At 43.2% G+C, this 142,229-nt stretch overlaps 9 protein-coding genes across 19 annotated transcripts in view; 3 read left to right on the top strand and 6 right to left on the bottom strand.

Annotated features, from left to right (window-relative positions):
• The window catches only part of psmc3ip (PSMC3 interacting protein), a 7,185-nt gene extending 2,085 nt beyond the window's left edge, over positions 1–5,100 (bottom strand). The window contains exon 1 of the mRNA XM_085783913.1: positions 4,977–5,100. Within this exon, the coding sequence (XP_085640039.1) occupies positions 4,977–4,995 (19 nt within the window). The 5' untranslated portion in view covers positions 4,996–5,100. The remainder of the gene's footprint in view (positions 1–4,976) is intronic.
• Positions 5,101–5,796: 696 nt separating this feature from the next.
• retreg3 (reticulophagy regulator family member 3) lies at positions 5,797–13,478 on the bottom strand. 2 transcript variants are annotated; one of them, XM_085783910.1, is made up of 10 exons: positions 13,397–13,478; positions 12,849–13,099; positions 11,024–11,130; positions 10,552–10,582; positions 10,315–10,441; positions 10,000–10,084; positions 9,296–9,433; positions 9,027–9,109; positions 8,149–8,281; positions 5,797–8,063 (listed from the first exon to the last, which is right to left on the bottom strand). In XM_085783910.1, exons 2-10 carry the CDS (start codon positions 13,097–13,099, stop codon positions 7,519–7,521), a joined length of 1,500 nt encoding a protein of 499 aa, XP_085640036.1. In that variant the 5' UTR covers positions 13,397–13,478; the 3' UTR covers positions 5,797–7,518. The 2 variants fall into 2 exon arrangements, with proteins under 2 accessions (XP_085640036.1, XP_085640034.1); XM_085783908.1 differs by having other exon boundaries at positions 12,849–13,129; positions 13,401–13,478.
• A 1,846-nt stretch (positions 13,479–15,324) lies between these two features.
• tubg1 (tubulin, gamma 1) lies at positions 15,325–24,782 on the top strand. The gene is made up of 11 exons (XM_085783905.1): positions 15,325–15,514; positions 15,898–16,010; positions 17,935–18,102; positions 18,197–18,265; positions 19,473–19,552; positions 19,654–19,780; positions 21,105–21,191; positions 22,070–22,219; positions 22,691–22,843; positions 22,933–23,094; positions 23,663–24,782. The coding sequence occupies exons 1-11, from the start codon at positions 15,466–15,468 to the stop codon at positions 23,858–23,860; spliced, it is 1,356 nt and encodes a 451-aa protein (XP_085640031.1). The 5' UTR covers positions 15,325–15,465; the 3' UTR covers positions 23,861–24,782.
• A 383-nt stretch (positions 24,783–25,165) lies between these two features.
• Positions 25,166–57,554, bottom strand: plekhh3 (pleckstrin homology, MyTH4 and FERM domain containing H3). Of its 2 annotated transcripts, none has more exons than XM_085783903.1 (13): positions 56,831–57,554; positions 51,112–51,167; positions 43,436–43,530; positions 39,136–39,318; positions 37,722–37,879; positions 34,833–34,956; positions 33,921–34,218; positions 31,580–31,787; positions 31,234–31,370; positions 30,448–30,568; positions 29,466–29,954; positions 29,144–29,335; positions 25,166–27,857 (listed from the first exon to the last, which is right to left on the bottom strand). In XM_085783903.1, the coding sequence occupies exons 1-13, from the start codon at positions 56,963–56,965 to the stop codon at positions 27,687–27,689; spliced, it is 2,367 nt and encodes a 788-aa protein (XP_085640029.1). In that variant the 5' UTR covers positions 56,966–57,554; the 3' UTR covers positions 25,166–27,686. The 2 variants fall into 2 exon arrangements, with proteins under 2 accessions (XP_085640029.1, XP_085640030.1); XM_085783904.1 differs by having other exon boundaries at positions 31,243–31,370.
• Positions 57,555–69,902: 12,348 nt separating this feature from the next.
• On the top strand, positions 69,903–88,161 carry cntnap1 (contactin associated protein 1). 2 transcript variants are annotated; one of them, XM_085783893.1, is made up of 24 exons: positions 69,903–70,285; positions 74,799–74,900; positions 75,626–75,819; positions 76,118–76,271; positions 76,641–76,844; positions 77,124–77,308; positions 77,417–77,566; positions 77,689–77,950; positions 78,203–78,352; positions 78,443–78,617; positions 79,032–79,138; positions 79,244–79,366; positions 79,731–79,934; positions 80,045–80,201; positions 80,285–80,412; positions 80,511–80,684; positions 80,810–81,028; positions 81,144–81,383; positions 81,488–81,727; positions 81,830–81,957; positions 82,176–82,269; positions 82,371–82,601; positions 82,684–82,728; positions 85,230–88,161. In XM_085783893.1, exons 1-24 carry the CDS (start codon positions 70,225–70,227, stop codon positions 85,427–85,429), a joined length of 3,927 nt encoding a protein of 1,308 aa, XP_085640019.1. In that variant the 5' UTR covers positions 69,903–70,224; the 3' UTR covers positions 85,430–88,161. The 2 variants fall into 2 exon arrangements, with proteins under 2 accessions (XP_085640019.1, XP_085640020.1); XM_085783894.1 differs by having other exon boundaries at positions 70,038–70,285; positions 74,799–74,904; positions 75,630–75,819.
• Positions 88,162–88,958: 797 nt separating this feature from the next.
• On the bottom strand, positions 88,959–109,982 carry ezh1 (enhancer of zeste 1 polycomb repressive complex 2 subunit). Of its 7 annotated transcripts, XM_085783900.1 has the most exons (21): positions 109,087–109,526; positions 107,855–108,044; positions 107,596–107,721; positions 106,973–107,095; positions 106,235–106,352; positions 105,935–106,086; positions 105,787–105,892; positions 105,004–105,109; positions 104,562–104,725; positions 104,339–104,430; positions 104,089–104,248; positions 102,785–102,969; positions 100,949–101,040; positions 100,552–100,580; positions 93,289–93,414; positions 91,897–92,075; positions 91,087–91,182; positions 90,884–90,965; positions 90,689–90,772; positions 90,493–90,577; positions 88,959–90,350 (listed from the first exon to the last, which is right to left on the bottom strand). In XM_085783900.1, the coding sequence occupies exons 2-21, from the start codon at positions 108,032–108,034 to the stop codon at positions 90,290–90,292; spliced, it is 2,346 nt and encodes a 781-aa protein (XP_085640026.1). In that variant the 5' UTR covers positions 108,035–108,044; positions 109,087–109,526; the 3' UTR covers positions 88,959–90,289. The 7 variants fall into 7 exon arrangements, with proteins under 7 accessions (XP_085640026.1, XP_085640024.1, XP_085640022.1 ...); XM_085783898.1 differs by lacking the exon at positions 109,087–109,526 and adding an exon at positions 109,765–109,982 and having other exon boundaries at positions 105,787–106,086; XM_085783896.1 differs by having other exon boundaries at positions 105,787–106,086.
• A 2,904-nt stretch (positions 109,983–112,886) lies between these two features.
• ramp2 (receptor (G protein-coupled) activity modifying protein 2) lies at positions 112,887–117,619 on the top strand. 2 transcript variants are annotated; one of them, XM_085783907.1, is made up of 6 exons: positions 112,887–113,035; positions 113,616–113,678; positions 113,755–113,784; positions 115,648–115,680; positions 115,848–116,022; positions 116,126–117,619. In XM_085783907.1, the coding sequence occupies exons 1-6, from the start codon at positions 112,972–112,974 to the stop codon at positions 116,373–116,375; spliced, it is 615 nt and encodes a 204-aa protein (XP_085640033.1). In that variant the 5' UTR covers positions 112,887–112,971; the 3' UTR covers positions 116,376–117,619. The 2 variants fall into 2 exon arrangements, with proteins under 2 accessions (XP_085640033.1, XP_085640032.1); XM_085783906.1 differs by having other exon boundaries at positions 113,613–113,678.
• Positions 117,620–126,086: 8,467 nt separating this feature from the next.
• Positions 126,087–127,706, bottom strand: apnl (actinoporin-like protein). The gene is made up of 3 exons (XM_085783891.1): positions 127,620–127,706; positions 127,048–127,173; positions 126,087–126,938 (listed from the first exon to the last, which is right to left on the bottom strand). Exons 2-3 carry the CDS (start codon positions 127,149–127,151, stop codon positions 126,482–126,484), a joined length of 561 nt encoding a protein of 186 aa, XP_085640017.1. The 5' UTR covers positions 127,152–127,173; positions 127,620–127,706; the 3' UTR covers positions 126,087–126,481.
• Positions 127,707–128,326: 620 nt separating this feature from the next.
• Positions 128,327–130,688, bottom strand: LOC146982752 (uncharacterized). Its single transcript, XM_085783892.1, has 3 exons — positions 130,582–130,688; positions 130,061–130,172; positions 128,327–129,016 (listed from the first exon to the last, which is right to left on the bottom strand). Exons 2-3 carry the CDS (start codon positions 130,162–130,164, stop codon positions 128,587–128,589), a joined length of 534 nt encoding a protein of 177 aa, XP_085640018.1. The 5' UTR covers positions 130,165–130,172; positions 130,582–130,688; the 3' UTR covers positions 128,327–128,586.
• Between the last annotated feature and the right edge of the window lie 11,541 nt (positions 130,689–142,229).

Genomic DNA, 142,229 nt, shown 5'->3' with positions numbered 1-142,229 from the left:
TGGAACCTCTAAAATAGAGATTTGGGTGATCCCCGGAACAAAACCTGTCCAAAATGTGTTTTTTGCAATGTTTTAGTACCCTTATGATACCTGTGGAATTGTTGCCAGGAATGCCAGTCAGACTGTCTTTCAAAGACTGTAGCACGCTCAAATTTCGAGCGAGCCCAAAGATAGAGATATCAATGTATTCGGGACAACCTCAGGTTTCCAGTGTGACCAAGTTTGTTAAGCTACCTTGTCAGAAAGGGAGCTAAAAACCTAATGATTTAAAGTCAGATGAAAATTTTGTGAGGGAAAAACAGCCATCTACATGTTTTCAAATGGTCCCTTGACCTGTCACCTAGATGTATGTGAATGGAAATGGGTTATATGGGTACCCACAGGCCTCCCCTATCCAGACATACCTAATTTGTGTCAATCTAATGCAGTTTTGGGGGAGAACCATGCAGTAATTTGCATGCAGTAGCCTACAAATATGTCATTTTCGCCTATATACAAATTGGTGTATTTGACTATTTCTGCACACTGGGGGTTCATAAAACAGTCACAGAATTGCATGAACTTGGGTATATCACTGGATAGCTGAGATGCTTGTGCATCCAATTCAGCCTATTCAATTGTGATTTTAGTCCATTAAAAGTAGTGTATTGGCACAAATGGTGCTTAATGCTTATCCTGAGCAATAAAGTCGATAAGAACAAGTTGGGATTACATGTTTAAAACAACAACCCTAGGCAAGTGTGGGAAGGCCCTAAAATACATATTATCAGGGGGCAACATGGCTGGGTCCTGTAAGGTCATTTTTAACAGAGGAGCTAAACCACTCTTCTTTACCCGCTTTGAGAAAACCAAACCCAAAGCATCCCAGCTGCCCATAGTTTCCTCTGATCCTATCCACGGACACACTCTCCCTCAAAGACAATGAGGTTCACAAGTGTGTTTAAGTCAGTGAATCAGAAGACAGCTGCTGATCCTGACGGTAGTTCCTGGCAAAAGTATTATAAAGTGTGTGCTGATCAGCAGTCTACTGTATTTACAAAAAAGATATGCAAAGCCTCTCACTGACAGCCACCATAAGCACTGTACCCTTCACTGAACAGAAAGGAGAAGACTGAATAATCAGCCACCGATAATCCTGTTCCCAAATCCAGACCACCATCAGCGGCCTCATTGATTAAAAAAAAAAAACATCAGACCCCATCACCCTAACACCCGTGGTCACCAAAGTGCTTTGAGAGGCTGTGGTCCCTAAGGCACATCAAGGAACGCTTCCCATCAGTTTGCCAACAAGACAAGCAGGTCCACCGAGGACGCTACCTGGAACATCCTTGGACTTCTGTTACAAATACGAATACAAATTACTTTACAAATTAATTTGTCTGTGATTGACCATTCGCAGAAGAGTCTTCTGACAAATTTGCAGAAGAGAAGACTCTTTGTAGCTACCTTCAGCCTGATGGCTTTCTTCGTCCTGCAGTGAAGACAGAGGAGCCGTCCACCACCACTGCTTTCCTGGTCCATCAAGGTGTCATGAAGAGGATGATCCAAGTTATTCAGAATGGCCTCCTCCATCTTCAGTGTGGAACTTCAGGGAAACGTCATTGAGGTCAGTGCCTCAGGATGTTTGGCCTGTATCCTAGCAACGACTGCATGGAAAACTTTGCATTGAACTTGAGCAGCAGCCGTTGGTGGGATGTACACAATTGTTATGATTTTGAAACAATCTACTTTCTGAGTCCTCATCACTCTTGATGGGCAGGGAGTTGACATTTCCCTTGATAATTGACGGCAGAAAGGACCCAGTTCATCTCCACTTCCAGGCCTTTAACCTTTACTCCACTAGCATGGCAACCACGAAAGCACATTCTTCATCTCAGCTGGAATAAGGTGGCATCTTCCACACTTACTCAATTTTCAGGGAAAGTTAGGATGCTTTTTGACTACAGCTCGGCATTCAATACCATCATACCAGACAAGCTGGTCACACTAAACCTCCCTCCTACCACCTGTGCTTGGATTAAGAATTTTCTTTCTAACCATCGACAGTCGTTAAAGTTGGTGACAAGAGGCCTATTCCATCCTGACTTTTGGAGGCACAAGACTGACCCCCAAAAACAAAACATAGAATAACCCCCCCCCCCCCCTCTCCTGACCTTGCGGAAAGGGTTTCCACCTTTATGTTTGTAGGGAATCCATATCTCAGAGGATCTATCGTGGTCAGCTGGAACATAACTGTCCTTGTCCAGAAAGCCCAGCAAACGTCTCCCCCCTCCGAGGGTCTTGAGATGGAACAAACTGCAGGAAGACCTTCTCATCTCATTGAGAGTTTTGCTGGTGTAATGCCATGCCATCTGTATGGTATGCTGGCTGCACTGTGACTGACAGGAAGAGACTGCAGAGAGTGATAAGGTCTGCAGAAGAAGTGATCAGCTGTCCACCTCCCGCCTGGACTATATTGCTAGCTCTGTTGCCTCTCCAGAGCTACAGCAATTCTCAGTGGGGGGGTGGATCACTTCTATCCAAACCATCACCTGTTCAGCATGCTGCCCTCTGGGAGCAGGTACAGGTCCATCAGGTCCAGGACAAATCATGAACAGTTCCTTCCCCTGAACAGTCATTACTCTATACACACAGTAACTTTAACCACAATAATATCCTCAAGAGCGCTCATGTATGAAATGCAATTAACTAATGGTATAGGAGGAAGAAAAATTGCAAACATAACCTACTGTAGGAACCAGGGACATGTCCCATACATAATTCCTCTTGCAGAGGGAAGCTTGATTTTAGTATTCCTCTTTATCATCAAAAGTCTCTGCTTCAATGGTCTCATCTTGTTGTTCTTCCTCTTCTTCGCTAATCTGCCTCCTGTGTGAATATGTCAACCAGAGATGGGAGGCATTAATCGGTCCAGCAGTCAAAGGTAGCTGCCCGCTTGTAATGTAACCTGCAACTCTATGGTTGCAGCGATCAATGTGGGTGGAGAGACAGCACTGTGGTGGATGGCGACAGCATTGTGATGGTGGGAGGTGTCTAAGGTCCACTTCAGACTTAGCTGAGAGGGACTCATCCTCTCTGACCATCTTGTGTATCTTCTTCACATGCACTGCATTAACTTTTCTTTTGGAGTGGCAGGTTACAAACAGGCAGCTACGCCGCCATCTCTGAGCAGCCTAAATGACCTACATCTGGTAAATAATATTATTGTTAACTGTGTTTGCTTTTTTTATGTATAACAAGAACATATATTACAAAATGATTTTCACCAGGGATGAGAGAAGAATGAAGATGGAGTACTGTGGTAGTACTATGGAGTTACTGTGGAGTAGTGTGGACTGCTAGAACCCATAATGCCTCCATCTCTGGTTACAATTACTCACACAGGAGGGCAGATAGTGAAGAAGAGGAAGAAGAGCAAGATGAGACCATTGAAGCAAAAAATTTATGATGATGAAGAGAACTACTGAAATCAAGTTCATCTAGAGGAATTCCTATAGGGGACATGTCCTGGTTCCTACAGTAGTAGTTTTGCAATATTTCTTGCTCTTATGACCATAAGTTATTGCATTTCATACATAGTTACTAAATGGCTACATTTGGTGAAATTACTGTTTAGCACACGTGAAATAAATCCCTCCAATGTTCATTTCAAAGAGTGATTGAATTATTGCTCAATTTTAAATACTGCAATAAGCACCATTTGTGCCAATGCACTACTTAATGGACTAAAAATCACAATTGAATAGGCTGATTGGATGCACAAGCATCTCAGCTATCCAGTCATGCCCAATTCATGCAATTCTGTGACTGTTATGAACCCCCAGTGTGCAGAAATAGTCAAATACACCATTTTAGTATATAGGCGAAAAAATGACATATTAGTAGCTACTGCATGCAAATTACTGCATGGGTTCTCCCCCCAAAATCTGCATTAGATTCACACAAATTAGGTATGTCTGGATAGGGGAGGCCTGTGGAGGTACCCATATAACCCATTTCCATTCACATACATCTAGGTGACAGTCAAGGGACCATTTGAAAACATGTAGGATGGCTGTTTTTCCCTCACAAAATTTTCATCTGACTTTAAATCAATTAGGTTTTTAAGCTCCCTTTCTGGGACAAGGTAGCTTAACAAACTTGGTCACACTGGAAACCTGAGGTTGTCCCAGAGATACATTGATATCTTATCTTTGGGCTCGCTCGAAATTTGAGCGTGCTACAGTCTTTGAAAGACAGTCTGGAGACTGGCATTCCTGGCAACAATTCCACACAGGTATCCTATAGGGGTACTAAAACATTGCAAAAAACACATTTTGGACAGGTTTTGTTCCGGGGATCACCCAAATCTCTATTTTAGAGGTTCCAAGGATGCAAAAAATCCAGACTAGAAAAAAAAATAAGGGGGGTGCACGTGAACCCCTCCTGGGGCTCCTACTACCTGTTCTGGACATAATAATAGAAACACATGTTGGATTAACATATTCTACTCAAACAGAAAAATGCAACCAAGCTAACTGAACACCATTTAAATACTACTTCCATGAAGGTTGTTTTATTGCTGAGCTGGTACCATAGACTGTAAGGCTGGTACATTAGTTGGTGTTGATTTCACCATAGTCCCGACTGAGTGAACATATCGTTTATATTGTGCGTTTTTTTCACCAGTTTCCGCTCTCGAACATTAAAGTTGCCCTATACGTGATGTGTAAAACATATATTTCATCGTCTGATATTTAAAAGAAAGGTGTCATGTGTTAAAGTTGCGTATTTGCAGTTGAATCACGCATTGTTTTGAGAGCTACGGTCAGTTTAGTGCGTAGGCTACGTAGCTAACATTAGCCGATAGCTTCTTGGCTAACACGTCAAACAAATAAATAACTACGTGACATCTGACAGACACCTTCCTCTCGACACGAGAGTCGGACACAGACAGCAGCCACAGTCCTCGTATAACGTTATAACTTTTGACTCACCGTTATCCTTTTTACTCATTTTTCGCGAGTCCACTTTCCCTTTAGCTTTTCCAAACCGAGTTTCGCGGGAAATGTGCGTCACGACAAAGATCGTTTATCCGACAAGATGCATCATACAAGTTGAAATCACAACTATGGTTCATGAGCTACCCCGACATTTAATATTTAGTGGATATTATTAGACTCTCACATATTTACAAGACTATATTTGAGCAATGTTAATGCGGCCCTAGTATTTCTTACAGCTGTAGATGACTTGATGGCTCCTAGTTTCTCTGGAGGGTTACGATATCTGGAAAAAAAGATCAGAGTGAGAGCTCTGTGATTTCGGCTGCTCTGCGCCAGTAAATTCAGGGTGGTTGTCTACAATGTTTATTGTATGTATTGTATTGCATGTTTTGTTTAATAGCATATTTGTAAACAACATCTAAAAACGCTAAATTCGGTTCCGGTATGTAATTAAAATTACAAACAAATACAATCTTTTTAGTAATAAAATAATATTTCATACTGTGTTGCATTGGGGGAATAAAAAGGCAGATACTATAAACGGGTCTTGCATGTTGGACCACAGGGGTCAGTGTGCCTTAAGAATATGAATTACCAATTCAAAGAAGAAATTATCTGGGCCAGTCATACCCACTGTGTGCTTGACTTGGTCCATTCAATTTGCTCAGTAGGCTTCAAAATCTACAGCTGTGGTGTATTCAAGACAGAAATGAAGCCAAAAAGACTTTGTGATTTTAGTCTTGAATCAGACACTTTGAAATAATCTAACAAAAAGCTTCTTATTCTAGTACACATTTCACCAAAGACGGACTTAATGGCAAACATTTTATTCAATACGATTTGCACATCAAAACATATCAAAACCAGTTACAGAGAAGAAAATACACCTCTATGCACATTACATTATCAAACTGACTACAGATCACTCGTACTGAGGAACTGACTCTTCGTGAAGCAGCAATCAGCAACTTTTTAGTTGACTGAGGTGGTCAGACACAGAAGTTAACCTCTCCTCCTGTTCTTCATCTGTAGCTCTAAAATCCCAGCATTTTCCTTTAAGTGCACACTTTTTCTGTCACCTCCATGAGTCACTCTGTATCCAGCAGTTTTGTTTTTTTAAACTATTGTGCTACATCTCTCGCAGCTATGATTTTCTTCTCAAACATAACACAATGAATGCGAACAATATGTTTTTCCTCTATCTAAAACCCAGCATGTTTAAGACTCTTTGATATATGATCTCAATAAATCTCAACTCTGGCTTTATTTATTTTTGAAGTGCCATTTCCACTGTAAAACTCCAACATACTGCCATGGTGTGTCCATCGAGAGGAAATCAGGCTGACCAGCACACAAAGCCATTAACACTTTAAAAAAGGACACAAGGAACAACTAACTTTTTTTTAAACCAATTTTGATGTAAACATGTTTCCCCTTGAAAAAAGTAAAATATCTATAAACTGAAGACCTGATTTTTCTCTTATAATGTTCAGCATGACTGTCGATTACATGAAATACAAAGATGTTGGACCTTTTCTTAAAATACTATTTCTGAAAAAGAATACACACAAAGCTGAGGGCTCATTCAAGGTATTAAACATGGACACAATATGTTATTGAGCTGTATTAAAGGGCAGGGACATGGAAAATATTAAAAGCAAATCTCACCCTTGGGCACAAGTTCATAAATACAATGAACAACACACATAATATTAAATGCTCCGCTGGGTCAGATGTCTTCAGACTGCAATGTGACATTGTTTTAGGAAAATAAAATAAGCTCCTACTAACGTATGAACATGTTAGTCAGCAGGAAAGGAAAAAAGTTAAGAAAATAAAATCACACAGGAAAGTAATTGAAACTTTTGTCAAAATATTATTCATCTTCATGACTGAAGAGATTCGCTGTTCAAATCCTGTAACATCAGATGGAGGACCAACAGTGACAAAAGCTGCGGTTTCTTTGACAACGTGCGATGGAAAGTGGAGGCCGGTTTGACCACTCCAACTATTCCACCCACTAAAAGAAACTTAAGACATGAAATGCTTTTTCATAACGGCATTATCAAAGCAACATGGCTCAGCTCAACCAACAGGAATGTGATATTTGGTCCCATGTTAAATAGCCCTGTGTGTCTAGACTTCCTAGTAGAAAAGATTTTATGGGCACTGTTGTTGTTCATTTTATAGTCACTAACAGGTACCCTTGTAGCTGATGGGTGCATGAAGTTACACGATGGCAACAAGGCTCAATAATGCTGGTTTAGTCAATGTCTGAATGCGTTTTTATTTTTGTTGCTGCATTTTTTCTATTGCTCAGCCTACAAAGTAAAAAGTCTTGTGGATGACTGGGGTTTAAAAGTAAGGGGGAAAGAGAGAGTTTTAAAAGATAGAAAAAATAAAATACTTCACAGTGATAAACTGATGCCGATCAGAAGCAGGGCTGCTGGAACCTAAAATCGTCTTTCACACAACACACATTCACAGCTCATCCATATTCACACACACACGCGCCTATAGACACATACACACCTTACTGCGGTTTACCCAGCAGGCTAGATAAGAAGTTAGACCCCTGGCTCTCTCCTCGTCTAGGACCTCCTCCTCCGAGGGGATCCATCTGGTTCAGTTCAGACTGATCCAGCATTTCAAAGTCCTCTCCGTCCAAGTCTGTGTCCAGCTCGGAGCTGGACTGTTTGCGGTAGCTTCGGGGGGCTCTGGCCCTGGAAGGTGCTTCTCTGTGGCGGGTGGCAGGAGGTCGAGGCTGCAGCGCCCCGGCCAGCGCCGCCTGGATCATGTTGCTGGCGATGACTCCGGCCAAGTCTCCTGTGAAATCAGTGACAGGTGGAAGGCCGCTAAGAGAAAGTTCTGTGTCCAGATCGTCCTGGTCAGAATCCAGATGACCGTCCACGTCCAGCACTGAGGCTCGGTGGCTGGCGAGTCCGGCTGGACCCAGACTAGGCAGCCCGATGCTTGTGTCGTCGTCATCGTCCATCAGGGTGGCATCGGGGTTTATAGAGGGGAAGTCTGGGAGGTCCTGAGCAAAGGACTCTTCAGCATCACTGTGTCTGTCAAAGTCTGAGCAACACGCAGACAAGAACAAAATCAGACTCAAGAACAAACGATAAGATAATGAGAGAAAAGAATACGCCCCCGTACTTACCCTCAGAGCCCTCGGTGAGCGGGGTCTGGCCTCGCGACAGGTTAAAAGTTCCATTGTCAGTGTAAGACACCTCAGCATCTGAGTGCTCAGAGTCTGTCAGTGCAAGCTCCTTTGCAACAACAGCATCGTCAAACTGAAAGACAGCAGATATAAAAAGGTAGATATTTTTAAGTTGTGTGCTTTTTTTTTTTTAGATCAAATTGTATGCAAAAACTTTCTCTCTGTTGCTCAGCCACAAAACATTTGCAAACTATGTTCCACCATTACTTTCACTTTCCATATGGGCTCATACTCTGTACAGGCTTCACCGCACATGTACACATTTAGGCAAAACAAAACACAGCACAGCACTCATGTGAAGTTCCTGACCTCAACAGGAAGTAACTTAGATCTGCTACTGTAAATAACACTGATGAAATACAGAGCTACAGGTATGTGGTGAATGAGTCTTTTCCAAGTTCCCAACAGCCTATTTTCTCATTGAATAAACAATGTGACACAGGTGTTGACACTCACACACACTCCATAAACACAACAGAGACGTTTACCATCATGATATTTTCAGTAGACAAGCTTAGACATGTACTAACATCATAATAGAACTACTAAAACAAATGTTCATGTTAAAGTCAGTACATATTAGATTCAGGAAGCCAAAAGGGCAGCATGTTAATGGAACAACAAACTTTTTCAATTCTCAATGGAAAATAAAACCCCTATAAATTTTACTACTTTTAGTACGAAATATATAAAACCTATGCAAGGAAGGCTCAATGACTGGTTCATTTTAGTAACAGTGCAGGAAATAAGAGGACGATGCTCACTAACATCAGTGAAAAATGAGTTTACGACGGCTTCAATCATTTAAACAGACTTACTGTTGGGCAGAAAGCAGCCAACTCCTCCTCCTCACTATCACTGGCTTCACCTGAGGATGCACCACGGATGGACTTCCGCAGAACTGCAGAGCAGAACACAACAGATTACCACTCGGTGCAGTGTCAGTTATTTAATTTGTCTGACTATGTTTGTGAACAAATAAGGTTTAACCTTAAACCTTATTTGTTCATTAAAGGTTCATTTGTGGCTTCCTAATTTAATATCAAGATCAGCATGCAGAAAGAATAAAATTGGATGTACTACTTACACTGATTATCAATTGGATTTGCCATCATGTATCCACGAACGCTGAAGTCCAGCCGCTGCAGGACTGGCTCCAGCTTCACGCAGACATGCTGAAAAACCCTCTTATAGGCTGCCAGAGGGGCCAGGAGAGTGGCTAACACTAGAGGACAAAGGGAGAAAACACTAGTCATTGTGAAGAAAGACTCATTCTGTGGTGTTGTTTGCTGTACGTGATAAGAAAATGATCTGTACACACACACTGTATCTAACGCTCTGCTAACTGCAGACAGACCCTCACAGGGCTGAGTCATCTCCAGCACAGAGATACAGACAGAGGGAGCAGCAGGGAGTTAACGTGTCGAGTACAAGCTGCTGTGGATCGGTTTAGACGTCAGATTGGAGGGGCCTTGGCAGGGCTTGTCTCTCCCAGCTCTGCAGCCTACACTGGTTGGAGGTGAGGAGATTAGCCCGGTCACAGACTGACCTCCTTAGCTTTCTTGCCTGGCTCCCTTCCCACCTTCATTCCTGCCCCTTGTGTCTCATCCTGGCTTTAATCACCTCACTGGGCTAGGGCCCCCTCTCTATTGGGGCACCGCAGATCTGGTTTCACCACCCATGCATTTTTAATAGAACCAGTCAGGCTGAGTTTCCTTGTCACCATGGTCTTGTGAAGAGGAGCAGATAAAAGTAGTGAAGGCTGCTGAAAGTTTAACTGTCGCGACTCACCAGCGGAGTAGGAGAGCACCAGGCCAGGAACGTAGCGTCCAACCACAGCCAAGCAGGTGAACACTCCACAGGTCATGATGCAAAACTGCAAGGGAGCAACAAAACAAAAGTCAGCACATATAATACAGGTGGACTATGGTGCATTTCCGTTGTTTACTCATTAAACTTGGTTAATTATTCATTTGCAGGATTGTGCTATGACAATGACAGCAGGCAATCATAATAGGGGAACAGGGTCATCATTTAAAAAGGTAACTTTTCACTTTGTTATATATATAGATGGATGTTTTTTGTGGTATGTATGCTCCTCCTCACCTTTCCAGGGTTTTGTCTTTTGTACTGCACCATACTGAATGTGAGAACTTTGGCGCTGACCCAGGCCTCAGCGATGTGGTGGCACAGTTCAGGCACACTGAGGACGCCAGGCTGCACCAGACCCCAGCTAGACAGACAGACAGTGTTATCAATACTTTTTATCTGACATGTTATTGTATCATCAACACTGTGGCTGGTGGTCACAGTCAACACAAAGCTGTGGCTTTTGTCACAAACCTCTCGTTTTCTGATTCATCCTTGTTTCTGACTGTGGAGGAGAGAGAGAAAAAAGAGAAGAGATTAATTGAGGAAACATCACATATCACAGAGTGCATTATATATTTACATAGGCTGTAGTGTACTCGTTACTGTGCACTGTAAAGTATAGAGTGTAGAATAAGTAGCTCGAGGTCTCTTCCATCTAAAGTCTCCTCAGGACTCTGTACATAACTCAAGTTCAAAAGCAGGTAAATGAGATCAACTGCTCCATATGTAACACAAAACACTTGCAAAGTCCATGGTGCAGGGTGCTGACTGTCTATTTTGATAACAGAAGTACATTTGTTGCAATCATATAAAACCGGGGAATTATCTAGGATACAATTAGCACAAGAAACCTAAGGCACTCAGGGTTTAAAGTAAAGGAAACAAAAACAGAACATGTCACACAGAGAAATATAAAGGCCCCCATTGAGGGAACTTGTAGCACCTCTAATTTCTGGCCAGATTTTGTTTCTCCAGGTATCAACACAGACAACCACAGCCAAACCAGAAGCCAGCAGAAACAGCAGGCGCAGTGAAGTCAGCGCAAAGAACCTGGAGGGGATTAAAACACATGAACAGACAGTACATCCCATGCCTGTTACCCCAGGAGTAAACAATGAACAAGTTATGTAACTCAACAACTTAGTGCATTCATAAAACTTCATCAAACTACAAAACCCTCGAGGGATCATCTACCGTTTCCTTTGGTCAAGATGAACTTATTTCACTCTTGAAAACTCTCTTTAAAGTAAGGTTCATAACATCTATATTGCGATATCACAGGTGGTGTTCCAGGTGTTGTCCTTTTTCAAACAACTGGATTTCACTGTCCTCAATAAAAATCCCTCACTCTGGTTTCTGATCACAAGACTTCAAAACTTGTTGACCACCACAATGTTATAGGATTCTGCCAATCAGCAGTGAGAGATTAACCTAACAAAGAATTTGTTGGCAGGATGAGATGTAATAGAATTTGTGGTAGCAGTGCAATTAGTGGCAACAGTTAGTTTAAAAATAAAAACTAGCACGGCAACAATACGGACATAACACAGTGATTGTATTAGGGTTTTATTGTATCATATCCGTTTTCCACTCCTGATTGTTCAAATGGGTTGTGAATTAAGAATAAACCTCAATAGCCTCCCCATCTCCATGTGATATACCATCGTCTGTCGCTTCATGCATTATATGGGAATGCATCACTTTGGGCCGAAACTACCCTGCTGCACCACTTAGTGTATACTGGAGCACAAGTAAAAAGGGAGACGGGGTGAATGGCCTAACATGCTCAGTGGTCTAATCGAATAAAGGCTGAATTCCTGAGACGCACAAGGAGGGTGGCCTGGCCTGCCCGACTTTCCCTTTGCTGTGACCCAGGTCAGTGATTCTTATCAAACAAGAATATTACAGTCACCCAATCCAGCCAAAACCTGCCCCACATCTCCTGTTTCTTGTTTAAGTGCTTTCTAAGTTTAAAGCTGATATAATATTACAACTGAATAAAAATAATTACTAGTGGGTAAATGCAACAAGGCGCTTCTTTATACTTAAACTCCCATTACAGAGGGAAATATTGCACATTATTCTTCACTATACTACGTATTTCATAGCAAAATGAATGTACTGGCAATAATATATAACTTTGAATTTCTTAAAATAGTTACATTAATTTAACTTCTGATATTTTTATTCTTGTGCATTTTATAATATGGGATGTTAACTTCCAATACTGCTCCATTAACCACAACTGGTACTTGATGCATATGATAAAACAGAGACACACAGTAAATAGACTGCTATTCACTGACAATGACTTGATGGCTTTCTCTACCAGAGCCACAAACAACACATGAGCCTGTAAATTTCAGATGCAGCTTCAATTTCCAGTCTCCCATACACATAAGCATTAGTAATGAAAAGAGTACGACTCATTATTCAGGCATCACACCGTTCACAATATAAAGGAACCAGTTCAGTTAGGAGCAACAACAAGGTTGGGAGTGTCTGTCTGTTGAGTGGGTCTATAAATGGAGCCACTAGCCAGCCATCTGTCTTGTCTTGAATTGACAGGTGAAATGTTTGCATTGTGTAAAAGCAAGCACCAGCTGTTTTTTAGTCACGCTGCCTCTCGCCCAAACGACCAAAACAGTCTGTGTATTGTCTAAATGTGGGTTGCTAAAAAAAAAAAATGAACAAGGACTTGGGGGACACATAACAAGATCTGCCATTAAAACGCATTCATTAAAATGTTTGGTTGTAATGAAACTCACCAAAACACAACGTTGACCACAACGTAGAGAAGCACACACTGGAAGGGTCTCTCCCACACCAGGACGGACTGTAGGTAGGTCAGGACGGGCTCGTAGGGCCCCAACCTGGACTGGAGAGCGGCTTTGACAGCCCGTACCTGCCCGTCTCTCTCGCTGGAGCACGGTCGACTCCGCAGACACACACCAGACCCCTGCTTGCTACAGAAATCCTCCATAGATGTGCCTTCCATTGCTCCGGTGTGAGCCGCCATCTTAGTGTCTGCCATAGATATACAGCAAGCCTGTAAAAAATAAAAAATAAAATACTTGAGTGGTAAAAACAGGTAAAGAGCGCAGCGACTCTGAGCCGCTCCGTTCACATTCACAACACCGGCTAGCAGAGCTGCGCTAACGGATTTGAGCTAACCGCCGCCTAGCCACGTTAGCTGATTGAGTCAACGTGTTTCCGTTTTAAAATAATAAACGCCTGTTTGTGTAGAAAGCAAACATGTTATCAGTGCCACTGTTGTTATTATTATTATTGTTATTATTTTCAGATAAACTGACACCTACTATTTTGCCATTTTTTGAAGAAATGTAGCACTCTCCTCGGGGACAGGGACAATATGGCGTAATCTGTTTTTCAGAGACGTTCAGCAACGGTCCAATCAAAATCCGTGTGCCGTGTGCCCCCTGTGTCAGGCTGCGTTCAGGTACAATAGGGACATCTCAGCTTTGTTTACTTGCACCACTGCTTCGTGGACAAACAAATCAAAAAAAGTCGCCAGGAGGACTGTGATTGCCTTACGACGTGTTTGTTTAATAAATCCCATTAACCAAAAATACGTGTTTTATATGATCCATATTCATTTGTGGAAAAACTAAACAATCACTGTGTTGTCAACAGCGACCAATCCTACAGGTACCTATGACCATTAATGCAACAGAGCCCGGATTACCAATGCCATTTCGAGTAGAAATTTTTAGCACAAACATCAACAATTAAATATATGTTATCAATATGTATGGTTGCACAAAAAATGGTGCAAACCTGAAATGCACTGTAATGCAATGTATGATGTGGTTTAAATGAAACATTGCACGATATTGGTAAGCATCCAGATGGAAAGTGTGAGCACTGTGATATGACTGAATCTGTCCAGCACATTATAGCCTAATAGATCCATGGTCCGGCATGTGCTTCTGGAGTGTAGAAAGTATGAGGAGGAAAATACTCAAGGAAGCAGTGGAAAGTGCAAAAATAGGATGTAATCTGGGAAATGTACTTTAGAGAGAGTCCAAGGGTGTCCAAAAGTAACCATTTGCATAGCTCAATAACACATGGTTGATAGAAAGAATTTAATTCATTTACTTCTTTATTTGTTTATTTTATTTTTATTTTATTTATTTATTTATTTTGAACTGTTTGTAAACTATAGTCTGTCTGTAACTGCCAATATCTCGATCCATACTTGGTGGGTGGCAGTAATGTTCCGGAACATGCGCTTCAACTGGGAGCGGCAAAGTCTGGTAGCTCTGAGTTTTTGAGTTTTTACTCAACATTTGCTTTATTTTTGTTGTGTTTTTTGTTATCTACTGATGGATGCTTCTCAGGGGAGAAGAGATTCTTCAGAGATGAGCTTCTTTCATTGAAAATGGACAGATCTGGAGGACACCACCATCCTGTCCTCAGATGATCTGAAGAGGGGGTCCTTCCTGCTCCACCTGGCGGTTCCTGCTCCACCTGGCGGCCCTGCTCCATCCGGAGGTCCTGCTCCATCCGACGGTCCTGCTGCACCTGGCGGCCCTGCTCCATCCAGCGGTCCTGCTCCACCTGGCGGTTCCTGCTCCACCTGGCAGTTCCTGCTCCACCCGGCAGCCCTGCTCCACCTGGCGGCCCTGCTCCATCCGGCGGCCCTGCTCCACCTGGCGGTTCCTGCTCCACCCGGCGGCCCTGCTCCACCCGGCAGCCCTGCTCCATCTTTCTTTCTTTTTTGTGTCATTGTCGTCGTGTGAGCTACTACACTAATATGAATTTCCCTCCTCGGGATGAATAAAGTATTCTCTACTCTACTCTACTCTAATGCTCCATGTGGTGGGTTACTTGCCAACTGCCAAAAAAACACAAGTTTTTATTTATTTATTTATTTAATTCATTTTTATTGCACAAATAATTATGTACAAACATTCATGGCATACATTTCTTTAACAACTCAATAAAGGAACAGGTGCTATGAGAACCCAGGGAAAGAAAAAAAACAAAAAACAAAGGCTAGGGCTTCTTTTGTAAATCAAATTTATCAATTATATCAAACACTTTAATGTCATTTTTATTTTTCATAAGATCGAGGGCACTTATGAAACAAACAAAAAAACGTTATAGAAGAGGTATTTAGTGGTAGACTGTAGAGGTAAATCTGCTTTACACCCTCCGACGCAGCAGGGGGCGCTGTGCTCGTTTGATATCGGTTGCGACCGTTGACTCTGAGCGTCACATCATCAGCACCAAGCGGGAAGGAGCGGGCTGCTGCTGCTACTTCTGCTGGTGGAGGAGCGAGCGACCTGTTTTTCTTGTGTTATTTAGCCAGCAAAGTCGGCGGACTGGGCTAGCTAAATAAGGAGCAACGCTGGACTGAACATGCCTCGAGAAATTATAACGCTTCAGCTGGGACAATGTGGAAATCAAAGTAGGTGGAAGACGCAAAATAGAGCAAAGCATCCTCCTGCTTGAGTTTGCTAGCTGTGCTGATATGTCAAGCAGGCTCAATGCTGTGTGTGTAACGTAATAATGCTGTGAAGTGCTAAAATCAAGTTAAGATAAAATCAAAATATAACGACAACAGCGTCAGCATCAGTGTAAGCTATAAGTTAGTTAACTTGTGGCTAATGGCTGTGCGCTAACTACCTAGCAAATACTAATACTAGCCCACTGAAACACGATAACTTAACGTTAGCTACCGGGGTGCAGATGATGCTAATTGATATTATGGTGTGTTGTAAATGAATAAATATTGGATAACTTACCGATTGATAACAGATTATCAAACCTTCTCGTCTCTTTGTGTTTCAGTTGGTTTTGAGTTTTGGAAGCAGCTGTGTGCGGAGCATGGCATCAGTCCGGAGGGGATTGTTGAGGAGTTTGCAACCGAGGGAACCGACAGGAAGGATGTGTTCTTCTATCAGGTAACTGGAGAAATTAATGTATATAGCTCCACCTTATTGACTTTAATGTCATGAATTATGAACGTACTGTGTCCACTAACATACTGTGCAGGGTCTCCCTTAGCTCCATAAACGACTTCACTTATTATTAATATCCTTTGACCTCCGTGAACTTGAACGCATCACATAATTTCAGGCTTTATGCCCAGTTCCACTACTTTTTTTTAATGCAAAGTTTATTGAAAAGTCAGATTAGTGAAAACACAGAAAATTAATATAATAAAATACAATGCCAGGGGGCCACATTATACAAAACAGTGATAAAATAGTTAATAAAAATGTTATATATTGCATAGCTCAGTGGTTTTGATGGCTTTTCTGTTGTGTTGGATTGTTTGAGCTCCTTCTCAAAAATTAACAAAGATGGTTTGTGATTAGAGAATTTGGATTTGTGTATGGTATTTAGCAAGTAAAACAAGCAGGTTGATGACCCCAGGTCCATGACTTCCTGAACTTAAACCAGCTCCTTTATTTCCTGTCTTACATTATTGGACACATTGATTAATCCAGGTGTGTTTGACCTCACAACAATGGTCAGACACACCTGGATTAATAGTGGATTAGTGGAGCTGGGCATAAAGCCCATTGTCCATCGCCTAGTGATACTGTAGAAGATCGTCTAAAGTTTAGGGCTCAAACATAAAAAGCACTACACACATGAAAACCACATTTGAACCCATGATGCATAGAAGCACATAAAACAGCATCAATAAAAGCACATGCAGTTTGTCCTAAAAACGGTATCTATTATAGCTTTGTTGGTTAGTTGCACACTCAGGCTCCCATTCTGCCACATCCCAGTGGTGCTAGATTTAGATGTGGGATCTGGATAGACCACTGAGGTTCACTGACCTCAATACTACTCACCTGAAACCAGTTAGAGAGACATTTGCTTTGTGTTACATGCTGTATTATCAATCTGGAAGTCGCCATTTGAAGATTGTAAACTGTCACCATAAAGGGAGGCATAATATTCAAATGGCTTGTGTCATTAAGAATGACTGGTTGGTATTAATGAGCGTTAAGTGTGCCAAGAAAATGTTCTTCACACCATTACACCATTACCACAGCAGCCTGGCACAACGGAGGTTAAGCTTTTCTCCTCTCCACACTCGTAAAGAGTGGTTATCTGAGTTACTATGGCCCCTTTGTCTGCTCTAACTGGACTGCATCCAGACTTCTTTCATCAACAAGCTGGTTCCCACCTCAGAACTGCTGCTCCAAGTTCAGAAGCAGGACCGTTGTGTGTGAAAATCCCCTGAGATCAGCAGCTGCAGAAATACTGAGACTTGGCCCATCTGGCACCAACAACTATACCACGGTTTCCAGTCATTGAGAATGAGATCACATTTTTTGATGTGATGTGAAATTGATCTGATGATTGTATATACCAGTGTTTTTCAACCTTGGGGTCAGGAGCCCATGTGGGGTCGCCTGGAATTCAAATGGGGTCAACTGAAATGTCCAGTAATTGATAAAAAAAAATAAAGATAAAAATATATCTCTTTATTATTCTTTTAAAAAATATGATTAGAAACACCACACACAATCCTAAACAACTGTATTCTATACTTTCACTTTCTCAAATTTTAATCGAGTTCAAATAAAATGCAGCATATAAAAATATCTGAGCTGGCGCATCTCGATTGACGGGGTCACCAGAAATTTGTGATGTCAAAATGGGGTCATTAGCCAGAAAACATTGGGAACCACTGGTATATACTGTACTGCTGTGTGGTGAGTTTAGATCTAGTGGGCTGCAACAATGTTGTTTGCCACTAGATGGCATGCTTGTAGTGGAAACTGAAATAACCCAGACTGTGGTAGGAAGTATCACACTGACTGTTTCAACAGATAACCCCTGTTTGTTGATAAAACTCCACAGGCTGATGATGAACACTACATCCCCCGCGCAGTCCTCCTGGACCTGGAGCCGAGGGTGATTCACTCCATCCTCAACTCGCCTTATGCAAACCTGTACAACCCAGAGAACATCTACCTCTCCGAGCATGGAGGAGGTGCTGGCAACAACTGGGCTAGTGGATACTCACAGGTGATGAACGGATATTACATGTTACATTGCATGTATTATTGTACTAGTAAAGGAGCCATAATAAACTTGACACATAATGTTTTTACCTTTTTAGGGCAAAAAAATCCAAGAAGACATCTTTGACATCATCGACCGGGAGGCAGATGGCAGTGACAGTTTGGAGGCAAGTTCAGCATTTATCACATACCAGCTGTCCCTGGGGCAGGGGGAGGGTAATGTGGCTTTGGCAGTGTCAAATTCTCAATATGGTTTCAGAAATAAAGTAAAAAGTGTGTGTCTGTGTGCAATTAGTATAGTCAACCGACCCTCTGATCCCACTTGAACAAATTTCTACATGAGCCTTAACCTCAAATATCCAAGATAGCATCAACGTATCTGTGTGACATATTCTGAGAGCAGACATGTTCATTTCTTTGTGGTCGTTTTGGAGCTTTTCTGTCTCCTTTAAATTGTTTTGTAGTCAATTTTTTATTTTGATGTGGTCATTTTCGGACCAGTCGGGTCATTTCCATTACTTAATAGTTGTTTTGCGTCACTTTGTTGTTTCATGGTCTCTCTGTAGTCGACATATCTCGTGGGATCTCTCTTTGCAACATTTACATTCCCAAAGATGCTCAGTGGCCCCGCTGACCCTGTGTCTATGACCCGTAGGCTTGTTTAGCAGTCCATCTGTTGTCTGAGTTGTATCAGGGAATACTTGATTGTATCCACACATGACTTCTCTTCGTCTCTCAGGCACAGCCTTTCGTCCTTGTTGTGGTGTAAAAAAAAATCCCGTACAGAAATGAATGGCTTTGATAGAAATGACATGTTAAAGCGGTGCCTGTAATCTTGAAACTAGCACAGTCGCATATATCCATGCCTCACTATTATTCTTAGTTTCCTTTTTTGTTTTGGTGAACTTTCTTCAGCTGCCAGCCTCCCATAAAATAACACTCGTATTTCCTCTCTAAGGTCTGCAATTTCTGTAAGTCATTCACATTATGACCCCACATTATTATTTAGTGTGTGCACTCGTGTGTGTATTGGATAGGAAGGTGGTGGGCCGGGCTGCCGTGAGCGTGTGTATGTTGGCAGGGTGTGGCGTGTAGAATGTCTGGTGATAATAGCCGGGCAAGTGTAGAAGGCAGGTATTACAGGGCTGTGCTGGGGGGGTTGAGGGAGCCTATTTGTGAGGTGGGGCTGCACTCCCATTTATATAACTGCCGTGGAAGAGAAGCATTTGCTCACCCACACACACACACTCACACACACTCTCACACTCAGCTTTCTGCATCAGTGGCGTTTGCAGAAAGCTTTACACACACGTGGCACATGCTGTAGCTGTAAATCTCAACGACAAGTAATGAGTAACCCCTTTGTCTTCGTAGGGGTTTGTCCTGTGTCACTCCATCGCCGGGGGGACGGGCTCCGGGCTGGGATCCTATCTGCTGGAGAAACTCAATGACAGGTCCACAAACAACGCCACATAGCTTGTTTATTTTCCATTTACTCTTGTGATGTGGTGTGTGTGCGTGTGAGGGAATAAATCTTATTTTTACCCATCTTCAGGTACCCAAAGAAGCTGGTGCAGACTTACTCCGTTTTCCCAAACCAGGATGAGATGAGTGACGTGGTCGTTCAGCCGTACAACTCGCTGCTGACGCTGAAGAGACTCACGCAGAACGCAGACTGTGTGGTGAGCGCTACTACCCCCTCATCATGGGATGCTGTCTGATTAATCCCACTGCTCCCTTTTGCTTCACAAAACAGCCATGGCACTAAATACCCTCAGAGGATGACATAAAAACGACTCCATTTGGGATTCCTCCTTTTTTTTGTTTTACAAGCCCCGATTAGCGATTAACTGTCCCACTTGAACAAACCAAAGCAAAAAATACAACACAGTAGCTAAACTGTTCCGCTATCAATGACATGCTGAATCAGGACAACACAAATAATTCTATTAAGATGGCGGTCAGTCGAGTTTGCCAATGAAATTATTATGAGACTGTTTAATAAATTTGGCTCCATGCGCTCTGACGTAAATGGCCAAGGTCAAAACGGAGCAAGCACTTGCTCGTACATGTGTCAAACTGTATAAGACATTAAATGAATAAAATATGATTGAGTCTCACAGGCCTTTTATACACTGTTCTCACGGTGTATAAAATGCATTTTATTAACAGAAACCTGTTCTGCACTGGACTAGTTTTGGCTAGGCTTGTCTCAAGTGTCTTAACACTCCTCAATAAAATATATAATTAAATTATATTATGACAGTGTAACCTCACCACCTCGGGGTTTGTTTTGTAATTTGACCACTTTTATTATAAAGTTATTCAACTTGTATCACAATAAACTTCATCTTCACAGTTTATATGGTGTTCATGACACTGAACACTGAAACAGAAACCAGTGTCTAAATTAACTGGCCTGATTTGTGATTTAAAAAACACACATACACACACGAAAGTAGTGCAAAAGATTTTATTTTAATAAGTTCCTTTTACTTAACAGCTCCCTCTTCAGCCCCTGTGGTGCTTGTGTAGCATAAAGAAGCAAACTGCAGCGCCAGCATTGCTGAATTACAAATTGAACTTATTAAATCTCAGTCTTAAATTGGTGATTGTATTAGACTGAGATGCTCTAACAGTCTAATGGTGTTTCCTGCCTAATACCTACTTCCTCCAGGGTCTTGCATAAGGCCCTCATGTTGATTAAATTAGCTGGAGAGCTAATAGAATCTGTCCAAGAATTGGTCCCCCTGTTGCAGCCGTACAGTGTGTCTTTTATGTTCAGCTCTCCTAACAACAGCACACTGTGTTGCTTCTTAAAAGGTTCCTTGACTGCGTCATTACTCTGATACCCTCTCACTCTTTCTTTAACTACGTAGCAGTGTATTGACTTTTACCATGTTGTTGTGCCTGAGGGATTCTCTTCCTCCATTTCTTTTTTTTTTTGTTTCTTTTTCATTTGTCTGATAATTACCCTCCTGGGCGTGTGCGTGTGTCGTGCATCAGGTGGTGTTGGATAACACGGCTCTAAATCGCATCGCCACAGACAGACTGCATATCCAGAACCCCTCCTTCTCCCAGATCAATCAGCTGGTAAGTTGGATGTACCCCTCCCCTCAACTTAAAGTGTAGTATCCGCTCGTCAGTCAGCAGGTTTTAGTTGTTGCTCTAATTTACAGCCATCCTTAGTGTAATTGAACAAAGACAAACGTTGAGACAGTCTGTACCAGACGTGTGTCGCTCACCACTGAAATTACAAGATTCACAAACTAGTTTGGCGAGTCAGTTGCATGTCAGACTGGAAATAAGTTGCACATGGCTGCACTTTCCAAATGGTATGTCAACTTGTTTGACAAGAGACACACACACACTGTATTATTCTGTCAAATCCAGGCTCAAAACACACTTTTATTCTTAAGCATCGGGCTTCCACTCAATTTGCTTTTTTTAATATAATATTTTTTGACTGTCTGTTTTTGGTCAGTTTGTATTTTTTCTTTTTTTTTTGGTAAATGTCACTTGACACACTAGATTTAAAATGTTAGTTCCCGTCCTCCTTTAGGGTTTATCAATATAACAAACCAATACAACCTCCATTTATCCACTGTTTTGAATTAATTGTTTCCTGCAGAGAAAAACATGAAACATATTTTTGAGGACTTTATGCTGAAGAAATCTGAGCAAGAAAACATGAGATGTAACATGTCCATCAACTGACAGCACCTCTTGTAACCAGATAACACTTGATTTACTCGAGTACTTGTCAACACTGTAGTGGAATTTACTATGACAGTCTTGTAAACTGCTGCAGGTGCATAACCACCCAGTTGTCAGTTTATTAGGAACACCTAGCTAAAAGGTTTACAGTCTAACTCAGCAGTACTTCCTTGGTGTGTACGTTGATGTTTTCCATATTGTACAGGAGCTGTTTTAAAAGCTGAGTGTGTCTAATTAAAGTTTCATACACGCAGGTCTCCACCATCATGTCTGCGAGTACAACCACCCTGCGTTACCCGGGCTACATGAACAACGACCTCATCGGCCTAATCGCATCCCTCATCCCCACACCCCGCCTCCACTTCCTCATGACTGGGTACACACCACTCACCACTGACCAGTCGGTGAGTCGCGCTCGAACCACTGAAAGCAAACAAAGTTTTTTGTTTTTTTTTACATTCATTCAACAATACTGTCCACTTTTATTGGCAACATATCAGCAGTTAATATTTAAAATACTGTCTGTGGTTCCCAACCTTTTTTGGCTGGTGACCCCAATTTGACATCACAAATTTCTGGCGACTCCATGTGATCATGGCTGTCAATCAAGATGCTCAATATTTGAGAAAGTGAAAGTATAGAATACAGTTGTTTAAGATTGTGTGTGGTGTTTTTAATCATAATTTTAAAAAGATTAATTATTAGTTAAAAAATATATTTTTATCAGTCATTTTTTTGTTATCAAGTACTAGACATTTCAGGGGACCCCATTTGAATTCCAGGTGACCCCACATGGGGTCCCGACCCCAAGGTTGAAAAACACTCCTGTAAGATGTTGACTTTTTTATTTATTTAATCGCTCGGCTGTGTCTCAGGTTGCTAGTGTGAGAAAAACCACAGTGCTGGACGTGATGAGGAGGCTCCTGCAGCCCAAGAACGTCATGGTGTCAACGGGAAGAGAAAGGCAGCCGAGCCACTGCTACATCGCCATCCTCAACATCATCCAGGGAGAGGTCGACCCCACACAGGTATGCGTGTGTCTTCCTATAATAAACTATCTCTTGAGTTCCTCGTGTCTGGAGAGTGTTACAACATTTTTCCACCGACTCCACTGCAGGTGCATAAAAGCCTCCAAAGGATCCGAGAACGGAAACTTGCCAGCTTCATTCCCTGGGGTCCCGCCAGCATCCAGGTGGCGTTGTCCAGGAAGTCCCCGTACCTGCCCTCGGCCCACAGAGTCAGCGGCCTGATGATGGCCAACCACACAAGCATCTCCTCTGTAAGTGCTCATCTCAGTCACATGGCCTCGTTCCCCGTTCTGTTACATTCTGTGTGTTTATACAGTAAAGACCTGCATCTGTGTTTGCTCAGAGTCAATACTTGAGGGGATGCATTGTCCTAAGAAGTGAAGTCGAGCTGCCGCAGCAGCATTTGCGGGGGAATTCCATGAAAATTAGGTTTTGGATCATTTCGCTGCCAAACTAGACATTTCCTCCAAACTTCCATTCCTCTTTCTGTTTGCTGGTTTAAAACATGAGCTGTGAGGACAAGGGAAGAGTCATTCCTGTGATGTCATGAAATTACTTCATCTGAGATGACTGAGAAAGCCTTTACAGGCAGCCACGTTACAATGCCCAAATTAAATTGTTTTGTGATTGCTTTAGATCTCAAACTTCCTCGAGGGAAAGTTACAGTCTTCTGAAGAAGTTTCAGTGAAGTCATTTTCTTTTCTAGTTACAGAGAAAAAAACAAAAAACAAAACCGAAGGTGTTCAAGTTTTTTAGAACCAGAAACTTAACTCTTTCCAGGGTGTTAGTTTTGATGTCCTCTCTGTTGCTGTCCCACAGCTGTTTGAGCGGACGTGCAAGCAGTATGACAAACTGCGTAAGCGCGAGGCCTTCCTGGAGCAATTCCGCAAAGAGGACATATTCAAGGACAACTTTGACGAGCTGGACAACTCTCGCGAAGTCGTCCAGCAGCTGGTGGACGAGTACAGCGCGGCCACGCGGCCCGACTACATTTCCTGGGGCACACAAGAACAGTGAATGGACTGATCCGCTCGTATCACAACAACAACTCCATCAACAATACATCCTTTAGCTAGAGTACTCTAACCCAATTTATGTCCCATGACGCACATAGGTGTCCCCAAAATAAACAGGCATTTGGCTTTAGCTGCTTCTGTTGAAAAACTATTTATTGGCTTTTTACAGCATGTGATGTGTATGTGTTTCAAAGTTCACTCAGTCGAGAGACTGAGGGATGAGTGTTAACATCCACTGTCATTATATCAACCAAAGGGTTAAGTGGTAAATTCTAAAACCTAGTTTATATAAATCAAGCTTCAACCTAATAGTCCTGTAAGATCAAAGTAAGAATAACTTCTCTATAAATGTTTGTTAATAACTCAGCTTTGCCTCTTTCTTTGACAACCTGTTGCCTTTTCTTGGTTTATTTTTTTACTGACTACTGTAACTAATACAGCCGATTCACAGTAAAGCTTCCACAAAGTGACTGCCTTGGATAAAGAGAGAAAAGGGCTGGCAGAGTGCATTGCATGATGGTTAATGTAGGTTCCTGTACCACCTGACATTTCTGACATGGTGCTTTGTACCATCTGTCTGCTGCTGATACACGTTGCTCATTTGTCACCACTGTACAAGACCAACAAGAACATCAAGTTGAAAGTTGGGCTCGGGCCAGAAATGGTGTGAGAATACCTTCCATATTAAGTGCATTGACATTTTGACAGCATGTCACCTGCGGTAAGGAAAGTAACAGTTTGTGCAGATGAATACATACATGTACAAGGATGGCTCTCTGTTCACACTTCATTTCTATGCCTGTAAATATACTTTAAATAATAGCTGGTTCACTGGCTTTCTCTGTATTGTCTCAATGGAACTACTGTCCCATGTTGCTTTGCTTGTTGGACCTGTTTAAAACTGAATAAACACATTTTTCTATGATTTTTTTTTTTTGCTGTAATCACACGTGGTCATTTTGCTTTCCTGCAAAATGATGACCCCCATTTTCTCCTTCACCTGGAGCTGCTGTGTCCTGGTGGCCGTTCATCTAACTCAGTTCAGGCTCATTACCGCAGGGGAACGTAAAGGCACTTAGCAACGCTTGCTCAACCAGCTATTGTTTTTAACCAGAAACGCTTGGGGCGGGGTGGGAGGGCTCTCAGTTGTGCTGCTGGCGCCAAACTTAAGCCTTTTAGAAAATGTGCCTTGGTGAAAACAATAGTCTTACACTGCTTCACCAGTCGAGGCACAAGAAAGCACATTTTCTGAAAGTGAAACAGAGGAAACGAGCACTGAGGCTGAACAATATGACCCGACACTAAATATGGTAAAATGGTGCCGTTTTTATTAATTACATACAGTATTTATAGTTTTTATTGCACTTCCAAGTTAGTTAAAAACAAACAATAGTGCAATTAACTATACACACATTACATGAAAAGGTACCGTGCAGCATACACACAAGCATAATACATATAGCAACAACATCCATGGTTTAATTTCTGTTTTTTTTTTTTGTCATTTCATACATGTAGCTTGGAGCTGCCTGCAGCTGCAGTAAAAAAAGAAAAAGAAAAGCAAAGACCTGCTTCTGAGCAGGAGAGAGGGCTGGCTGTGCAATGACTCATCAAGGCCGTCCATGGTAAAGAAAATATTAGTTTTGGGGATAGTTACCACATGGGGTCGTGTAGCAGACAGTACTGTAAAAAATCACCTTTATAAAACCAATTATTCTCAGATTCCTAAATGGTTACTATAATAAAATAAGGTGTGCAATGTACTATAACAGGAAGTCTTCATATTGTAAGATATTCAAGTGTAAAGAAAAATCAATAAATGTGAAAACAGTCAAATACAAATCAGGAGGAGGGGGGTCTGTCTGCTTTGGGAAAATTTCTTGTTATAAAAGCTTATTAAAAAAAACAAATAACATCTTTGGTCCATGCTCAAACCCATAACTTGGCGAAACTTTGGTTTCACAAGAACACTAGAAATATAAACATAAGGAACAACACAGGATTTACACATCTGAACTGTTTTAACCGAAAGAGTCGTCATGGCTCTGATCAATTAAAGCAAACCTAATATCAAAATGCACCTGGGTCTATGTTTAAGACATGAAGGACAGTTAAAAAAAAAAAAAAAAAAAATGTCTGCATAAATAACAATACAAAAGCATCAATGGCCTGATTGGAAAGGTTTCTGTTTAAATATCAAGGGGACAGGTCGAGCACCACACATGGCAGAGGTGCTGCTTCTCATTATGTACGTTTACGTCTGTACATAATATATTTCTATGTGACTGCACACTGAGCTACAGTAAGGCCTTGTGCACTTCTGTTGTGTATGATCTAAATAACAATTACCGGTAAGTTCATTTTGACTTAAATGATCCTATATGTACAATATCTATACATTGTGGAAAAATAATAAACAAAACAGAGAAGCACCTGTTATTTTCAGCAGAACAGAGCTGCATTAGGAGAGTAACTGACGAAAGCAAAAATTATCCAATCAGTCAAGTGTTAACCAAGGTTCATGTCGAGACAAGCAGCACAACAAAGGACAAATCAGAGCATTTGGTGGAAACAATGTACAAAGAGCTCCAATAAAAAGCCTTTGGTTTCTGTGAAACACAATTAACCCAGATTCTGAATGTGTCACTCAGGAAACGGGGTTTTCTTGATAAAATACACGATCCACATACACAAGGGTGCACACACACAGACTCACACACACAGACTCACACACACAAACACACACACACACACAACTGATAATCCCATATGTAAGAGTCTTTACGTCCCGCGGCAGCCAGAGAGTGACTTAGCTACAGAGTTCAACATCTGTTTCCAGTTCCAAGTTCACATGGCTCACTGCATCAACAGTTCCAGGTAACGCAAGCCCGGCTGGGACCTTATGAAAACTAACTGTCTCTGATGAACATGTCAGCATAAGGGCACGTGAGAGAGAGTGAGTCAGTGTGTGTTGCGTGCGTCACTGTGTGTTTGCGTGTGTGTGTGCGTGCGTGCGTGTGTGTGACAGGGAGCCAAAGACAGGGCAGGGTTTGTCACTGAATGTTCTCAACACTATTCCAGCAGTGCATGAGGGACTACTGCCTTCTAGGAAAGGTAATACAAATATGGCACACTTCAAGATAGAGAGAGAGAGAAGAGAGAAAGAGAGAAGGAGAGAGAGTAGTGTTTTCACTGGAGGCCAGACCTTCATGAGGAGAGTACCACAGCTTATTGTTGCCACAAGTCCTTAATTCTTGTGATGCTCTCTCTCCCTGATGTAGCAAAGGCTCACGCCAACGTCTCACATTGTCACAGGGGTGGGTGGGTGGTTGTGGGGAGGGGGAGGAGGAGGGGGGGGTTGTTGCCTTGTAGGGTAACAGAGGTGGTTGCGTGACAGGATAGGGTGTGGGGGTGTGTGACACCTCATCAGCAACCGCACTGGTTTCTGTGGGTTTTTTTGGCCTCACTCGCAAAACAGAACCCCCCCCTCACCCCCTCGCCTCGCCTCCTCTCCCCGTCCTCTCCCCCCCTCCCCTCCCCTCTTCCCTTCCCTTCCCTTCCCTTCCCTCCATCGGCCAGCTCCTTCAGCTGGAAGGCTCAGCGAGGGTTTATTTTCACGGATGGGGAGCGAAAACAGCCCTCTCTTTGTTTTGGCTGCCGTGCCGTTCCCAGTGGAGGAGGCGCGGGGTCCTGAGGACCGGGGGGTGGGGGGGCGGCTGGGCCTCACAGCGGCCACGTGGCGGAAGATGATGATGATGATGATGGTGGCGGTGGTGGTGGTGGTGGTAGTGACGCTGCTGGGGGTCAGGGTAATCGACGCGTCCTTCTCAAACGGGGTGCGAGGGCAGCTCCAGGAGGGTCGGCGTGGGCGTGGAGGCCAGGTGATGGAAGCTCATCTCCGTGCTCTCGGCTATGGTGATGTCCGCGTCTTCCCCTTTCCCTCGCTGGCGACGGATGGCACTGAAATATGCATTCATCAGCTGCATGATCTCAGTCAGCTGTGAGAGAGAAGGAGAGAGACAGAGGGAGGGAGAGAGGGAGAGAGGGAGAGAGGGAGAGAGAGAGGTCAGATTGGTGGCAGTCTCAGTGTCGGTCTGGCACTGTCACAGGAGGGTGGAGACGGATGATGTCATCCAGCTGCTAGAAAAACTGGATCCTCCAGAAAGCTGAGGATGATGTTGTTTGGCAGGTTCTAGCGGACACACTCACTCACACACACACACACACACACACACACACACCCTCGATCATAAAAAAGAGGCTTTACATGTGTGTGGATATTTCACCACTTATATATTTTTACTCAGCAGCTGTTGTGGAAAAAAAAAACTGGAGGGAGGGAGGGAATTGCGGAGGAGTTCATTTGTTCATCCGTCTCTCCGTTAACCTGACCTCGGTGGACATGACCGCCAAAACCACCATAAGCCGCCGTGACAACAGCTACCCTTACTCTAGTCCTGCTAATGCTTGCCTAAACACGGTGTGAGAGCCGTGACTCCTCAGACTTCAACCTTCACCTACTCTTCAACTTTAACTGTAGCCCTTGAATCAGCAGCTAATCTTGCCCTCACCCTTAACTCAAGGCCTAACCATAATCACCCCCTGCAAATCCAGCTCACTTTTTTTTTTTCCTGCCCAGTGGCTCAAAACCCTGAAAATCCATGTCAGAGCAACACAAGGCCTTAAGTTCATAAAAGTAGAAGCCTCTCCGAGTTGTACTTCAATTTGCCTGTGTGTCTAATAAATAAATAAAAGCCACTTTTGTGCCCCATGAGACATCACAGAGGGATTTTTTGTTCCGTGTGGGAAGATGCAAGCAAATCTACCCAGTGAAAGGCAAGACTTGTTCTCCCCTGAAAAAAAAAGGTCTGTTTGGAAGAACATCCATGTTTCTGAGAAATGTTTTGCCTAATATTTTAATCTAACCACTGCAATAAAACACACCCCCAGTCGGCATTTAATGCCAGGAAGTTAGACTTTTGGTGGTTAGCATGCGGCAGGTTGTATGCTCTCTATTTAGACCAAATTAATGAGTGTTTTTAAAGTGGGTCAGAGAGCTGCAGGGAGGTGGGGGTATCATGAGCAGACAGCGTGCCTCTTTCACTTACTCTGCAGAACACTGCATGGTGATAAGGCCACTTGGCCCTGCACAGTACACAAGCTGAATCCTGACTGCGGAGGAGATAGGTTTGCGTCCAAGCAGAGTGAAGGAACTGCTCTAACGACTTGGGGGTTTCACTTCCCCGTGTGTGTGTGCTAGCATTGGGGACATGAGCCGCCGTACCTTGGTGGTTTCAAATAGCAGATCCCGATCCCCAGCTGTGATCTTGAAGGTGTTGCTGTCAGAGACACCGTAGGAGCAGATCTGGCCGTAAGGGAACGACTCCAGGGCCTCCGCCTCTCCCTGCCGATACAGAGACACGGATGTAGCAGCTACACCCAGCCACAGCTTCTGGGAAAAACTCCCCGTCGAACTCTGCAGGGAGGACGCAGTAAACAGATGTCAAAACAGTTCACAGTTATCCTTTTATTTACCTCAAGAGTCCGAGTAACCCCCCGAAGCACTGAGGGAGCGAAACCAAAAAGCATGACCTCACAATACTCACAATATAAAAGTCCACTTCGTAAAGAGTGCATCCAAAGCCCGACCACTGGCGTGCAATCGTGAGGTAGGCGGCCATACTGTCCCTGCAGCTGTAGCCGGCCAGACCTTTCCAACGCTCCAAGATGGATCCCATGACGGCCGCCGCCTCCTCCTTCAGCCGGCTCCTCAGGCGCAGGTCCTGCTCCACTTTCTGCTTGTGCGCCGCCGTGGCCGTGTGGCTCCACAGCGTCCCCGCCAGGAGGCCCGTGGGGAAGCGCTGCGTGGCGGGGCAGCCCTGAGCCGCCACCAGACAGGGAGGCAGGGCTTGCGGGGCGGAGAGGGACATGAGGACCCGGGCTTCCAGCATGTGACCCGGGAAGAGCTCGTCCAGAGGCGGGCAGGGGGCGTGCGTGCTGAAGTCGCCCATCAGACACTGGAGCCTCAGGGCGGCCAAGGCCTGCAGGTCCTCCTCGCAGGCTGGCAGCTGGCCGCGCACGACCATCTCGTGGCACTGCGGCGCAGAGGCCAAAATAAGGGAGGAGAGACAGGAACCAAAATAAGGTACAGTGTATCAGCAATAGCCTCAGTCCTTCCATCAATCCTCTCTACCCCACCCTGTTTTATTTTGTCCCATAACTCTTTTATGGGAGTCCTCGGGAAAAAATGTTCTAATAAAGCCTAGTGCTGGCTGCTTTTTGCCCCCCTTCTGCACCGCAGCCAGTGCTCTTAGTCACACTTTTTAATGCAGTGCATTTTATTGGAATCACAGCCCATGAAGACATTAATGATTGTTAAGTAAAAACATAATAATCCAATGAAATACGAGCAATGAATCACTGCAGGACAATAAATTATTTCTCATTATCACCAGAGGAGGGGTCACCGTAACAAAGCAGCTCTCGAAGGATAACTCTATCCCTTTTTTCTTCTTTTTTCTTTTTCTGTTTTTGGACAGGGTGGGCATTAGAGGGTGGGGGGTGGGGGGGCTTGTTCTGCTCTATTACCTGCTCAAACAGAAAGAGATACTCGATGCTGTCCACTGATATGCCGTCAGCGTCCAACAGGCAGTACAGCTTGAAGCACAGTTTCCATTGGGATTCAGACTCCGACTCTTTGGTGGAGAAGCTGCAACAGAGGAGGGACAGCGAGTGTTAACAAACTGGGTGGGTGGGTGGGTGGGGGCACAAATACAACAATACAGCCATGGTACACCAATAATCTTAAGCCTAGATGTTAATATGTTACAAGATACTGCCCCCCACCCCCACCCCGATCGGTGCTATTGTTGTTTAGTAAGTTGGCGGTTTGCTGAGTTTCATGTTTACCCTGTCTCTCAGCGCTGTGAGGACACGGACGCCCACGCCTGTTAAAAAAACACAGTTCCCTTTCATTCCCACTGGACGCCTTATCGTTTCATTCTAGACTTTGCCTTGTACAACCAAATGACATCAGCTTCACCTTGGCTGTCCCAGTGGGGGGGTTGGGGGGTCGGGGTGGGGGCAGCCGGCCGGCTTTGCTGACAGAGATAGTAACACAGGTCCAGGGTGTCATGTTTGACCAACAGGACCAGACCAAGGTCACCAGTTATCAAGGATACTGGATAACATTCACTATGGGAGTTGAACACGTCAAGATAAATAAACACTCCACCGCTGACAGACAGCTCGGATTCCTAAGACTAGACAAGGTGTTTTGATAGAGCGTCTGTCTGCTTGTTTCTTTTTTCTTTTTTTTTTTACTGTGTCTCGCTCCCTCACAGCGTCTGACAGGGTGAACACCGACTGATTTACTTTTCGAACCTGGTCAGGATGTCTGCGATCAGAGCGCTGCCCGCCACCGGCTGCTCCCACAGTGCATTCTGCTCGTACAGTGCAAACGTGTTTTTGCTCTCCTGCAGGCCGAGCTTCTCCTGCATCCTTCGAACCACCTGGTGAGAGACAAGGGGGGGGACAGGTGGACGCACAGATGGTTAGACTTTAAGAGGAAAAAAAAAAACACGAAAAGGCGAAAAAATACAGGGGCTGTGATTGTCATTACTTAGTCACTGGACTAGACTCCAGACTGGGCTAGGGAAACATGTGAGAAGATGAAATGGTGAAGAAAAAATACAAAAAATGCAGACAGATGTGACCAAACCTCATTGGCAGTGGTGTGTGAGCTGATGTAGAGCTGGCAGGATCCCGGGCCAGGATAGTGCACAGTGCACAGCATCTCCTGTCTGCTCATCAGCATCTGGATCTCCTCCCAGGATGGCACACACTCCCGACACTTGGTCTTCTCCAGAGCCTCGCTGATGAATGACGCATAGTTATCCATCTCAGATTCAGGACTTTGGCTCTGAATCCTGCAAGAAAAGTGTGAGAAAGTGAGATGGATATGTGTTTGTGTGTGTGTGTGTGCTCATGCAAGTACATTCAGAGTTACTAGATATTTGCCAGCAAAATGAAAAGATTCGATACTTAAAAAGGGAGAACTTGTTAATGCGCGTGATGTTAACAGTGACTCAAAGACTGCAGAGTGTTATGCTGCGATTATGGACTTTGCGTCATCCTTTGATTCAACCGGGTTCTTTATTTTCTTTGGGGCTGGCAATGCTCGAAAAGTCAATGAGGCGAGGAATGACAAATGTTCTCACTTTAGCTCTTAGGGACTTAAAAGGCTCAACATCCCTCAATCCTTCAAAGAAAAGGAAAATGGCAAAGAAAACATGTTTGACTTTGGGTAGCGCACGAAACAGGAAAAGGTGTTTCCGCTGCTCTGAACCAGAGTGACCTGCCACTTCCTCCCAGTGGAGCATCCAGGAGTGGTAGGTGAGTGTGTGTAGGAGAGGGGGTGGTGTTTTTAAAAAAAAAGGGACAAAAAGGCGGCGGACGACACACTCCAACTGGAACCTGAAGTCTTACACGCACTTTGCGAAAGGTGCGAAATACAACCCGATTGAGTTACGAGCTCGGCCCTGTGTAAACACAGAGGGGAGGAAAAAAATAGGAAGGAAACAATTATACCACAATGTTCGTCCCAAAATACACAAAATAGAGGATAGAGGGAGGCAAACAAGAGTGCCTCAAATATTCTGTCAGACAGAGAGAGGGCCTCTCATTCCCTCCGATGTCTCACTCTCTCATAACTATATGGCCACAGGGTGGGATTTGTCCCGCTGAAACATAATTAGGAATGTTCCACTCAGTCTGTGTGAGCCTTCCTATACTCTCCTCTCTTCACCCCTCTCTGCTCTTTCCTTCTCTCTTGCCCCCTCCTCCTCCTTCTCCTCCTCTTCCTCCTCTGCTTTCTTTCTTCTGGCCTATTCTCTCTGACAGCAGACATTCCCTGGGGGTTTCTCAGGGCACTGGGGGAGTGGAGGAGGGTTTCTGGGCCCACTGCCCAGCTCCAGTCTTAGCTCTGCCCAGCTGCAGCCTCAGCACTGATCCACCGAGTGAGAGAGTGCGTGAGAGCGCCGGCAAAGACGTATCAAAACACACAGGCAGTGAGTTCCACAGTGTTATTATGAATCGCCGTTGCATGCAACTGTTCCATTAGCTGGAGGCAAGTCCCAGTACAGAAATATAGATAGAAAACTGTCGTGGTTTGATGGCACGGCGTTAGACAGAAAATCTGGAGCAGGAGATTAGCACTGTTAATAACTTCGATTGGCGTGCTTGACAGAGGGGCTAATTCAGACCTGCAAATCCGGCCCTAAAAGACTGGAGCTGTCTGCGGGAACACGCTAACAATGTGAAGGCATATCACGCTACTATATCTAAACTGGAGCCTGAAGGGATGCTGACGCCTACGCTATAGACCCCAGTCTAGACCCCAGGTTTTCTCTGACACTACACACTACTAGTTTGCCTTTACTTCCCAGAATTCAACCTGATCTCCCTCGATCACTCACCCCCTCCCCTCCCGCCTCCCAGACTCCTAGTCTGCTGCCTCAGTGATATGGCACTGCGATGGCACCGTGCTGCTACAGCTTGAGTTCACACTTGACTTGACTTGGTCACGCTCCTGTAAAATCGTTTTCATGACTATAAAATAAACACTGCAATATTGCTGTTAACTGACAACTGTGGTTTCTGCTACCTTACGCTGTCAACATAGACAAATTCGCTGCAGTGTTTTCCACTTGTCCACCACAAGTCATGTTTCCCAGTGGGACATATCAGAGCCAGAGAAAATATGTAAAAAAGTCCATGTTTTCCACTGGCAATTACAAGTAGGAGATGATGTGAACAGCTTTCTTCAGTCAGCAGGATTTATTTATGCTAAATCCAACATGAATAAATCAAACATGAATGCTGCATTCACATTATATTGCAAAGGGAAAAAATACCGGCTTTATATTTGAAAACAGAGTTTACATCAGCTTATATAAGTCAGACTGACGAGGACTCAAAGTTTGAGTACTCATTTTCCAAACTTTCTAGCAATAACAAGGAAATCCCTGCTCTCAGGTGGGTTAAACAAACTATTATCTCACCTCTTGAGGTGGAACCGCAGGTACTTGAGCACCGTGGGCCCAGGCAGGAAGGTGCAGCTCATGCAGGTGAGGAGCTGCCAGTAGCGGAGGTGCGCGGCGGTGTACGGTGCGGGCGTGTAGCTCGTCTGCTTCACCAGCTGGCAGTAGACCTCGTCGCGGAGAGGCCGCAGGTCCAGGCAGGTCTGCAGCACGCCCTGGATAATGGGAATCGGCTCCCGTGCCGACTCCAGCTGCTGCAGGCAGTTGAAGAGCTTCACGGCCTCCTCACGCACCGAGCCGTAGCCTTTCCCACTGTGGTCTATGGACAGAGAGGCGCATTATTGTGTTAATGTGTTGACCTCTCTCTGCTGTGTTTTGCCCCCCAACCTCCCCGGGACACATAATATTAACATTTTCTCATGTGAATATCATTGAATTATAGCAAAGCTTTACAATGTAATGAGAATCACAACCATCTCATTGTTGTCTGTTCTTATCTTTTTCAGTGGCGTGCACCTGTTTTCAAGTTTTTTTAAAGAAGGAGCTGAGCAGTTATGATAGTGACCTGCACTGCATTGAGATTAATGCTGCCCCTCAGCAGTTTAAACTGCACAGTAGTCACAGCGATTACACCGCTTCTTTCCACTTAGCATTTCAAGTCCTTGAAGTGCAGTTATATAAAATGGTGCTTAGCTGCAGAGAGATAAAGCCTTGAGTGTTCATTTTCCACGAGACATAAGTTACTAATCATAGCATGGCATGGCATAGTAAAGATGTGCATTTGTTATAGCTCGAAGGAAGTCTCAGCCAATCAGCACTTTCTCAAAGTGCTGTAAAAAATAATTTATCATTATTTTCATTTTTCTCTGCGGCTACACACACATACACACAACTTATATGATAATGTATGACGTGTACGTAGTAACTACTTACATGTGTGCTCCAGGCTGCCATAGGGGAAGGGGAGCAGTGGGGCATACAGGGGGCCCTGGGTGTACTTCAGAATAGGGTTGTGCTGGTAGATGTGCTCCACTACCTCTGGGTTGAACTTATTCTCCTGAAGTACACAAGTGGGAAAAAAAAACATATAAATATATATTTTGAGTGACGATAACATCTATGGACAAAGTAAATAACAAACTTTCATATGTCTTCAATATGCCTGTGGCTGACCTGAAGGCAAGTCAGAGAGAGGGTGATTGAGTGTCTGAGTTTGTCTGTCAGGGGTGACCGGGGTCGATTTGACCAGGGTCACTATTCGGCTCTGGCAACTTTCAAAGCAGCAGGAAGGTCAAGTGATGACCCAGCAAACCACACTAGCACGGCTGACACGTTATATTTTATCCGCTGGTGGTGTCAATGAGTTTCGTGCGCCTGTGTCTTTCACTGCCTGTGCGGATAGATGCCTTCCAGCGGTACAGATGGCTTCCATGCTCCTGCCCTCCAGCACCTGTTGCTCATTAGTAACCTTGCCACTGCTCTGCTCTCTCCTGCCTCTGTACCCCCCCCCCCTCCCTCCCCCAACCACCCACCTACCCTTTCTCTCTCTGGCTACAAGACAAGCCCTGCTCCCCCCCCTCCGCTCCTTAGTGGGCCAAAGTTGACACATTCTTCTGAAGTGTTTGGTGCACACTGGTGACAGGCTTGTCTGTTTGAACTGTGGGAATGAGATGCTGCTCTGTGGGCCACGTGCACCAGGATACAGCACCACAAACCCAGATGATATTCATGCACCGCACAGTTGGACCCCTAGGTGCTCCCTTTGATCTTCTGCTGACGCATGCAGTTGTATTTTGGGAAATACACTCAATATTCCCCTCTCATCTTGCCCACTGCCAGATGAAATTGATACCACTGTCATGTTTGGGTGGAATACACAAAGCTATATATCAATTCCTCATTATATGGGTTTAATCTTTATTTTATTTACTAGATTGAATTCTGCTGTCATGATCGTTCAGACGATACAGCTAAATTAGCTTGGCTGGTGCAAATACTGAAAACAGCTAGACTAGCACTGTACGAAGATAAGTTTCTTATTTATCATAGTTCAGTCTTTATTTATTTACCACTTGGGTCTCGTTGTTGGCAAACACTAGCTGAGAAATCACTGTTAATGATTGTGCAGAAGCTGAATTAACTTAACATGTTGCATAAGTACTGAAAATCGGGAAACAGCTAGCCAAGCTCTCCACAAAGTCTCACAGATTGTAACATAAGATTCAGTGAGTGAGTTAGCTCTTGGGTCTCCTTCTTGCCAAACGCTAGATGAAATTTATAACACTTGCTTTGGAGATACAAAGCTAACATAGCTTCATGCAAGCACTGTTATGCTCATAATCGTAATTTAAAAGACAACGAATGGCTCAGTCTTTTTCATTTCTTATCATCTCTTACAACTTTTTTCTCGCATTTGTATCACTTTGACTTTTCTATGACTCATATCTGGTGGTAACATAGCAGTAGGCCTATTTCATCTAAACACACAGCCAGTCAGATGATAAAACAGGAGTCGATTTCTAAACTAAAACCAAAACTGCCCCTAGAATTTTTGGAAACAATCCAATTAGTTGTAATTTTCCACGCCAGCAATGTTGCTGCACTCCTTGATTTCAGCCTGATCAAAAAGAAAGAAAGGAAAAAAAAAGATGGCCAGCTGGCCCAGGTGTTAATAAGCAAGAGCTATCCTTTAAACAATGTGTGGCAGATTTAAAGTAGAGCAGTTAACCCGACTAATCTGTTCTTCAGATCTTCTCTCCATTTTTCTCTCTTTCACACATGGCCTCTGGCTGTGGGTTCAAGACTAAAACTGCAATCCCTTCTTCTCCCTTGTGTCTGTGGCTGGAACATGAATTTATGCTTTTAAGATAAGCGTGCAGTTCTGTGCACACAAAGCCTCCTCTGTTAACGCTCCCTGCATTTTTTTTTTTGCAGCAGCAGCCCTAATCTCACACTTGAGAGGGGGAAATACCTCGCCTATTTGAGAAAGTGTGCCTGTGTATAAAGGTGAGAGAGAGAGAGAAAGCAACACGCGGAGAGCCGATGTTGAAGACTGAGGAAGAGTCTTCACAGGGAAAAGCCAAAACAATGAACGAAGAGCACTTTAAAAGGCAGCCCCCCTCTCTTCCTCTTTTAACACAAGCTCGGCCCCTCCTGGTGAAGCAGACAGGGGCAGACGGAGGCAAACAGATTAACCACTTTCTTTGAGATTAGAGACTCTCGTTGGGAGATTACGGGGACAGGAGGCCAGGCACAGGACTGCTTATCTGGGCCCTGCTGCTTCACGCCGAGCCCTCCTCCTCCTCGTCCTCCTCCTCCACCTCCTCTGCCAAAGCTGCCCCTCTCTTCACCCCTGGGGCAGACTGATGCAAGACGAGTCATCCGTCTGCTCAATGAGATTCCAGCACGCTGTGTTCTCTAGCAACCCCTGGTCTAAAAATATGGGTGTCCCTTAAAAATACACTCTCTCCATGTGAGAAGGTAGGTGGGTGGGGTGGGTGGTGGGTGTGGGTGGATGGGGGTGGAGGGGGGGGGGCATCTTTTCAAACACCATGAATACAATTTCTGCAAGCACTGACTCATAGGAAATGCCCTCATGACTGTTCTGCCTGCGATTAAGTCCCGTCCTAGTGCGGCGGAATAAGATGAGGTCATTCAAAAAGAGAAAAGCAAACTTTGGACTCAATGTGGCAGCGTGGTTTCTATGGCAACATAGCCGACGGGAAATAATGCGTGGCCTGATGATTGTTTGTGTTTGGTGGTTCTTATCACAGGTAGTAGCTATGTAGGCAGCAACTCTGTGTGTGTGTGTGTGCGGCCTACCTCGATATCTCTGATCAGGAGCTGCGTTGGCGTTTCCACCGGTGCTTTGGTGTCTATTATTTTCTGGATGGCACATGCCCAGTGCACAGCCTCGTTGAAGTGCTTGGTGTATAACCTGTAGCAGTGCTTCCGCCCATATACTGTGATGCTCCAGTAGCCTGAAAGAAACACATACAAAAACAAAAAAAACATTACATATGATGTAACCACACTACTTGTAATTCGAACAAGTCACGCAAATGGGGAAGAGGCCAGTGAAATTTGTTCACCACAGAGACCCCACATGTGTGGCGTGGCGTGACTCTCTCTTCTCTGACTTCCTCTCTCAGTTTCACTAAGGATCAAAGGTCAGGTTGAGAGGAACCTAAGACCACACCAAAACCAAACAAGAACAGTCATTCTACAGATGAGGTTGAGGACAAGTGTTAATCCCCTCAGTGAGTCTCTCTCAGATGACCTGCAATAAAAGTGCGCAAGGCGTGCTTCCTCCTTGTCCAGAGGAAGTATTAGACATACCCCAGGCAGCCTGCAGCCCCATGGCTGTTATCGGGCTTTCCTGCTACGTGACTTGGCACCACATCCTTCTTTGTTTAGATTCTCGATGAAGTACAAACCCAAAATGAAGAGGATTTACAACATGGTGGTAATGCCATTGCCCACGTTAAGCCTGTTTGGAGCCCTTACATTAACTCTGGAGTTGAGGGTCAAAGATGCCACGGATGTAGCCCGTAAAGGGAAGTGGCTCAGGAGGAACACAAAGCTACTCAGTAGTGAAACAGCCCATGGAGCTTGTGACAAAGCCGCTGCTGAAAGCACACTTCTGTCCAGAAAAGTCCCATGGCATATTGAGTTAGTAACAACTATGTTTGGATTTGGGTTTGTACATTGGTTTGGAGATTTTAAGTGGTTTGGTGAAGTCAGCAGGACATAATCCCCTCCATTGATGGACAGGCAGACGGAGACTTAGACAGAGGGCGACTGCGACATGTTTGAGTAACACATTAACTCGAAAAGGACAAGTCAGCCCTGTGTCTCTTTCTATTCAGCAACAAGTCTGCTCTTTCAGTTCAATGCCTTTTGTTTCTTTGATCCGAGAAATGGAGGGAGAAGCCCCCGCTGATTACTCAGATGTGAGGTTTCCAAACCAACCTTGAACCATATATGGCCCAAAAACAGCTGGGGCTTCCCAAACTTAAAGGAACCAGGACCACAGGACATTAAATGAGAGTAAAAAAAACCCTGAACAACTTCTTAGGAATTAAAAAAAAAAAAAAAAAGTCTAGTCACTATGCTGGGAATTAACAGATGTGGCTGGAATCTACAGAGAGTACAGGCACAGTGCACAAGAGCATGAGTCAGCTGTGCATCAGCCTGTCTGTGTATTGTTACATACATACATGCATGCATTGCTCACCTGTTTCTTTGTAGGTCTGTTTGTCAGGCCAGATGACGGAGCAGAGGTTGGTGAGGACCAGTGTGCCCAGTCGGCGGGCTCCTTTCTCTGGTCCGCTGTAGTAGTCGAGTGAGTCCTGGCTCAGCACAAACCAGTACCGACGCTGCTTGATCCAGTTTCCTCGAACCTCCCGCAACAGCCACCCTAAAATAACAATAACATAACACACATACATAGTATTCAACCATGAAATAATATTCCATAATAGAAATTTCTCGATTATTTCCCAATCAGTTTTCTTCTTATCTTACTTAAAGGGATAGTTCAACATTTTGGCAAATTGGCCCATTGCCATAATCCCTACAGTTTTAGGAGTAGGTTCGTTACCTTTAATTGTCGGTGCAAGCTATTTTTAGAACGGCGGAGCAGAGCCGCGAGCTGCTCAGAGCTACACTACGGAGGCTCATGGGATTTCTTGGTTTCCCTCATCAAACTCATCAAATACACAATCCAACAACTCCAAAACGCTCTCATGGACAAATTGTGACCTGCACAATCACCACACTATGAGATAATAACGGAACGTTACGAGACACGAGTTGTTTTCGAGGCAAATGACTGCTTGCCGAAAACGGGAACACACATCAGCAGTTTTGCATGAATTTACCTATGATGACAAAATAAAATATAAATGACATCAATGCGCTATTTGACGAATCATATAGAGTTTTGATTTTATCACCAGTTTCAAACGCTTAAGTGCACAGCAGCTACACGCCAAGAGGAGAATTTTCTTCAAAAGACCTGAGTGGTAGGTGGGCTCGTCACAAAGCTGCAGAACCAGTGCTGCCACACCATGTCTTCACTAAGAATAATCCCAAAGGCATGTAATTATCCATAAAGTTTGTAGCAGCCTGTGTGTGACTGCCTTGTTGGGGTAAATACTAGGGGATAAAAATACAGCCAGCTAATGGCATAGGCATTAAAGCCTGCATGCAGCCAACATAATTACCACTTTAGTGGTTGACAGAGTGAGAAAAGGAGGGAGAGAGAGGAAGAGAGTGAGAGATACTGGAACAGTGTGACAGCTGGAGACAAAGAGAGCAAAGCAGACTTGCCCTCAGCCAGCCAGCACATAGGCATGCCTGCTGATCCCGCCAGGGCTGGCTCTACAATGCAAGACTGTTGTGTTCCCAAAGTCCCGACGGTTTGGAAAGACTGCAACAGCCCAGATCCACTGTTCCAAAACAGCAGTGAACCTCCTCTCTCCCCCTTAAGCTATGTGTGCAAATTGTTCCTAATAAATATTTAATCTTGGAGTAGATAAATAAACTAGCTTGGCAGAGCTCTGTCCAGATGCTCCCTGGAGAGAAACAGACAGAGGAGGAAGAGGGTTGAGGAGTCCTGGTAGGGGGTCAGAGTTCATCCAGAGGGCTGATGGAGACGCTGGCAGAGGGGTCATGGACTGATACTAAACTGGGTGGGACTATCGGAGGTGGCGAGGCCCTGCTATACCGCTGGCAGCGTGCCATATGTGGGGTGGCTGTGCATGTGAGTGCATATGGTGTGTGCTTGCTTGCTTGCTTACTTCAGTAAGTGGTTTTAAAGGGAACAATTAGGCAATGTACCTCCAACTTCCCACCATGGCAATGACGCCACACCAGCATCACAACTTCCTCTGTGGTTAGCAAGCTGCGGGCCACCTGTCCACCTGCACCGCTGCTTTTCATCCCTGCCTCAAAAGTGGTTTTCAAGGCAGCGCAGCGCTGAGCTTCCCCCTGCCTCGTTCACTACTCCAGAGTAAAAATAAGAGGAGAGAGAGGAGGGGGGGGGGGGGGGGGGGGCGAGGGCTCAGCCTCTCAGTCTACAGTATGTTTCCCGTCTGAGAATGCTTCTATATGATATAAGTGCCAGGTTTGAACCCACCATAAACCCACCCAATATAGCCCAAAGTAAAAACCCTGGAGGTACTTAACACCACATCAGAGGGGGGCAGCATCAAAACCCAATGTGAAATGGATAAATAAAAACTATGAGGTAAGTAGGGCTGAGCTTGCTGACAGACTGGATGTGGGACAAGGGGGGAGGCAGACGAGCCGACTGGGTGAGAGACATGGAGAGAAGGGCATGCCCGCTACCTTGACGCCTCTCTCTCACTCTCTCACAGTCACGGGACGTCCTACAGACACCGCTGCTTTTGGGAACTTTAAACAAGGCGATAAGAAAAGGCAAAAAAAAAAAGTAGAGAGACAGAAACAGAAGAGAGAGCAGTAGAGTCCTGGGACCCCCTGTATACACCTCCCATGGTCCTCCATCTGGATCCCATCTCTGTGGCCTGCTAATGTCTCCCCTGGGGGCCATGGCTCGCCCTTAATTTGTTTCATTTGTGACCCCTGCCCCCCCCCCCTCACCTCCCACCCCCCACCCCCCTCCCCAGCGCCCTGCCCCCTCAAACACAGATTGAGAAAACAATCTCTCTCTCTGTGCGTTTCCATCTCTTTACTGCAGACCTCCTGTCAATTTTCGAGTACTCAATGTTTACTCCATGGATTTAAAAAAAAAAAAGTACGATTTTAATCAAATATGACTGTTGCAAATGAAGAGGACAGGACACTTCACTTTAGTTCACTTGAAGTGAGTTGAACTCTGAAATGCTGCTCTACAGGCCTTCACATGCTTGTATTTCACAAGAAACCTGTTTAGGATCATCACTAAAATTAAACCACTATTTCACTTTAGGCACTTTTTGGAAAACATTTTCTTCTTTAAACGCTGAACTCTTAGGTCACCTCCTGAACCCTAAGACATAAACTTGGTTTCATATTACAGTTTTGAAAAAAAAAAAAAAAAAAGTTTGAAAGACTATGTTTCTTTTTTCAACTTGCTCCAACGCCCAAAGATTATTAGGTCAGCTGAATGAACCTGAACTTCACATTTGTGTACAAGCAACACAGGACTAGACCGGACGCAGACAGATTGAGCTGCAGTTTACTGAAGCATGAGAAGCTCTGCATCATGTGAGAAGCAGTTCATCACAACTGTAAATCAACAAAGCTATGTCAATAAACCAATGCCAGAATCTCTCTCTGTCGCCCCTGCATGCGTTTTTCAATTCATCCCTCGTCAGTCTATATCTGCCATGTTGGTGGCCTATTTTAGATACTGGGGCAACATTCATCCCCATGTAGCCTGAGGGTATCCCACTGAAGAAAGAAAAAAAATAAAACAAACAAACAAAAAGCATACAGAACAAGAGGAAAAGCCCTAATGACTCCACATTGGAAACCTATCTTTGTGCAGCACAAAGAGAGACATGAGAGGGATTATCTAACGCCCTGAGGTGTCCTGCTGTTGTAACAGAGTGTTCTGTTAAAGGATGCAGGTGTGGAGCACAAGCTGAAATACAAAGTGACACTGTAATCAATGGCCCAAGGAAAGAAACTGTCCTCTGTTTTGGAAGGAAAGTGACTCCACACACACACACATACACACACAGAGACATACACACACTTCTCTCTGCTGACAAGCGAGACAGAGCGACAGACAGGGGACAGCAGTTAAGGGAGAGGCACAGGCCAAGGGGAGGGCGCATGGTAACTGCTGTCAGAATTAGGCAATCTGACTGCCGCCATTCCAAACAGGACGTAACTTATCCAAGTGCTGGCATTTTACTGCTCCCTTCCAGTAGCAGGCCAAGAAGCAAAGAAAAAAAAGAAGAAGAAAAAAAACAGAAAGAAAAGAAAATCACACAGAAATATCCTATGAGATCATTCCTCAAAAGCATCAAGACACGCAAGACGGGCGCTCCTGATGCCAGTAGCTATCCTTACATGAGCACACAGGGCGGCGGGAGAGCAGGAGCAGCTGTGGGCCACATGTGGTCAAGAGAGGGGTTGGCTACGGGGCGACAGCGCTACATGGAGCCGCGACAGTACTTATTAGGAGACAATTAGGGTATACTGCGCTAAATGAGATGAACAGCAGCAACCTGGCCCTGCAAGGACTTCATTAATAAACCCAGGAACAAAGCAGGGCTGCAGTTAAAGGTTATTTTTTAAATTTCTCATTCACCTGAAGATTAATGATTTTATTGTTTGCTCAGTTAATCTGTTGATTGATCTCCACAATTTGAGCAACAGTTGGTTAAAGGAAGTCCTCGCAGTTATGACCAAGTTTCTAAATCCAGATTGAATAATTGACTTCTCCTTTTTGGCGGCGTGACTGATCTCATCGTAGCCGATCTCAGCAGGTGGATGCTGTACTGATCTAAGGACGGAGGACAGAGTAACGGAGAGACACGGTGTGCTGCCTTCAGACTCACCTTTGACCAGCAGCTCCGGCTCTTCCTCCAGGCCCATCTTATTCTTCTCGATGATCAGGCTCTTCATCTCTTCAGACACCTCGGAGACAGTGTGCCTGTGTGGAAGAGCAGGGAGAGAATGTAAATAACCAACTCCCTCTCACTTTGAGTCTTCCCCTGACTACTCCCCCCATTGGATAGCTAATTGGCCCAGAGACACACAGTTGGCTGTGAACCCCCCCTCCTCCTCCTCCTCCTCCTCCTCTAACCCTCCAACGTGACTCTGTGCCAACTACAAGTCGGATACTCTTAGGTAGAAGAGGGAGGGGGAGGGGGGGGTTGGGGGGGAGAGACTGGAAGAAGTGCCACGAATATCTGTCCTCCAGCATTCTCCCCACTTTCCCTCCCTAGCAGCACGCAAGAGCACAAACACACACTGATGCATACCACGCCACTGTGTGGACAGCTCGTCTCTCTTTTATCACTTTGGCCCGGCGAGCCGAGCGGGCGACTGAAAATAAACGTGACAGAGCGACGCCGGCCTGACTCCCAGCCAGCCAGGCAGGCAGCTCGCGCCGGTCAGAGGAAGGCAGAGGGTTCAAGAGGTCACAGCCTTGAAAGCTTTTTTTTTTTCGTAAAAAAAAAAAAAAAAAAAAAACCACCATCTGAACATCAAAAACATCTGTAAATCTGCTGAAACCGCTGTCGTTCCCTTCCCTCTTCCGATGCCTCGCGATCACAATTTGCAGCCACTTCCACACACGCAGCATCTGGTCATGCAGTGCTGTGGACAAAGTCAGACCCTGTTATCTCAGGCCAAGGTCCATTTCCAGCTTATAAGATTGTTTAGAGGTTTTATCTCTCCTCATTTATTTATCTAATTACTCGTTTATTTTCTCTATTTCCTGGGTCTAACTAGCATGTGAGGTGCAAGTGACAAGCCCCTCCTTCCTTCCTGTCCTCCTCCTACTGGGATCATGCTTCAGGAAATTAATGATCCCACCACTGCCTCCCTCCCCCCCCCCCCCACCTCCTCCTCCATCCTTCCCAGGGATATTTGCCCTCTGGTTACCTACTGATTCGCTGGCTGATTCATGTCCTTATTGATCTGATAATTCCTGGAAGGTTCCTCCTCACGGAAGGCAGCGATAATCAATGAGTCTGAATATAGCCTCATCTGCTTTGACTCAGCTTACAGAGCTGCAGAGACCACTTCCTTTCTCCCTGCGTGCCCTGACCCTATCCTGGTGTCTATACCATGGTCTATCGAGCAGCCGACCCATTTGACGTTACTCCTCAAACAGCGTCAAGACCCTTGCTGATTTGCGTCTCTAATTTAAGAGAATGTTCAGACTGTGAAACTCTATATGGTGCCTCAGTTTTTTCTCTATGTGTATATAAACTCATCCAGGCCATCACCAGAAAGCAGAAGTGAGCAGGAGAGTTTCAGGATTGTGTCACATTATACGCGCTCGGGCTGTTTCACTAAGCCGACTGGCCTGCTACAGCAGCAGCCTGCAGGGACTTCTGACAGGCCCTGCATCCACAGACCCCAATTAAAGGCATTAAAATAAACACAGACATGTGAGGACGTCTCTTATTTGAGGTTGTTAATAACTCCTGCTACATAACGGAGACATGCACACAGACAGGCACTTCGTCTATATGCAGCTCAGATGGAACAAGGATTAGAATTGTAGAAAAACTACACCTGCACTGGTGAATATAGACTTGTGTACACAGCGGGCGTGTTTATGGTCAATGCCTTGGATTACTGGATATTGTTTGTGACTCACTGGCTTGGATCCAAAATGTCAAGAGCAATCCTTACACTTGGTTTTTTAATCTCAATTTGGTTTACACACTGTGCACTATATTTATAACTAGGCCAGGTTTTATAGAAATAAAAAAATAGGTGTGGTACACACAGCCGTCAATCTTGGAAAAATATTCTTGTTCAACATCAAACTTGTTTTTTTTTTTATGTCTGCAGATTTCTCAGAAATCTGGGAACTTTGCTGTAAAAACTAGAACAGAGAGAATTTCTCTTTTTCTGCGCCCAACTGGATAAACTCCATCTTTAACTTGAAGAACTTTATAAGTCAACTTCAATGCCCCCTTTTAAGTCAAGTGGAGAGGGAGCAGGGGTTAGAGGAGGACAGAAGAACAAGTCCAAACCCAAGGTTTGACCTTTAGCAGCACAAACCGGCCTGACCTTCAATTTAAACGTTGGCAGAGTCAATATGTCCATTGTGTCCAAAAAGCCAGGCTAATGTCCAAAATCTTCCTGTGAGACTGGCTGGAGACCACAGCAGCGAAGTAAAGACGCCTCTACACACTTCTGTTGTTTCACTCAGACTTGTTTGTTGTTCTTCTCCTTTTTCAATATAAGCACAATTGACCAAACTAACAGTCGCAGTCTAACCATACTGTAGCGTATCTGGGACATTATGATATAATACAATGTAAAACAACCACACACACACACGCACACATTGCAGCTCTCTGCAGTTACGGAACAAACTGTCACTTATTAACAAGAGCAGCCTGTTTCAAACAAACCACATGGAAAATAGATGCTAAAATGTGAGATGTGAAACTTCCTTGGTTCAAAATATTACATGCAGCTCCGTCAACCAAACACACTCATTCAGGTAACATTTGCCAATAGTGTTATTACTCAACAGGTACCAGGTTGTCATTTGCTCCTCTAAAAAATCCCCATTATATGTCAAACTTCACCTTAATGTGTATGTACCCAAGACAATCACACATCCAACAAGCTTGGAGCGGAGGGGGGAGGGGGAACCAGGGCAACATTTGTCATTTAATATCTGCATGACACGATCAAATCAATAACAACACCAAACATGGCCGACAGATGAAGAAAAGAGCATGTCATACAGCTTGGGGGCAACTGCTGATGTGAAGGCTTTGGATCTCCACAGCTGTCCAGCAGACCTACTACCCCCCCCCCCCCAAACCCCCCAACCCACCCACTCACCCCACAATCTCCTCCTCCCACCCCCCAACGCATTCCCAGAAGCCCCACCAGAGGCTGTGACAGTGAGGCCTTTAGTGGGCAACTTCCTGTGGAGTGCAGGAAACAATTTGACATGGGGATTAAGCAGCACAGAGAGCAGAGTGAGAGCATCTCTCTCTCTCTCTCCCCTGAAGACTTAACATCAGCTACTGCAAGGGAGGAACATCATTTCAAAGTCACACTACTCCTTGCTGAAGCTTGAAATGTGTTGAAAGTCAAGATATTTCCTCCTGCTCTATAGTGTGGTGTTTGTTGTTTGACACGAGCTAACACAGACTTCACACTCGCTCTCGTCTTGGAAACACTTAAAAGTCAGTACTTTCCTCTTAAGAGGGGGGGGAAAACAGTACAGTATGAGGAAAATACCGGCACAATTATTTGTTTATGGAAGTTTAAAAGAAAATGCCTGATTGCATAGATCAGCTCAGATCAGGAAATCAAAAAAAAATTCTGGCTTCCCCACAGAGTCAGAGAGGGGAAGTCAGAAAAGAAGAAACATGACTTCAGAGAGGAACAAATATTTCCCTACACAACCTCAGTGATAAATCTCATAGTCTATTCAGGTACTGTGAATTTGTGTATGTGTAAATGTCTTTTATAGCCTCAGTATATAGAGCTATACAGAGCCAAATGTGAATGTCGTGTGAGAACAAGATGTTCAATACTGAAACGTTCATTATAAACCGTTGTGTGTGTCCTAGTTTCCCGATGACACACACACACACACATCCAAAGAAAGTTAAAAAGAAAAACCTTAGAAAATCCAGAGATATTCAGTTCACTTCAAACATTTGAAAATCTTCTCAGTATCTTGATTAGTTATTACTTGGTAGGCTCAAAAGCAACAGGTATATGAGAGCCACATGGCAAAAGAAAGTGGAAGAAAACAAAAAGGACACACTGAGTATTCTGTACTAATGCTCTCTTATATTACTTAAAACCCACAACACTGACACAATACAACATACTATACTATACCTTAAAGACACTAATGGCGCCGTAAAACACACTACTGCATTATTAACGATCCTTAGCACCCACACACGCACGTGTCTTCAGTTACGTTTGGCAAAGATCTGCTCAGGTCGAGTTAGGTGGAGATTTATATTACATGTGCAGGTACAATAGAGAAACGTGCACAACGCACTGCCCAAACAGGTGAAACAAAACTAACAGGAGAGTCAGGAAGCAGCACATTGACTGATTGAAGTTACTTTGTACTGTATATGTGCACGCAGTTCTGAGAAGAACTCTCATTAATGATAAGTTAGTTGGTAAAGATGAGTATGTCAGACAGTATGTCCCATACAAAAAGAACCAGTTGCAGATGACTGAATAAGATCTAATGCAACTGATTGAGCTGATCTACAGTTTAAAGCTGCTCCAGTTCAAATGGATGACAAAGCAAAGTTAGCTAACTCAGGCTATTTCAAGAGTGTGACATTGTGAATCCAGCGATATCTACTCTACAAAGCGAAAGACCGAAATAGGGCCATCGCAGCCGATATGATGAGCAGGCCCTTTCAGTGTGACACACTTAAATCAACCGAGTATGAGCAGCACAATGAGGCGATTGGTTTGCGAGCGTTTGCCTGACGGTAGCTGCTGGAGCGATGAGTAATTGATTTCGGTCCAGGGTCTAATCAAAACGCCGAGACGCTAATTAAAGTTAGAAAAGTAGTGTCCTTGCTCTCGGGGCTGCGATGACCGTGGCGGGAAACAGCGGAGACATGTCCCAGCATACAAAGCAGGTCCTTGTTGTGTGACCACGATAAACATTCACATTTGCAACAGCAACAACAAAAACACTGACCAGTACAGTAATGTGTCACATAAATACTTGGAGCTCTATCTGATGGATTGAAAATCCCAGATGGCAAAAAAGGCATTCAAACAAATTAACTCAAACCAGCTGCCTCTGCTCTGTGGATGTCCAGGCTCGTATACTGTACACAAACGACGGTCGTACATCATGTCACACAGATTTTATTAGACATTTGAGCAAGCCTCAAGGATAAATAACACTATCTGAAGCAGCTTTCATTAATAATACAGCAGGGCATACTGCAGCAATAAATAATCACAGTTTCTCTTTGTAGAAATCCATCTCTCTGTCTCTGTCTCCCTCTCTCCCCTCCCCCATTGTGCATGGGCTGGCTGCTTGGGCCTCTGGCTGAAGCTGGGCTGGTGGGAAAATGGGAATGTGGTGATTAAGACTGGGCCTATATGACCTCCCAGCTAAAAATACGCTGTTTACTCAAGACCACTGCCAAGAAAACTCTGGACTAGGCAGAGAGGAGAGGAAAAAAGTCATGTTTTGAGAAAGGAGGAGGTGGGGGGGCGTGTGTTTGTGTGTGAGACAGGAAGTCTGACTTTGTGACTGAAGGAGAGAGAGTGTCAATCGCCGGCAAAATCTAATGATATGAGACTTTTTTAGAAAGTCTGAATGAAGTGGCTCTGATAGTGGAACGTGGTGATGTGAATGAAAACGTTCTGCGGCGGCCGATGTTGTAAACGGGGTCAGTTTGTGATGGTTGGATGGTTGACAGTCGCGCTGACAGACGCTCAGACAGGCAATTACCAGGGGCCCACTTCTAAGCTTTTTCACGCAAACACTCACATGTTTCATGCATACGCTCTCTTTCTCTCTCTCATGCACACGCATGTGTTCACACACATGAAATACATCATCCAACACTGGTCTCTTTCAGCCACCACTGCCTGGCAGCCCACACCAAAATACGTCTCAAGTTTTTGACTGTCAAAAGGCATCAACGAAGAGGGGGAGGCGGGCGCGGGGGGTTATGAGAAAGCAGATGGAACAAACAGTGAGACAGAGGTCCTCGAGTGTCCACTTTCTAGTACACTTTGTACCCTGCCCTGCCCCGGTTATGAGAAGCAGTGAGGAAAGTGGGGATGAAAAAATAGAGATGATGTAAGACAGATTTGAGTGTGAACGCGGCAGGAGGGAACAGGCTTCTTGGCACTTTGTGCTGACTGAGAGACCGACGGGTGAGACCTTATACAGTCTGCCTGCAGAGATACGTCCATCATTCACACACACGCAGAGGCAAGCACACAAATCTATCACAGGACCCCTGACAGACACGCAACAAAACCATCTACTGTGCTGTAGTACATTTGCTCTAATACTGAACTAATACAGAACCAGATTGGATGCCAGGCTACATATCAAAATGACTATTAAATTAGTATTATTACTATTTAAATTAGAGCCAAAATGCAAAAATCTGCAAAAGTCATAATTGTACATCTCATCTAGGGGGGTTCTGGGAGATCGCTGAAATGACCCACAGTCTGGATCGTCTGTACCCATCACTGTGTCCTGACAGAGACAGGTTTATCTCCCCTCTCTAGCCAAGTACCAAGTATCTGATCGTTACCATATTAACCTCAGTCTAGTTGAACAAACACAACTGCTGATCTTCTGGGTGTGTCCATTCACTGACCAGGTAATGACCGAGCGCTGCGCTCGCTAATCTCTGCACCGAGTGCGACGATTACAGCCAGGCTTTTAACACACTCCTTCAAAATCAGTAGTTAATTATGCCATGTGCCCCGAGGCCCCCTTCACTATACTGTAGAGGTGATACGCACAAACGCGCACACGCACACATCTGAGCCACACCTCTTCTGGGAGTGCTGCGAGTGAGGTAGGAGTGAGTCACCCAGTCCAGTCGGCCTACCTCCCTCCTCACATCTTCCCTTTCCGTCTTTCCTTCAAACCCTCAAGAGACGGCATGTCCTGGATGACTGCTGAAAAAATGCCTTCAGCTTCAGCTCACCGTCACCGCTTCCTGGGGCAGATCTCTTCATGTTGAGAGTCGCTGCGGACCCTCTTTTGTTCGTTGATGGCGTGTGTGATCGTCCTACCAGCCCAGCTTTGTGACGCATTGGCTGTGAGTCGGCAGATGTACAGTGGAGATTGTGGATAAAGGGAAGAGGGGCTGGGGATGATGATAAGGGGCATGATGCCAGAGATAGAGCCGACCAGAGCCATGGCTGCATCGCTGTCTGAGATCACAGCCCTGCACTAATAGTCTGGACCAGGAGCTCCTGAATCACTCCTTTTCATTGTCCCCAGTGTTCACTTGTTAACCACATGACCCTTTCATCATTCATGGAGTTGCATAGTGTTTGCTTATATCTGGCAGTTTGAATGCACAACCTTCAAGCTAACAAAGCGATCGCGATTGTGAATGCGAAAGCCACGCAAGGTCAGCTGTGAAACATCTCGGCTGATAATTGACATTATTGACCAGTGCAACCCCCCGACAGCAGCCAAGCCCACCTCTGAATGGAAAAACCTACAAAGTCAAGAGGTTAACCAGCAAAAACTGACGGCTGCAATATCCACGAGCAAATTAAAGTACCACCGACAGACACTCTGTCAATATTCATGTGAGTCCGCTTGCATGTGAGCATATGAGGTTAAGCACATGTGTCATGGTGAGGCGCAACACATGAGGAAGTGTAAAATCAAGTGATTGGCATGTACTTACTGCCTGAGGATAAATACAGAAATCCCCAGCTCTCCGGGGGAAGTATACGAGAAGAAGAAGGAACTATTACTTCCTAAAAATTTTAAGGGGAGGAAAAAAAAAAATCTGTTTCTCTCTCTCTCTCTCCTTACCCGTTTGTTCCATTGGCTGTGCGAGTTGGTTGAGAAACAGTCACCTCAGCTGGACTCTGTCAACACAAGAGAGAGAGAATCGGGTAAATAGACGATAATGCAACACAAACAGTAGTCTGTCCTTAGAACTAGTCCACAGGTTGGAGAGGTCCCGCAGCCATTTGCCTGCAGTGGCTGTGCTACAGTAGAGCATGCAGCCGTTCCTGGCAGTCTCAGCACATAGCTGCTCTGTTCCTGTAATGCTTGGCTCTCACTTGTGAGGGGTGAGCTGGTGGGGAGAAATATGGCATGCAAAACAGGCTCATTTAATATAGGAGTATAGCAGGGAACAGAGAAATCTTTTGTGCTGCGGCCGTGTGCAAACCCCAAAATGCTTTTATTCAGATCAATTTATTTCTCTGTGAAGGTTTTTAACCTAAAAATAAACCTGGGTTTTGAGATTGCACCCATAACGGCCTCTCGATCGACGAGTTCAGAGAGACACCAGTTGATGGTAAATTGCTGTTAGCTTGATAAAAGCAAGTGAGACACCTCAAGGGGGAGGGGTGGTTGTCTTAAAAGCAGAAATGCAGGTGTACTGATGATGACTATCTGACGTGCACAGCCATAATAAAAGTTAGATAAGTTGTCCTGACTGCTACACAGCCACTCATATCAAATCACATTCCCTCTTGGTTTTCTAAAGAAATTGGAGTAAGTGCTTCTACTGGCTACAAATGGGGGCTGCCACTGGCAGACACGTAAAATCAAATTTCATGGGTGGAACAATGAACTTTTCATTCCAGGACTCCCCTGTTAAGCAGAAGATGGGAGAGGATGTTTCTCATTTCACAGAGTTACGGCGTTTAGATTCCCCCAACCTGACTTCGGAAAACCCCATCAGACATCAGAGCTCGGTCTGTGTGCAATCTGGACCGATCTCCCTGGTGTGTGAGGCAGCACTGCGTGTCCCTCGTGGCCTGACTTGTTGTCTCTGCGAGCCACAGCCTTGAGCCAGCTCCTGCGGCTGCCCCCGGCCCGGCTCGGGGGGTGTTGGCCTACCTGAAACTCTATCCAGGTCAGCTCTGGGCCCCTCACAGTTCACACACCACACTTTACTACTGGGCAAACTAGCCTAAGTATAGCCCGTGCTCTGTAAAAACAGTCCACTGCTTCTTTTTGGATGGCTCCAAACTAACAAAGAAAACATGAACTACAAATTTATAGGCCTGTATGGAATCTGTGTTATATTTACAAGGCAGATGGACTCTGAAGCAAATGAGGAAAAGATGAGGGTTTGGATAATGAGATATGATTAATGTTTAACTCAGGGAGAGGTGCTGTAAATGTCAAACCAGACAGGGAAGAATAACTGAACGGCAGCATAGAGCAACTTGTGAATGGAACAGAGTGTGTACGGTAATTCCCTACCCCTGCCTGTTAACCATAAATGATTCAGCCAAGCCAGCAGACCCGGAGAAGAAAATTCAGACAGACAGCTATGACTGGAAATGACAAATCAATACTAATCACATCAACGAGTGCAAAAGCTGTAAATCTACGATATAAACTAATCCGGGGATCAATAAACTAATGGGTCAGGTTGATCAAGTTAGAATATTTTGGGGTAATTCTGCACCAAACGTGACAATTCACAGAAAAATAGCTTTCCAATGGAGTTAATGGGCTGTGGGATGAGGAACAAGGATAGCGTGCGATGCAGAGCCCTGGCAAAAGCTCTCCCTTTGGACGGGCAGGGGATGAATCACTCCAGACTAGAGCAGAGCATGGAGGGAAAGAGGGAAAGATGCCGTGATGTGTTCGTTCCGTGGCTGACTTCCGCTCTCGCTTTCCCTCCGTCTACTCTCTCTCTCTCTCTCTCTCTCTCCCTTCAGCTCTCCTGGGAGGCTGAGTAACCAGGAGGAAATGCTTGGGCTCAGCCAGTGTCGGCCTGAAGACCAGATGTGTGGCCTGGAGGTGGTGAGGCAGAGACGCAACGGAAACCAAATATAAACCAATGTACCGTGACACCTCTGAAGACAGAGGGCAGCAGTGACAGTTAATGGGACCCCGCTCTCTGCAGAGCAGGACTGTACCTGTTTGTTCCGAGTAACAGGATGCACCGCGTTGCCACGATCCAACACATGCAACTGCGCGGGGACGAAACTCTCGGAGGTCGGAGTTTATTGGTAAACGTGACTTCACGTTGCATAAAAGTTAAATAAAGTTTCATTGGAAACGTGGAAAGAAGAGAGAATGACGGATGTCCTGTCCTAAAATTAGTGCCTTGCTGTCCCAACACTGGAGGCATTCAGCTCAGTGTGACTGTTTGGGCAGCTGTTGGAGAGCAGTTTCATTGAATGAGGACTGTAAACATGCAGGGAAAAGGGTTCCGGCATGGCCCCGTGCTCTTAAGGGCCAAGCCTTCACAAGCGTCAGCACTGACTCATGATTCCAACCTCAGTGAGAACGGTCCTGGCAAGAAACAGTGTGTTGCCTATGGCTTTGGTGCTGTGGATGCTACACATCGTGGCATCTTCTGGCAGCAAGCTGTAAAACAACTCTGGAGATTGCGGTGAAGGTTTTGGATGTCTTATGCGAGGGAGCCTCCACCAGACCTGTGGGTTGCTGTGGTCATCCCCTGGCAGGAGCTGGACAGAGTCCTACTAAATGGAGTATTTGAGCATTACAAAGCCAAAAAGAGACACACACATACACCCAGGGAGGTCTGACCTGCTGCCTGTCAAGCTCTGGGAAGAAATGCAGCTCTCTGGGTAAAAGAGGGAACAGAGCCCTGAAGGGCTTTCCCTGGGAATTATTTACTCCTATTCAAGCAAGGCAGTGCTCTTTGGAGCCGGTGCCTAATCTCAAACCAGCCAAGGAGCCGGCTCTTGGCCAGGTACAATGGGGGCAGGACTATCACCACCAACAAACAACTAAAACTTTGTCAGTTATATCTTTTAAAATGTAGGAAAATGTTTTTTAAAAAAACACAACAACATCTAAATATGTAGATGTTAGTTCCAGGAGACACTGTAGTCTGCTATTGTTGTCGATACAGTACTTCAGCTGATGGTATCTCAGCTGTGTCTTAATAATTGGCTTAATGTGAACTATTGACACAGAGTTACAATACCCGGCATAAACCAATAACACAGATGAAGAGGAACCAGGATTTGTGGAAGCAGATTGATTTCCTAGAAGCACCAGGGAATCAATAATCAATCGTTTCAGAAAACCTGGGTGGATTTTTTTTTATGACAAAAAAAAAAGCAGGCAAAGGGCAGCTGCCATTTGGTGAAACAGTGTCAGTCACGTCAGTCAATAAAGTGGTTCCTCCCATTAAGAACTAATCTGATAAACTGAAGGGCTGACCACATGATAGATTAAGACGGACCGCTCCTCACAGAGGAATATATCACTCTGATTAAAAGGAGAGGACCATTATTTTATGGTTCAGCACAAGTTGACTCATATTTATGAATATTTACGAGCACATAATCAATAGAACCAAGAGGCTAATCAATGATGCAACACGGCTAGGAGACGGAGAGAGTACAGAAAGAAGCATTGTGAGTTTGAGAGTAGACAGTTTTCCACAGCCATAAGTATCCACTAAAACATAAAGACAGCTTTGTTTAAAGGGTTATTCTTGAGTGATAGTTTTTGCATCATTTGGAAAGTTTCCATGGGTGAATAATTTGGCTACAGTCCAATAAATCAGCACTTCCTCCTCTCTGATTAATAGAATTGAGACAGCGCTTCATTCAGTAGGCTTGGCTCAACATGCAATGACTGGTGACTGATAACTGACAAAAACCTAAATGTCATTTCAATCTCCTTTTCCATCTGCTCTCTCTTACACAACTGAAGGCTAGCCGTTTAATATAAAAGAAAATTGTCATTAAGCCACTTTGACAACAGCTGGGTGGTTTCCTGGCTTTGATTGGAGCACTAGATTAAATCACGTCTGGCAACGCTGATCCTCCTTTATGCAATTTATCTTTTGGAGAACTTGGCCAGAACAGAAGACAGTCCTTCAGTTAGGCTTTATTTCATCGAGCTTGCTCCTCTCCAAGCAAACACATGTAAAATTCAATAAACCAATGTTAAATTGAGTCCATGACAAGGAACACCTTTGCGCCTTGGTTGTGTTTTCATGAGAAATTGGGGGAAAGTTACAGGAAAGAAGAGCTCCCCCTTGCCTCTCACTAAAAGGCCACCAGGCCTTTCCACTGGGACATGTTACTATAATCTTGTATTGATTACAGATACGGGGCACAGTCTCGGCTCCTTTGACCACCACTAGCCAGGCAGATGGTGCATTATTGCTACAGACGGGGATGTTTGCCAAGAAGAGGAGTGCCACACACCAACACCTCACTGGATACCCCGGGGCAACAGATGTTGCTCTTATCTGGCTGCTGCTGGAGCTGTTGAGACTTCTGTTAAAGGCACTAACTGTGTAACCGTGTATAACTTATCTATTCCCAAACGTTTTCATGCAAATCCCTGTGGTGTTGCACTGGTTGGCTGGAAGCAGACAAAAGGGCCAATAAAGAGATAAGCAGGATATGCAAGTCGTGGCGTCAGGTATTGTTTTCACTTGCACAGCTTGTTAGTGCTAGGTCAGAGGCTGAGGCAGCTTGGGATGAGTCTGAGGTAGAAATTCTCCTTAAAAACCTTGATTTTTTTAATACTTGCAGATAGATCTTTCTATGACGCTGTACATGAGGAGCTGCACGTTGGGTCATACAGAAAGAGGCTACCTCAATTCAAGGCAACAATGCCCCCTCACAAGCGGATGGACAATGCTGAACTCTCTGTGCCTGATCAGATGACTAACATTACAGAGAAGACAAGGCCGCAGTCTTATTTGCAATTGAGCGGACAGAGGCCAAACACACAGGATCAGTTCAACACACTGGGTTTTACAGCTTGCATCACAGTGTGTGTATGTGTGTATGTGTGTGTGTGTATGTGCATGTGTGTGTACATGTCTTTCCAATGATGTGTGGACAATTTTTTTTTCTGGGAAACCTTCACTGCAAGGACATTGTGAGGACATTACTGGCCGGTCCTCACAACTTCAAAGGGCTGTTTGAGGGTTAAGGGTAGATTTACGTTTATGTTTTGGGTTTAGGCATTTAGCTGTGATGGTTAAGTTTGGGGGTTAGGGTCTGGCAAATGCATTATGTCAATGTGTGTGTGTGCGTGTGTGTGCGAGTGCTCAGTGTTACCCCAGACCATGCAAACCTAAAACATCAAAACTGGGCTGCCGCAGTATATTCACTGTCCTGCATCAGTGACAGAGGCTTGCACGGAACACACTGATGATTCCCACAGATAACAAGGTTAACAGATAACATGTGAACTTGAAATGTGGCTTGAATTTTTTTAAAAAAAATATGGGTAATCTTGTGAACACAAGCCACATTTCTTATCATGCCTTGAAGGTCCACTCTAAATATACTTTTCAAAAAATAATCATTTCCCTATCAAGGACCTGAGGCCATATCTGTTTGCACAAAGCTCTAATTAATGCCCCTGAAGCTGATCCTAGTTTATGAGACGTTCAAGATACTCATGTAAAAGACAGTCATTAGGCTACTTGTCATCTCTGATTTAGGCCTACAACTTCTACAAATGTATGCTGTGTGTGAATAGTGTGCATGTATTGAAAGCTGCTGTGCTGTGTGGTGCAGGTGGAGAGAGGTTTTTTTTTTTTTTTTTTTTTTACCCGTCCATTGGAAGTCAAGTCCTCCTTGTTGCGCAATTCAAAAGACTCTTCCTCCTCTTTCTCCCCATAGTCCCGTCCGAGCAAACTGAAGCCCTGCCTGCAGCACAGAAACCAGCAAACTCCTTGCAAAGGCATTCAAATGAGGTTAATTGAGTCTTTTTTATACTATCCAGGTCGGGTTCAGCTCAACATTCACGACCGTCGTCTCAGCCGCAAGTAACTCCAGGAGCTGCCTGCGTGAGCGGCCACCAGGACGCCCTCTCCATAGATTATCTATCCAGAGAGGAGGAGGATGAAGGGTCGGGTTAGCTTTTACTCTCTCTCTCTCTCTCTCTCCTTTCAAGTCAAAGAGAGCATGAGAAACGTCTAGCAGCTGTACATGGCAGCAGTCATACTCCAACACCACAGCCAGAGAAGTGATTCAAAAGAAGAAACAAAAGTCCCCTCCTCCTCTTCTTCTCCTTCTTCCAGGTCTCCAGTTGCTTCGCTCGCGACACCTTGCTGTCCCCGTCTGAAAAACTTCACACAGACGAAAAAAAAGAAAAAAAAGAAAACACTAACCTAGCATCCCAAACTGAAGCGTGAAGCTCAAAAGTACAACGAGTTGAGTGTGTTTGCTAGGAGCCATGTCGTCGCTGCTTTCAGCCTGTTAGTGAACATCTGTTAAAGTAACACAGGAGCGCGCACCTCTGTGCAGGACCGACTGTCTTAACTTCAGAGTTTGGACAAAAGCGTGATGCAGCTGGGACAGGAGAGTGTGTGTGGGAGGGAGAGAGAGAGAGGGGGGTGACCACGCCCACAAACCTCACGACTGGGATGTGATTGGCTGAAGGCAGACACTCCCCGGAATGGGAACGCCCATGGTACCCGCCCTGCTCCCTCCACACTGACAGAGCATCACATGCCCTGTGGTACATGATAGTAATCAAATCATCCAAATCACCATGATGCCCCAGTAATACCCCTCATATAGGCTCCACTCAGCCCCCTTTAATCATGGAGGACTTAAGCAGGCAACTATTTAGTTCCCTTACTTATTATAAACTCATTATGTGTCAAATTTTCACTTGTAACCAAAGCAAATCTAAATTGTAGTGGTGGTAGAAATATAAGTTTTCACCACAGCGCACCTAGTGTTAGGATGTTTAAATGATGTTAGGCATTTTAACTCCTGCCATGAGTATAATTACAATGGAAACTTGTTTACAGATGTCTGACAAGTGTGAAGTGTTATTTTATGAAAATGATGTGCCTCAGGGAGGATGAAAATCACTTTTAAAGTGCATTAAGATGCAAAGTGGTGCATTCAGTGACAGATGAAAGATATGAGGTAAACATGTTTAAAGACTCTGCATTCTTTACTTTAGTGAAAAAACAACACAATAAAGCAGTAGCCTATCCTCAAACATCAACTATTATCAAAGTGACACAAAAACTGTCACTCCTCTATCAGTATCAGGCCTACTACTAGATCATTGTTGTTGATTATCATTTAAACAGATCTTATCATAGCAATGTTGCAGGCTAGCTAAGATTGAGCTAACTCTTTTATATTTTCTGCTCAAGATTCTCTAGTCACAGACATTAGCCTATTACTGTATATGTTTATGTGTAAAAGTTTGATTTAAAAGTAACTATAGCCGATGAATAAATACAGTGGAGTAGTATTATAAAGATGCATTAAAATGGAAGTAAATTAGACCTGCAACCACTTACTTTACACTAATGGGTTTCACTTTAAATATTCACATTATATTGAGTATAGACTGTGATATGACAGGAGCCATGAGACTGACTGACTTTGAAAAAACTTTATTTGAAGGACAGATCAGATTTGATAGATATCACTTATCACCATGTGGTAACAGCTCGATTATGCTCGCCTCATGTCTATAGACTACTTCTTATACTTTCACTCACTTAATTCTTGTTCTCTTTACTTTCTTGCACACACACAGATGTGAACACACACACAGACACACAGACACACAGACACACACACACACACACACACACACACACACACACACTCCTCCCCCACTCTTTCCTCTTCCACTTTGCTGAACAGTCTACAAAGATACAGCAGTAGGAGGTAGGAAGACTGGTGCTAAATCCAGACACGTGATACATCCAGCCCTCTCGGCGCTCATGCTTATTTCTCCCTTAATATCCCTTCATTTCCCTGCTCTGCTCTGTGCAAACTCCCCCCTTCACACACACACACACACACACACACACACACACACACACACACACACACACACACCTCAGTCAGCTGGCTTTAACTCATTCCTCACCAAGAAGAGCTCTTAGCTGCTCGTCCACTCACTTTAGTTTGATGGAATCAGTTCTTCCATCACACACGCGCGCACACTCACAATAAGAGGCACTTTTTTCAGTGTGCATGCACAAGTACACGACCTCTTCAGAGACTTTTAACCCCCTGTCCCCACTGGTTCCCTCAGGGCTTTGTGAATCAATAAAAAAGCTTATGGATGCACCTTTTCAGCTGGGGTCTATATACTCAGCATTAGTAACAGTATCACACAGCCACAACACATCCCACTTCAGCAATTACAGGAAAGAAAAGAGAACAAAAATGTACTTTCTATCAGTTTCCTTTCCTGGTTTGCACTTATTCTCATGCAAGTCAGAACATTTCCTCAACTCTTTTCTTGCAGCAGCAGCCCTGCACTCCCCCCTTCCCTCTCCCCGCCGCTCTGCCTCTGTCTGTATCCACTCTGCAGTATCTCTCTCTCCAGGCCAGATCCTCCCTGTCCTCCCCCATATCCCAAAACAATACGCTGGGGGCCCCTGCTCCCACAGACCTGGAGGAACATATGTTTTATTTTTAGAGCTCACTCCCTCAGCCCACGATAGTAAAGTAAAAAGAAAAAGAAAAAAGAGAGAGAAAGAGAAAAGCCCTCCTTCTTTATGGTTTCTAGAGGACACAAAGTCAGCGCAGAGAGCTGAAGTATATCATCACAATCCCCACATATCAGTAATCATTACCCAGACATGGCCTGCTATTGCTTTTTTTTATTAGCTGGCGACAAAAGAAGGAACTGGAGAAGCTGCTATTACTGTATATTCTCTTAGTGTCTCTCATTTAGTCTCCCCCGCAATCTCTTTGACTGTCTTCCTCTGCCCCCACCTCCTCTGTCCCCCTCTTTCCAGAAAATGACACATGATTCTCCATAACACACACACATACACACGCACATGCACATACACTTATTTAATACAAGAAAGTTAGCCTGATCCGTGTCAGGTTGAGGCACCAGATCAGGAGTAGGGCAGATGATTTGGTTGGGCTCCCAGTATGAACACAAGCTGGGCAGGCTATAACCTCGGGGCGGCCATGCAGAGGAGAGGGGAGCATGAACCTGGAATATAAGAGCGGTTATTGAAAGCTTTTATTATGACGGGATGTTGCCGCTGGATGTGGAGCAGCTGTGAAATTTGCTCGGATAACTTCAGCAACAAGAACAAGATAATTTTGATGAAAGCTCAGCAGAAGGAATGAAAAAAACTTTGTTGGAAATGCTTTTTTTTTTTTTTTGCATTTGATTGGCCAGAACTTCATCCTTATTCACATTTTGGTTGCCCTTCATCTTCTCTTTTTCTTCTTTTTCTTTTTTAAATTTCAGCCTGGTCCCACCCACTTCCTTCCTGCCACTCCTCACAACACCGTTTGTTGAAACTGGCGTGTGAGGTTTCCAACAGAGACGTGGAGCATAGACACAAGTCGCACATGTCAAGTTGATTGGAGACAGAGCAGAGGAGAGCAGAACGCTTTTTCCCTCCAGTCCCTCTCTCCCTCTCTCTCTCCTGTACCTCTTTCTATGTCTCTTACTCTTTCCCCTTTGAGTTTCTGCCTGCAGGATCCTGTTTCACTGCAGCCCGCATCACAGCCAGACTCTAATGTTGGTGAACCAGATTGATTGTCAACAGAGAGGAATATGAGATCTGGTCCACCTAAAGAAGCTCACTGCATGTGGCTGTGTGTAAGTTTATCTTCGGAGTGTTCGTGGGGCGATGATTGATCAAGTCTTTCGATGTGTTTGAGGAGTACCGTGCGACTTTCTGCTTTTTGAGGTTTTATTTGAAACTGAGCTTCCACTGTGGTCTGTGGGGCGCACATAGGGACTAATTCAATAAGAGGCTGTGTGTCTTTTTAAGACAGCCGCTCTGTCTTTAGTCATCCTCACAAGTGTCTCTTCAGAAGACCCCTTCAAGGTCAAAGTTTATCTGACAACCCCAAACTAAGGATTTAGGATAGGAACTGACCCCCAGTGACCCCTCACCTCTGACTCAGACAGGATTTCCTCCCCGCTGTGTCCAGCATTGAACTTAACCCTTGTCCTTCCATGCAACCGTCCCCCCCTCTCTCCACCACCACCACCAGTCCAGTGTGGTGAGGTCCAACAGAAGTTTCAGGCTGCGGGTTGGTGAACAGAGGGCTGCTGTTTGACGGCTGTTGGCCATGTAATAGGATAGGGCCCTTTAACTACTGCACCACTTGACCTGAGGTTCCCACTGCGAAACATCCAGCTGTGCATGTGGATCGTTTGTGACAGACAGGCTGTTAATGTGGAAAATTGGATGAAATGATGATGGAGGAGAGCTCATTTAAATCAATGATAAAGAAATAGAAAAAGGCCAGCCCTTGAAGTGCACACGCAGGTCCTATACCACAGAGTCCTGGTGCATGGTTTACAAAAGGGAGACAGTGGGATTCTTGTGAGCGCAGCTGGGTTCACATCGATACCACGTCCAGTACCTTCTGTCTTCCTGCGCTTCACAAACGGTGTTTACCAGTATTAGGGACACCACAGGGTGGGAGGTGTTTTCTAACCCAGGCTGTGGGCACATCTGTTCCTGGGGACTGTGTGCCACACAGGCCCTGTGCGAAGGGAAGGCCAGGCTGTGGAAAACATTCCCGGCTTCAACTTCTGACCTTCTCGCCCCAGTTAACCCCTCACATTCCTCGTTTCCCCTCCTTGCCTGGCTTCATTACAGTAACCCTTAGCGCTCCAGTATCTTGCACACAGCCTGTCAACGCATAAACCTCTCTGCAGAACTTGTGCAACAGATGAATAATTGTGTTGCAAGGAGGCTTCTCAGATTTTAAGAGATTGAGTGATATTCTATACCCGAAGCATGGATATGTATTATTTATTGCATATTACAGCAGCTAGCTTTTTGTCTACCACAGTCAAGAAAACACACAAGGAGTGACAAATGATTTTTTTCCCCCCCTTTGCTTTGCTTTGTTTAACACAGCAGTTTGGTGGATGTGGGCAGCAACTTGCAAACATCTTCTGCCAAAGAAACATATCATATCGTATCATCACTGTCTACAGAGATTTGCACCTGCAAGTATTTAGATATTCCAGGACCAGTATTCATGCCCCCCTGTTAAATCAATGTAGTTACATAAGTCAGTCTGTAAGAGCTCTGCACCACAGTCCACCTATTACAGGATTTGAGAGGGAAACATTCCTCAGTGTGGGGAAAAAATGAAAATATGAGGCAGACACAATACCAAATGCCTTGTTATCTCAAACTGTCATCAAAAGCAAAGTGAGGAGGAGCTGCGCTGGAATCAGAGAGGGATAAAGAGAAAAAGATGGGGGGTTGATAAAGATGGATAGTCAACGAGAGCAGATAAAAAGCCAGGAAAGCTGAGACTATACAAGTTAAGAGAAGAGACACAACAAGGAGCAATGCAAACAAACAGGGATATGCCCTCATGTTGTCTGGTATTTTCACTTCAAAGAGGAAATAAAGAACAAATAAGGTTCCCCTATACACTTGCTCAATGCATTTTCTCGCTTTAAGTTAATGATCTGTAAAGACACCGAACAATCGAGTTAGCTCTCTCTTATTGCTGTGAAATATCCCTTCACTTTACTGAGTTATCGCATGCTCGAGGCCGGCCACATTAGAATAATTTATGATTAACTTGTGGTCTTTTGGAGGCAGAGGGATGTTAACGGTTGCGGTGCTGTAGGTTAAAAGCTGTGAGTGTTTGGTACGAGGGAGAAGATAACTTATTGACAGTTAGGGAGGCCGGGCAGAGAGCCAGAGTCCTTCAGCTATTTTTAGGATGCTGACTGTGTGAAAGTACACTGAACACAGAATTGATGACACATAGCCAGAATCTGAACCTGTGCCGGATTAGTGGTGTCTCAGTGCACTTGCACTTGTGTATGTGTATGTGCATAAGCGCACTTTGGCACAGAAGCACGTGTTTACATATGTATCCAGTGCTAAGAGAGCAGAACTGGGCCACTTGTAACTTTGTGTGCATATGAACAGAGGCTAGACTTGGTTTGTTGGTCACTACTGAGAACAAATGAACGATGGACATATGAAAAAGATTTGCAGAATCAGACAGTGTGGTATTTGTGAGTCTAGCCCTATGCGCCTGTGCTCAGATCTTGTTCTGTTTCCTGTGTTTAGATATCAGCCCTGAGAGCGGCTCTTAGCAGTACAAGCAGTATAATTACTGAATATGGAAAAAGTGCCCGCTGCTTTACTTCAGTCTGGATGGCAGCCTTTCACAGAGCAACCAAGTAAACTATTCCTTTGGTCCTATTTGCAACGTATATATCTGGGTGTCTTCACAAGAAAAAAGAAGGGAAAAAAACACCCTAAAGCAGAGCTGTGCACTGTCAACATCACTGCAAACAGGAACAAGGCTCCAGAGACAGTGAATGGGAAGATAATCTTCTGGATAATTACATGCAGTATGTTGTTTGGACTTTTTACCATTTATTTGCTGTAGTTGAAAACATTGCAGGCAATTATATTAGCCTGGAGACAAAATGTGACTCTGCACACAATAGAAGTTTATTATTCAGAGTTAATAGGGTTGTTAAGTAGGCTGTGCAAGAGATGAAGGCTTATAGGCTGTATCATCTTTATCAAACAGCGCAGAGAAGAGAGGTAGAATAGACAAGGAGAGAAAGGATGTGATGCAAAGATTTTAGACTGATTTCAAACTTAAACCAGGAAGTCTGTAGAATATTGTGCACTTACAACACTTTACCTATTCATGTTCTTTATTAATTCATGCCCCAATTACTTTTGCATTTAGGTTTTCAGTCCACACTGTCACTGTATAATTTTTCCTATGAATCCTCTCTTTGTATGAGTAAGAAATGAGTGCAAGAGAGAAACAAAAAAAGTGTTCTGCCGTTTAGATAAATCAGTGATTTGATCTGAGATAACCAGGTCAGTCATGCAGACACACGCTTGGTAAAATGCAAATATATTTTTCTGCACTCGGGTTCACCATCTTATCACAAGACAAAGCATGCCAAACAAAGTTAGCTTAACTTTGGTGTGTTTAAGAAATTGTATGTTAGTATATAATCTCTGTGTGTGCATATAATATATATGTGTTTGTGTATGTGCCTGCCTGCGTGCTGTCTCATGTTTCTTTCAGGACTCGATCCAGGCCGTTGCTAGGTGCCGTGACCTCCAAGAGCAACATTCATGTACGCAGAGGGTGAACCCTGCAAGGAGGAGTAAGGCGGTATTTAATTTCTGCGCCCTTCCCCTTCCCCTACCACAAACACACACACACACACACACACACACACACACACACACACACACACACACACACACACACACACACACACACACACACACACACACTGTATACCACAAATTCCCCATGGGCTTGCCCAGTGTGGCAAGGTTTGTTCACTAATGGTTCATCATCGGGAACAACGTCGACTCTAATAATCCCTCCCCCACTTTGACTGTGAGAAGCAGAGCAATCTGTGATTTTAAGAAGTGAGGCTTTTCACCTGGGAATAAAGGCTTTGGTTTGAAACCAGTGCAAACTGACTTAAACACATAAGAAATACATCTCCTCTTACTTCCATTAGGCGCAATGAATTTCTGCCCTCCAGATGTCCCACGTCCACCTGCAGGTTTGAGTGGAGCTGGGCCCAGTACTGAGAGGACAAGCCGTTCTATGCGTTGCTGCCAAAGGTACTTTAATGGAGCTGAGCTCCAAGGAACTGAACTGGAGAGAGGAAGGACACAGTTTGTACGACTAGTAGCTAGACATTTATGTATACACATACACATATAAGCACATATAACCTTTCCTCCTCCTGTCCTGTCCAGTTCAGTTTGGCCAATTTCCCAGTGCCCTCTTGTAGATAAATGTGAAGAGAGTTGTCGCTTTTTGGACACAAACACAGAAACATTGCTGTTTATCCAACCTGACCACCTTCATACTTTGTCATTTGGCGTGACTCTTTTCAACCTCACTCATCATCCTCCCAGCTGCAACTGTCATTTGCTACAGTTAGCAGTTTACATCAAACAAAGCCCAAGGCAGAGCAACAAAAGAGAAAAAGACAGTGGGCAAACAAACTGGGAGGCAGACTAAATAACTGCGGCCTGTCTGCTGTGTGAGTGAAACACAACCCACTTTTGTGTGTGTGTGTGTGTGTGTGTGTGTGTGTGTGTGTGTGTGTGTGTGTGTGTGTGTGTGTGTGTGTGTGTGTGTGTGTGTGTGTGTGTGTGTGTGTGTCACTGGCTGTGCCACTGCATCTGTGTGTGTGTGTGTACTTGTGTTGGCAGCAAACATGAGAAACAAAAGTGTCTCAGCTCCATGCATCTCCACCAGGGCACAGCTGTTGTTGGTATTTGAACTTACAGTAATGCAGGTGTCAGAGCTGCTGTCTTTGTGTGAGCTGTCGTTGTGTGTCTCCCCTGTGAATAAATCAGCTTTGTAAAATGTATATAAGTGTGTTCGTGTTCATTAGGAATAGTCTGCATGTGTGTGTGAGGATGGTTCAGTGACAGCAGTCGGCATCAGGACTTCAGGACATCACTTTAACAGAGTAAAGTGGAATCTGATGAGAGCTCGGTGGAGTAGGATAGATAGATAGATAGATAGATAGATAGATAGATAGATAGATAGATAGATAGATAGATAGATAGATAGATAGATAGATAGATAGATAGATAGATAGATAGATAGATAGATAGATAGCACAGACATACAACGACCAACGACGCCATTGTCAAACATCACTCAGTACATCAGACAACATCAGAGGGAAAAGGTAAAATCAATAATAAATGGTCTGAGTCTGCACCCTCCTTCTACTGACTTTGGTACCAGTTTGGCTTTTGGTGTAATCCTGCCCTGAAATACACGGATCATTAGTTAGATAAGAAAGCTGACACCACTCTCTTATCTGTAAAGCAAAAACAATACCAGCAGCTAGTTAGCTTAGGCTGGCTAGTTTAGCTTAACTTGGCAAAAATGCAATAGTGTTTTATGTCTAAAGGGAAAAATGCATCTGCCAAATGACACAAATGACAATTCACAGTTTTATTGTGGTTATTGGCCAAACAAAGTCTCGATGGGGGCCAGTTACAAGGCAGCAAACTGTCTTCTGTTTTCTTGATTAAACCTTTCACATGATTTTGTTACCTTTGGACAGAGCCAGGCCAGCTGTTTCCCCCTGTCTCCACTCTTTGTGCAAAGCCAAGCTAACTGGCTGCTGGCTCCAGCTACGTACTTACTGTAGCCTACAGACGTTGAGTATCGATTTTCTCTAACTCTTGGCAGGAAAGCCAACGAATGTACTTCCTCAAATGTCAGACTATTCCAAGGTCCTCCCTCCTCCAAAGCCATTGTGACCTAAATATTTACTATCTGTGGCCAAACTGAGCTGGTTTGTGTGTCCATTCTGAAGTGTGACTTGGTTCAACAGGTTGTAGCAGCTGTCTTGGACTCACCAGTTGAGCTAACACTGGGGGAGGTGGGAGGTGGGAGGTGGGATCCCAGTCTGTCCATCCCCTGCTGAGCTGGGATTGGCCCTCGCCAGCAGGGGGTCAAACTGGTGTATGGACACCTGAGAGCATCATGCTGCTTTAATAGCTGTTTATAGCAAACCCCTACCCCCCCACCACCCTCTAACCGCCCCCAAGCATGTATGTAGGAACATTGGGTTCCCATAGATGTCGGCCAGAAACAAACACCTGTCCCCGAGACTAACCGGAGAACAATCTTGCTGAATTCTCCAGTTTCTGACACACGTTTTCAAAGCAGCCACCGTCAGCATAACTTGGGTCTGTTTTGTGTCTAACATATCTGATACACATAAATAAAGCCGGCGCTCATCACGCACAACTTCTCAGATTTTCTCATCCATCTTCATGACAAATTGTGCTCAGCCGTGATAACAGATCAGCAAAACTATCTCTTGGAAACATCTGGGTCTTGAGTCATGACTTGACCCCTGTTTGTGAGTAGGCGTGTGTTTGTGTGTCTGTGGTTGTGGTTTTGATGGTGCATGTACTTGTGAGAACGTGCATGTGTCTTCTGTGTGTGTTGCCTCTACCCTCAGCATACACACATCCTATGCAGTGTACAGTGGTACCCCTATGGAAAATGCACACAATGTTAATGGGGGCAGACCAAAGTACAATCTGATACAAAAAAAAAAAACATCCCTGTGAGAAATGCGGCCATCAGGGGTTTGTTTGTTTGTGCATACGTGTATGGAGGGGGGTGACTTTTAAGACCTTTATGACATGTTTGTCTTTTAGTAAAATTAAAAAAAAGGTCTCACAGCTTTCTGTTGCTTAAAAATGATCTGACATATTGACCTGTCAGACTCATTTTATTAATGCAAACATCACCTTGCTCATTCACTCATAATTTATGTCAAAGTTTAATATATTTTGGCAGCATGAAAGACCATTTAAGAACAGCAGAATGAAGTTAAGTGATGAATAGACTGTGGGAGAGACATGGACAGCAGCTTATCAGTCAAATCTGCAAGCTGCCATTATGTGCAACGAATAGGGATCCAAGTCTGAGCTTTATCTGACATCTAGTGGTCAACTGAGGTTTTACGCTCTGAAACTGTGTGACCTTACAAAGTTAGTTCATAATACACAATTAAATTAGGGGGGGGGGGATCACACTGTATAAAACAGATTATGTACATTACATACATGTATTTACATGCATGAATGTCATAGAGCTGAACTAATCCACTTTCACAAGCTTTGTAATGTGTTAACTTTCAACTGTCAGTGAGGGATTAGTGAATAGCTCAATGTTAGATCTTATTCATTATCATAAATGAATATGATATACAATTGAAAAATAATAATAAATAATAATAATCACCTCAAGTAAGAACACAGTCAATCAAAGTGACATGCCTGGCTAAAGACAAAGGCTAAGCTAACAGCACATTATAAGTTATGATGATAGCTTGCAGCAAATAATGTGAATTGTCATTATATAGTAGTCCAGCCTGGTTCTGCTTCATTGTAAACAATATTTTATTTTCATTTATCTTATTTACTATTCTCTGTTTTATGAAAGGTCACTTTATTGATCATGAAATGTGATAATTTTCAACCGACTGACATTTTCAGCATTTTTCCAAAAATACCACAACTTTGTGACTGAGTTGCAGGGACTCTGTGTTAGGATTGGTAATACATTCTGTGTCTGATTGCTCCTGCTTATCAGTTTATCAGTTTTCAGCCTTTGTTGTCTTATCCAGATGAATAATTTTAAACCAATTGGGTCGTATTAGGTCTTCTTTGCACTGGTCTCTATGGTAACCATGATGTCAAATGTAAAAGGTCATTAGGGAAACAGATGGGCAGATCCCATCTTACCACAACCCTCAAATCTATAAGCTAGGTGCAGATGTGTGGGAGGGAGGATGCTCATGCTTTTGTGTTTGTGTCTGTGCACTGTTCGTGTTAAAACATGTTCACTCTGACTGTCATTTCTGATTCGACAGAAACTGTATGATTAAAATCCTGCAAAAGCTGAACACACCATAGCAGGACTGTAAGGAAATTACACACCTATTAGTGCCGCTGCATCTTGTTTGAAGCCTCATCTTGAAACTAATGAGTGTATCAGTGAAATAATAGAGGTTATGGATGAGAAATTCTCTCCAAAGCTCTTGCAGAATTATAGATTTCCACTGAGATCATGATAATTTACTTCAGCAAATCATTTTGTACCTGTAAAATAAATACTTCTGCAGTGTCTGGGCCTCATCTGCAACTAATTCCCCCTGCTGATTTGATGGCCTAGTTTAATCTCCCATGCCATTTTCTTCTATTTGCCATTGTCTTCTCTCTGCAGATATAATTCTATACTCTTACGGTATTTCAGGGTGGGCAGGAAACTAGAGCCGGGGAGCTTACAAACTGACAATCTGATTTGATTGAAAACACAGTAAATCCCACGCTGGCCCAGCCATTCAATCTCACATCATCGTTGACTCATTGACGTCCCATAAACCCACTTCTTAATCCCAAAGCTTTTTTTTTTTTATTATTATGCTGTGGTCAGTGTGCCACACATTGCCACAAATCCCCCACTGCCTTAGATTCACCCCGCCCCCCACCGCTCCTGTGTGTGTATACGTGTGTGTGTGTGTGTGTGTGTGTGTGTGTGTGTGTGTAGTGATGAGACTGCACAGCTGGCATCATCAGCTTGTAACCTGTTCTGCTTTGGGAACATTTGGGAGTGCACTGGCATAAAGTGGATACCTGGGCAAGGTCAGAGAGGCAGCCAGCAGAACAGTACACCCTGCAGGGCTGCAGCTCTGGTTCTCTGTGGTTCTGCTGCTGATACGGGATAATAAGGACATCCTTTTATACATTTTCTTGGAGGGAGGGGGTTAAGTTTAGATCTGCTTTTCTGGAGAGAGAAAGAACTGCTCAACAGTGCTCTCATTGACGCAGTGCAATTTTGGTCAGCCATGGAAACTGTTTCAAAGGAGGACAGGAAATGTCAGAGAAGAAAAGAAGAGGACGTCATTTGACAAAACAGACAGATGGAACTTTGTTTTTTTGGTCAGGAATTTGAAAACAACCTCGTTTGTTTCATAATCTTGTAAAAAGAAAAGAAAAAGACACGACCAATCTGCAACGGGACGTGAAAAGTTTCCAACCCCATCATCCCCCTCCTCGTTCTCCTTTGCGTCCAAAAACAACCTGCTTCTTGCGGGAAGGGACGCAACAACAACAACAACAACAACCAAAAATCCCACTTTTCCTCTGAGGCACTCGGCCAGGGACGCACATCCACATACAACGCTGGATGATATAATGCAGGGGGAGCCAAACCATGCCATGACAGACATGTAAATAAAAACTGGTTAAAAGAACATAGCCGAAGGAACTGCGCGCTCTCGGCATTCGATGCGCGCCCCCGCCCCGGTGGAGGCTGCCCGACATCCCGGGAAGAGGAGTTGGAGCTGCGCGAGTTAAAGTTGGGCTAAAGGGGGGTTGAGAGGATGCTGCAGAACAATCAACGATCATACTGACATAGCCTATGTGGAGAAACGCGTCCTAAGTGAAGGATGACTTGCAAAGTACTGAGCATATGCCTCTTGTTTTTGGGTTTTCAACATTGCTCATCACGTAAGTCCTGTGAAACAGCAATATTGTTCCTCTGTTATCGGTTGCTAGTATATCAGTCAAATATGTCCAGGTGTATATAGGCTATATACATGCATTATCTGCAGGTTAGTCAGCGCGTGGTTGTGTGTGTGCTTTAGGGTTAAAACAAAAAAAGTTGCAGGATAACATTTGATGCAGGTGAATAAGTGGAAAATATCACCGGAGGGCAAAATGTATCCTGAGGTGTTGAAGGGCAACGCACGCTGCGATAAAAACCAGACATAGTCTTCAAACACTGATCATGACATTTCACTGCTTGTTTTTTTTTATTTAATTTTTTTTTGGCTGATGCGGTTTCAGTAAAAACGTTGTTATATGGGCTCACGCGCCAAAGCAAGAGAGAGAAAAAAAAGTGCAGAGGCAGAGCCGCGCCGGTCCTGCAGCAGAAGGTGCGCACGGTGTTCCCCATCACACTGGAGTGTCTGCATTGCAGTGCTTTCTCAGAGCCAGCGTGCAAGTTTGTGCACCGTGTGGGTTCAACTCTCCACTTGTCCGCAGAGCACGATCCCGCCCGCGTGTCTGCCCTATTGTTTCTGAATAGAATCATCAGTATGTCGCATTGATGCTGGTTGCTGTTGTTGGTGCTGAAAATAATCAAGTTGAGGGAGCAGGGTATCGGCGTCCTGACCGGGACCAGCCCACTGCAGTAGTTTTTTTTTTTTTTGTTTTTTTTTTTTGGGGGGGGGGGGTGGCTGTGTGCACATCACCTGTTCATATACAGAGTCACGCATCCTGCGTGGATTCACCTGGCAGGGAAATCATTTCCCACTGATCAATGAAGCAGTCATGTGGTGCAGCATATGCTTGGACAGAGGTGGGGCTGTGTTGGGGGCTAAAATTGGTGAGGGGGCGTTTGTTCGTTTATCAAGCCTGTTATGTATGCACACTAACGAGCCTTTCAGGTGATGTCAGAGTGAGGAGGCTCTGCTGACTGTTTATTAACCCCATACACTGCATTGAATGACTCACTAGTTTTTACATCACTGGGAGATTAGAGATTAGGGATGGGAGCTCATGTGACTTCTGGATGTTTTGAAATGTCAAATTCTGGATGATGGAGTAGAAGTGAATGCTATAGCCAGTATGCTGATTGAAGGAAAGCTAAACCAGGTGTATAGTCTGTGTATTGGGTGTTTATAGAAGTGGATCCACTTCAGATAGGTGTTCTCCACCTTTCTGAACTGTGCCAGTGAAGCTACAGGAGGATTACCTTCCTCTCCAGGCACTGCATTATACTGTAATATACATCTATTTTGTACTGATGATCATCCTGGTGCCACTGCTATTACTCGAATGTCCGTCACATCTGGTGCTGAGACGTGAATCATACCATCTTGCTGTAATAGAAAATTGAAAAATGAATGGAAATGGAGGCTGCACTTGAGTGGAAGTTTCATAACCTTATTGAATCACTGCATGCATGCTATCCAGTAAGTTGAGGCCTGTGGGACTGGACTGGCCCATACTTTACAGTATCTCAGGCCAGTGCAACGCTGCGTCTGCTGTGTTCATGTGCACAGTGCCGAATTAAAATGGAGCCTCAGATCCCAGAGCAGTGTGACCCATGCGGTCGGGTGGGGCTGAGCCTTGTTCTTCAGTGTGTATGTGCATGTGTGTGTGTGTGATTTTGTACTAGCATACTCAAGTTTATGCTTTGTGCATTCTGTCATGGTTAGCAGTTTGATCAGCAGGGGACTGACTACTTGGTTCATGTGAGGGAAGCTATAATAGCTTGTGAAGGAAGCATGTGTTGCTCTATGCTGAGACAGAAGCAAATGTAAACCTGAATTTGACTCTATCGTGCTGCACAGTTTGGGTTTTTATCCCTGGCTGTAGTCAGACACCACCCACTGTGATGCCTGCCTGGGAATTAATAATTTAGTGAAATCCATCTAATAGAAAAATGCTATATTTCTTTTTTTCACTTCCTTCCTCTTATGTTGCAGCATTTCTTTGATAGGGTAGTCGTGTTTCTTTGATATAATGTCGGTGGACATCTGCATTCAGTTCACATTTGCACAAATGCAGGGCTGCTGTCTGAATCCTCAGCTGCTGCACGTCAAGAGCAAGACGGTGACAGCCGGAGGAGGTGCCTCTGCATACTGTATGTAACCTGCAGTGATGATTGTGTCAGCCCAGACAGACCGGCCTACACTTACAGTAGACTGATGATTCAGCAGGAGTGATGATATAGCGCTACGCAGCCACACGGTTCCCCACAGCTTCTTAATGATGAATGGAGAAAGAGATTTCACTGTGTGGGTGACGAGAAGGCAGGGAGAGGGAGGGAGGGGAGGCACGCAGGATCACAGGGAGAGAGAGGGGGCGAAAACCTACTGTAGTGACAGGATGTTCTGCAAAGGATTCAGGTGAACCTCAGTTACTGCAACATGACAACGCCTACTTTTTGAAAGAGAGAGAGAGAGAGAGGCTGGCAGAGGAAGAAGAAGAAATGATGATGATGAGAGGGGGCATGAGGTAATGGAATGCTGTGAGTGCACAAGAGAGCAGTTGATTACTGGATGGAGATAAAGAGGGAGAGGGGAGGAGGGTGAGGGGGGGGGGGTTCAGAGTGAGGGGAGAGGAGGCGAGTCGTGAAGAGGCTGGGGTGTGGATGGATTGTGTGACAGTCTTGCCATGAAGTGGAGGTGTGGAGCTGCTGAGTGTCCTGGGTTAACCTGCTGCAGTCTGGGATGGAGCAGCTGCTCTTCACATTTAAAGTCAACCTCCACTCCCTTTAACTACTAATTGAGGGGCATTAAAACAAATCGATACATTTTAAGCCATTAGCGGGCAAATGAGCTTCGGTTGTGTAACTGCAGCACAAAAAGCCTCCAAATATTTTTGTTTGAAACAGCTCGTTTTTAAGCAGTGGATCACTTAAAGTGTTCTCCACAGCACAGTGATGCAGCATGCAGGGAGCTGTTATCGATTCCTCCGTAAGCATTTCTGTATCGTGTGGGTGGTGAGGAGGCTTCTCGTGCAGGCAGACAGGAGCTGAAAGTCAAGGTCACATTTCCCTTGTTCAGCACGTTTCTTCCACATGAGTGGACGGTGTGTCCTCTCAGGACCGGTGACAGGACTCACGCTCCTGTGACTCGATTTCGTTCTTCAGATGATGGCGTATTCATGCTGCATATTATGTCTCACATGACATTTGAAGCAGTGTCAGGCAGCAGATGAAAGCATTCTACGTATTTCTTTGCTGTAACAATCTGCTCTCATCACTCAGACTTCTTTCCCTCTTCAAAGGTGTTAAGATTTTGAGGCTGTGCTGTACCCGTCCTTTCTCTCACTCCACCTGCAGCCTGCATACAAATTGTGCTCAAGCCTCCTGCTTTCAGCCACAGCTCACTGCCTCTTTCTGTTGTGCTCCAAAACCTCTGAGACTGTAAAAACATGAGTTACAGTAAACAACTCCATATGTTCAGAGAGGATTACACTGTGGTGGATTGCAATACATTTTCCTCATAGCTCTACTTGAGTTGGTCTTGTATCTCCCTGAACTTCTCATTCAAGTTAAACCCAAATCCATCTATATTTTCTTGCAGACTATCTATATGAAGTATCTTGGGGGTATTAAAGAGCATACTTCAGCACTTAAATGAGACAATGTTTCACTTGCAGCTCGGGGTGAGGGCATCATGCATTTATCCCCAGCACTGACACAAGCAAGATTAGGTAGAATTATGGTCACTTCTAATAGCCGTGGGTCGGATAGCAAGCCTCAGCAGATGGGTGATGGGCCTATCGGTCTCGTAACCACATGCACAACAACACAGCCGCAGCCTCAGTGTGACTGTGTCCTCCCTGTCCAGGATACTGCATGTATAAACACACAGGTATACAGACAGTGGCAGGCGAATACACAAATTCACACAGCCACAATGACATCCACATGACGCTGCAACATCTTTTTCTGTCTGGCCGACACGCACACGAGATCCATCTTTTAACTCTTTTGAAATATGAAAGAGGTGGTTGTGTAACTGCATGACGTTCACAATAGTTAATCTCAGCTATGGTTTCATAATTTACTCCCAGTCCCACACAGACTGTGAAGAAATGAGGATGCTAAGATGACACATGCTCTGAGTAGGTGTCAGGACACTTAGTTACATCCTGATCCACCTGGTTAAAAGGAGGCTATTTAGTGGCTATGCATTAATGAGGGTTGTACATCTTTGACCTCCCCATCTGAACATTTTTAATGACCAAAAAAACTAAATGTGTTTGTGCTGTGCTTTGAATTATTAATTGGACTGATCCGGCTAAATTTGATGTTTGTGTCCAATGGAGAATGCGTTCACCTCTAATTAAACTCCAAACGGTGTTTTCTTATCAGGCTGTGCAGCAGTGCTTGTCTTTGTTGCCCTAGAATTGCATAATTTTGAAAACCAGTTGCAAATGCAGCATTGTGAGGAGGTCTATTGAATATCTTCTGACCTTGGTTTCTTCCTTGTTGTCACTGCAGGAGAATGTGTTGATCCGCTGGTCTCTGGGCTCTATGCCTCCTCCTTTCTGGCTTCCTCCAGATATAACTTTCTGTACTCCGCCAATTTTGCCAAATTGTACGGTAAGTCTTCAATTTTTTACACTGTTCACCTTAGACACCTTTCTTGCTGCAGATATTTGAACTTATTATACCTGAAAAGGCACAAGTGTAATTAATAACATACAACATAATGGCTCCTGTTGGAGCATGAATAATGCCAACCCTGACACTACTGTCATTAGTTTTACAATATTAAACTTGCAGTATCTGCGTGTCTGTGTCACTTGGGGCTACATTAGCTGAACTGCTGGCAGTTGAGTTGCATTGTGGGTATAGTAAATACCAGCATTTGACAAACGAGAACAATACATGGATTTAAAAAAGATAACATATTTGTTGTGCTGTATCCATTTTGATATGTTTCTGGTTTTCAACTGTCCATTATGAATCTGACAGTGTAGAAGTGCAACACTAAAAATTATTCAAAAACGTATCAAAGCACTATAAATATAGACCTGCTTTAATCTTAGCACATAAATAAGGACCTCAGATTACATAATCAGGAAACCAAGGGGACAATTATAGTAACTCTGGCTAAATTTGGCTGCAAACTTGAGGAAAAAAAAAAGATTTAGGCTCATAGTGTAAGGAACTGGTGATATATACTGCTGCTGTATACTAAATGCTTGTCAACAAAGTCGCTAAACCCCCCCCCCCAATCTGTATCAAGTTAAAAATGGCTGACATAAGTTACAAGGTCACTTGATATCTTAATTGGATGGGTTATGATTTCTGTCCACCCCCAGGCAGCAGTGGCTGGTCCCCATCTCCGAGGGACAGACAGCCATGGCTGCAAGTCGACCTGGGCAGGAAGTACCGACTGGTGGCCATCGCCACCCAGGGGACATTCAACTCATATGACTGGGTCAGCAAGTACTCCCTGCTATATGGAGACCGACCAGATTCCTGGACGCCGTACATCATGCGTGGAGGAAACTCTGTAGGTGCCACTGAGCCATAATGATTTTAGTAAGGGTGTGGGATCAGGGCCATGACGGGGGATGAGAGTGAAGGATTATCTAGTCAAATCTTCACAATTGTTTCTGCATTCAGTGGGTGCTCCATTATAGCCATTGTCCCTGGCGCCGAAACACAAGACAGCAGAGCATATTATCTCTCTGAACACTGACAGAGCTAATCTCATCATCAGTTCATCTCCAGTCCCTTAATAAGGTGTTAACGCCACTGCAGTGACTCAATAACTCTCTCGTCTCTTTCCCTGGCTCATCTGTTTGCAGACAATGCCTGGAAACTGGAATTATTATCAGGTGAAGAGGAATGTCTTCCATTACGCCTTTACTGCTAAACACATTCGCCTGCTGCCTCTGGCGTGGAACACGGAGAACGGAGGGAAGATCGGTGTGAGGCTGGAGCTGTTTGGCTGTCCTTATGGTAAAAATGACTGATGGATGCTACACAGGGATTTGCATGCCTCTGATAAAGATCTGGGGAGATTTTGCAGTCCCGGTGCTTAGTCATATTTGTCAATATTCCACTACACTCAAGCGCCAAATATCACACAACATCTTCCCAGTTAAGACACGACTAAGCTCACCTGATTCTTACTGAAGAACATCCTACACCAGCTAAATACCAACACCCACGAGGTGCTGCAGAAAATCACCAGATAATCCCAATAAATGCCACACAGATTTGCATATAACCTTGGATGCAGACTGCTCAGTAAACCGTGGGCAGTATTTTAAATCAGAAGATATATTCAAAATGTTACATATCTAGATATTCTGCTCTTCGTTTCAGATTCTTATGTGCTACAGTACAACGGAGACGACTCTGTGATCTACATGTACCCAGACAAGAGGTCCCGCACACTGCACGACCACATCGCCATAAACTTCAAGACTCTGGAGCAGGACGGCCTGCTGCTGCACAGCGAGGGGATTCAAGGAGACGTCCTCACCCTGGAGCTGAAGAAGGGCCGTCTCTACCTGCACATCAGCCTCGGTACACCAGGACTCGTAAATGAATTTTCTTTTAGAGTATTTGGGCACACATTTGTTTTGCCCGGGCAGTGGAGAAGATGACAGGAAATGAAAGAGAGAGGGATGCAACAACAATATTGGTCCATGTGACAGTGATATCCATCTCAATAAGAAGCAAGCTTCTCTCAATCGTGAAATCAATATCGCTGGTTAGGTTGTTGGCCAGAGCCCTGAAGTTACTTCCAGCATTTTCTCTCATATAGAGCTGCTCTGTGGGTTTTCTGCCATTTGTTTCCTATAGGAAGCAGTGTGGTGCACAACGTGAACGGTCGGATTACGCTGAGCGCTGGCAGCCTTCTGGATAACTTGCACTGGCACTACGTCACCATCAAGCGCTATGGGCGGCAGGTGAACTTCACAGTGGACAGCCACACAGTGACAGGCATCTGCAAAGGAGAGTTCACATACCTGGATCTGGATACGCAGGTAACTCCGCATCTGGGTTTTATTATCCTCCTTTAATTATATTAATATTAGGAATATGTATACTACTGTAGGTCAATGAGGCTAACTGATTGTCTTTATACCTCTTAGTTGTATGTAGGAGGAGTGATAGAAGCAAACCTGCCTCACCTGCCCACTGTGCCAAATTTCCGGGGCTGCCTGGAGAATGTCTTCATCAATGGAGTCAATATCATCGACAAAGCCAAGAGAGAAGAGTCAGATATCCGCATACCACGAAAGGTAGGACTTAATACAGACCATTATTCCACATTCGAGTCATAATACAATAGCTTCCTATGATCTAATGATGTTTTCACCAAAATCAATGAGATATTTTTCTGTTTTTTTCTTCTCGCCCTCAGAAAAAGATGCACTACGCTTGCCGTGACATTCTCCTCAAACCGATGACCTTTGCCGGACCCAACAATTATCTGCAGGTGCCGGGCTTCTTCAGGAGGCCTCGCATGTTTGTCAAGTTTAAGTTCCGCTCCTGGGACTACACCGGGCTGCTAATGTTCACACGCTTTGCCGATGACCTCGGTGCCCTCGAGCTGGGTCTGAGTGAGGGACAGATCAATGTCACTATATTTCAGCCCGGGAAGAAGAAACTCCAGTTTGCTGCAGGTGATAAGATCTTTGCCTCAGATGCCTTTGTCTAACAGATAGAGGTAGATAAGGTCATGCTATTTATGTTTGGTTTTGTAAAAGCTAAAAAAAAGACAGACTCCTCTCTCGAGGACCTGCCATGCCTAATCTAGATCGATGAGCTGTGACAGGGCAGTCTCTGTTTGAAGGCAGGGACTGGTGAGCTGTCAATTTTAGATGAAGGCTGTGCACATGATCTCATGACATGACAGACATTTCTCCAATCTCTAGGATACAGGCTGAACGATGGTTACTGGCATTCAGTGGACCTGGCCGCCAGAGACAACCTGCTGACCCTCACCATTGATGAGGAGGAGGGCTCTCCACTCAAGATCACCAACCCCTTCACTATTCGGACGGGGGACCGCTACTTTTTTGGAGGTGTGGTGGTTGATGACTTAAACAACAACTGACAACAACAACAAAAATCAAAATGTGCTAATTCTAATCCATTTTTTTTCTTGCACTCAGGTTGTCCAAAAACCAATAACACCATACGGAAATGTGAAACCAAGCTGAACCGCTTCCATGGTTGCATGCAGCATATCTTCATAGACAATGAGCAGCTTGATATTGACATTATTCTGCAACGACAATGGGGGCGCTATGCAGAGCTGTTGTTAGGAACCTGTGGCATTACTGACAGGTAGGAAACATCACTAAGCATCTAAGCTACTTTATAATAGTGTTTTGTCTGTTTTTAAATTATTTTTTGCAAAGGGTACAGAATCCAATTCAGATTCTGATCCTCATCTACTCTACAGAATATATAATTTAATTTTATTAAAGGTAGAAAACCTGCCTAAGAAGACTAAACTAGAATAACTATGCTAGAACTATACTGTATGTTACCACAATCAAACACACTCCATTGACGACATGAGTCAAGATGTTTGTGAAGAATTTGGCCCTGAGACTCATAAACCTTGAATGACTGTATTTTACAAATGGTTTTAGAGAAAAGCAAGAGTGTGGAAATTAAAGAAGGACAGTTACAAAAGCTATTCTTTCACATTTTTAACATTAAAATACTCACTTCAACCATCTGTTGTATTTGCAGATGTACTCCAAACCCGTGTGAACATGAAGGCAGATGCATCCAGTCCTGGGACGATTTTATTTGTCTCTGCGAGAACACCGGCTATAAAGGAGAAGTGTGTCACATGTGTAAGTGCTGGTTTTCTCATAAGCATTTCTTCAGAGTTAATCACATCTGTCCCATTGCTGTATTTCTCCCTAATAATAACAAATCTCACCTCTCTCCTCAAACAGCCGTTTATAAAGAGTCATGCGAGGCCTACAGGCTCAGTGGCAAGTACTGGTCTGGAAACTACACCATCGATCCTGATCTCAGTGGGCCGCTGAAACCATTTGAGGTGTACTGCAAAATGAAGTGTAAGTAAAAGCTGTCAATCCGAAAAACACAGCTTCATCAGCAAAGTGTTAAGTATTTACTAGATCCTCTGTGAGTTGTTAATGAAAAGATGAAAAAGCAAGACATCAGGTTATCTTGTTCCTATAATGAGAAATGTGTTATGAAATTTCAAGGGAAATTAAAAGGGTTCATTAAACAAGATCGTTCCAGCTGTTTCTATGTGTGTGTGCGTGTGTGTGTACTAGAAAGTTGTGCATCCTCTGAACTAGCACTCTGTCTTTCTGACAGTCTTATCAGACATTAAATTGCTTTTCATATTTTTAATTTTTCTTACATTATCATCCTGTCCACCCTATGCCCTATATCTGTCACACCTCTCTGCAGCCTATAAAGCTTGGACGGTGATTCTGAATGACAGAGTGGATGGTACTAAGGTGACTGGGAGTTCAATAGACCGGCCATATATCGGAGATGTCAACTACTGGAATGCTACCTGGGATGAAGTCACCGCTCTGGCCAACATCTCCATGTACTGTGAGCAGTGGATCGACTACTCCTGCTACAAGTCCCGTCTTCTAAACACCCCCAGTAAGTGGGATTAATCATGTCATTTAATATTTTACTCGTGCGCTAATGGACAACAAGGGAGATAGAAAACATCAAGGAGACTCTTAACACACCTTTTCCATTCCAAATAGATGGAAGACCGTTTGGTTACTGGATTGGCCGCAACAATGTGAGTCATTATTACTGGGGTGGGACCTACAGAGAGGTCCAGATGTGTGGTTGTGCCATCAACCAAACCTGCACCGACTCCAGGTTTCTGTGCCACTGTGATGCAGACTACAGACAATGGTGAGAGAACGACTCATTAAGCCGCTTTAGCTTGTATCTGTGATGCCCGATCTTTAACATCCACCACTGTGTGGCTTTTCCAGGTACTCAGATAAGGGCTACTTGGACTTTAGAGATCATCTCCCTGTAAGAAAAATTGTGGTCGGGGATACCAACAGGACCGGCTCAGAAGCACAGTTCACTGTCGGGCCTCTCCGCTGCCATGGCGACAGTAAGCTTAAACTCAAAGTGGTTGTGCTTGGTTGGTGTTGTACGAGGGGTCGTCGGTTGCTGTTTTTTCTCTACATGAATTCCAATGTTTTTCCACAGGAAACATCTGGAACACCATAGCCTTCACCAAGCCAGCCAACATAACCTTCCCCACCTTCAAGCCGGGATCCAGTGCTGACATCTCCTTCCACTTCAAAACCTATCGTGGCAACTGTATCTTCATGGAGAACTCTGACGAACATCTTCGAAACTTTATACGGATAGAGCTCAATTGTGAGTTGACCACACTGTTATGAGGGAGATATTCACCTCATGCAACTGACTGATTTGTCTAGTAATTATTATGTAATTCTTATATGTAACTATTATTTCTAATTATATCCTGTTTCTCTTTCTAGCCACCCATGAACTCGTGTTTGTATTTATGGTGGGTGATGGCATCCTCAACGCGACCCTGAACTCTCCTGTGCCTCTCAATGACAATGAGTGGCACTTTGTTCAAGCTGAGATCAATGTGAAACTAGCCAGAATCAAAGTTGATTATCAACCTTGGGCTGTGAAACGGTTCCCAGGTCAGACGTTTGTCACCATGAAGTTTAGTCATCCTTTTGTCGTAGGTAAGTTACCTATGCTGCATTTGGAAACTTAAAACTGTCAAATATCTTCTCCAAGTCATTGGTCTTCTAAACTTTGAAGACTTACCACCACTGATAAACTTTTCCTTTGTATCAGGGGCAGGCAATCGAACGCACAGACCGTTCTTGGGTTGTTTACGAGGGTTACGGCTGAACGGCGTTCCTATTGATTTAGAGAGCAAAGTAGATGAAGAAAAGGGTATACGGAGGAATTGCACAGGACAGTGTCTCAATGCGTCCATACCGTGCCGAAACAGCGGCCAGTGTATTGAAGGTTACGCTTCCTACACCTGTGACTGCAACAACACAGCCTATGATGGTTTCTACTGCCATAAAGGTGAGTTTGGACACGTCTTTCTAGACAACACCTGAACTTACTAACTGCTGTCATGAGCAGATATGGTTTTCTAGGTATCTAACTCTACAATAATCTCTTCTAAGACATCGGAGCCTACTTTGAGATCGGCTCGTGGTTGAAGTATAACATCCGAAAGAAACCCATATCAGACGAGGCAGCATGGGCCAACTGGATAGACCCGCACTACGACAATTTCAGCCTGGGCTACAACGACACAGCAGATGATATAGAGTTCAGCTTCAGCACCGTTCACACACCAGCTGTGTTGCTGTACATCAGCTCCTTTGTCCAGGACTACATCGCCATCATCCTAAAGACCGACGGTAGGAGAAGCTCAGAGACAGTATAATCTTAAGAACTGACCCGGTCATTGAGGTTTTCACAAAAAACACTATTTATGCATCTTGTCTTGTCTCTCCTCACAGGTAGTGTAGATCTGAGGTATAAACTGGGGCTCATAACACATAAGTACCAGCTGACTCACAGAAACCTGGCAGATGGATACCCCCACTACGTCAATATCACCAGACACAACAGAACCATCAAAACACAGGTTTGCACCCTCACTGCTGTTGCTGTGTAAACTCCAATCTGATGTGGTTTATTTGGTTTATAACGAACCTATTAAACATTTTCTTTAAATTTGTTTTCTTGCCGAGAAAGAGGTTAAACTTGACTGTGTTTTTGTAATTGCTCACATAAAAAATACACCTATGCACGTAGGTCTGGTTAGGTGGTGTTATATATGATGTTACCTTGCCCCACACACAGGTGGATTACATGGAGCCCATAGTGGAAAAGATAACATTAGTGGAGGACGCCAGGTTTGACTCTCCAAAGTCCATGTTCCTTGGCAGAGTGATGGGTAAAAACCTACATTTACCACTTGTTGATGTTCATCTTGCTGCCAGACTAGTATTCAGTATTATCTTATCCTATGTCTCCTTGTTGTGGCTGCTTCTTCAGAGGTTGGTGACATTGACTATGAGATCCAGAGACATAATGCACCAGGCTTCATAGGCTGCATATCCGGGGTGAGATACAACGTCTACGCTCCTTTAAAGGCCTTCTTCCGTCCGAATGAAACGGACCCTCCGGTACAGACACAAGGCTATGTCTCGGAGTCCATCTGTGGTGCCTTCCCTCCTGTCCTGGGTTATGTACCATGGGAGGCAGACCCCTGGTTTACCAGCATAGGTGAGCTGATATTACTGTGTATTCATACGAAAGGATTAGTGTTAACTGTTCATCCACTTAACTGTGTATCTCCCTTTTACAGAGTACATTTATATCCATGACGACCTAGGCCTGTTTTGGATAACAGGTAAGATTTTTTTTCTCCCTGTACTCTGACACACACTCTCTTTAATCGGGCATTGCCCTGAATAGACAAATGCTGTGTATCTGCCTTGTTTCGGAATTGCTGCATTCAAAAGTATGAACATTAATATGACATTTAGCAATTTATCCAGTTTATTTGAAGCACTGCTCCTCTCTGTCGTTTTACTCACTACCCTCTTGCCTGTCCCAGATGAGACAAATCAGTTTGAAGTTCTCCTTTTTCCCCTAAAATCCTCTAATCCTAAATTAGAGCGGGGATGTCAGATTCCAACGTGGGCTTTTGAGTGTTTATTCAAGCGTCTGGCTGCAGGCTCAAATCTATTACATGGCACAAAACCAAAAAAAAAAAAAAATCTCAAATAAACAGTATTTCTGACCTCATTTGTTTTTGCAAGAAATATATGAGCTCAACAGCTTGCAAAGAAAAGAAAGAGATTACGACCTGAGGTGAGATCGGAGGAAATTTAAATAAATCAATTTAAAATAAATATAAATTAAAGCCTAAGCTTTGTCTGTACATTTCTGGAAAACATCAATATTTAATATATTTCCTCTTCTGTTGAATCCCTATGATAATATCACACTTTATTACAAGAGGACATGTTGAGTGCCGAGACCAGAGGAACTGTCTGCAGTGCGGTATTACAGATGACGTGGTAAATTAGAGCCGTTCCTCCTGATGAGCAGCTGAGGCCGGAGTCTCAGGATTAAAGTGCAGCACAGAGCGGTCTCTGCTCCATCCCTGTCTGAGACCTTTACCGGATCAGCTAAATTTAGTCTGCATACTGTAGGCCCAGCTCCCTGTTCATCATTGATACATGTTTCAGCTTAATAGATCACTCAGTTTCAGAGCTATTATGCTAATGCAGGACATCAGTGTGTCATTAGAGATTAGCGCACCATTCAGGCATCCCAGCAACGGTCCCTGCTGGTAATCAGACATCATTTCTGTCTGGTATACTGCTCAAAAGAAATTGCACATTTGATTTAAATGTAGCTGATAAAATGAGTGCTGTGTTGCTAGTGAGCAAATTCTGTCAGTGGCAATCAATATATGTTTATTTGTCCTTTTACAGAATCATTTTAAAAACCATTTTAGGTGCAGTACTGCTTTTCTAGAAAAAGAAATACTGTACCTCATGATAATATTTCATCAGCTGCTTCAACAGAATCGATCCAAGCTCCATACCCATTTATTGGGGGGTGGAGGCCTATGCCAGTAAACGTTGGCAGAAAGTGCTAAGAAACACCGAGGCCATTTTGCTGGTCCATTACACACTGAACACCCTGAATGACAAACAAACACACACCTCTAGGCAATTCAGTGTCTCCAGTTTGCCTGACCTGTATTCATTTGGACTGTGGGAGGATGGCCCAAGCAAATGCAGGGGGGGAAAACATTTAAAGCTGTGCCCAGAAAGGATGAAAATTGTGGTCTGAGCCTTGAGCTCCAAAGCAGCAGCTTGAACTACAGAGCCATTATGTTGCAAGACAGAACAATTCTGGTACTAAGGCTCAGAGGCAGGTGGTTGTTGAGAGAAGCAATCACATTACAAATCTGCGACTCATTTTGGATGCTGGTTTGACCTTTGGCAAGAACATTATTGCAAGGGTGGCTGTTTACCATCTGAGAAACAGTTCCAGCATCAAGGGTTTCCTGTCTTCGTCAGATGCTAAAAACTTATGTTCATAACGCTACTTAATTCAGATCAAAGTTATCCTTTGTATTTTAAGCTCTTAATGACCTTGCTCCACGGTGTACATTATATATCATATTACTCTCCATTACTCTCCATTTCCAAAGCTAAATCTGGTCAGATTACATTCAGTATTTCATGGATAAAAACCATAGAAAAGTGGCCGTGCTAATGTGAGATTACACCCAGATAGAGATTCTATCCTATCATGGTGTTTTAAAATGCTTATATCTGTGTTTTCTACCTCTATTTGACGCTCAATAAGCAGAGATAGGCAGTAACAATGAGGAGAGAGAGAAAGCGGGAGAGAGAGTGAAGCATATTAAACTTTAACTTGAACAAAATGGATATAAAAAAAATTGGGCTGGGCAGCATGAGCAATGACGCTGTGGAGCTGAGCAGACAAACAAAAGACACGGTCACAGGACCGGGAGAGAAGAACCAGAGCTGGCTTATCTGTGTCAAGTGAATTTTGGGATGTTTATTGCAACAACAAACACAAAGCACCAGGGATGCTGCAGACATTTGAGTCACAGACACAGCAGACATCTGATGTGTGCAGTTCTGACCTTTTTTAGTATCTATCTGGATCTTACAGGAAAGTGTATATGGGGTTATAATATTGTCATAATAGACAATGTGACACCTAAATTCACCCACACCTCTGATATTGTGCAGTAATGCATCGCTATAAAATCAGTCATATAGAAGCTGCTGCTCATCACTATCTCTGTCCTCCCTCATTGTGCTGCAGATTAAGTCTGACTGTGCTATTTTTATCTTTCAGTCATTGTCATCCTGGCACTGCTGCTGCTCTTCGGAGGCCTGTACAGCATCTACGTCTATGCGTACCAGCAGAAGGGCAGCTACAACACCAACGAACCCAAGAACCTGGAGTCTCCCAGCAGCGCGAGGCCACTGACCGAGACCCTGAGGAGAGAAAAAAAGAACCTCCCGGAAATTGAAGAGGAGTTCAGGAGTGACTAGCATCACAGGACCTATGGGACAGAGGGCAGGGTGGGGGTGGGGGGGTTTGACTTAGATCGGGTTGGGCAGAGGGAAATAGCACTAACAACAACCACAGATACCTATATTGAGTTACTAATTGATTTCTTTCTTTCTTTCTTTTTTCTTTTTTTTTTTACATTTCGTTTTATGTTCCTTTCCCCGGTTGAGTGGGATCTGATGCCTGGTGCTCTACATAGTACGTATTTTGGTAAGTTCTAGTTTTGCTGGGTTCAAAGTTCAAATCAAGCCCCATGTTGCGTGAGTAGCCAACAAGTCTCACACTGTATTGCAGGGTGAAAAACTGAAGTGCCTCATTTGAGCAAGCTTGATCTGAAATAACCACAATAGCATATTCAAATAATAAGGTTTAGATCAGACACTGTGGGGGGGAGAAGGTATTTTAAGAGATGTTTAATTACAGTTTGAACATCAGTTTAAAGTACTCACACTTTTATTGATTGATTTCTTTTCTGAGCCATTTTTGAGCCGGATAAAGCTACTAGTATCCTACTGTATAGATTTAATACCATCTAAAATAATATACCTTTTGATGACAATCTCTCATGGAGCCATTTTCAACACCATAAACTCAAGATCCCTCTCTGGGTTTGAGCAGTGAGCACATCTAAAAGCTGGTCCGGAAAACCAGTTCAACCAAAAAAAAAACAAAAAAAAATCCAACAAATCAAATCAAATTGGTGTTTGTGAATAAAAACAACCAACCAGAGAGAGAGAACAAGCATGGAGCTTTGAGATGTTTAAGCTTTGAGATGATGCATTTAAAGACTGTAAAAGGTATATACGCTTCTATTTGTTGTATTGCCGCCTATAACAGTGCATTACCTATACAGAATGGCACGTGTAAGTGGTTCAGACTCACCATAGTGTCAGTAGATAGCAGCTTTTGCCGATCACAGTGTGCTCACATTCTCAGGTAAGGCTTCAGAAGTTGAGAGAGTGTGATGACTGAAAGACGCCGTACCTCCAGGTGTGAGAGCTAACAGTCTGGTGTTGGTGTCCTGCAGAATATAAAAACAAAAGTCAGTGTGGTGAAACTCGCCAGGGACAGGGTGACCTAAATATCCACGTCCCCATCCCCTTCTGTCTTACTTCTGGTTGCTAAGGTTATGGTCAAGCTGCCAGTAGCTGGGTGCTGCAGAGCACAGACATCTCTCCAATGAATAATACCACAAAAGAGCCAGTCTTCTCACAACGACATCATCTACAGTAATAAAATATATATAGCTTTCAGGAAACTGTTGCTCCTTATTTCCCTGTGGAGAAGCATTCATATCAACACACACAATAACATACAGTATGTACAGAGGACCACAAGAGTGTAAATGCTAACCTTTTACGTAAAAACTCACTAACTCACACTGCTCGAGTATTTTTGCTTTAGGACGGTAGCAGATCGCGCTGTCATCACCACTGTTGCTTGTTTAGCTGCTTCCAGTGGAAAAGTTCAAAATCCTTCCTATAGTCCGATGAAATTTCCTTCTCTGGCAAGATGAAATTTCATTTGATGTGTGGTGCAACCAAAGCTTAGGGCTTCCATTTCTCACTGCAGCTGTCCTCCACTAAAGCACCATTGTGTATGTGAAAAAAAATGATGAGGGTAAAAAGAAAAAGTAATACATTTGCCTCATATTAGCTATGCATATGTAGAGCATGAGTGCACTTTGCAGTAACATGCAATAATATGAGCTTCTCTCAGCTTCCAATGATGTTAATGTCTCAGTTTAATTTGCAGATGCATAATAGCAAATAGGATGTAATGAGTGTATACGTGAATATATGAAAAATGTATTAAGCGACACTTTCTTTTTCTTTTTCTAATGGTTTGTACAAGTTCAACGCAGATGAATGGAGTGCTTTGAATGTAATTCCTTTGACTCTGTAATGTACGAGCAGACGCTCCAGTGGAGACATGTTTTCACTGAGGGGCTGCTTCAGCAGTGAAAGTAAAATTATTCACGGTAGCTTTTTAAGAACGCTCAGGATAAAGAAAGTACAGCACTTGTTCTCTGTAGCACTAATACACCTCCGAAACTCAACGCTGTTGGTTTCCCTCTGTTACGGGTGGACAGGACTGTGCCGAAATGTACAGAGACAGAATGTACAGAAGATATATAAAAAAACATTGCATTACTGTAAAGACACGACTTGCTAATAATGTATGAAAATGTATAGATTTGGCCAAAGCTGCCACTTACAGGCTCTATTTTTGAGAATGTGCTGTGAGGAGATGAATGAAAAATGAAAAGTGACAAACAGAATGAAAACTGATTGATACAGAGAAAAAAAAGTTTATGTTTTTGTTGTTAAATGGACAATCGCCACTCAAAAGTTCATACTAGGTGCAAGCCAACACTCTTGGCTCCAATACGCTTTGTTGCCTATTAGGGAAGAGTCGACTTATGTATTATATAAATGTATACACCTTACTGTACTCATTGGTAAATGGATTATAAACACTCAGCCTAGCAGTGTCATTTCATTACAAACTCACTAGTTATTTCATGCGTGGTCCCTGGAGCGTGTATGTATGTGTGTGTGTGTGTGTGTGTGACTGGACATCTAAGTGTTTTGTGTATTGTGCCCACAGAGATACAACTAACTAATATTACATAATTACAAAAAAATAAATAAAAAAAGAAAACGTGCACTGATGCCAACTAACCAGCTCACTTATTGTAGTGCACCAATGGTAGTTAATGAGCCAGAAGGCCTGGGTGACGCTCAGTGAGGCTCCTCCGTGGTGTTTGTATGTGTCATTACAAACACACTGGACCTGTGCTGAATTGATCTCGCTTCCCTAATAATGGAGGCGAAGGTGTGTGGGTATAAGGGGATTGATTATAAATGACCAGTAGAGGGAGCAGACCAGCAGGATGTTGTTAGCTCAGACTGGGTATCTGCTGATTCCACACAATGTGAAACTTAGTGAGTATTGTTTAAATTTTAAGATTAGGATTAAGAATTAAAAAAAAAAAAAAAAATCAAATTCAAAGGAGCACAAAGCTAAATTAGGTTCAGGATTTGCATGTGATCTTGCTCTGTGTTACATTAACACCTATTATAAGATTTTAGTATCTATAAAAGCCTTAAGACCTTTTTAATAATTCTTAATACAGAACAGCAGGTACCCAGTCAAGAGTGATGTCATGTATGAAACCAGATGATGAGACACCAGAGTGAGGAGTGGGCGGGTTCAACTTCTCTGCACCATCGAACTGTAAATCTGCAATGAATACCAGAAACTATGATTACGGTTGTGTTTGTGACCACACTGATTTCTTCTGTTTTGTTTTGTTTGTTTCTTTTTTTTTTGTTCTTCAGTAACTCGCTTGGTTTTTGTTTTGTAATTCTTTCACTGTAAATGACCATTACTGTGTGAATCAAGGCATAGCCAACCTGTCACCTCAATAAAAGACGCTTGAAGGAAACTGTCTGCGTTCATCTCTGTGATGGTTCTCTTAGGAACACACATAAAGACCAGGACAGCTTGTTTTAATGTATAAAGTTAAAGTTTTATTTTTATAGGCATACACTGTACATAGCAGTAAACTCCATTTTGTTCATCTCTACTGAGAAAGATCTCATTTCAAAGTGGGCTTTCATGTTGTATAAATGAAAAACAAGAGTGAGTAACAAATCTGGACATATAAAAAAAAAGAAAAAATGATAAATGATATTTTACATTCACATGTGGGGGACTTTTAATATTTGGTCATACACTGATAATTTTGTTTTTTTTCTCCCATTGCTTTAGGTTACCTTGAATACCTGTTTTATTATGCAACACATCCACACTGGTTCAGCCTTTTTTCTGCGTGGAAACATTTGGCACTTCAATGATTCTTAAAGGAAGACTTTTTACACTTTGTGAATTACTGAATTACCCCCTGAAAGTGTTGGGGGCTTCTAATATCATGTAAACATGATGAGAAATGTTATGATGTGCACGTTGCGTCGCTCAGAGTACCAACGGAATGAGCTGATGTGTAAAAAAACCAAAGGAGGGATGAGATCTCTTCACCATCATCTGCAGGTTACATTCAGTCAGTCGGTTTCTCGTCTGGTTGCCTATTTTTTTCTTTTCTTTTTTTTTTTGTTTTGCTGAACAATGATATAAATGCACAATAACTTATATTTACCATAGAAATGTGATGGTGACGGTTCACAGAGGAACAAACCTGCTCACGTTCTTCCAAAGAGCCAGAGGGTAACATCACACTACAATACCAGCATCTGACTGAAGCTATTGCTGTGGCTAACATGTTAAATGGTCTGTTTATCCAAGAGACAGCACATGCATTTCACTGATCTTCATTAAGTATGATGGAGAAGCTTGCGTTATGTATTGAGAGGTCAAAACAAAAGCCGGTCTATAAGTACGGTAACAAAAACTACTGAGAGAGTAACACACTGCAGCGCAGCCTCTTTGCTCTGACAAGATGGAACAAAAAAAAAAAAAGATGTGCAATATGGATTAATAGTATTTCCACTTTAAATAGTTTAGTTTCATAAGCTTGGCGTATACAGTCTTGCAGGTAGGTGGATGGGTTCGGACAGATGAGGAGGGGGGGAGGAAGGGGAGGGGCAGACGGCTGGCTGTCACTGGAGGAGGTGGTACGGTGAGTCTGCAGAGCGGGAGCATCTGCAAACAGCACGGAGGGACTTTCTATTTTTGGAAGTGCAGTAGCGAGGGCAGAGAGACAGTGACTGTTCATAGAAAACTCGTCAGCTAGACGTGACGCTGCAGAGAGGGACAGAAGCATTAGTGGGTGGCTGAGGAGTTAAGGGGCAGGCTATGGAGGTAGGCAGCAGGTGCAGCTAAGTCATGTCCACCTCCCTCTCTATCCCCACATATTTGAGGGCATCGGCTTGACTGTATCTGTGGGAAGAAGCAGAGACAGTCTTAGCACACAGTATCTACACAGACCAGGATTGCAGCCGCATAATATTGTGCAGCAAACCTCATGTTTCATTTTTACTTTGAAGCTGCTGGAGAGTCACAAAAAGGCCAGTGACTCTACCTGTAGTCGAAGAAGAGCTCCTCTCCTTGCAGGATAGCTCGTTTGGCAAAGATTCCAATGCGATGGTCTCCGTTCACCATGACCACTGCAACCGGCGCAAACACAACATCAGCCAACAAAAACACACCCCCTCATTTCCCCCAGCCCACTCCCGAACTCTCACAGCAGAACAAACACAGTCAGAGTCAGTTTTTACCTTTCGCGTAGCAGTTGGGATTAACCGAATGATTTGCAAAGCGGATTTTGTTCCCCTTTCGTGTGGCATCCACAACAAAGTCTACTGAGAAAACACACACACGCACCATAGTATAGTATATTAAGGATTGCTTAATATACTGTGACAGTGGGATGACTGGCAGGCAGTGTTAAAGGAGAAGTGGGGAGTACTTGCCATTGTTCAAGTTGAAAAGGAAGCTAGACATGTATTTGTCATAGATCCTGCCCCGTCGGTCAGCCTCATCCTGGGAGATCAGCTGATCATCACACACGCACGCAAACACACACACACACACACACATTCACAACAACCACTTTAAGTACTTCAATCAAGCTGAAAACTCATGAACCAAATTATCTTAAACTGGATGGACTTGCCTCTCCGCAGTACTCCGAGATGAACTCATTCTTCTGAACCGGCTCTTTGATGAAGGTGCCCCACCCGGCCACATCTGACGGAGCCAGCAGCAGGTGCTGGAGAGGAAACAGTTTATTAGTAATCTATGCCCACATTAAAGGGGTAGTTCAACATTTTGGCAAACTTGCCTATCGCCATAATCCCTATACGTAGTCATAGGAGTAGGTGTATTACCTTTAATTATCGGTGTATGATCGGCGGGGCAGAGACGCGAGCTGCTTAGCGAACACAGTGGAGGTGAATGTTACAGGTCCCCTGTCCCTCGACAAATTCATCAAATACACAATCCAACAATACCAAAACGCTCCCGTGAACAAGATGTGACCTGCACATTTGCCACACTATGAAATAATAATGTAACATTTCGAGACAGAGTTGTTTTCCAGGCAAATGCAGCCGAAACTACATTCCAGACACAGTGATTTCAAAAGCGCAAGTAGTTCCGAGTATTTGCTTCAAGTGTCGTAATGTTACATGATTATCTCATAGCTGGTGAATGTGCAGGTCACAACTTGTCCACGAGAGCGTTTTGGAATTGTTGGATTGTGTATTTGATGAGTTTGATGAGAGACAGGGGACCTGTACCGTTCACCTCCATTGTGTTCACTGAGCATCTTGCATCTTTGCCCTGTGGATCTCAAAACAACATGCACCGATAAATAAACCTATTCCTATGACTAATAGGGATTATGGCAATAGGTGAATTTGCCAAAATGTTGAACTATCCCTTTAAGTTGTATCCAGAACACCCTCTAAGTGTCTTTGTGTACCTTTTTCAGGCCTCTCTGGATGCTGCAGTTTTTGCAGGAGACCACCTTGCTGTCCCAGTGGTCCGCAGCCCCGCAGGTCATGCACAGATCTGGGTCACACTCCCTCACGGCCAGGTAGCAGGGACACTGTTTGGTGTTACACTGAGTCTTGCACCTGCATCCTGGGAAACGGTTCTGGCCTGGAAAGCATTTAGACACAGAGCTGTTTAGACCTGGAGGAGGGGGCGGGGGGGTGAAACACGCTGAGTAGGTTAATGGGCAAACTGCATGCAGGTGGTGCAGAAATATAATACATTACAAAACTTGGCAGAACACAGTGTGATTGTCATTAATAGCTCCATCTCATAATGCAGCAGCAGCAGCAGCAGCAGCAGCAGCAGCAGCAGCAGCAGCAGCAGCAGGACTGAGGCTCAGTGGCTGACTAATGCTGAGCAGCTCATCGGAGACCTCTGCTGGCAAATATGCTCAAATGCAATTCTGCAGAGTGTAACACAACACCCTCCAGGCAGATGAGCAGAAGGATCAGGCAGGAATAACCAAAATGTCTTTCCAGCGGCCTCCTCTTGGGGAGGACCGAGCTGGAGGCATCGCTCGCCTTCCCTGTCGTGCTGTTTATAACCTCCCCTTCCCGGCCTGTGTGGGTTTTATGTGTCTGTATCATCAAACAGTGTTTAGCTGGGGCTGCCTGACTCATACTGATGTTGGAGATGATGTTGTATATCAGGCACAGAGCCTGTCACATCCCTTTGATTCCCCTCCAAGTCTTTAGAGCACACACATGTGCAAACTGAGGGCTGCTTCCTGTTTGGCCCCGGTTCTCCTCGGCTACGGGAAAAGGCGAGGTAACAGTCGGGTGAGGAGGGGGAGGAGGGGGGAGAAGGTGACTGAACCACAACTGATGAATAAATGAAGCAAACCCATCCTCTTCAAACCATAGCAAAATGTTTACTCCGTCTTATCCTCTTGCTCTGATGTAAACTCTCCAGAGGGTAAAAATACAAAATGCAACCCTCCACCATGTGGCCATTTTGGAAAACACAGTTTTGGGTTGTTGCTGCAGCAGCCAATGCCTCACTGTGAACACAGCTCTGCGTTAAACAGACACCCACCTATCCCCGCCGGAGGACGGCTTCTCCTATGACCGTTGCCAGAGAACTGCAGAATCGTTTTCCATTCTGCCGCCCTGCTCTATTGTGGCCTGGCATAAAAAATGCTTTAATGCTACTTAGAGCTTCCAGTGGAAAATGCGGTGACAAACATTTTTTTCCTTTCAGCTTCACAGAGGCTGAGCGGTCGACTGTCGTGTTGTTGTTTGTGTAAAGACGAGGGAGAGGTTAGCGACACAGGTGGATATAAACAAAAAAGAAAAAGGAAAAAAAAGGTGGGACTCACACTCGGGCTCGCACTGACAGAACTTCTCACAGAAATTCTGGGTCATCACACACGGGCAGGAGCTGTCGCATGGATGGTCAGGGTGGTCACATGGTTGGTAGTTGTACACCTGATTGGATGAGTTATCTGGAGCAACAGAGGACAAAGCCCTCAGACTGGCACAGTAAGCTGTATTGTATTACAGAGGGCACAGTGTGCCCTTACGAAAGAAAAATATATTGCAATATATTAGAAAATATCATGTGATATATTAGGCAATATATTCCCATATATGGGATTTAATTTTTATATTTTCCAATATATTGCAATATATGCATGGATCATATATGTGTATATATTGAGAAATATATTGAAATAAAGACCAAAAAGGCACTATATTTTTAAATATTTTATATATTTATATATATATGCATGGATCATATATGTGTATATATTGAAAAATATATTGAAATCAAGGCCAAAAAGGCACTATATTTTTTTAATGTTTTATATATTTTCATATATATGCATGGATCATATATGTGTATATATTGAAAAATATATTGAGATCAAGGCCAAAAAGGCACTATATTTTTTAAATGTTTATATTTTATACAACATACACACACACACACACACACACACACACACACACACACACACACACACACATATATACACACACACATATATATATATATATATATATATATATATATGTGTGTGTGTGTGTGTAAAACATTTAAAAATATTTAGTATAGTATAGTATATGTGTATATTTATAACCCCCCCCCCTGTAACAAGTTAAGTAATTTATCTAACATCAATTTAGTCCGAAGCTGAAGGTAAAAATTCAATTAAAGTAAATATCCTGCATAGTTCTCCTCCTCTGTGTCCTCTGATCAGGAGCGGTGACCCTAGCAACGGTGTGTTTTACTTAGCAATGGTCTGTGAACCGATTGCAGGTCAGGAATTATTTTTTTTATTAGATATAAAAATAAAAAATAAAATGTTACCACAATGAAACAAAATCCATTGGCTGTCTCATCGTGAGCATTTGAACTGATTGGTTGATCTGACTGACATAATGGCTCTTGGCCAATGACAGCTGTGCGCGCCTTTCCGGCGCCAAATTTGAAAATAACCGTTACTGCTGCTGTGAAACGGGAACCGCGCGACGCATTCAGTCGTTCAAGAATGACCAGTCATGTGGATTATTTTTACGATACGCATAAATGGACAACAGTCGGCTGGAACCTGGTCCTAGCGAGAGCTTGAGTGAATTTAAATCTGCAAAAAATATACCAGGTAAGATATTTCTCTCTGTTATTATTGTGGCGTTGTTGGTGTCAGGGATTCAAACGAGGCAGGCTCTGGTGAGAGGGAGGGGGGCTGTTGTAACGTTAACGGATGTGAAGTCCTGGACATGTCTCGACATGTCACCATGGAGGGTTTTTTTTCTTATTCTCCTTGTTCTAACCAACGGTGAGGAGGATGTTTCAGCCGGTACATGGCTTCATTAACGTGTTACAGAGAAAAGGGTTAGAAAGAAAAGAGAGAAAAGCTAATCGCCATTAGCACATGAGCTATCCGGCTTTCAACCCGTAGTAGCATTCTAGCGAGCGGCTAACTGGTAGCGTTAGCGGCTAACTGGTAGCATTAGCCACCGGTGTAGGCAACCAAATGTGGAGGCTCCGGGCTGCCAAAACCGCCCTGACTAATCTGATGTTTGTTAAATCTATAAAACGAATTGCCAAACAAACACCACCACTTCTGTGTGCACGCCTCTGCAACTAGTCATGGCTACCGTAGCCGTTAGCTTAGCTGCTGCTGACAGCTAACAGCAGCAGCTAAGCAAACAGCAGGACGTCAGCTGTTTAAAACCCTCCGTTGTCGGACACAACATCAAACTACTCCAATTAGCTCAGTCATGTTGTAACAAAGATATCTGCTGGAAAAAATATTTTTTTCATGGGCTGTTTATTGAGTTACACTGTTTTGAACACTGTGTAAACATAAGTGAAAGTTCCTTTAGAACAGTGGTTCCCAAACGGGGGGGGGGGGGGAAAACCGGCTTCGGAATGTGTTTTATTTGAAAATTAACCGGATTCTTCCGCTGTTTCTTTGTGCGACTTCCTGCCCGGCTTGACAGGCTCGCTCGCGGCCATAGCTCGCGGCTCGCGCGCCGCGCCGCTGCTGCTGTGAACCGGAGCGGCGTGGCTCCGGTGTGACACAGTCGTTAACATCAAAGGGCTCCGCTTCTCGCTGCTTCGCGGCTACTCGCGGCGCGCGCGCGTGTGTGAGTTTGTGTGTGAGAACCACTGCTTTAGAAAACGCACTCTGCTGCAGAAGAAAACAACATGAAACTCTGCTAGTAACAGAAACTACTGGAGATGAGACACTACACTGACTGTGGCCTCTTAGCATGGTTACTAATACTCACTCCTGTTAATAAAAGTAAAGTATCACTGATATTAGTGTATACTCGGTTGATGAAGTATTAGTCATCCAGCTGAAAATGATTATAGCCTGCAAATAAGCCATCATTAGTGAATCCAGTTTATACACACAGGTGTAATAAGTTCAATTCACCCTTCATAGGTTGGACAAAATAATAGAAACTTTAAAGTCAAGATATGTGGCAGTAATTTTCATTAGGATATTAGTTCTAAATATAGTGTTATTTGAGTAATAATAATCAGGATCAGCCGCAAAATAAAAAAAAATAAAAAAAAATCATTCTATCCTTAATACTGTGACACAGCTAAAGATATTTTTGTCCTTGATTAATTAATGTTTTACTCTGTTTCTAATTGACTGAATACTCTTTGTTATGTCAATCTGTATTTTACACAGCCAAGGACCCACAGCAGTGCTCTACCCATGAGATCATCGTGCTGGAGAACCCGAAGTGACAATAGAGCAAAAGATGATGGGGTACAGACTTCAACATGCAAAACAGGTAGGCAAACAGACCAAGAATTATGGCAAATGCATTTTGCTTCTTAAATTTTTTCATTAAAACCTAGTTCAGATTAATTTCAGTTCAAGTTTTTATAGTGATAGTTCCCCAAAATTGAAATTGCACTCATTATCTACTCACTCATGGTCGACTAAGGCTGGGAGGAGTTTCAGAGTCCTCAGTGGCTTCTCTCTTACAGGGGGTCTCGACGTAGCAGTGCATGTCCATATAACGGTTGCAAATGGATACCAACTGTCTTCATAACAAAAAGACACACCAAAAAACATCCAAATACCTCCATGCTGCTCGTATGTAATGTTCGTCTTGTATTGAAGCCCCGAAATGCGAAATTGTCCCAAAAACAATGAAATAAGTCAATTTTTCGAGCTTCTCGAAGCTCTTCTTCCCGGTTCGTCATATTTGGACGAACCAGGGTCTGTTCTCTTCCCAGTTCGTCCAAATATGACGAACCGGGTACAAAAAAAGCTTTAAAAATTGACTTATTCAATTTTTTCCGGGACAATTTCGCATTTCGGGCTTCAATACAAGACGGACATAACATACGAGCAGCATGGAGGTATTTGGATGTTTTTTGGTGTGTCTTTTTGTTACCAAGACAGTTGGTATCCATTTGCAACCGTTATATTGACATGCACTGCTACGCCGAGACCCCCTGTAACTCAGAGAAGCCACGGAGGACTCTGAAACTTCTCCCAGCCCTTAGTCCACATGAGGGTGAGTAGATAATGAGTTTAAAAAAAATTTCAATCTTGGGTGAACTATCGCTTTAAATGTATAGCACCATCCCATACAGAAGTAATTGAAATTTCCACAGGACTGATGCTGGCTAGCCTCGCATCACCAGGCTCTTCAGACAAGCGAAGAGCCTGGTGTCAGTTACCTCCCAATTAGTCTGCATTCTGGTTCCTGTCTGTAGCTGATACCGAAATCACCAAATTCACCAAAATAAAAGTATTCACCAACATAAAACTTATAAAATAACAGGGTACCCGCGGGGTCTTAAAAACTTGAAAAAGTCTTAAATTTGATAACTATAAATTAAGGCCTTGAAAAGGTCTTAAATTTAGTTTACAAGTCTTAAATTTCATTCTCAAAGGTCTAGGGGTGTAACGGTACATGTATTTGTATTGAACCGATTCGGTACGGGGCGTTCGGTTCGGCACAGCGCTGTGAATGAGTGAGTTTTGGTACAGAAGTTGTGTGTGTTTACAGTCCGCCTGCAGCTACACGTGCAGCCCGTTTACGTCGTGGCTATCGCTAATGCTACCGCTAGCGAGAAAACAGAGGCTTGAAGACCCTTCTGCTTTTGGGAGGAATGGAGGTGGAGGTGGAGGTGGAGGTGGGGGGGCTGTGGCTCCTATCTCCTCTCTGTCTGTCTGCCTGTCCGTCTGTCTGTCTGTCTCTCTCTCTGTCTGTGTTGCGCACAAGCTCCAGTACATGTGGATCTGCTGCAGATGCGCCCAGAGCAGGCGCACGTCGCTGCTGTGTTGACACTACGCACTGTGCCGTCGTGATGACCCGCGTTATTCATTCATTTATTTATTTATTTGCGGCCGAACGGTTGCATCGTCAGGCAGCCGTTGTGGCATTTGCCCACATTGCCCTATGGTCAGTCCGTCACTGGCTCGAACTGTTAGTGCTGCACTTTACATGTAAAAAAAAAAAAAAAAAAAAATCATTGTAAGGCTGTATGTTTTGTTATTTTGAGAATAATTTATTGAACTTATTAGGCAGCACTTTACAACAGTAGCCTTTTATATTTTTTTCATATTTTGTATAATGGCTTGGTTTAGTTTAATAAGTTTATTTGTATCAGGGACAGAATGTACCCACAACATAGCATTAGTAGGTGAGTAAAATAATTACATTTGACTAAAACATGTAAATTTGGTTTAGAAAAATTCCTAATAAACAACAAGCAAATTTATGTTTTGCATTTTGTCTCTTACCGAAAATGAAACCGAACCGAGACCTCAAAACCGAGGTGCGTACCGAACCGTGATTTATGTGTATCGTTACACCCCTACAAAGGTCTTATTTTTTATCTATCTGCATGATACATCGCAACAACATAACTGTATCTACTTGCAAAAAATCATGGAATGCTGCGTTGGCAAACGTTAAAATGACTGTTTGCGAGGGTTGGTCTTAAATTTCATTAGATGTGGTCTTAAAAGGTCTTAAAAAGTCTTAAATTTGAGTTGCAAAATTCTGGGGGTTGGTACCATGAATAAACATTAACTTGTAATACAATAAAAGCAAATGTCAATTTAATGGCTCGGGGACTTTCTTGTAAATTATATTCCTTAAATTAAAGAGTTTTACCGCATTTTATTAGCTTGGTGCTTTTATTTTGAAGGAAAGGTCTGTCTCTCTCTCCCTGGATCCGTTTCCTACCAAAACAGCGGGTCAACGGCCCCAGACTAGATGCTGGCTGACTGAGTGATAGAGTTGAGGGAAATCATTGACTATACAGCTGAATACCGACTGAATACTAACATTAAACTAGTGGTCTATTATCTTGTTTTTACTGGTGTGGAGTCTGGACTCCAGTAGGGATAGGCATTTCAAGCGAAAGTATTTGATAATCGCGGAGTACTAATCGATTGACTCTTTGACACCCCCCTCCAAACCCCCTGTGAATGATCTGATGTTTGATGTTAGGTTGAACATTAGAATGAAGCAAAGAACGTCAGAGCATTTTATACAGATAATTTAAATAATATTTTAAAAATCGCTTTTTTTCTCTCTCTTTTTCCCTAGATGCACCAAGGAGCCAGCTGATTACTACCAATTGGAGGGTGGACATCTCTTCATCTGCTACATACATACATCTGCTTTATCTGCTACATCAATTTTCTTTTGGCTATTTATTTCTTTTCCACAGTTCCAAAAGTATATGTATTGTCTGTTCAATGGCATTCTTTAAAAATGTTGCACTGTTCAGAAATGTAGAGTCAGTCACATTTCCTTTGTCTGACCATATGCCAGGCCTGTTGGCAGGGTTCTTACGGATCCTTAAAAAGTCTTAAAAGGCATTGAATTCATTAATCTAAAAACAAGGCCTTAATTGGCATTAAAATGTCTTCAATCAATTTTTCAAAAGTCTTAAAATGTTAAACACTGGTAAGTGGTAATTTTATGGTGGCCGTCAACGCTAAATTTCTCACAGCCACCAGATTCCGAGTCAGTGGTGGGTTTTTTTTTTTTTTTTCAGACTTTTTATGCATTTATTTTTGAAAGGACAGCTGGGAAAGAGACATTTATTTTGAAAGGACAGCTGGAAAGAGACACAATCCAATGTTCATGTAGCAGTCACTTTACCTTGGATCACATAGGAAAGTGGGTTTAAAATTGTCCCTAAACCCTATGTAATTGATGTGAGGTGTTTCTTTTTTTTCTGCATTTGTGTTTTATTATGAAAGTTGGTCTTAAATTTCAAGTGGTTTTAAAAAAGTCTTAAATTTAACTTGGCTTTAAGCTGTAGGAACCCTGGTTGGGGTTTTAATAGGCCTGTATAGCTCCCTACCTCAAACTGGGTTCAGTATCTGTGCCTGATTAAAAGAAAATAAAGGTTTGCTTTTGATAAATTACCCGAGTCTGTGTTAATATGTGGTATAAAGGTTTGTGCACATATTGCAGTTTGCATATTTAAGTATTCATCCACAATATATTGAAACACATATGTCATGTTTTTGTTTCCATATAATTTTCCATATATTAAATATATTCCACAATATATTGAACACATAGCCATACATATAGTTCATGTATAATTTTTTACATATATTTAAAATATATTCTACCATATATTGAACATACATGTGACACTATATATTTTCATTATATATCAATACATTTTATCATATAAATCTGAATACATTATGGTGGATATTTATAAATATAAAATTGCATATATTTTGGGATATATAAACCCATATATTATATATTCAGGTTTAATATATTTCAATATATTGAAAGGGGCAGTTTTTTGTATATTTTGCAATATATTGCAATATATTACAATATATTACATCAATATATAATATGTTGTATAATATATGTGTCATCAATATATTTTTCCATATATTGCAATATATAATATATTGTATAATATATGTGTCATCAATATATTTTTCCATATATTTACAATATATAATATATTGGAAAATGTAATGGAAGAATAATATATTACAATATATTACAATATATTGCAAGTAATATATTGGTAAATATATTTTTCTTTCGTAAGGGTGGTTATAGTCAGACTGTGATGTTTTACTGAGGAAGGACCAACGTACCTTTCTTCAGCTGAATCTTGGCCCATAACCTGCCGCAGCAAACAAGCACAAGGAAAAAGGCTTTTGGTTAAAAACTCATCTGACATGGTTCACATGCACTCTGGATCATGAACTGACTGTTATTTAGATGTAATAGGGAGACTATTGCATCTACATAACACACTGTGCTGCTGTTCATCTTGGCCAGGACATACTTGGAAAATAGATTGATAATCTCTATGGATCTTTTTCCTGGGTAAATAAAGGTTAATTTAAAAAAAGAGACTTCGTTTATTTTACCCTTCTTCTATTCGTTTTAACTGAGGGCCAAGCTCTGTTTTCTTTTTGCAAGAGATCATGTTTCCATCGTTCAGCAGAAAGTGGGCAAACACAGAGATAATAACTGCTGATATCCTGCCTGTGTTTCCTCTTCTTCTTTTGGGGCGAGATGCCTCCGTCCTCCAAAGGAACCCGATGGATCAGGACTTCCTTCACTGCAAACTCGTACACCTGGGGGGCAACAACAACAACAACAACAACAACAACATAAACACACAGATGGATAGAAATGTATCCCCAGAGTGCACAACTGTGAAGAAATTCAGTTTCCTTCACCCTCAAATGTTGTGTAATAGTAGTGCTGCTCAAGCTGGAAAGCACATCGCCATGATTACGCCACTGCCCCCTCCCCACACACACACCCTCCTCATCCTCTGCTATCAAAACCACCACCACCACACATAGTACATCTGTGAACAAACACACACACACACAGATTTGACCACCTCTGGCTGCCAAAACCCAGATTTGGCCTCTTCCCGAGGACACAGACATACATAATGATGCAGCTGGTTTTAGCATTTCAACTCGATTAAGCAGTGGGCGTGGCCTCCGATACGCAGGGCGGTGACAGACAGGCCGGTGCAGATTCTGGACTCGTCTGGCCGTGGGACGGGAGGCACAGCGAGGGGTTGGATGTCTAGGTGTGAGCCTGCTTCAACGTGACTCAGACAGATAAACATTCTCTTTACCTGTTCTTTGGTGGGTGTGTTGTGTTCAAAAGTTAAAGAAAAAAAAGAAAAAAAGAAAAAAAAACACAACCCACAGCTGACATGACAATGACTCAATTGACATGAGTTTGGGAACGTCTAAGTTTAAACAACTGCATCATGGGAACTATATGAGAGATGTTACATCTGGTAAGCATCCGTGTTTATGGTGCCACATGCCATTCGCTCTGTAGTCATCCCAATTATCCACACCATAAAACCACAGGCACAGGATACATGTGTTGTTACACTTGCACTGACGCAAATGCAACAGATTATTTTACAACAGATACGCATCAGTTTCATAAAGTTTTAATCTGAGTTTATCATCTAACATTTAAAGCGACACTGCTTCACTGCTTCGGCCGGTGAGCAACAGTTGAGAAGACCTGTACCTCAAAACTGTAACACTTTTAACTGTTTGTGTTTTCTCATAAATCCTCCTGCTTCTATTTCCTATTTCTCACCATTCTCTTTCTATGCTCTTGTTTTATGTGATGTCTTTTTTTTTCTTTTCTGCTCCACTGAAGCATTTAAGGATTTTTTTTTTTAATTCCACTTCCTGCCTTGTTCTCATTCCAGCATCTGGCATTTTTAAAAGGGGGAACTCCACCGATCCTACGCATCACCGTGTGTTTTGAGGTCTTTGGGAGCGCTATAAAGCTTGTTGAGGCTCCAGATGGCGCTGCACAAAGTCTTTTGCCTCAAGTGATGTCACTTGAGTTGGTTTCAGTCAGGTCTGACAGCTACAAGTTTTAAAATTAATGAAAAAATGTGAATGTATGAGCTTATCAGACCAGTTCCTTATACAGTACAGTATCTGCCTGAGGCTAGTGTCTAAAGGCTACATTAGCAGCTCACACACTTGAAAACAAGACAGTTAGTCTTGTGTTTTGGCAGCTGAGTTGGATTGTGGGTAAAGTAGGCAGGAAAGTGCATGAAATGAATATAATTTCAATTGAATCTAAGAATGTCATAGTAGTGAGCAGCACTGATAAATTACTGGAGTACTAGCAATGCAAAGAAACAGAATTTGTTTAGATCGGAGCCATATTTTGTTACAGTATGTGCTATTACTCACTATTAGTCAATAAGACCAAATAAAACGTCTGTATGATGAATTAATACAGTGGAGTCAGTGCAGTATGCTGTGCTCACATTCTGAGATGTAAAAAAAAAAAGTGTAAAGTGTGCAAACATCTCACCTCCTTGCAGTTCTTGGTACCGATGAGCCGAGCGATGGAGCAGAAGTTGTTGAAGTAGGTGCCGTGCAGCACCCTGAAGAGCGACTCCTCGGCCCCACTCCACTGGACCACACAGCACGCTTGCTGCTCCCCTTCATCATCCCCTGGTCGCATCTTGGTGGGAGTCTGGCACCGTGAATTCCCGTCTGTCTCACAGACCAACACACAACACACACACACACACACACACACACACACACACACACACACAGAAGTATTACTGACTAACTCCTCTTGGCCCTCCATAGACTCACATTATGATCTCTGGATGTCATTTTGTGCATCTGGATGAACACAAACACACACACAAGGGACCAAAGGCTTTGATTTAGCTTTTTGGATATATACAGGACTGATGCTTGTACACCCACAGCTTCAGGCAAAGAGCCGGATGTTGCTTGGCAACAGCCTGAATGCAGCATCGCTGTGGCCGCATGCTTCGGCACTGAGTATCTTTATTAATCTGCTCGACAATCTGCTTTTTCCACATTATCTCAACACGTGTGAGAGCGTCTGCTGAGTCATTGGCTAAGCGTGAGCGGTTTCCAAGACTAACAGAGACTTCCACCGAGGCACCAATGGAGACGAACAACAACCTGAGAGCTCCAGGGGAGAGGAGAGGGATACGATAAAGATTTCGGAGAGAGATTGCTTTTATTTCCCCCCCGCTGCTCTCAACATGAAGATGTCGATAGAAATAAAAAAAGAGAGAGAGAAAAACACAGTAGGAGAAGGAGGAGAGGGAACAAAGTATTTACTTAAGGGCTGAAACATGCAAACTAATGGTTGGTTTATTTTGTTTGGCAAGAGAGAGCTGATATTGAGAGGGGATGGAAGCCGGGGGGTGTGGGGGTGTTAGGATATGATTTGACAGCTATCATCTCCAGCCAAATTTCAGGTTTCAAGGGAGCTGCAGTCAGACAGCAGACAGCATTCCAGATGGAAAACTTGTGGTGAAGTTATGGTAAATGATGCCTTCACTTGCACAGTCATTCAGTGACTCAGACCCTAGGAAACACACAAAAACAACTGCCTATGGACTTTCAGAGCATGCAGCATTTCTAGAGTGAACCATGTAGTGTACATCACAGTAGCTCAGGAAATGGGAAACTCAAGAAATGTAATTTTTTAACCATGTCAAAGTCAAACTAAATATAACACCAGAAAAAAAGAGCATTGAAGACGAACAAAAATATTATTTTTTCATTACTTGTGATGCATTAAGGTGTTCCATAGCCCTCCTTCCTGTGAGATTTCAGTCCTACCTGAGGAGGAGGTGGTCTCGTGGTCACTTTCTCCCTCTTTGCTCTCCTCAGGAGACCCAGATGGTCCAGGACAGGCGGAGCTGGGACGCTGCTGCCTCCGTCGCCTCCGGGACCTCTGTGACCGTAACATATTCTGATCCACAAACTCTCTGGCCCCTTTCTTCAGAGGAGAACAAAGGGACAGAACAAAAGACTATTGCATCAATACAAAATGCACGAAATAAGTTGTGCAACTGTGCATGTGACATACCTGTAACAGAAAGCAGTTGACGCCACACGGTTCGGTCTCCATGCGGATCTCCTTGCTCTTCCTCTTGTAAACATTGGGTGTAGCATGAAAAGCTTTATGAACAGAAAACAAACATGTTCTGACTCTGCTGCAAATCAGGTACTTGGCACTTTAGCAATAACACTTAAAGCAGAAATGAATTTGCAGGAGAAGCGGCAATAAACATAAATCAAAAGCCATTTACGGTGGAGGAAGCAGTCGTATTTGAAGCAACGCCTGCAGAAGAGCGTGTGGAAGGAGTGCAACGACTGCTCCCGCTGCACAGACTTCGCAAAAGGTCCATCCAGGTTGGGGGTGCAAAGCGGGGGCAGCTTCACTGGACTGGGGGGCTCCAGGAGGTCCTTATACCTGTGGAGGTGACAGGAGGAGGTTTTTAATGATGTAACAAATGTGAGAGTTCTCATTTAAAACCTGTTGTTGGGTGACATTTTATGTTTTTCTTTCAAAACCAAAGGGCTTTCAGATGCTGATGCAACCGCTCCTTTAAGTCAGAGAGCGCCCGAGAGGGAGCCACCATTATTGCTTTTCCTCCCCGACAGTCCTTGGGTCTCCATGGTGAACACTAAGCAACGGCCTGCTCGTCATTGTGCACACAGATCCCCTGGTTGCCCCTTCACTTTTCTTACTTTTCCTTCAGCTCCTCCGTGGTGCCCTTGTAGGGGAACATGGAGGCGATGGCTGTGAATATCTTGTCATTGGGGATCTTCTTGTTGCTGCTGCACAGGTCCCTCACTTTGGTAACGAGAGAGAAAGAGAGAGAGAGAGAGAAAAAGAGAGACAGTGAGCACAGTTTGTTTTGTCCACAAATCCGGTTTTGATGCAGATTCACAAACAAATCTTATGTAACGTGTTCTTTCAAACATTTTGCAATCCAGCTGAAGTTTTCCCAGTTCTCAAGTCCAGTTAGCAACACCGTGCTCTGAAAACAATTCTCTGTGTCGAGTGTCGTCACGTAATGAGAACACTCTTTCTTTCGCTGTCCTTCATCCATGTGTGTGTTTGTGTACTTGCAGCTGAATGACTGTGTGTCCAGGTGTGCTTCCATTTCACTATCACTAAGTGTTGGCAGAGTGTGTGTGTGTGTGTGTGTGTGTGGACAGCCTAGTTTTCCTATAAAGCCTGGTAGAAGAGGTCATTAAGTTCTGTCATTAGAGCTGGGGCATATCAGTGTCATGGACAAACAGGTTCTCACACACACACACACACACACACACACACACACACACTCACATGCAGCGCTGCAGAGAAAGCTTTAAAGTAAACAATGCCTGCTCAAGAGCTGCTGTGGCAGGGCGACCTTGTGGCAGCTGCACAGTGTCATGAGGGGGGGAACAGTGGCGGCCTTGTTCACGCCGCAGTCCTCTTGTTCTCTCGCAGGGACACAAATAACCAGCTGAGGATTTGCTCACCCTCAGTCGTGCTCCTCCTCTTCCTCCTGACGAACGCCACGGCCCCAGCTTTGGTCTCCTCTGAGCCCTCCACCGAGCTGCTCCTCATCACTCTCTCCTCCTCCTTCTTCCCCACAGCTGTTGCTGCCGGCGTCGCCGTTGCCGCCACCGCCGCCGCCGCCGCCGCCGCTGCTGCTGCCGCCACCGCTGTCGTCTCTGCCACCGCCACCGCTTCCTCCTCTTCCTCTTCCTCCTGGTCCGAGTACTGGCTCAAGGCCTCCACCAGCTCTTTGAAGACCTCATCACTGATGAAGCCGCCCTCTGGGTCACAATCAGAAACACAAAGTGTCAGCACAATAACTTCCAAATACTCTCATCCTATCCTCAATATGTCCAAGTTCCTAGAACAAATATAGACTATATCGTCAAATAAGGGACAGAGTAATGAGATAACTGATGGTTCACACACCTCTGTCGCCATGGACGCCATCATAGTTGTCGATCAGCTCCTCCAGGAAGGCCTCGTCCTGCTCCAGCACCTCGTCGCCCATGTAGGGGATGTTGTGAAGGAACGTCTCATCCTCCACCTATAGGACGCAAAGAAAACTCCTGTCAACACAGATACAGGTACGGCCGCTGCCTGATGCTGCACGTCCACCTGCGTTACCTCTGAGGAGCTAGTATGTGTGAAAAGTTTACACCAAAAGAGCCACTAGTCTGCTTGAAAGAGATGACAAAATGTTTTTCACATGGTCCTGCTTAGGAGTGTTTCTCAGTCCAGCGAATGTACACAAATGGACTGGAAACAAAGTAAATGTGAACCAGGTTGTGCTGCAAAAGGAACAGCGTGTGTGTAACCGGTTTCTGTTCTGTACCCATATCACCTTTTGCAGATGAAAAGTACACATTTTCAAAATAAAAGCTATTTTGGAACAAGCGAGGGGGGGTGGGGTGTCCTGTTTGCAGTTGGACTGTGTGTCTTGATGACTGGTTTAGATGTTCGAAAAAGCCAGGAATTTCAGAATGGGCTCACGGGGGAACATGTCCGTCTACGCCGCCGCAGAGCACACGAAGAAATCTGCTTTAATTGGAATCAGGTGAACGAGTGAAAAATATTACACAACGTGCAGTTCTGCACCTGTAACAACAACACTGTCGCTTCGCTTGCATCACCCCACACACAACACAGTGTGAGTCGTTTTAATACCATGAAGTTGTGCTGCAGAGGAGACCACGAGTACATGAAGGGGATCCCTGTCACCGTTGACAGCGGCCTCATGGCGATGGCTTGAGCTTTGAATCCTGGGAAGCCGAACTCCACTGTACACATCTGGAAGAGAACCATACATGGATTGAGGTTGACAAGAAGCTATATCCATTTTATATCTATGTAATATAATACACATGCTCCTCGACCTCCCCCCTCCTCCCTTACAGGGGGAAATAAACCCGGTAAACACAGTAATAGCGAACCCTGAGAGAGCAGGGGGGAAAAGGAAGTAGTTGCTGTTGCACCCTTAGGCTGTTCATATCATAAGCTCCCACTGGGATGCAGACCACTGTTACTGTTAGGCTGCTGTTTGATCCATTTCTGGCACACCGCTTTGTCCTGAGATTATTTTAGAAACACACCTGACAGCCAGGTGGGAGTCAGAGCAAAACATTTGGGGCTCGGTGAAGAGGACTCGACGTGATGAGAACACGTTCACTCGATAATAGATTCAGACAGGTGAGGCCAGAAGGAGAGGATGGGGACGGTGAAGACAGAGCTGTTTGGTGCAGGTGAAATCAAGTGATAAAACACACAACAACACACACACACATACACACCTTCTTGTTGGCCATAGCTCCACTAAGAGTTGACAGAGGGATGGACTGAATCCTGAGCTTGGACCACTCGCTGTTTAGGATATTTGTCTGCTGCTCGATCTTCTGTCTGTTGGACATGAACAGGGTCTAGATACAAGCAGAACCAAGAGTGTGTCACACATGCAGCATAAACATACAGTCAGTGCAGCATATACAGTACATACAGCACACACCTACTACAGTACAGCACAGCCTCCTGTCAGTAACTGCGTCGACTCACCTTTACCTCCTCCGCTTTTTTAAGGCGTTTTAACTGGCGAAGGCGCATGTATTCAGACTTGACCCTCCGTCTCCACTCCAGCAGGCTGCGGGAGGGGGCAAAGGAGGACGGCTGAGGTCTCGGGGTCGGCGGGGCAGCATCGGTGCCAGGGGCTGGGTCTGAAGCAGCTGTTTCCTCCATGACAGAGATCCTGTGCAGGAGGAACCAGTCAAACATCAGCAGAGCACATGAAGGCACCAGGAACCAGATTATGATTGCACTGCATGATTGCATTCAGGGTAAGTTTTTTTTTTTTTGCAAAACATTGTCTGACTTAAAAATAAGTGATTTCTCATAACATTAATACAACTTTACAGAGTGTGTGGTAAACACAGGCTGTTTTCAGCATCTACTAAATCACAATAATTATCTATAATACAATTATTATATGTTAACATACTCATAATAGATAGTTTTGGTGTGATATGGCTTGTTCCTTGTATAAGGTGCTATCATTATTATTACTATTAAGTCTTATGACTATATAGGCTACTGCCCCCCACCCTCCCGCCCCTCACAGACAAAAAACTTCCCCTTTCACTCTTACTGGAAGTCTATTTGAAAGAGTGCCCCCCTCTGTTAGCAAAACAAAACTGACACCTAACGTTTAAGAGCTTTACTCACAGGTGCTTTAAACTAATCACTCCTCCGCCTCTAGCTGCTCTTTACAATTTGTCACGACTGATCAAAAACAGCGAAGACAACCACAGTGAGGCTCGCGCACATGGAGAGATAACGTGTCCGTGAATGTAACAGCACGGGGGCATCCACATTGCTCGGGAGTGGGCGTGCCTCTTCAAAAAAAAGCAATACGAAGCAGAGCATAGAAAGTGCGTAGTACAGTTTTTACGTGTTTCACAATCACCTTTCTGAACACCAAGTTCCTCGTCCGAGCTAGAAACACTATCGAAAATAATTACGAAGCTAAAACTGAGCTCGGGAAACTGCTACCATGCTGTTTTTTTTTTTTTTTTTAAACCCCACTGGAGTCGTGCACACGTTTCAGCCACAGCTATGAAGTGAGCTACGTCCTGTAGCCGCAGACCCGTGCAAACACAGCTACTCTGTGTCCATTTAAATGTGCAACACTTTATTAAAAGACGTGCGCACCGAGCGCCACAATGACAGCACATTATTGTAGCGGAGCCGCGGTCACGTCCACCTCTACACCCAGTGTCGCAGTTATTAAATACCTTCAAATCCACGTCTTGCGTCCTATTTGAGCCTGCAACGCGATCGAGTCCCTCTCTGTAAATTTGATTTTTTTTTTTTTTAAGTGGAGAGATCCGGAGCTGTGTTATTTACTATAGATCTGACGCAGATATCGTGTCCGGTCGGCGGGGGGATCTCAGAGAAATCACTACGTTATCCACGGGCATGGTGCTGGTGCTGGTGCTGGTGGTGGTGGAGGTGGTGGTGGTGGTGGTGGTTGTTGTTGTTGTAGCTTACAAATAGCTGCGCACTTGGCTTGGTAAGAGCCAACCCGAGCAGGAGGGTGACGTCTTTATTATGATCACAGCCTTTCCAGGCAGAGGAGGATTTATTACTATTCTGCGTTCTGGGAATATAAAAAAAAAAGTAGCGTGGAGCAGCCACGGCGCGGCCGTTTACACGCACACACAGGAACTGATGCAACTGTCCACGGCGCTACATCGCCATCTAAATGCAATAACACTCTGATCGGTACATAGATGCAATAACGCTTAAGAAACCAACCCACTGTATGTTATCCACAGCTGTAACCTACACCAGAGGAGCGAGTGAAAACACAACGAGGCAAAGTCGCTAGTGTTTTTGAAATACACACCATGAGAAATAGAAACAAGGAATATCATAGTGTTTTTTTATGGTAAAAAGCAAAAATGACTCACAAAAACCGGAAAAGTCAAGTAGCCTAATATGCGTATTTCCATTGAAAGTGCAGATAGTCGTATAAATGAGACGTACGATAATCTGAGATTTAAAGCGGATTGATCTCGGGGTGAAAACTAGAGCCACAGTTTTCTTCACATTCCAGTGGACCTGAGTCGGATGGAAAAACAGTGCAGCTGTGCCGCCGTGCTCCTCCAGGGGGAGCTCGGCTCGGCTCGGCTCGGCTCGGCTCGTCCTCGGTGGCGTGTGTGGAGCTGTCGAGAGCGAGCACGGGGGTTGGATGATGAGAGACCTCAGGCCACGGATGCTGTTACGTACTTCACGTAAAACACAAATCTGGGGAAAGTTAGGAGCTGAGCACATGACGATCAACGTGGTCTGTAGCAGCGACAGCACAGACATGTAAATGTAGGATTTAGAGCCATTTGTAGGCTACTATCAGACATCACGGTGAAAAACTAGAGGGTAATAAATCTGGTTAACAACCTTCATGTAAACTTATAGTGGTGTTATCAGATCTAGAGCACACAGGATCTCGCTACATAACCTGAAATGACCTAATTGGCTGTGTGCCCCGGCCATATTTAATTAGATCACTTACCTCCAAATAAGCATAAAAGCTACATATCCCTTCTATGTATTTATTAATAATTGTATATTATGTGCTTTTTATAGCCTACTGCTATAAGGTGAATTGACTGTAATGTTATCAATTATATGAAGTATCACAGAAGAAGTTAGCTAATAAATATCTGCTTATAACTACATTATAGTGTGAATAGTATATTTATTAACATGCTTATACTGTTTTTAGCTATTATTTTTCATGCTTGAAATAGACATTGCTGCTCTGATGATGAACATGTCACAACTTTTCTAAAGGAAGTTTCCCACGGAAACATCCAACTTTTTTGTTTTATACCAACAACACACTTGTATGATATGACTTGACAATATTTTTTGGGCACAGAAAGTGTCATTTCGCAAGACTTATTGGCTCAATCGAAAAGGGAGGATTTTAGGATTGGTTAAGAAGACAGACCTAGAAACAGGGATCTACTTTTTTTTAAATTTATTTTAGCCTGTAATGCTCCTCTTGACTAGGATGTATCACTTCAAATATTCTTTAAATGTGGCTCTGTTAATGAACTTATTATATGTGAGACCGAACAAAAATGTATGTTTTAACCTTGTGTTATATCTCACAACTGTTAAACTGTTTCTTTCTTATATTCTGCTAGCATTTACAACCATCTTTCCATTGTATAGGGTATGATCTTTTCAAAATAAAGCTTTAAGTGATCGAAGGAATTCACAGAAATGTTGCTTCTCTGACACACAAGATGGCACTGTTCAGTTACTTTCACCCAGTGACCACATGTGCACATGTCTAATTTGGATCAAGAAAGCCAGCTGGGCATGCTGTGGTCTCATATCGTGCCATACAAACATGACTGACTGAGGTGTGTTTCCCTCTGATCACTCTGTTGTTGTTGTTGCTCTCCCGTTCCGCTGTTTATGCTGTGCATTCCTGGTAATTGATTATGCATCCAGTGAGCAAAAGTATCTCAGATGATACAGCCTGTTTGGTGTGTCTACACTGGTATTTGAAGTAGCCCAATGCTGCTGATAGTGAGCTGTCAAACAATAGCAAACATAAACAGGGAGATAAGCCTGGGGAGCGAGACAGTTATCAGCAGGAAGTATTTAATTGTGTATAGTGTAAACTGTGTGTGCAGATCTTGGCAGCTGTCACTGTGACTCTTCAGAATATGTTGCAGCGTTTACGATCCGTGACAAAGGCCTGGAGATGAAAAGATTCACGGAGTAAGCTGGTGAAATAGTTACCTCTTAAAATATGAACCGACTGTAACTGATGCGAAGAAGCATTTCCTCATAAAAGAACAAACTTTCACTTATTCTTAAAACACGTTTGAAATATGAATATGTTTTTCTCTCGCTCGCAGGCAAATCCATTCAGCTATGTATCTTCATTCACACTGCAAATTTGATGCAGATGGATATATTTAAGTTTCTATTTGTGGGGTTAAAAAAATAAAAATAAAATAATCAATCAGTTATATAAAAAAAACAACAGCAGCCTTCTTATCTAAAATGAAATGTGGAAGCAATTTTGGCCCAGAGCTATACCTGGCTCTCTCCCAAGCAGCCGGCAGCTGTGAAAGAGCACTCGCCATTCAGTGACGTGGACAAGTGCATCAGCACTACTGGAGATACTGGAGATCCCTGCTGCTGCCTCTCATTACCACAGAAGCTCAGCGTTCTGTCAGACGCAGAGGTGGTGGGAGTTGGGAGGTCCATGGGGTGGGGGTGCGGGGGTTTGCACTGCTGATGGTGTCACGCAGCACAGATATTAAAAAAAAAAAAAACTCCAACATATTCCTGACTCACAGCCACAGACATACGCAATAAGTCTTATGTTCTTCAGCCACAAAAAAACAGAAGTCATAGTCTGGGAACTGTTTCTAATGATGATAAATTAAAGTGGAACTTCACCAGTTTTACACACCAGCGTATGGAGGAGTATTAGTGCACAATAAAGTTGTATAACATTGTTTGTGGCTCCAGAGGGAGCTGTGCAAAATATATTTTTCCACCCTATAACTGATACTAGTGTTAAACTAACTCACAAGAGCAAACCTTTAAATCGCTAACATCCAGATTAGAAGCACAAAACCACAAGATTGTGATCATACATCTCTCTTACTCTCTTTCGGGCTTCATAGCTCCTGCAAAAATGTACTGAGCACAAAAATACTGCTGAGTAAAACATGCAAAATGTGAAAAAAGAAGCTGGCACATATCAAAATAGAAAGAATCTGGTGCTGTGTGAGAACAGTATTGATGTCTAAATATTGCATGTATTATGTATTAAAATCAAAGCAAAGGTAGAGGCAAAGAGAGAGAGAGAGAGAGGGGGGGGAGGTGGTGGGGTGGGTGGGTGAGAAGGTGTGGCTCCCCCCTTCTCTGCTGCTTATGTATTTGAAAATAGAGGGTGGGATGAGCAAAAGAAATAGATAAAGAGAGAGAGAGGGGGGGAGAATGAAAGTGATGGTGGACCACAGTAGCTCTAAACCTCATCACACACTTCCTGTAGTTTACAGAGGCTTCCTGCACGGTGGTGGAGATATCTCATCCTAGCCCCCACCAGAGAGAGAGGACAGGCAGAGCAGTAGAAAGGCAACATGACCACAACCACCATGTTCTCACTCATCTTTTCTGGGTGTTTCATGAGTCTACTCGTCTGGGGTAAGTTGAGACATTTACACTTACTCTTTGCTCCACTATGATATAGTTTCTTTACAGTACGTGCCCCCTGTCTCACCTCTCAGGAGGAATGCCGTGGGGCTTTCAGTGACAGAGTGGCTTTTAGAAAGGAGCTTAGCAAGTCCCATGATGGAGTTTTTATACTTACAACAGTTTGGTTTGAGGGTCACAGAGTGATTTTGATTAAGGTGTGACTAAGCTAATTTGTTTTTAAAAAGGAGGATTTTGTGTTGGATTATTACAATTTATGTTACGGTTCATGCTCTTGTTGTCATAATCGCTCCTATTTTTTATTAAATAAGATAATTTACTCTTGTGGGAAGAGAATGTATTTTAAGTTTAAGAATAACTGAGTTAAATATATAGCTAATGGGAGAAGAAGAAGCCTTGGCAGACAAAGGCAGGATGCAGGGACCTGTTTACTCCTTGCAGCCCTACTTCCTGTCACTTCCTTTCTGCTCTCACAACAAATAATTCACTTTAATCATTCCTCTTCTCAATCACATCTTTTCTCACTCCACGTGTTTATTCCAAATATTCACTTTTTTCATCTTTTCAGGAGGTAGCCATACTGTGGACGGTCTCTTGGATGAGCAGTTAACAATGCAGCCTGCCACAACAACAGGTATACAAAAGAAAAAGGAATTCAGCTCATGGTTGACCATTAACACTTTGACTAACCTCTCACCTTCTCTCCACAGAATATCACTCAAGATACACGATGACTGACAGTGAGTTTTCAACCTTCACTAATATACATTATAGACCATTAACTGCAGGTATTTATGTGTCTATGAGAAACTGACTATACACACTGATTTAATCTTAAGCAGAAATACATCAATTCAATCAACAATTAAATTTGAATGTACTGTATTATCTTACAGTTTGTGATAGTGATTATATATATTTGTGTCCACTGGGGGGTTGTTTTGGATCAGTTCCTCACACTCATTTGCTCGGACTGACTAACACAGAAAGCAGAGCTCAGAGATCCTTTTCTCTGCCAAGATCTCCTTGTGTGTATTATCTTGAGAATCCAAGACAAACTCCTGGGGAGGTCTCTACCAGTGAGGGGTCAACAGCAGTAGACAAAGGGTCCATAATGGTTTGAGGTTAAAGGTTAACTGAAACCTCATTATGAGCAGCCCCCACCTGGCTCAACTTCCTGAATTTGTTCGTCATTCACCCCATGCAACGTCTGTGATCAACGCATGAACTCGGGAGTTGTGAAACAACTGGAACTTTGGAGCAGCGCCCCTTTCACTGTTCCTCATCCTGTGCCTTCCTTTTTTTTTTTCTTTCCCCTGACTGTCCCCCCTCCTTCCCCTGCCAACTCCCCCCAACTCTGAGCTCCTCCTCTGCTGAAAAGACACATTTCCTGATGTCATTACTAAATCAAAATGCTGCTCGGCAAACAGATGTTGTGAGAGGCCCAACATGTGGATCCAGTGACACAAATTCACAAGTTGGTCGTGAGAAAACATGCGCCATACATTTCACTGTTCATTCAGTGAATGAGAGCAGCTCTCTTACTCTGCTCTTTAAAGTGGTGAGCAGTGACAGTGAGAAACTACCTTACAGATGTAGTCCACTCACAAGCTCCTTGTGGCATAAAAGAACAAAAATTTTCCCACACTCTTTCTTTTTGTGTGTGTGTGTTTTCTTTACTGGTGTGTGGGTGTAAAGATGGTTGGACTTTTAAACAGCTGGTCAGCAACAACTTGTTCCACATTTAGTCAAATTAACCTAAATATGAAATCAAGGCTGTCTGCACAGCACACCCTGCAGAGTCATGATTACATCCACCCCAAAACGCTAAGCCCTAAATGTTTACTTATGTTTCCTATTTGGCAGAGGCAGCCCAAAAGGCAAATAAATCACATGCTGTGAGCTGGCCAGGCCTTCGACTGTGAGAAACTGAGACTAAAAAGCAGAACAAGAGTTAAAGAGTAAGGGTTTTCAGATGTGAGTCCAGCCCAGCTTGGGTGTGCTCCCTTTTATTTGGGAGAATGGAGAGGACAATCTCTGTTGCCTCCACCCCTTTAAAAAAGGAAGAAAATCCTAAAGAAACGTGTGCTGGAGAGGGGAAGAGCTGCTGCCAAGGCGCAGGGCCGTCAGACAGATCTTCGAAGAACATCTGGTAACCGCGGGTAACACTGTTTGGACATCTGGTAACCGAAGGTTACACTGCGTCTCTTCCATCCTGTCGCGTTTCCTGTTATGCCTCGCTGTACACAGTCTAAGAGGTTTAGGTTTATTATATATGGTCATCAGCTGGAGAGAACGCACCTTTATTCATTTTTTCTGACATGAAGGGAGCACTTGGTTTCATTGGGGTATTCCTCTCCTTTCTCTCCGGTGAGTGTGTGGTCTCCCTTCTACAGCTGCAAATGCCTGCTTTAGTGCTTGACATGTGAAAGGAACTCATGAGCTACAACGATTCTCTTGTATTCACATGTGTCTTGAGTGCATAATTTTACTAATTAACTGATCAGAGAGGGCTTACACTGTGGATTTGAGGAGGGCTTTACTGCTAATAGTCTACATTACTAATGTTTTAATATAAAAACCTGATTTTTCTCCCTTTTTAGACACCACTTATGGAGAGTCTGCCTCATATATTGGTGGGTGACCTGTCCTCATAACCACACTGTAAACAGTCATCCAGAGTTTAATGGAGATCTGAGGATGTGCAACACATCTTTATTGTCACTTTCTAATCTTTGTCTCCCTCTCTCTTTTCACCCCACCCTCCCCTTTTTCTTTTTGTATTTTTCTGCACTTCATATAGCTTGTGGGAATAATTCACACAATTGTTTGGCATATTGCCACATCTGCATGGAAGATTTTGGTGCTTTAACAATGGATTGCCTATCAACCCTCAACTCTCTTTGTCTCCACAAATTTGGGAGTGATATGGGATCACTAAACAGCACAGACTGGTGCATTTGGGATCTTGTGAGAGGGTGAGTAACGTGTTTTCTATGTTTGATGCTTTTTTGGTAAAAGAACTTGTTGCTAAAGTGTTTTGACAGTATCTGAATCACTCTCCCTGTCTCCACACTGCAGCGCATACAGTAACCTAAGCCGTTGCACAGAGGAGATCTCTGACTGTCTCCTGATCCCATGGCCCAACCGTCTGGTGGAAGAGACCTTTGTGGACATTCACTCTCTCTATTTCAAGGATTGTCCTACAGAGGAGCTGAGTGACCCGCCACCAGTCGTCGTCTTCGCCCTGGTGATAACTCCGATCTGCCTGATCCCTGTCATGGTCAGCCTTGTGGTGTTCAAGACTAAGAACGGGGACGGCAGCTCCTGATAATCTCAACATCTCTGCTATGCTCACTTTCTTTTCTTTTTTTTGGACTCATGCTTTCCCTCTGCTCTCCCAACCTGAGGACTGCATGTTTACCCACAGGCTGCTGCTGTGCTTTCATCTCACCAGAGGAGTGACTCTCTCCGACAAAGTTCACAACAAGAGGAACTCTGAAATCTGAGCAATAAGGAAAGCCTATCAATAGACTAAGTCTGAGTCAGAGTTAATGTCATATCCTGTGGCATCACAACTGTTGCAGCCATTCAATGACGCACTCCCTGATCTTAACAGAGACTGACTGTGAAATCTATGTCGTTATAAACTCATGTACTGTACTGAACTGTACTGTGTCTCTTAAACATTTTTAAAGAAAGAACCTATGACAAGAAACCAGGCGGGAAATCTGAACATTGATGATAATGTGGTTACATCCAAACTGGATGCACATGTTCAGAAAACAGCTTTATTTATAATAGAAAATGAAAAATCAATATTCAGGTTTATAATGACAAAAGCTCTGAGGCTTGCACCGGTAAAAGCAAAGATATATTTGTGTTGACACCCTTCATTATGTTGGATGTAGTACTTATAATAATTATTACTGAACTTCTGAACTTTTCAATCTGAACTCTGCATTGAGCTGCTAATTATTAGACAATGTGCGTGCGGTCTGTTCAGTCCAAATCTGAACTGAACAGAGACAGAAAAAGGAGTATACGCTGAAGCATGGATGTGGTTATGTGAGTCATAGAATATGGAGGGTTTGAGGTCAGAGGTTACAGATGGGACACAATGAATAGTTAGGCCTAGAGAGGGAGATCCTTTTCCTGGTATTGTCTATTTTTTGAGCTATGAGAAGCATTTCAGCACTTTCCACTGTGCAAACAGACATGACAGTCCTCACGCTGATTTAGTGATGAGCTTACTGACGCAAAGTTTATCTAGCAACTCACATCCTGTTAGAGACAAAAGACACTTAGTTTGTCCATGCAGCATAGCGAAGAACACTGAGCGACGACACAAAGGTAAAAGTGCCATCTTTCACCTGGATCCTGATACAACGAGGAAGTCACTGTAAGGGCTTTCAAAATTTGAACAAAATGTGTATTTATAATCTGTGTTATTTTTTGTCAGGACTTACTGTACTGTCTGTGAGAACACATTCTGCCTGCTCTCACACCGTGTACTGTATGCATTTTTATATATATATATTTTAAATATTTTATACTATTAAATCTACAGCTGGATTGTTGGCTCTGTTTCTTACTCATGCGGACTGTAGGTTAATGCAGCTCATGTTCACCAGGATACACATTAACAGAGCTGTGGCATCATTCTGACAGAAGTGCCCTTTAACCTTTGTCAGTATTTGATTAAACGCTCCTTTCCCTTGAGTGCAGTGCAGATGGCATTGCTTTGTGTGCCTCAGGTACTGTTTCACTGTATCTTCAGCGAGCAGTATATTGTGCTGCAGTTGCTATGCTGTGCAAGTGCTCATGTAGTGAAGGGAAGGCAGTGACAGCAGTCATGTATCACACCCTCATCTGGCACAAACAACACTGCAGGGTGGACCTGTGTTTGTGCGCACTATATGTAAGCGTGTGTGTGTGTGTGTGTGTGTCTGGCAGGGCTGGGTGGGAAAGTGTGTTTGGTGACCTTCTTCCTCTCTAGATGCCGGGACCATCCTCATCCCCACCCCCTTCTGAACTAATCCAACTCTGTAACTCGGTCTTGTTGCAGCGCGCCAGAAACATCTCTAACGCTCTTATGTAACATGTGATTGTGAAAACCATATTAATCATATTTTATCAGTCATATTACATCAATAATTTCACAAAACCATATGTGAGCACATTTGACAAAGGCAAACGTCGAAACTTGATGTATAGAAGAGGAGTGTTAAAAAGTCTCTGTAATCAGGAAATTTTGCCCTCTAGTGGATTATTGACAAACTGCTCCATGACTCAGGAAGATTTTGAACATGGCTGTAACAATTCCCTATTTTTTCAATCCCTGAGGTGTGAGGAACAGAAATTAACAAACTTATATTTGGTATATCCTGTCTGTGAGGTCATTTTTAACATTGGTATCTGTCTTTGAAAGAGACCGGGGTAAATCAGTGTCTAACCCTGTTGTCCCTCTGGATAACTGCACAACCCCACAACCGGGACATACTGTATTGTTGCAATGGAGAAAGTGAGACAGTGGTGAGCTTAAACTTCAGGCTCATATCTGAAGTATGTATTTTGATTACATTTTGGCAGCATCAAAATTGGCAAAATAAGAAATAAAATTTTGATTTAGTCCTTTACTGGCCCCGTTTTAAGATCTGCACTGACGCTGAAGAGAGTTGACTTGATGCTGTAGTTTTGATCAACAAATCACAGACGGGTGACAAAATAAAAAACGTTGGCTCTGATTTTGTATCAAGATGGCACAAAGAAAAGATCTGAGTGACTTTGAAAGAGGGTTCATCATCGGGGCGCAGATGGCAGGAGCTTCAGTCCCAGAGTCTGTTCAACTGGCTGGTGTTTCAACAGGAACAGTGATGAAAGTGACATCTGCATTTAGAGTTAGGCTTTCTATGATAAAGAAAACACTGAGCACACACTGAATGAAGGGGATGCATGATGAATCATCCTCCAACATATTCTGCACAAGAGAGCAAGTGCATGTGAGTGCTTTAAAAGGAATATACCTGAGCACTTGACGCCTACTGTATTGACCCCCTACACCCAGGGGATGCTGTGGCTTTGCTAGGCTATAGGGGCATTTAGCTGGCATGACGTGGCTCCACTGCCCCCTTAGAGGGAGGGGTCACTGCAGATCAATACAAAGTTGTTCTGAGTGATCATCTTTATCCTGTGATAAAACATTTCTGTGCTGACAGAAGTGGAAGTGGTCTCTTCCAGAATAACAAAACCCCATCACGAAGGGTCACTGAATGAAGCTATTTGCAAACACATATTTATATCGCTATATACTATATATTATGAATACTCACAGTATATTTAGAACTGGGGACAAAACCTGCATTGTGTTTGCTCAGCACAAAAATATACCAGACACCCTCATCTCTCTACAGCACTCATCTCCCTCACAAAGCTCAGCTATGTCTCCAGTTGCAGGGCGCCACGTTTTGACTTGAGAAGCTCTTTCACAGCCTCTGGGTCCTTTCACCACGGGAGCTGATTACTGTTACGTCCTCGAGACCTGGCAGAGAGGTCGGAAGGACGGCAGGTAAGGGCATCCGCACAGCAACGGCTGGTTCCTTTGGCAGCAGTTGCTGCTGAGGACTTTGGCTTTACAGGCTGCTGATAGTGTCAGCTTCACTTCTTCATATGAAGGAACATTGGGCAGCATTGATGACAGCAGGTCAACCTGCGCAGCTGGCAAGTGAAAGTCAGATTCCTGGAGCAGCTTACGCCAAGTTATTGATGAGTTTCCAGTATCTGATTTGATTTATAGATGTATTTATTCATAAAAATCTGTTTGCGTGATGGTTTTTCTCACTAGTTTACTGGAGCATTTGCACAGTGGAGTTTTGCCAAACTTGATGAAAATTAAAAGATTGTAACCGCTGATGCGACTCATTCGGTGTGACATGAGTAATTACTTTGTTGTGCGAGATCTGAGCAGCTGGCCCTGCTGTGTCAGAGCTGACCCTTCAGCTAGATGACACTGAGCTGGCAGCACGACGGTGCATCCAAGTAGGTTTGACATCAAAACTGCAAGTCGATCAGTCAGAATAAATTCAAAGAATTACAGAGCATGAACAACCATGTTCCAGTGCCATATGAGCATTTGAACAACATGAGTGAGGATGTTTTTTGGTTCTGTGGCAATGATGGAAAATTAGAAGGGCCTGCACCCACTGAAAGCCAACATGATTGGTTTGATGTGCATCCTGGGAGATATATCCCTGAGGAAACATGCAGCTGCTGCTGGACCACAAAAGAAGAAGTGTTCTAACTGATAAATAAACACAGATACAACTGATAATCAGAATCAGGAAATAAAAACAATGGACCAAACCAAGATATTACCTCAAATCGGAAGTGGAGGAAGCCCTGGGCGTCTAAATTAAGTACTAGATACAGTACATAAACTAGTCTTGCAACACTAAGCCACTTGAGGGCAGCAGAAACAAGCTGTACGCACACTGCCATGTTATCAGTTCCTGCCAAGTATCTTCCTGCATTTGGAGGCTGCAGTTTCAGGACCCTAGTTTTTTATAACAGCACCATCTAGCAATTAGAGGTAGGCTACTGGGAGCTGATTCAAGGACCATAGTTTCATGACTGTATTTCTAGGACCCCATTTTCTTGAAAAGGTTTGGAAAAGTATACATACAATCATGTATGAACATTGTAAATTGTTTATCAAGGAAATAAAAACATGATGTGACGTGTGTAAACCTCGCTGCTTCGTGATTGCATTGATTTATGCAGTTGACAAACCCGATTAAACATGATGGGATAATGTTTTATTGTTTATCAAACACGTGAGTAGCAGAAAGAAAACATGGTCTTGAAGTTAGGGCCCTAAAAGTGTGGTCCTTAAACTGTAGCCTCTGCGTTTACAGAAACACGCAACGCACTTTTGCTGATATGAGAAACTGCCAACTGACACAGAGAAACATTACCATTCATATAAACATATTGTGCATATATTTTAATCAACCTCATTTGAAGTTGTGGGTGAGAAAATCACTCAGAAATTCAAAGTGCACCTTTATAAGAAATACTGTGATTGGAGAAGATGAACTGATTTCTGGCAAATATTATAAGTGGCTCTGCAAAATGTGCTTCTCTGTTCAACGGCTTTATCCGTATATCGAGTGGTACAGTAAAGTCAACAGCAGAGTCAAGAGTCTTCACAAGTGAATACAGCTGGCTGACATACAACTGCTCACTTTATGTGGACCTATGGTAGTTTATTCATAGTCTGACCTAAAGTGTAAATTTATCAAAGTGAGTGTCAATTGGATACAATGAAAACCAATATGGAAAAACGCAACATGTTTTAATGATTAAATGCAATAGGAAAAAGAACTGACAGGTTTGTGTCGCTGCTGCAAACTGGAAGTTTTAAACATGGTGGATGCTGAGTTTCATAAGAGTACTGTAGAAACATAGAGTTTCCGCCCTCGAGTCATTCTTATTGTTACGTGATACACATCTGTGTCACTCTGCATGCTGAGGAGATTCAAAATAACAAACTAACATGATGAGACAATTTCCAAAGCCTGCCAGGAGTAACATGGCCTTCGACCTTCACATCTTATCCGAAGGATTTATGAAGAGCCTGCGAAACACGACCCACAGAAAATATAAAAGAACAAAATAAACACGTGGAACAATGTTGCTTGGGCTTAACTTAAAAATATCTGACATTATTGTTTTACCCTTGTGGACTTGCTGGCTGGGTGGGTGGGGGGCCTGACTGAGATTGAGGCCTGTAATTGAGCTCCGATGACAGAGGGGAGAGGGAGGGGGCTGTGGGCAGCTGTTGCCAGCCTGATTCACATCAGGACAGACAGAGGGAACTATCCAAGAGTACCAGGCCCAGCTGGATGTCAGGACATGTTTGGAGCCGTGGATAACAGAAGAAGACGGGGAGTGAGCGAAATCAGTCGTGATGATGGACTTCTTAAAGACACAAAGGCAACTTTTCTTCTTAAAATGCGGACCCTTGAAAATATGGTGAGCAATGTTTCGAAAGTAGCTTTTATCTAGGCTTACAACAGGGCTATGAAGATGTGAAGAGCTGACTTGATATCAAAGGTGGCCTCTAGATGGCAGTCTTAGAGAGCATTTCCTCTGAGTGAAGGCACTCAAAAGTTGCACCTTTCAAGTAAGAGAAAGGAGAGTACAGTGTGTATTATATTGTTGTTTGATCCTTCGGTCACAGGCATGCAGTGGTTAGGGCTGTGAAAGCAGCTCGCACTCAAACCTCAGGTCACTCAAATTCATTTAATGCTTCTGTTTGGTTACTCCCAGTTTGAGTCAATACAGGTTCTCATGCACTGTAGCTACGATTAGTTTCAAAGCAAACAGAATAAAAAATAAGTTCAATCAACCCCTAGAAACCGAACCTTTCATGCAGGTACATTTAATGGTCTGGCTCTCTGAAGTGAAGTGCTCTGAGCTCTGAGACGCTTGGCCCGGCTTTGTTGAAAATCTGAGTTCAACTTATATTTTGTCCTTGCACCAGACAGAGCCGCTGTCTTGAGAACAGGTGGCGGAGAAAGAAAATACTCCACTTTAAGAATAGCAGAGTGGAGAAGCATGCTCCTCTTTGCATGTGTGTGTTTTTAAATTCATAGCAGTGGCAGTCCAACAAAGCAGATCAAGTAAATATTTAATAAAGCTTTTTGGTGTCAAAATACAGAAAGCAGCTAAAGTGTGCTCATTTTTAAAAAGGCTGTTAAGATTTGTGGCTTAAACTGATGTTTTTTCAAGTTTTTTTCTCTGTGATTCTCCCTGCAGATGGGTTCACAACAATTATTTTCTCTAATTCACCTCTGCTTATCCTCCATGCAGTGAGTTTAACAGGAGCCTCACCGTTGTTCCAGTACGATCACCTGGTTTCTGTCTCTTGAAAAGACATGCCAACTCTGGATGGTTGCACCTGCACTTCACCCGCCTCCCGTTCCTCTCACCCTCCTGAGAGACAGAAGCTTTTTACCACGCGAAACAGCCAGATTCACTCCTGTTTAGCAGTAAATAGCATCACTTTCAATGCACAAACGCTGAGCTTCTTACGTTTATCTACAGAGGAAAATACAGTTTTCACATATCTTTTGTTTCCTGTTTGGGAAGTCTAATCCCACAGTGTTCTTGAAAGATTTTTCTTCAGACTCAAACACAAATCACATAAGGCACAAAGGCATTTATTTGATATAAAATATCCACATCTGCATGCGCTATACCCTACACTCCAAGATGCTCATCACAAAAGAGCGAAAACAAACATACTGTACCTACCAGTGAAGACACAAACATATGCAGTCAACAGTATAAAACAAGATACGACTTGAGTGTGCAGGTATGGTAAACATTTGAGGGGAGCGTGAAAGGAAAAATAAGAAAAGAGTGTGTGGGAACTTATCCCATTTTAAAGCTCTGACAAACTCAAGTGTCCGCATGTGTTTACAGGGACAGTGTGTCACTCCTACAGTACAATACACCACTTGACAATGCTTCAGAGACTGAGCCTAAACAGGCCAGTCTGTATAGCCTGTATATTATGTATGACTTTTATGTAAATGCACCAATGACGGTGAGCAAAAACCTTTGATCTAGGCTTCTTTGTGGCTGGGACAGTTAATGCTGCAGAAAGCATCATGGATCTGTTGGGAAAACAGAATCAGGAATGCAGCGTTTGAGATTGTGAATAGGACCCAGGAACCTGATAACTACGCCTGCGATGTAAATGAAGAGCTGATACTCAGCCCTGCAGCCTCATATACACAAAGGTTAATGACAGCACCCACACACGTGCCATTTACTTTGACAACAAAGTCCTCCATTGTGATATTAACACATCCTGATTGCCATTTCCCCCCAATTGAAGAATTATAAAGCCATTAGTAAATGAGTTACTGTGCACAGTCTTAATAACTGGGTCTTCACGTGAATCCACACCCATCTCATTCACCACCACTGCCTCATAGTGGTGACCGAGATCATAATCACAAAAATAATCAATATCACAATGAAACTTTACACAATGAAAGTATCCATGAAATGTAACATTTTTTGTATTACAAGTTTCTTTGAAAATTAATTTGAATATGCAAATGAGCCATACACTAATCAAATATGCCCAAAATACACCCGAATAGGCTTCTTTTTTTCCTTTACTCCTACCACAATGAAACTTTACACAATGAAAATAGACATTAAAAGTAACATTTTTTGTATTACAAGTTTCTTGGAAAATGAATTTGAATATGCAAATGAGGAATACACTAATCAAATATGCCCAAAATACACCCGAAAAGGCTTATTTTCTTCCTTTACTCCTACCACAATCACACTTCACACAATAAAAGTATACATGAAAAGTAACATTTCTGTATTTCAAGTTTCTTGGAAAATGTATTTTAAATATGTAAATGAGCTCAACACTAACTGACTGTCGACTGTGTGATGTTATGTTAAATATGCTGTTATGTTCAACAACATATGAGCGGGACTAAGAACTAAGTTATTTGGCCCCTGTTTTTGCTGCTTGCAGCTTTATGGCTTCTTGACCATAAGTCAATTAGTGTTGAGCTCATTTACATATTTAAAATTAATTTTCCAAGAAACTTGAAATACAGAAATGTTACTTTTCATGTATACTTTTATTGTGTGAAGTGTGATTGTGGTAGGAGTAAAGGAAGAAAATAAGCCTATTTGGGTGTATTTTGGGCATTAGTGTATTGCTCATTTGCATATTCAAATTCATTTTCCAAGAAACTTGTAATACAAAAAATGTTACTTTTAACGTCTACTTTCATTGTGTAAAGTTTCATTGTAGTAGGAGTAAAGGAAAAACAGAAGCCTATTCGGGTGTATTTTGGGCATATTTGATTAGTGTAAGGCTCATTTGCATATTCAAATTCATTTTCAAAGAAACTTGTAATACAAAAAATGGTACATTTCATGGATACTTTCATCATGTAAAGTTTCATTGTGATAGGAGTAAAGGAAAAAAATAGCCCCATTGGGGTGTACTGTTGTCGGCACCATAGACTTTATACAGTAAATAATGATGCAAATTAAACATATTTCCCCAACTAGGATTTCTTAGGACTTTTAGTATGTTGTTCTAGACACCTCATAGAAATTATGTATGGTGAAAAACCTTCTGTGACAATTAGTTCTATTTTTGGGTCCAAAATGAGCTAAATTGCCTGGACTACAAGTGCATCTGATCATTTTCTCCTCGAGTTTACTGGTTCATAAAAATTAACAATTGTGTTTTGAACAATAAGCACATAACTTAGGGAATAAGCATTTTTTACTGGTCCCTCTGGTTCTGCAAGAACTGCAACACAGGCAGTAAAAACACTCTTTATCTTAAAAATCCGGGTACAGAGTCTCTTAAAAGAGATTTTAATGACACAAGGTTGTATGTACTGTAAACAAGAAGTAACTATTATTATAGGCACATCATTTATAGACACTTTGATGTGGCACACTGTCATTGGCGTAACTGCTTTCTCACTAAAGTGAATATATAATTTAGCTTAAGATTTCTTTAAAAGGAAAAACAATGAGATGATGGGACTGCAAATACAGTATTTTGGCTTTCATGTGCTCTACAGAATTTTACAATATTGTGAACACAATAGCAACAATTGTGTTTTTTGCTTTACAAAACATTTTAATAATAATAAGTATAATAGTCAATGTACTTCTAAAGTGTATTGGGTTACTGTAAAGACAGTTTCAGTTATGACCAATGTGCTTTGGTGAGCAACATGAGCAAGGGTGTGTCCCTACGCTGTCGGCTTCAAGCCCCTATGGGAAAAAAAACTGCACTCTTTGTTTTCGCCCAATATCAAAGCAATCCCTCTGAATGGACTGCAAACACACAAAGCACGCTTTGAAGAGTACAAAAAACACAATTTTGTATTGAAAAATTAATTATTATTTATTTCTTTTAATAAAGCACTCCTCTAAACTCAATTGACAGACACTCACGCACAAATAGCTTTGGCAAAAAAGGTTTATTTTATACCTCAGACTACAGTGTCAAGGTAAATACAGACGAGCTCTCGGTGTGTTTTATTAAGCTATGTGCCCTCATCCTCCAGTGAGTCAGCCTTTGATTTCCATTTCTAAAGGTGTCATTTTAAACCCGGATGATATTGAAACAGACAGAGGCTTCAGCCATAAAGGGGGATATTGCTGCCTGGATTTATAAACAAATTAAACTCTGATCTTAAGCAGATTTATGGAAACATAATACCCAGGTATACAGACACATGTCAGCAGCAATACGTCTGTTAAATCATGCATGTTGACTGTGCTAGACTGTCGGTAAACGCCAGAGATGGAGGGATGAATTCTGCTGTCAGTACACATGACGGCAACAGTGGTTAGGAGGGGTCTCTAGTATGACTGCTGACCCATGGGTGTGAAGAGTTTATCCCACACCTCCACCTTCACGATGGCTTTGCCAAGGGGACACATGGTGGCCTTGATGTCTAGGTAGTTGCCCACGTAATTGATTCCTGAGCCGGTGGCTTCCTCCCTGACAAACCCGTGCTCCTGCTGCTTCTTCTCATAGTACATTTCTTTGTACAGATCCTTATCGCAGTTACGGCCCTTTTTATAGATGCCCACCGCAAACCAGTTCTTGTACACGTGGTAGTCCCAGGGCACCGAGAACATGATGGCCAGAGTCTCAATGTAGTCGTTCTGCGACCGCTCGAAGAGGTCGTAGGTCAGCACGCCGACGCTGCCGGTTGCTTTGCCGCCGGACTTGGTGAAAGTGCAGACCTCTGTCTTAAGGGGGCGCACCGTGGGTTGAGGTGGGTTGTATGTCTCCCCATTCTCAAGGTACACCCTTAAACCAGCAGAACAACAAACAACACATGAAGTTTTTTGGATCTATATGATACATTTCATACTGTGCAAGTCCAGAAACACATAATTCCAGCAGAGTGTGAACTTACTTGGGGTTGAGGAGGCAGTAGTTGTTGGTGACGTTGGTGATTTCAATGGTAGCACTCCTCCTGCTGCTCACATCGGCTGCTACTGCTTCAGCTGACTCTGACATGTTGCAGTGGATGTGAGATCGGCTTGTAAGACAAAAGCAATTAATTTGTCAACTAGTTGGATCAGACCACATCGCAGCTGTGACTAGCATTAGGCACTAACGGGCCTGAAAACACACCAGAAACTACAGAAGTCACACTTTTTTAGGATACGCTCTTGACCTCTACTCTGCTGACAAGCTGTATTGGAATTTACACTAATCTTTCAAAAGCTCACAAACACTGGCATTGAGTATGAAAGATGCATTTCAGAGACAAATGAGATTTCAAATGGCTGCCAAACTCATTAGAGAATGTACCCTCAATGACAGCAGTAATGAAGTTCAAGTGAAAACACTAGAGAATAGGAGAAAATAACCTCTTTCATCATCAGATACCAGACACAAACGAAGCCGCTACATGTCAGAGTCATGGGATTAATGAGACATTATCTGTACCATCTAAAATCAAATCAAAGTCTTTTGACGTACCTGCTGAGAACCTCTGTTGGTGCTCCGAAATTCCAAAATGGGGAAAGTTACCTAGAAGGGAGGTGCCGCAAGTTTTTTTTTTTTTTTTTTGTAACAAGGATGTACATCACCCCGGAAACCCTCCCACATCCAACCCGATCCCAGTTTGATGGTGCACACCCTCCTTCAGCACACAGAACCAGTAAACCATAACCCACATGAGAACAACAAATACTCCTCTAGGATATAACGACCACACCCTGCAGAATGTGGAAAAGTCAGATCTCAACCCGCTCAGTAAACTGGGATCACTCACTTTGCACATTCATGAGCTACTCTAGGATTATGGGTATATGTGGATGTGTCACTGGCTGAGGTGGTTTAGAAATCTCATTCCTGTGGTATTGTGCAACTGATAAAACAGCAAACAGAACGAGTTAAGGCAGACATCCCTGGAGCTCCTTTTCTCTTACTCTTTCTCTTTTTTTTGAAGCTCCTGCATTCCAAATACTGCACAAAAAAAACACCCAAATCCAGAGCAAGATGAAGCGTCTCACAGCCAGCGAAGAACAATATTGTTATCTAGCCGATTAAAAAAACATCTATGCAGATACTCCATCTGTTGCCACTCATTAGGATTGGATGGATCCAACTAAGAGATTAGAAAATGATCACTGTTCATCAGTAATAATGAAAGAATGTCTCTTACACATGAGGCAAAACAGGGAGAAGGTTTGAATGTTTTATTATCATTATCAAAGAAAAAGGGTGTGTACTATGTACATAAGCCCAAGGAATAAGCTAATGGAGAATCAATGAGCTGGCTGTCAGATATTGATATCTTTCAGTAGACACAAAGTAAAGATGACAGCCAAATCAGTCTTTCTCTCCTCTGGATGACAACATGCAACAGTAGTCGGATCAAATGGGGTTTATTTATTCTGTGGGTACAAAAGCAGTACAAGTACAAAACAAAGCCTCTCTCACTCTAGCGACCCATTTTATCGTAGAGCTCCACTTTAACAATGGATTTACCAATGGAAGACATCGTGGCCCTCAAATCAACATAAGTGGCTCTGTATTCAAGCCCACAGCCGTTCGCCTCAGAGCGGGTTAAGTTGCTGAGGTCTTTCCCGTCGTACATCTGGTCATACAGATGTTTGTCGCAGGCACGGGAATGCTCAACCACGCCCACGGCCAGACGGTTCTTGTACAGGTTGTGGTCAAAGGGCACGGAGAACATGATGGCCACGCGCTCGGAGCAAACCCGGCTCTGCATATGGAACAGGTCGTAGGTCAGCAGGCCGACAGCGCCCGTGGCGGTGTTGTCGTCCTTGGTGAAGGAGCACACTTCGGTCTTGGTGGTGCGGACCGTAGGCTGGGGCGGGTGCTGACAGAAGCCGCTCGTCATGTAAACCCTACACGGGAGAGCCAGGGGACAAAGCATTACTGTCACTATTAATCAGCTGACAACTTTTATGTCACACTTCCCAGACTGTGGATGAAAAAACACAGTTTTGTAAGTTTTGTGGAGATTGTCAGTGCACTTTTTTGAGTGTTGGGCTTTCCAGGGTGAAACACCTTATGCTGATGGATGGAGTGTGACCGTGCGAGTGCTGCTGTGGACTTCTAAGCAACAGTGACTGTACCTGCATGCGATGTGCAATGAGGCGGTGTGTGTCACTGCATGATGGATAGGTGGATGTTCTAAGCAAAGTGATGTTACACATGAAAACCATCCATCCAAGATATGGTCCATCCTGCCACAGCTAGATAAATGTGCACAAATTCCAATAGACACCGGTAATTCTTATTTATCTTATTGTTGTTTTTCTTTCACTCTTGAGAAACGGGGTGTAAAATAAAACTAAATATTTATTTATGCATATTGGAGCCTACAGTGGTTTCATTACAAATAGTCTTATTTCTGATTAAATGGAGAAAAACCACACTGAATCAACATAAGATTTAAAAAAAAAAAATCTGACTATTATTCTGGTAGTATATATACAGTATACATGAAAAAAGTGTGTGCTTCTTGTTTCATAATGCTGATTTGTAGTTATAATCTGACAATGTGGTTTCAAAGCTCTTCAAAGCATTGATTTAAGCCTTTTGAAATGAATGCCTTTTCTTGGGACCAATCAGACTTAAATATACACTGATATTGTGAGAAAACAAGAGCAGATTCAGGTAAGTCTTACAAGATTTAGTGAACCTGCTCTGCCTCCACTTAAGAGAGAAAAAGCACAACTTTTCAAGAACTAATTACAGATTCTTTGATGAACCACAGAAGCACTCGAGTAAACAGCATTGTTGTATTTTTGTGTACTATATTATCTCGATAAATCCGCACCTCTTTTCATCTTTGCTTGGTATGAGATCCCTCTGTGCACAGTAAACACTCCATTTTCTTACATATTATATTCTCTGAACACGTGTTAGGACATTTGCAGACTTACTTGGGGTTGATGAGGCAGTAGTTGCTGCTGACATTGGTTATTTCTATGGTGCAGTTTCTGTTGGTGGTGAGAGTGGCTGACACCGCCTCTGCTGTTTCTGGCATCTTTGACTGCAAGAGGAACAGGGCTAAAAGCTTAGAGCGGTATATCTGCAAAGGGGGTCAGCATTCAGCAGGTAAAAAGATGCTTTTATAGAAGCAGCCGTGAAAAGAAGAGACATTATGTAGGTCATAAGTCTGGTTGGGTCAAAAGCAAAATCGCAAACCTTTCAATTGTTTAAAAGGCAAGTTAGTCTTAAAGCAAAGCTGAATTTCTTCCTCTCTGTTACAAAACTATTGAAAGAATGTATCATTACATGCTCTGTGAATATAAAATGCGAAAAAAAAAACACCTTACTGTACATATTTGATAAGAGTTATTAATCTACGACTAACAAAGTGATTTCCTGCCGCAAAACCAAGACACAAACCACAATTACGTTATTATCTTGCTTTAAGTAAGAGTAATTAGCTATAGTCACCTTTTTTGGAGTTGAACACCCAGGGTGTGATAAACGGCAGCGTTAAGTCACTTTTCTCAGATTGTACACAGAGGTGTAGAAAGTGAGAGAGTCTCCCTTGTGTGATTACGCCTCTGTGGCGCTTGTTCCAGCTCAAGCACGGGCGTGTCCGCCGTTAAATGAACATACACCGTCCCTTATGGAAAATCATATCTCAACAGGAAGCACCTGGGCCACCAAATGTCCAATTATCACAGTTTATAGTAAACATTCTCAACAATGCTAAATGGGTCATTAAACTAATTTTTGCATTCATTAGACAGTATTCCTATGATGGCACATCTGTCTTCACATGACACATGGGAGCGGCTCATATCACCTCCTGAGGGACTGAGGACTAAAGTGGATTATTACTCTCTAACATGCAACTTTATACAGCACAATGTTGTAAAATATTATCAGATCATCTCTGCAGTTAACTTTGGTTTATTTATTGTTCTTCTGTTATTTCATTAGTCGAATTAAACAGATTTTTCAATAAAGTCATCTCCTTGTTCCTGAGGGACCCCTCAACGCTCAGAGCGTGTGTTTCATAAAGATCCTGAAGGAAGATTTCATGCTCTGACTTGTTTAGGATGAAATCTGCCTTCTCTGGGGCATTGCTCAACCGATTGTTTGTTGTTGTTGCAGGTGATGGCTAGCGACAGAATCGTCTGGAAAGCCTCCCTACATCAGTCACAAATTTCAACACACTGTCTGACTCTCGTATCACTAATTCCTTCACCGTCGGCTCGGCTCCCACCGGAGCGTGGAGTAGAGGAGGAGACACTCCCTTTCTTCCATGGAGCTCACAAAAACAATGTATTATGTAACACAGCACACTACAGTGCAGTGTTATATTTATCCTGAAGATTACAGGTCCCATGGGTCCCCCCAATTAAGTATGTTTTGCAAACTTTGTGCGTTTTGAGATGTGTTCATTATTCCACCAGCCCAATTCAAGAAATATTATAGCATCTGTTCTCCTCCATACATCAGGCGGCTGGAACTCAATTTCAATCCTTCAACTTGAGTGCTTGAAGTCACCAGATGGCACCAGACATGCATTTGCAAAAATACATTTGCACTACACAGAATTTGTCAGTAAATGTTTGCTATCTGATGGTTAGCCAATAGCCAGTGACCATGGAAGAAAATCTCCGGCATACATTACATATTCAGCATGCCCTTCATTATGTTCTGTGAGAAGACTGTGGCTGCATTCAAACGGAGTGTGCAATCCTATATATCAAGAGCTATACAGGTCTGATGGAAAGGAACAAAAGAAATGAAACCTCAGCTGAATTTGTAATGTTGCTAACGCTAATGTCATCACTGAAATCTTACTAACATCAAATACAGTCTCATACTGCTGAGTTGAGCCCAGTCTGAGCAGCGGAGTCTGAGATGTCCCGCAACTTTGACATGACCTCTCCTCTGCTGCCACCCACAGGGCAAACTTCACATCTGGCGTTCACGGTCACAAATAACCTCCCCATCAGGTTTTATATGCTTCACCTCACTTTTGGTTAATATAAGAAGAGCTTATGTCAATATTTCATCCATTTCTTTGTTGTTATAGTATCACAGGACCACTTGCCAGAAAGCGTAGGCTATACAGTGTTTCAAATGCATACATGTAAGAAGAAAGAAACACAGAATCAAACATTTTGACCTGGGCCGCCAGATGGTGCAGTGCGTTAAGCAGGCGTCCCATGTGTTGAGGCTATACTGTAGTCCTTGTGCAGGCGACACCGGTTCAAATCCCGCATCGGACGGCCCTTTCCTGCGTGTCATTCCCCATCTCTCTGCCTCCCCATTTCCTGTCTCTCTCGACTGTACTATCAAATAAAGGTATGAAAAAAGCCCCAAAAGAACAAAAACATTTTGACCTGACCGACAAACTTTAACCATTGTAGCTAAACGCCCCAACCCAACCAACCATATCCCTCAAACAGGCAGCCCTGCAAACTTGCGCGCTCCAACATCCTGGGCTCCAAAATCCAGACACAGAAACAGTGCAACCATCAGCTGATTAACTGTAAATGAGAACAGAGCCAAATTTCCTCCTCACATTGAGCAGGTCTGTTAAATTTCATCGCCCTATCATGTTATCCGTGACGTCTCTGAGAACAGCCAGTAAGAGGCAATCAAGAAGGTGACAAAAGGACACAATATCAGTAATCTCTGTTCGGGGGCTGCTAAGGGTTTTTAAAGTATTATGATGACAGAGATAAATGTATGCTGAAGATGAAACCAAATTTAATTACAGCAGCCATAATATCATGTCACTCACATCCCTTTTTTCATCTGTCGGACATTTGGTCCCGCTTTTTCACCTTCGCACTCAGTTACAGGAAAATTGGTGTCAGGTCAATGATTTGTTGGGACTCACACTACAAATCCCTTTTTTTTGTCAGAATCATATGACAGATAGAAGCAGCCATCATGAACCCAAAAAGATCAGTTGCAGCTGAACACCTACAATATTTATTTAACCAGCATCCAAAAGTTTGTTTACTCTTTTGTTTATCCAGCCTTCATTAAACAGTAGCGTTGAATATCATGTCAACAAGTTGTCACCAGCAAAGGCTTAGTGTGCTGAAAACAGCAGAGCCATGAACTGCAACGTGTTTATTTGTACAGCTGTAAAGACGACAGTACAATCAACACCTTGTTAGAGCTGCAGTATTATTAATGACAAGCTCAAAGGCAGCAATATGAAGTGTGGCGGCAAATACTGAAGGTCGTAAATTACTGAGGAAGCATATAATACACAAAATCTGGCAAAGAGGCGGGACTAAGAGATGCAGCTGTCTAACCACTCTAGTTAGCGAGCATACAGTAGCATTAACTTTCAAATTCTTGTCATGATAGCTCCTTTGAGCTTCTCTCCATTTACCCCTCTATTGTTCTGTTTACTCTCACTCTGTATTTTGTTACTGGAGAAATTAAATAAACTACTCTGAGTTAAGAAGCTTTCAAACAATCTATGAGCAAACTTGTTAGCTTGACAACTTAGATTGGTTGCTAACAGGACAACAAATGCATTCAAAAGACCTAGTTTCATTTTTTTTTCTATATTCTATTTCTTTAAATTCAAATTAAGACAGTTCGGGATAGACAAGGAAGTGTGCACCAGGCAAGGAAGTGTGCACCAGAGCTTAATATAATATAATAGCCTATAATAGCTTATAATATAATATAATATAAAATATATGCCCCATGCAAATCCATTTCTTTTACATTTCAGATCCTACATGGGGATTTCAGTTCAATCCAATGGAAAGGATCTGTTTTACAAATTCAGCTGAATTATCCCTAAATGGCCCATACTGTATCTATTGATACCAATGGGCAGTGAGAAGCAGGTGGGCAGGCAGGTGGTGCGTCAGGTGACATAGTGGGGACACCCGGTGGGCAGGTGAGGAATAGCAGGTCTGACACTGCAGGAGATGTTAATAAACAGCTAGATGAATCACTTAGTGGGAACAGATGCAGAGGAGCAGGGACGGAGGGAGGGGAAGGGAGGGATAAGGGGGGTGGAGCAGCTGTTACCATGACAGCATCACTACATCATTCACAAATAATTTTGATAGTATGTAATAATATGTGTAGAAATATGAGACTGTTGCAGGTCACAGGGCTTTCTAATCAGGTTTACGTATGATATTTATCCCCAGATCAGGTGCAGTGGTTTCGACGTTTTCACAACTGATTTACAACACAAAGAAGAAGCCTCAACAAAAATATCACATATCGGATATTAGCCTGCTGCTTATTGTGCGTCCAAAATAAATCACAGAAAAAATATCAGCATTGGTATTTCAGTGACCAAAAGGCGACAAGCTAATAACTATGTGCACTCACAACATTTTTTAGCAGGGTATTAACTCTCAGCTGCAAAAACAATTTTATCTTTAGCATCACATTTGGCCTTTTACAGTTTTCACACAAACACAATAGCAAAAATCCACCCGGCAATTTATAGAAGGAATCTGATATTTTACAAAACATTTTCACATCTGACTAAAATATTAACTCTTATCATATGCGGCTTAACTAAATTGTCAGTTATTGATTTTATGTGGGTGTTTTTTTTTTTTTTTTTTAATTGAGACAGACTCCCTGCTCTTATGTCCATTCTCAGAAAGCTGGTCATCCAACTCTTGAAGTCTGATTTTATTTTTGACCTTTTCCCAGAATCACTCTTTCTCTTCCAAATGTGATATCGACATTATGGAGCTCTGGGATGTAGAATTGGCCACTTAGGACGTGTGAAAACAACCATGATCATAAATTTCTCCTGCGGCGCTGGCTGAGGCAGATGTGCCAGACCAATTTTAGATTGATATGCCTCTATACTTCTGAGATGCATTAAAAAAAAGCACATTGCTGTTTAGATTGTTAGTGTTCTTTGTGTCTGTATATTTTGTGTGGCAGACGTTCATTACATTAAAGATTGATAGGTTTTTTTTTAAAACACATCAAATGAACGGTGAATACTTGGCTAGCTTTGCCTCAGTTAAACTCCAACACCTTGTGATTTATGAACACGTTCATGTCCCATCTCATTATAACCCCTTTCAGCGCAGCATATGAAGTCAACCACTTTGCAGCTCTAATGATGTGTAACATCAGTGACATTTCTCCCTCTCGAGGACACACTCTAGTTCTGTCTTCATCTCTTTGTTGTTGTTACACTGGATGATAATTGTTCCTGATGCAACGAGTTGGTCCAACCCAAGACGACAACGTGGGTTTACATTGATATAATTAATTTATGATATTATTATGTTATATATAAACACTGTCCCTCCTCTTTAATAAATCACCCATTCTGGTTCACTGTCTGTAACTTTTTTCACATTATTGTTATGTTTTTGTGACATTTTGAGCACAGCAACATATTCAGAAAACTGTATTATGATACTGAGCGGTTTTTGAGGCCAACACCAGTAGAGGATGCATAAAGACCCTAATACTCTGAACTCTAATTCTACAAATCCATGGAAACTTTAAAGAAAATACAGATCTGATAGGAACACATGAGGAAATGAGGAACTGAAAAGGTCAAGTTCCTGTGGTGTGTTTGCTCCAGGAATACAGTCTTATATTACATATTTGTTTTAAAGGTCTGCGGGCAGATATAATGCACTCTGTCATGATTAGAATTTGTAAGATTGTGTGATTGTGTTGATGATGATGATAATAGTAATAATAATCATGACAACCTTTCCATGTTGATCAGTTTGAAACTGTGATATGATTCGCTCATTATCTTTATGGAAAGAGAAAGATATATTTATCTTTTCTGACAGATGCAACAGGAAAAATACAATACAGTTCATTCGTAGTGCAGGAAGGGGGTGATTTACAATTATAGCTTGACTTTCCATATATTTTGATTGTGTTTTTTAATTATCCAAGTGGGAGCTAACAGTAACAGCAGTGCTCTAACCCAAAATACTTTTTTGACACTCTTGTGTTAATATACAAAGCTAGAAATGTGATTCATGGTTAGCTGTCTTTTATGCTTAAAACAAAAGTAGCCTACTGTTATGGTTTCTGACCGACCAATGCCATTTCTACTTGTGGCAAATACGTATGTTTTGGTCTGGCTTGTTTCATTTGTATTTTTGGGTTATTCGTCCAGTAAGTTTGAGTTCCACTGCGTGTTTGAATAGACTGAGGCGAAGACATCTCTGTTTGCCTTACCTCAAGTTCCTACTGTGTTTATTGAGACTTATTGAGCCTTGCTTTTCTAATAGCAATAGTAGATTGATGACAGATTTGGAGAGATTGTTTTAATATAAACCGGGCTGTTTCAAATTTTAATTATCAGCGATAGAAAGGTACTTTTGTACAATAGGTTCCTAATTCTTCAAAGAAATGAATGTGATTACTTTTTGATTACTTTGACCTTCAAGTTACTATCTACGGAAAGGATGATGCTGGGTTTACTTATCTGACCTGTGTTAAAGCAGCATAATGGATGTTTTAATAAGCTTTTCTTTTCTTTCTTTTTTTTCTTACAAATAAATCTTATTTATTTAGGCCTAATTGCGCTTGAACAAATAATAACCACTAGAGGACAAGGGGTTCACGCTCATCAGAAGTGGAGGCATTCATTCCTTCGCCACCTAAACAAGACGACCACTTGAGACTGTCTGTTTGAAACCCTGCATGTAGAGTTTCTCAAAAGCAGAAATGTAAAATTCCAGACAATCAGTTAAGCCAGAGATTCAATCATTGAATATAAATACCCTTTTTTTATACTCTTACAATTTCATCAGCCTTGAGAATGGGAGATTCTGATTAATCCCTTCAGTCATCAAAATGGTCTTCAAAGGAAAAGGTTCTCAAACGTGTGGTAATGGGTGGGGGGGAAGCGGAGGGGGATTATGCAAACTTCACAGTGATTAATTTTGGCCTGAGACGTATCTCTAGTGATGGTAGCCGGGAGAGGAGCATATTGATTGATTGCTGCAGGGGGCGCGAGGTTCTGCACATTTACTTTTTGATGAATAGGCTGTCAGGGCCACGAACAACCAAATATGGCCCCATAAATGAATGTTTAAGCGATTATAGTATAAGTGTAAATATTACACATCCATTAAGGAGGATTACATTTGGTGCCACTTTGAAGAGGGGAGGATATAAAAGGGACAAGACCGCAAAATATCTCACAGCAGAGTAGGTGCATGGAGAAATGTGGTTTTAATCTGCATGTATAATGTTTAAGAATTCTAAATAGGAAAGTCCTTGACATTAATCTGTGTGTGTGTGTGCGAGTACTTGCGCATGTGTGCATGCCTGCATGTGAGAGTGTGTGTGTCTATGTGCGCCGATGTGTGTGTTTTCGAGAGGGCAAGGACTGGAGATGTGGGCTTTTAAGTTGACAGAGCATGCCAGTGCATCCACCCGCTCAAATTACCACGCGATAAAACGCATCCGGGGTAATGCACTGGAGGTGAGAGTGGGAATAAACGCCTGCTTAAAAGATGATTTGTGCTCAGCGCGGATTAATTCCCCCACCTAAGAAAAATCAATAGCGCTGTGTGCAATAGGAATACATTTGTGTCACCTCTTGGGGACAAGGAAGTGAAAACAGCTCTGAAGCAGGTTTATACAATACACATCAAAATGACTAAAACCTGGCCAACAACTAAAATGGTTAGACGGCTCATTCTGGAGAGCTGCCAGTAATTAAGGACTTCCACTCTTTGTCTTTCCCTCTCTGCGTCTCACAGCTCAATGTGAATTAAATACATTTCGCCAAAATAGCGCTTGTGTAATCTTTAACTTTTGAAGCTCCAGCATTTGATCGCTCAAAATATGCAAATATATTCACCATCATTCATTGTTCAAATAAGCACTCCCCATCTCAGTTTGGGCACGCAACCCGCACCACTCGACCCTCAAATGAGCAACTATTTAAATGGGAGACGGATTGCTTAATTTATAATTATTGGGAGGCAAACTTCATGTATCTAAACTCACATAACATATTAATGCCTGTAGACGCTGTTGGAGAGCAGCTCTCACACAAACAAACACACACGCACACATAGAGATACTGATTTCAAACACAAACAGAATGTCCAGTGGGAGAAACCCCAGTGTGTGTGTGTGTTTTCCTCAACAGCATGTCAAAAAAAACAGAAGAAAAAAACAAGTCTGTTATCCTGATTGTGGTCCCATTCTCTATATGATAATTATAAATGTGAATACTTAATGCATTTTCCATCCTTGCTACTTTTTTTTCTGAAATCATCTTGACCCTTGACCTCTGTCTTTTTTTCTTTTTTTTTTATCTCTGTGACAACATCTTGCATCATGCCAACACGGTGTATCGCAGAGTTTTCCATACATTTCCATATCCCCAGACAGAGTGTCCTCGTATCCTCGCATTGACTAAATGATAAACACCGGAGCCTCTGTTTGCTACTGATCTTCTGAAGAGAAGACAGACAGGAGATCAATAAGCTCCCCCACCCTCCATCCCATCTGTAGGCATTGGCTTTTTCCTCTGTGCAACTGCCCCCCCCCCCTACAGCCTGACGCTTTCCCCCCAAACCGTCACTCTGTCATTGCATCCTCCATCAGCCGCCGCGCGAGCCTCCACTGACGGCTCGATCCTCTGCCTTTCACTCTCACGCCTACCACCCTGAGCCACCCTTTCCGACACCCCCACCTTCCGTTGCACTGTCCTTTATTGCTTTATAAGAAATATAATCCCATTGATCCAAAACCCGATGGGAAGCGCTGATCTGTAAACAGACGAGTGCTCAATAAGAGCCGTCCGGGCCTCTGGAGGGATGGTGGGTGTTTGGTGCTTGGTGTTCTGGGTTCAGCTGGTACTACAGAGGTGTGCTTGTGAGATGGGCTGCTGTGAGAGACGGAGTGCGGTGGTGGTTGTGGTGGTGGTGAGGTGTCGGTACCTTTGTGTCTTGGCATCATTAATCAGTTTTATTGCTTTCTTGTCTTGTTGCTGGTTGCAATTGCCCATCACCTGGCCCTCCAGCTCCCCCGGTAAACCTCGCCCTCCTGTCGCCGCCGCAGGCTCACTTCGATCAAACTATGTTCTGCTCCTGCAATTAAAGGTCCACAGCTCAGGGTGAACAGATGAAAGATGTGACATTTTGCTTTTGACTGACAATGAATTCAGAGTGACGGGCCGGACAGACGCACCCAGGCATAGATATGGATTTATTTTTTTCCCTCGTATGTTCCTGCACTCCACCTCACCCAGCCACCCCCTGCCACTGCCTCCTCCTGCCTTCCCTGCTGTCTTATTTTGCCTCTTCCTGAGGTGTTGGGGCCTAGCTGTAAGGGAGTGTGTGCCCAACACCCCACTTCACCCTAAATCATTACTTGACAGTTTTAAAAGGGCACAAAGCAATGGATGGCTTCTTTCTTCAGTGTTTCCATGGTTATTTTCTTTCTCTTAACCCTTTTTCTTTTGTGCCTTTGATTAAGCGGGTGGGTCTATCTGTACTTACACTGCTCCTGTGTCAAGGTCATATGTCACCCGCAGAGTGAGGCACGCACTCTCATGCCAGATGGAAGTCTTTTTTTTCCCTTCTTCTTCTCAGCCTGAAGTGTGAAAGGTGCAAAATTAGGATCGTTTCTTGCAATTACAGTCTGCGGTGTCATTTAAGTCCCTCCATACTCCAATACATGATTTACCTCTTCCATCTAAATTGAACTTAGGTTAACCTGGACCATCTCTAGCTACAGGTGCCTATGCAGTAATGGCTTTTTGCGGTCAGGCTATTGATCCAGCTTTAGAGGATGCTTTAAAGTGTTAGTCGCATGGTGAAAGTCTAGAAACGGAAACATTCATGTGAAACCGTTAAATGTTAGAGAAAAGCAGCATGACATACCAGCGAGTTATAGGCTGCCTTGAAAAATGTAATTCCTAGGAGACACAATTAATTAGCTATGGATGAACACTGAATTTCCTAATAATAACACTGTTGTCATATCAAGATTGTGCATTTTCAAACATATATTGCAAACATATATCGTATGTATTTTTTGCACTACAGGGTCATCAGACACATATCCTACTCTTTGCTGCCCATGATAATGTTCTTCTACAAAATAATCAATCAAGATAATGGCAGTAAGATAATACCAGTCACTGGTTAAAACTATACAATATACAGTATATTGTAATGTCAATTATGGTATACCATTGGTACAATGGGAATATTATGTACTGGGAGCAGAAAAAACTGCAGGGGAAAAACAAGTGACGGGCAGCAACATCGGCAAATTCATTGTATTGATTGGAGTGGTCCAGAGAATCAACAGTGGCCTGAAGGTCAAAGGCACATTCTTGTTAATGACCTGTAAACCAACAGTACGGTTAAAAGTCCACATCGATACTGACACTCTGAACTCTTCTAACACAGGTCCCTAAAAGAGTGTGAGCTCACATGAAAACTCCCCATCTCTGCCAACTTTAATCCAAATCCAATCAGCCTTCAAATGTAGCGACTTGGAGCAACATGCGAAAACCCGAGTGCAAATCAGCAGCAGGAGCGGTATTCAAAGAGCTCCACCGTGCAAGTGCTACGATGCATTCACAAACAGCCAGTCCGCATCGTCAGTCCAACTGTTCCAACTGTGGTTCACTGCTTCTCGAAAATGTCACAAATGCTCCGAACACAGCGCATACACACAGAGATCAGCGGGTCACACTCGGCTCTAAAACGGGGTCAGCAGTGGTGCAGGGCGTGTGCAGTCCACACACACAGAGTTGTTATTTCCAGTTTGACCCCTGACCCGCCACACAATGGGCAGGGAGAAGCTTTTTGATTCACAATTAAGGAGAGATAGAAAAACAACATTCTTCTTGGTATACACATGGTATAAGCAGTATGCACAGTATGTTGCATACATGGGACAGGAACAGTTTCTATTTATTGAATTAATGGACAAATCACAAGTGGCAAGCCATCCATCAAACACCAACATGACCAATCAGGACGATTGATCCACCAATTTCCACAGTCAGCAATAATCAGCTATAAGCTCTCCAGCTTTAAGCATAAGGGTCCTTCACATCCATAGACATTGTCCCACTTTTGGAAAGTAGCAGACGACTCTGTCCATATGGGCAAAGAAAAGTGGAGAAGTTGTCCAAGAAGTGTTGGCAAAGAGACACTCCTCAAACAAATAGGCTGTACTTCTATTACAGACTTAGAATAGCAGCATATTAGCATTTCTTATGAGAGGTTTATTAAGCATGTGTTTTTGTTCGTTTTGAAAATGACTGGAGTTTTGCTGAATTTGTATGTTGTCCAGAAACGATTATCTCATATGAGCAGAAGCCAATAAAAAAAATTAATAAACAGATTTCCCCCCCAAATCTGAGCTCGGATTGGATATTTTATTATTATGCTTGTTGTGCCAGCTGTAACCTCGCTGTATTTTTGCTTTATTGTGCTGTCTTAGAAAATATTGTTTTTGTTTTTTTTTACTGTTACAAGCTTGACACGCTGGTGTCTGCAGCATTATTTAAATCATTTCTTACTGGATGTCTAGTTTTAATGTTTGGAAATGACTCCATTTGTCTGTCGGTTTGGTGAGCAAGCAGGTGCACAAGCCTGTTTTGTATCTTTCATTGTAAAATTAGATATTTAGATTCTTCTAACTGGTTCAATAACGGAGATCAAACCAAGAAATACAAGCCTGTGAAAGCAGCTTTTTTAGTGCTATCATCATTTCACTCTGGCTGTATTTCTGCCAGATTTGACGAGGGTTCAGGAGCGTAGACTTACATCTATTTGAGCTGAGAGGCAGCTGCAGTTAGCGGCATTAAGGCCAGCGTTGGGCCACAGTTGGCTCTGGGATTCAGCCCAAGAACAATCAATACACTTCTCAATATATAAACGTTTATTTCCCTCGGTGAAGCTGAGTGTAGTGAGTCATATCAATTTGAGTCAAATAAAATGTTGCCTCTTTTTTCAGTGTATCCTATCCTCAGCAGTATGTGACATCAATGGGATATTCCTGCTGCATGGTATTTGAAATGGGGATTTCTGCGTTATTGTTCTAAGATATACCATTACAAATACCATGGCTATTGTTACTACACTAAACAAGCTGAAAAATAAA

Source organism: Trachurus japonicus, chromosome 8 (genome assembly GCF_045865225.1).
Source record: "Trachurus japonicus isolate A0001 chromosome 8, Traja_1.0".
NCBI classification, from domain to species: Eukaryota; Metazoa; Chordata; class Actinopteri; order Carangiformes; family Carangidae; genus Trachurus; species Trachurus japonicus.
Note: the sequence above shows the minus strand (reverse complement) of the source record. Positions and strands in the feature narration are given on the sequence as shown.

Coding starts and splice junctions, on each gene's coding strand:
- apnl (XM_085783891.1), bottom strand. CDS start 127,151: ATGTCAGAGTCAGCTGAAGCAGTAGCAGCCGATGTGAGCAGCAGGAGG. Junction 126,939..127,047: donor TACTGCCTCCTCAACCCCAA/GTAAGTTCACAC, acceptor TGCTGGTTTAAG/GGTGTACCTTGAGAATGGGG.
- plekhh3 (XM_085783903.1), bottom strand. CDS start 56,965: ATGCCTTTGCAAGGAGTTTGCTGGTTTCTGTGCTGCAGGCAGGGCTTC. Junction 39,319..43,435: donor GCCGGAGCTGCTGGTCAAAG/GTGAGTCTGAAG, acceptor TTGTTATTTTAG/GGTGGCTGTTGCGGGAGGTT. Junction 30,569..31,233: donor ATCCTGACCAGGTTCGAAAA/GTAAATCAGTCG, acceptor CCTCTGTTGCAG/CTTCTCCACCAAAGAGTCGG.
- LOC146982752 (XM_085783892.1), bottom strand. CDS start 130,164: ATGCCAGAAACAGCAGAGGCGGTGTCAGCCACTCTCACCACCAACAGA. Junction 129,017..130,060: donor TACTGCCTCATCAACCCCAA/GTAAGTCTGCAA, acceptor TCTCCCGTGTAG/GGTTTACATGACGAGCGGCT.
- cntnap1 (XM_085783893.1), top strand. CDS start 70,225: ATGACTTGCAAAGTACTGAGCATATGCCTCTTGTTTTTGGGTTTTCAA. Junction 80,685..80,809: donor TATACGGATAGAGCTCAATT/GTGAGTTGACCA, acceptor TTCTCTTTCTAG/CCACCCATGAACTCGTGTTT. Junction 82,270..82,370: donor GTTCCTTGGCAGAGTGATGG/GTAAAAACCTAC, acceptor CTGCTTCTTCAG/AGGTTGGTGACATTGACTAT.
- ezh1 (XM_085783898.1), bottom strand. CDS start 108,034: ATGGAGGAAACAGCTGCTTCAGACCCAGCCCCTGGCACCGATGCTGCC. Junction 107,096..107,595: donor GAGCTATGGCCAACAAGAAG/GTGTGTATGTGT, acceptor GTTCTCTTCCAG/ATGTGTACAGTGGAGTTCGG. Junction 101,041..102,784: donor GTACCAAGAACTGCAAGGAG/GTGAGATGTTTG, acceptor GTTGCCCCCCAG/GTGTACGAGTTTGCAGTGAA.
- tubg1 (XM_085783905.1), top strand. CDS start 15,466: ATGCCTCGAGAAATTATAACGCTTCAGCTGGGACAATGTGGAAATCAA. Junction 19,781..21,104: donor CGCAGAACGCAGACTGTGTG/GTGAGCGCTACT, acceptor GTCGTGCATCAG/GTGGTGTTGGATAACACGGC. Junction 22,844..22,932: donor GAGAGGTCGACCCCACACAG/GTATGCGTGTGT, acceptor ACTCCACTGCAG/GTGCATAAAAGCCTCCAAAG.
- ramp2 (XM_085783906.1), top strand. CDS start 112,972: ATGACCACAACCACCATGTTCTCACTCATCTTTTCTGGGTGTTTCATG. Junction 113,036..113,612: donor CATGAGTCTACTCGTCTGGG/GTAAGTTGAGAC, acceptor TCATCTTTTCAG/GAGGTAGCCATACTGTGGAC. Junction 115,681..115,847: donor AGAGTCTGCCTCATATATTG/GTGGGTGACCTG, acceptor CACTTCATATAG/CTTGTGGGAATAATTCACAC.
- retreg3 (XM_085783908.1), bottom strand. CDS start 13,114: ATGGCAGACACTAAGATGGCGGCTCACACCGGAGCAATGGAAGGCACA. Junction 10,583..11,023: donor AATCTGGCCAGAAATTAGAG/GTGCTACAAGTT, acceptor TCTCCTCCACAG/TCAGAAACAAGGATGAATCA. Junction 9,434..9,999: donor GGTGCTCTCCTACTCCGCTG/GTGAGTCGCGAC, acceptor TTTGTCCTCTAG/TGTTAGCCACTCTCCTGGCC.